Source organism: Macrobrachium rosenbergii, chromosome 20, assembly GCF_040412425.1.
Source record: "Macrobrachium rosenbergii isolate ZJJX-2024 chromosome 20, ASM4041242v1, whole genome shotgun sequence".
Classification (NCBI taxonomy): domain Eukaryota; kingdom Metazoa; phylum Arthropoda; class Malacostraca; order Decapoda; family Palaemonidae; genus Macrobrachium; species Macrobrachium rosenbergii.
This window is the reverse complement of record NC_089760.1, coordinates 19483764-19627942: the sequence shown is the minus strand read 5'-3', so window position 1 is coordinate 19627942 and position 144179 is coordinate 19483764. Positions and strand designations below refer to the sequence as shown.

Here is a 144179-nt window from a genome sequence, read left to right as displayed (position 1 = left end):
GTACAGTTATTTACTGCTAATTTTTCCCTCCCTCTACCCTAGTCCAAAAAGTATTTTAATGGCAAAAAAACTAGCTTGAGATAACCAAAATGAATGCTGTTCCTCATTCAACCTTTTTTTGAAGGATTTCTGAATAATTTTCTAAGGATACTAAACACCAAAGATAGTGACTGGAAAAATAAGTGTAGTCACGAGAGGGGCGAGGTTATGGAAAGTGTGATGAAATGAGAGAATTGAGGAGGGTGAGACTTGTTAACAGATTTGACAATACTTACCCTTTTTCAGCCATTTTCCTGACAGCTACGGAGTAAGAACTTTATTTTAATACTAAATCTAAACAATGCCCATTACAACAGACATTCTAAAAGAAATAGTATAGTGGCTCATAACATACCAAGCTAATAGCTCAGCACTGAGCTTATGTACAAAAGCTTGACCATACTAAGCAACTCAAAGATTACACTGCAACTCGCTACACATACAGTACACACCAAAATATTATCAAACTCCTATCATATCAATGTACTGTCACTGAAAATAACCCTATACAGTACTGTACTGTCCGGGTCAATTCAGCTTCACTTTCTACTGGCAACCCTTCAAGACCTGATCAATTAAGTTTCACTTTCTACTGACAAACCTACCAAATTTTAGAACTGGGGCCAAACAGAGTACTACATGCTGTGTAACAAAATCGACAAAAATAATCAACAATAATATTTATCTATCTTCAAATAATGTTCTGTTTTTTAGTAAAGCTCCAAAAGAAACATAATACCATTCTCACAAAGTATATACCGTATACAAAAATATTAAAACCTATTCTTCATTACACAATTGTTAGGTCTAATTTTTGCCATTTAAAACTGTTAGGTCTTTATGAATATTTTCCAAAAGCTTACAGCACAGATGTACATGAAATAGAAGTAGCAAATTCAAGGTACTAATCTGCACCTTTCATAGGCACATAAACCTTCGTCTACAGTGGCAGCTAGTTTGGCTGTTCAAGAATTGTAACAAGGTGGGGGCAGGTGAGTAAGGGGTACGGGAACCACTCACACTTGACTAACAGCATCACTTCTTTTACCAAATGGGCAAAATGTGTAAACAGAGGTGGGATTAAGATGAAAGACTTCAGGTTTGTATCTTTAAAAAAGATAGAGTGCTCAATACCACAGCACTATCTCCACCGGCAGACAATGGAACATGTGATTCAACAATGAGCTCCTCAGCATGAAGAGCAGTGAAAAAGAGGTTACAATTCTCAGAATACCAAGAGATGGCTATAGCTTCTGCAAGTACTCTAGCAAAGCAGGGGTAGGCAGTAGGGAACCATGAGCACATACCAGTTACACATGGGAAGAGCTTGGAACATGCATCTGGGTCAGAAGGATTAAAGTGTGCTAGCTGCCTTTCTCTAAGCATGTACTGTAATCTCACTTGACAGAATCAACGGGAAAAAAACAAGACGGGAAGGGGCAGGAGGGGGCTGCTGAGAGACAAATGGCAGATGAAACTGTTGTATCAAAGATAGAGCAACCTCCCCCTAAATACACTTACAAACATCTACTGGCCTTCCTATGCTGCTTGATTTATGGAAATTTGTTATAAACCACAGAACTGGGGCACTTTCAGCCATCCAGCATTTAAAACAGGGAAAAAGAGGGAGTTGGAGTGGTTGCACAGTAAGATGGAAGAAAGGAAGTGGGAATGGAGGTAAAGTAAAAGGCTAAAAAGTGGATGCAGCTTGGGGCTGAAAGGAAGCTAAAAACCAACTTTAGTACAGCACTTTCTCCATATGGAACTCCTCCGCTGCTTGCCATACCTCTTACACCGCACACTTTTTTTGGAGGGTGGGAACTCCAGGTCAGCATGATTGCATGTGGAAGCACACGCACTGCCCGCAGCAGCTAAAGAAAAGTGCTGGCTCATGGCAAGTGAATGGGGAACTCATTCCACTCACTAGCCTACCATATTATTAAACTAACCACCTTGCTACCAAGCTTCAATTACCAATTTTAGCTCATGGTGAGGAATATTCCTACATAAAAGGTGATATTTTATATTTTTGTAAGAACAAAACACACACACATAGGCCTCTCTCTCTAATCACTTGGCATATAGCAATCATTCTAAGTTTAACATTGTGACCCTGTAGGCTATTCAGTGATTACTGTCCTTCTCGTCCAGACTAAAAGCTCAAGCCTACTGTCCATTCCTTCCACTGCAACTCATCAAGTCACTGCAAAATTGCACATGCAAAGAGTTCCTTAATTGTTCAAAAACTTACATTTCATTCAATTAGTAATACTGCAGGGTCATTCATATCTTACGTGGTGATGCCATGACATTCCCATTTCAGTTGATGCAGATTTATCTTTGTCACGATTGTGAATAGTTGCCTGGCTTGGAGTTTTCATGCTGTGCCTCTTGAGTCTCCTTAATATACCTAATACTAAATATACCATAATTCATCGCAAATGTACTGTTCCTGAGATGTTAACCATCTTGGTAATTCTAAGGAGGAGCTCTGCACTGTGATAGGCATACTGTTTATTAATGAAATTCTTTGACTGAGCAATATAGAAAATGTGTGTATGAAGCATTACATGAGATAACTTGAAAAATTTACCAAAATAATTTGAGAAATTTGCTGTCTTTAAAGAGGGTAACATCACAGGATGCCATGTTTAGCACCAATCCCTCAGGGATAATTGTGAAAACAAAATTTTCATTTCTCACATTTCAATAAATTTCTTGAGTTATCTCACCTGTACTGTATCACATACACCCTTTAGGCCTATATACAGCTAAATAAATTTCATTAATAAACAATATCTCTATGTGGAGTGCTTCCTCAGAATGACCATCTCTACTGTACATATTTAAATAAAACTGAAAATTACTACCACGGTCTGGTTCCCAACAGCAGCCGACCAGAATATTTACTGCCTTACATTAATGTTTTATATATAATATATAATGTTTTATATAATATATATATATAATGTTTATATATAATATATATATATATAATGTTTTATATAATATATATAAAACCAGAAGGGGATGGTAGTTGTCTTCAGTTTTACCCATATTTGGTTAATCCACTGCAACCCCCATGTCTAACATAGACCTGCTGGATGAACCTCAGTGAGAAGCCACGCCATTAAGGTCAGGATAGGCATAAGTAAGACTGTCAAAGGTTACCACTGATCACCATCTGTCATCCTAAGTTAGGTTAAGAAGACTTCATTACATCTTGTGGTAATTCTAAGCCGTAGTTCCGCAGTGAGCTAGCCTATGGCAATTGACATTTTCGTATGTTATTTTACTTGCTTAACAAGAATTTAAAGTAATATTTTGTCGGGCGGCTGTAACTAAACTGTAATTGACCTTTGAAGACTACACTAACGACGGGTAGATCTAAGCCGGCATTCTGCGGCGAGCCTCTCACCCCCTCTATAGCTAATACGGCAAAATTGTAACCAGTAAACACTCCTAGGATACGTTAGGCTGGTATTTTTTGGGGTGCTTACTGGTTACAATTTTGCCATATTAGCTATGGAGGGGGATGGGGCTCGCCACGGAATGCCAGCTTAGATCTATCCCATCGGTAGTGTAGTCTTCAAAGGCCAATTACAGTTTAGTTACAGCCGGCCAACAAAATATTACTTTAAATTCTTGTAAAGCAAGTGAAATAACATGGGAAAATGTCAATTACCATAGTCTAGCTCACCACGGAACTACAGCTTAGAATTACCCAAAACGCATAGGAAAAATCGATTACCAAGGTAATAGTCCGTGCAGAGCTTTTGCTTAGATTTAGGCCTACCTTTCACGTCCCTAAGTCACAACGTATAGGCTAGCCTAAACAGTCTTGGGAAAAACTCCCCAGCCTTAATCTATTAGGTTTATATCAACTTACAGAAATAGGCTAGGCCTTAATGTAAAACGACCACTCCGGCAGTTTTTAATCACTTCATGGAATGCATGATGTTTAATCACCTTAAATGTAATCTACAAAATTAACTAACCTTAAGTTAACCTTACCGTAAGCTAAAAGCTATAGGCTACCTATACAGGAACCGGTACAACAACACAGGCTTATATAACACCTACGGTTATTAAATGAGAACTGCAGGCCTAATAACGAGCCACTAGGGTTATGGATAATTCAAACGTTCTTTTTCTTACAAATAAAGGCCTACAACTATGTCTTTTGTATCATTTAAGCCTAAAACTAACGTCATTACCTTTACAAAGGATGGGATGTCGAAGTACAGAAATCGGACAGCTGATACAAGATGGCTGAGGCACCGGTTGGAAATGTAAACTATCGTACATTAGATTATATTTCAGTTTGTACCATTATGAGCTTAGGGATTTTGGCAATATAAAATAATAAAATTATATCTAATAAATTTTTAATTTATATTTTGCAGCTGAAATACTGAGGTTGAAAATCTTAGATAAAAGTTTTTTTTTAGAATTTGGTTATCATCGTACACACGTAAATCGTATATAGAGCCCATGCAGTGATGTCAGCGGGGACTGAACATTTTACACACACACACACACACACACACACACACACACACACACACACACACACACACACACACACACACACACACACACATATATATATATATATATATATATATATATATATATATATATATATATATATATATATATATATAACATCAGCCTTAGGTGGCAGAAATCCGGCAAAAAAAAAAAAAAAAGGGAACTGAGTATTTAAGGACATTTAGCTTCACGGCAGAGAAAAAAGAAGAGGAATTGAGTATTGAAGGATATTTAGTTTCAAAGGACATATTCCATGTTTTAGAAAAAGGATATATTCTATGTTTTGTGGTATGTAGATGTACGTTATTTTACCTATTATTTTGACTCTCTCTCTCTCTCTCTCTCTCTCTCTCTCTCTCTCTCTCTCTCTCTCTCTCTCTCTCTCTCTCTCTCTCTCTCTCTCTATATATATATATATATATATATATATATATATATATATATATATATATATATATATATATATATATTTATATATATATTTATATATATATTTATATATATATTTATATATATATATATATATATATATATATATCTATATATATATAGAGTGAATCAAAGTAATAGGTAAAATAACGTACATCTACATACCGCAAATGTCGTATAGTATAGCTACACCTGCATATGCTTTATAAATATTCATGTCACGTACTGTTTTGTGTGTGTATATATATATATATATATATATATATATATATATATATATATATATATATATATATATATATATATATATATATATATATATATATATATATATATATATATATATATATATATATATAAAGTGGTACAGGCCACACAAGGCCAAAAAGCTGTATTTAGAATCTACTGGTCACTTTTTAACGTCACACGTGTAATTTTTGTTAGTCGCACTACCCTCTTAACTCCTCGATTTCTTCACACTGGAAACGCTTGTCATTACTCAGCCTAGATCCAAATACAGGAAGAAATTATGTTATTCTGATGCCCGGCCGAGATTTGAACTCGCTTTCAGGGTATCAAAACGAGGTAACATAATTGTCTGGCCAAGAAGTATGCTTACTGCCAGGTCCTACATGTTTTGGTGCAAGGTCCTTGGTTTGCTGTGCTGCCACCGGGAGCCGCGGAAATTGTATAGTTGCTTCTATTGTCCTGTCCTTGTTTGGTTCACTATTTTCAAAATTGTGCGTTGCGCAACTTATAATTGCAGGAATGGGCACAAGAATTCTTCAAGAGGAAATGAAATAATAACAGTTTACAGGTAAGCAAAGCATACTGAATTTTATTTCCCCATAATTTTGTGCTAGTCAGGTAAATTTTTATAAGTAGCAGGTAAGCTTTCTCTGTTGTCATGTCTTTCAGTTTCAGCATAGTTTTTGGCACAAAGGTGCAGTGACGCTCTCATTTTTGAAATCGGAACATCGTTAGCCTTTTATATACCACATACTATAAAGTAAGAAGATCTGACTTGTCATTAAAGACACCCAGTAGGGTGCAGGCCTAGACCTATAGGTTACCGGTCGTGTCATCAAGTCTCATTTTAAACATGTTACTGCAATGCATAGGGCACCTGCTGGATTTTAGATCATTAAGAATTCTTTGCAGTGGTTAGTCCCGTAGGACAGTGTCTATGCCTTCAAATTTTGTTCTAGGCATAAAAGAGCGGTACTATAGGTGTTTTACAAATGCATTTTATTAAACGTCGCTTCTGTATCAAGATGGTGGAAAACAGTTTTATATTATTCGATTCAAACAGAAAATAGTTGTGTTGTTTATGTGTAAGAAATTCTGGTTTACATTTTCATCAAACGATATGTTTATAGATTGGCGATAGCATGAAAATAAAGTTTGGTAGCTAGGCTACGCCACGGTCTAGGTATATCAGACCGTGGGCTACACCTGTGCCCTCTAACTATTCGCTTGGTAACTTTCTGTATTATTTAAACCTTATTATAGACTCAACTTAATTTCGAATATATAAAAATAGTTTGTTTATGGTAGCAGTTATTGAATCATTATGCCAAGAAAAATATAGCCTTTAAGAATGATAATAACAAGGTAAAGAATCTTGGTCAAGCATATTGGTCCGGCAGGTATTTTTCATTGTTTTGTCCTTTTTTAAAAATGAATTTATTTCATATAATTCAACATTGGCTCTTATGGTAGACTTCTGGAACAATTCTCTCTAAGTATCAGTCCAAAGCCTGAGCGTGGTGGGTATTTCCTTATGGCCGCTCGAGGTCACACGCTCTGCACGGAGATGCCACTCTATGTTATTGATTCTCTATGATCTAGGCAGGGCAGAGGGTGTGTGGATCAAGTTTTTTTTTTTTTGTCAAGAAACAGTTATGTGGGAAGATTGGAAGCAAAAGTAAAAAGTTGTACGCGCTGTACCTGGACCTAGAAAAAGGTTATGACAGATTAAGCTGAAATGCAATATGGAGGGTGATGAAAATTTGTGGTCATGCAAAAGAATGACATATGGATGAAAAAGTGAAATGACTAAATGGAGTGTGTGATGGCTGATATTTGCAGATGATACAGTGGTGATTAGGTGATAATGAATGGAAACTACAGTAACTACTATAAGAGTATGAAAGTTTCTGCAAAAAGAAGAAGTTGAAAACAAGTGCAGGTATGAGCAAGAGTATGGCAGTAGATGGAACCCAGGAAAATGGAACAACGTATGATAACAATGATTAGTGTTGTTAAGCTCTTGCAAGTATAATAATAACAATTATAATCACAGCCGACCCCACAGAGATTATTTGAGTTCCTGTGGCCTTCCTCCATTTAATCATTCTCCTCCCGTCTAATTTTCCTGCTTGACCTGGTAAAACGAAAATGAGCTCATTCATTGCTTTCTCATTCACACTTTAGCTTTGTTTGCTTCGCTGTCTTCGTTTTCCCCTTCGCCTTCTCTTCTCTTAATCATTTTGTCCCTCGATTATTTCCTATGTAACTGATTGTCTGTTTTGCATATTTTTCATTCATATCGAATTTCGTTCATTTAAATTAATTTGTCTGCAGAGTTCTTACAATCATCTCTGATCTTTTTTTTCAAGCCCCTAACGTTATAAGAATACACACACACACACAACGCACACACACACACACACACACACACACACACACAGAGAGAGAGAGAGAGAGAGAGAGAGAGAGAGAGAGAGAGAGAGAGAGCTAAGGGCAACTTTGCAATCGAGTAAATGATCAAACACAGTCAAGTGGAAGGACCCTTTGCCATCATATGAATCGAGGCGCACCCTAATAATCCTGCCCTTTGGAATCAAAGGACTCAGTTGACTGTTCCTTCTTAGGAATGAAGATGGCCTCCAGGAGCTATTCTTGTCCAGCCCTTCGGAGGAAAATCCTCATTTCTAAAACAAAATAAAAAAGGACGGTAGGACTCCCTCGTCGTGGTTCGTTCCTGGTACTTAAGTTCCACAAACACAGCTGAGTGATCAACTTTAGAAGTACAATATCACTTCTCTTTGGGAGCACGATACCTTATGCACCACAAACACCAGAAATTATAATATTAACGGAAGTGGTTAACCTAATCTCTATAAGTACACTAATATAAGACCTAATCTAAAAAGTCAGAAGGGAAAACCCGTTGTTGACAGGTATGATATTGATATGTATGTATGTATATATATGTATATATATATATATATATATATATATATATATATATATATATATATATATATATATATATATATATATATATATATATATATATACTGGTAATTAGGGGGCTACTTGGAAATCTTAGCTTAATGATAAATAATATTGCCAAGACCAGGAAGAACATTCTTTTTATTGTGCGAGCTTTGAGGTATAAAACCTCATCATCAGGCTGAAAAAAACCGACAAGGATGAGAATCAATAAAATTACAATAAAATGAATTGTCATAATAAATCTTCAGTAAAAATACTAACGAAATATATAAAATGAACAAGTAAATACAAACTAAAAGGGTGAGACGTAAAATAACGAAAAATTAAAAACACAAACATAAAAATATGAAAATAAACTAAGGTGAAATGTAAACAAACTACCACTCACAAAGTAAAATATTTAACGACCTAATTAAGTACCTACAATGAAATTACACGATAGCTAGGTGAATACCAGACGAGTTGTTGTTTAATTCCGGCTTCATCTTTTTAATAGTCGGCGACTCTGAAATTTAGCAACTGCTGATGACATTTTTACTTGTGATGGTAAATTATATAATCAAATAGATGGAGTAGCTACGGGAAATTCCTTGGACCTGTATATGCGGATTGCTTCATGGGTTATTGTGAAAGGATTTGGATGTCTGAATGCCCTAGTGCTTTCAAACCTTTGTATTACCGTAGGTTTGTAGATGATACTTTCCTTGAGTTTAAGGAATTATCACATGTTGATTTGTTTTTTGAATATTTTAATTCTCGTCACCCTAACATTTCTTTTACTTGCGAGACGGAACAGGATAATAAGTTGTCATTTTTAGATGTACAGGTATACAGAAATAGTGGCAAATTTGAGACCTCAGTTTTTCGCCAAAGTTGTATAAGATGAACTCAATACGCACTTTGATAAATAGAGCCTACAATGTTTGTTGTGATTTTAATTTATTTCATCAAGATATGGTTTTCCTCCGGAATTATTTTTCTGAAAACTCATATCCCATTTTTGTTTTTTACAAAGTTCTGAAAAATTTTTTAAATGAAAAGTTTTGTCCCAGACAGGTGTACAGTACTGCTAGTAAAGATGTAAAGTACATTAAACTGCCTTACCTTGGTCATAGTAGCTATATGGTCCGAAAAAGTTATAAGAAATACTTAAGCATTGTTTCCCTCAAATTAGTTTCCGGTTTGTTTTCTGTAATCCTTTTACAATAAGATCACTTTTGAGAGAGAAGCCTATTCTGCCTGTGGACCTTAATTCCTGTGTCGTTTACTTGTTCACTTGTTCGCAGTGTGGTCTGCGATACGTGGGATCCAGTTCCCGCTGGCTCAGACACAGAATTTTGGAACACAGAGGTCTTTCTATTAGAACTAGGTTTCCCTTTCCAAACCACCCTTTTCTGCCATTAGAGAACACAGTTTAGCACAGGACCATCCTTTCACTGACCTGGATTTTCGGGTACTGTCTTTTGTTCAAATAGACTGGACCTTTTTAATTTCAGAGTCGCTGACTATTAAAAGATGAAGCCGGAATTGAACAACAACTCGTCTGGTATTCAATTAGCTATCGTGTAATTTCATAGTAGGTACTCAATTAGGTCGTTAAATATTTTACTTTGTGAGTGGTAATTTGTTTACATTTCACCTTAGTTTTATTTTCATATTTTTATGTTTGTTTTTAATTTTTCGTTATTTTACGTCTCACCCTTTTAGTTTGTATTTACTTGTTCATTTTATATATTTTGTTAGTATTTTTACTGAAGATTTATTATGACAATTCATTTTATTGTAATTTTATTGATTCTCATCCTTGTCGGTTTTTTCGGCCTGATGATGAGGTTTTATACCTCGAAAGCTCGTACAATAAAGAATGTTCTTCCTGGTCTTGGCAATATTATTTATCATTAAGCTATATATATATATATATATATATATATATATATATATATATATATATATATATATATATATATATATATATATAGACAAATCCACGAAGGAAAGAGAAACACTGGAGTGCTGAGGCCTTTCGACTGTCTGTCGTCCTTTACTTAGCAGACTGAAGAAATATAAAAGTAAGTTTACAAAGAAAGCTCATATAAATGACAGATGAGGATTACAAAGGAAAACATATGTACCTGGAATCCAACACAATTAAAGAATTAGTAGAACTGCCAAAACAGAGAAATTACTTTCATGTCTAACATTCTCAGCTCCATAAACAATATCTTTTATTATGTCAACATGACTTTGAGGAAGATCACAATATTTTTCAAATATGCATAGGGACGACGCAATTGTTAAAGCAGAGGGACTATTAGATACAATGAAAGATAAACCATATCCGGGTGCACTCACTCACAACATTTTCACTTATTTCTTTATGGAGCTGCGAATGTTTGGCATGAAAGTAATTTTCCTGCTCGCCATAAGAATAGTTTGACCGATGTTAAAAAAGACAATACAATCCACATCACAAAAGCTGATAAGTCGAATAGTATAGTAATTTTAGATAAAGCTGACTACATATCACGTATGTAAGCCCTACTGGATGGTGATACGACTTACAAAAAACTAAAAAAAAAAATCCCCTTGATCGAGTCATAAAAAATTTCAACAGCACAGTGAAAAAAATCCTTAAAGAAGAAAAAGAACTAATAGGTCAGTTGTCAGTGAAATTTCCCTCGTTACCTTACTTGTACGGATTAGTAAAAACACACAAAGAAAATAATCCTATGCGGCCTACTATCAGTACTGTTGGCTCAATATCATATAAACTTTCGAAATATATTACCAAGCTCTTGTCCCCGTTACTTGGAACTATCTCCGATTCTCACGTATATAATTGTCTAGATTTAGTTAATGAATTAAACAAAATCACTTTTTGCCCCACTGATAGAGTCGTTAGCTTTGATGTTTGTTCTCTTTTTACTAAAGTCCCTATAGATTCTATTTTAGAGTATCTTAGTAATGAGCTAATCCATCATGAATTACCTCTTACCTGTAAGTCGTATCGTTTCACTCACTAGGTCGTGCATTTGTGACTGTAAGTTTCAATGGTGAATTTTACCAACAAATATTTGGTATGGCAATGGGCAACCCTTTATCCCCACTCCTCTCAAACTTGTATATCGAATTCTTTGAAAAACGATATTTACCTAACATCACTTATACTCCTTTAAAGTGATATAGAAGTGTTGGCGATATTTTAGCTGTTTTTCCTGGTGATATTGATGTAAATGATTTACTCTCTAATTTGAATAACAGGTACCATCCATTAAGTTTACTTTTGAATTAGAAAAAGACAATTGCCTCCCTTTCTTAGGTGTTTTAATACATAGAGAACCATTTCAGTGCAAATTCAGTATTTACAGGAAACCAACCAACAACTTAACTTATGACCATTTTTATTCAGGCCATCACCTTAATATCAAAATACCAATTTTTTCTTCTTTGTTTTTACGAGCTTTGCGCATTGTCAGTCCCAGTATTTGGATCAAGAAATTGAATACATAAGAAAAATAGGGACAGATTTATGTTATCCTTCACATATACTAGATATTTGTTATAGTAAGGCCCACAAACAGTTTTATAGTGAAAGTAACATGCAGAAATACACCCTTAAGAACATTCTTAGCTTGCCTTATTTTAGAGGTTTTGAAAACATAAAATCAATGTTAAAATATTTTAATGTCAACCTCGTTTTTTCCTATAATAACACACTAAAAGGAATGTTAATAAAAATAGCCCTAAAGAAAACAATAACATAATATACAAAATTCCATGTTTGGACTGCCCCTCTTTTTATATTGGCCAGTCTAGCAAAGATTTAGATGTACGTATTAAGCAACATAAGTATTCAGTCAAAACTGACAAACATCCAATGCTACATTCATTCATTTAAGTGAAAACTCTCACAGGATAAATTGGACTGAAACTTCAGTGATTGCCAGATCGAAAGACTTATATTCAAGAAATCTTTTGGAGTCCTCTATTATCCAGCTTATTTCCAGCTGTAATTTTAACCTTTGCCCTGGCATGTATTATTTGGACCCCTGTATTAGAAAAATGTTCAAGAATGACCTAAAAGATAAAATCACTGACTACATTACAAATTAGTTACCTTATAATTATTTTCTATGTATTCGTATGTTTAATATAATTTTTTATTTGTAAAAATGTTCATCTTGCAAAAATTGTTATTGGTTACAAAAAAAGAGAATTATTTTGTTGTACTGATATTTTTTGGTGGTTAGTCACCCCTTGTATAATCTTTTAATTGTCCTGTCCCTGCTTCTGAACGGTTAATCCTAATCCTTCGTAAAAGCTCATAAATATTTAACCCTGTTTTGGCAGTTCTACTAAATCTTCAATTGTGTTGGATTCCAGGTACATATTTCTTCCTTTGTAATCCTAATCTGTCATTTATATGAGCTTTCTTTGTGAATTTACTTTTATATTTCTTCAGTCTGCTAAGTAAAGGACGACAGTCGAAAGGCCTGTCAGCACTCCAGTGTTTCTCTTTCCTTCGTGGATTTTGTCTTTATTTATATATTCATCACGTTCCATATTTTCGTGATTCAGTTATACATACACACACACACACACACATATATATATATATATATATATATATATATATATATATATATATATATATATATTCTTCTTCTTCGTTTAATATACATACTATATATATATATATATATATATATATATATATATATATATATATATATATATATATATATATGAATATCTTTTACTGGAATACAACAGTATAATATGAAGATAAAAAAGGCCCATAAAAACACTATTTGAACGTTGCAACCATATATTTTGAGCATTTCCTTCTGCCCCTGTTCACTGGTAAAATATGGGAGATGATGTGTTACAAGAGTATGTATACTGCCACACCTGTATATGCTTTGTATATATACTCTTGTAACACATCATGTGTCCATATTATACCAGTGAACATGGGCACAGGAAGGAAGTGCTTAAAATTCAAATGTGGTTTTTTTTATTTATCATGTTCAAATAGTGTTTTATATATATATATATTTATCTTCATATATATATATATATATATATATATATATATATATATATATATACTGTATATATATATATATATATATATATATATAAATGCAATATATTTTGGTAACATAAATCAAGAGAGAGCACATTTCTATTCATTTGATTATATTGAAAATTTCAGGGCATATTTCTTTTGTGACAAAATAGTTTTTGTGCTAAAATCAGCCTTCTGTCTGTCATAGTTTCAGAGTTATTACAAAATAACCATAATTTTTTTCTTTTGCCGTTTTCTCAAAACTTAGTTTTTTCAAAAATAAAAGCTTATAACTCCAAGAAGAATGAACCAAATTCGATGAAACTTTTGCAGAGTGTAGTATAACTATATATATCTTGATTTTGTAATTGGGAAATTCATTTTTGAGTGAAACTTTTTTTTTGCATATTATTTTTAAATAGTTTTAAAATGTTTTTATCAAATGCCAAAATTAACTTGGAAGTCGAATTTCTAAATTTCCCACGATGAAAATGTTCATTATTAGTTGAAGAATAAGTGGTAAAAATTTGAAACAAATCCATACATTCATAAGGTGTTTAGAAGCACTTACTAATGTGACCTTATGGAGTAGCGCTCCCCTTAATATGGATCAGTGGCGTTGCTTTGGGGGGGCCAAGGGGGCCCGGCCACCCCCAGTCAGATTTTTGGCCCCCCAATGGCTGCCCCCCAAGTAGAAATTCCTTTGTAGATAAACTTTAATCCTTTGGTAGTCAAAAGCAGATATAGGATTATAACACAGATGACATGTTTGTTCATGATATTTTGATCCAACTTAATGTTATCAACTTATGTATGAAGTGACTGAAACCATAGTTACAGTTTTGAGTAAGTGCAATGTAATTTGCTACTGCTGCTTAGAGTTAATTTCCTGGGAGAGGAGATTAAGAAGAGAGAATGGAATAGGCTGAAATTTTGAAGGGAATTTGGATGGTCATAAGCCTTTTGTGTTACTGATGATGTGTACTATTTTGATATATTTACATGACAAGGGTATTATACTATAGATGAAAATTAAAACTTGATGATAGAAATTAGGCTGGTGTTTAATATAAGACTGTGAGCAAATTTACATTACAGTGTTTGATACATTTGCTCTATAATTTCACATACAGGTTTACTGATTACTAATGCTATTATTTTCCTTCATTCACATGGATATATACATTCGAGAAAAGTATATTTTTACAGAATTGGTACATTAGTGTTGCGTAATTTTCTTTAGCACCCCCCCCCTGTCCCAAAAGTTATCCAGGCCCCACCTAGGACCAACACTGGTGGAATGCCAGCTATACCACTGATATGGATGCTGGGTGACCTGAAGCAGTTGACATGTTGAATTGGGAATAACTGTAATAAACGATGGTAGATGAGAGAAGAGGTGAGTTACAGAATAGATGAAGCTAGAAAGGTTACTGGAAGTGTGCCAAAGACTGGAAATAACCACGAATTTTCCATGGAAGCCAAAGAAGGAATGTATTAAGTGACTGTTAAGCAACACCCCTTGATAGGAGTGAAACGTGGAAGTTTAACGCAAATGAACAGACAAAGCCTGAAGCCGCTAAGATGAACTGTTTGCTTACGTAGTATATGTAGCATAAGAATTGATAAGGTGAGAAATGTTGAGATATGTAGAACTCGTAAAAAAGGTTAATGCAGGTGAAAGGATGGATTAGAGTATTTTGAGATGTTTGGTCATGTGTTAAGATTGGAAGATGAGCTTTCAGTGTAGGGGCATGAAGCAGCTAATGTTGTGGAAGTGTTTCCGCACAGAGGGTTCATCCTTGATTCAGCAGTTAGCATATGAATGTGGCAGTGACTGTCATATTCTGTTTTCTATAGAGCCATCCACTGTTCAGGAAAATGGCTTATTACTAAAAAAAAAGCATAAGTGGCGGAATTTCAAATTTTGCCACTCATGTCTTTTCTGTGGTTTATCTTCCACAAATCTCTATCTCACTTCTCATAGTTTTCACCCAATTAGGGGGTCCTGGGTCTCTAACTCTCCCGGTGTTCACAGGACTCCCAGGGTTCTACGAAGGACATCAAAGTCATCTACATCTTCCTCTCATCATTATATCATCTACGTAATAGCTTCTGTAATTTCCCTTATTGTAAGATTTTTAACTATTTTGCCACCTGACTCCTAATCTTGTTAAGGCTTTATTCTCAGGTCGACAAAATCTTTTACATTTTCATGGTATGATCGTACTAGCATTATGTATATATTTTAACAAACGTATGCAGTTTCAGTCTGTTTGATTTCTAAATCTTATTCAAGCTACACATTCTTTGATTTGTCTTTTTCAGTCTATCACTAAATTCCAACTCAAGAGAACCTACAGCCTGCTGGATATCATTAAGACACTAAAGTTGTCAAGAATGAAAGAAAAAGGGTTACAGGATATTTACCGACTTCTGCAGGTAAAATGATAGTTGTTTTGTAAACAAAAAATATCACGGGAGGGAGAGAGAGAGAGAGAGAGAGAGAGAGAGAGAGAGAGAGAGAGAGAGAGAGAGAGAGAGAGAGAGAGAGAGAGAGAAATTCCCTCTCTGCACCTAACTAAAGGTGTCAATAGACATGTTGCAAATGTAGTCAATCAGAAGTAATAAACCGAAACCAATCCTATGGCAGTATAACCGATTTGCCAGAGTTAATTGACGACACAATCCAAGGATCTAAATAGGATTCCTTAGCATCTTCAACCACGTCTGACCTATTCTACAGTCCACTGCGACAGGAAATAACTGCCTTGGATATACTGACGCAAAGTTTTCCTTTCTGGCTATACGAATGAAATTTCATTCTCAGCTGCTAGCTTACACTTCGCATTTACAGATTATTGTTTTGTTTTACTGATCGAAGCGAGTTGGTATAAAAAGGATTTTAACCACAGCTTATGCTTGCCTTAGCGAAAGGGCGTTCGGAGAACGCAAATATCGTCAAGGCCAAGTAGCCCTCACCGCAGTGGTCCCTTCTTCCCGAAAGTTAAATTCTTGTCTTTACCGAAATGTAACCACGAGGTCGGCCTTTGGATAACACTAGTAAAGCTACAAGCATAATTTTCTTATAAACACACAAATAAACACAAACAAATAAACAAAGACACTGACCCAACAGCATAACTTACTTGCCGTAGGCAATAGCATTACTCAAGAATTAGATTAATTTCACACAAAGCAACCTCTTCAAGCTGTTCAAATTCTGATAAGGAAGAGAGAGAGAGAGAGAGAGAGAGAGAGAGAGAGAGAGAGAGAGAGAGAGAGAGAGTGTTATTATGAAGCCGGCACAGCACAAAGGAGGCTCTCCAAGAGAGATCATCAGTCACTAACATTCAGCGCCTCTTTCGGCACCCGAGGGCAATCCATCTTGCTCCCATCGTGGTCTTTCTGCAAGATTCTGCAGCAGCAATTGCGGCCCTGCTTTGCTTCCGCTTTTGCTCTTTGTTAGTAACCTAATGGCTTCACAATGAATGTGTACTGACGTGAAAACAAAGCTATTTATGAATTTCTGTCACTTACACACGCGTGACTTTTTTTTTTTATTTATTCACAAGTATTAAGCAGTAAATGTGGTTTAATATTCAGTCCACTGTATCTCGAGAATAACTTACACCCAAGGGGAGTTATAAATGAAAAGTGCTTCGACACCGGCTATACACACACACACACACACGCACACATATATTTATATATATACATGTATATATGTCTACTGTATATATATACACAGTATATATATGTTCATACATTGATGTAGTACAAAGTGCTTTTAGTGTGATACCTTGATTGTAAATTATACATTCATATTTCTTTTGGTAGCCACAATAATTAGTCAACTGGGTCACAATCTCATTTGCATCTTCATAGGGAACGAAAGAAATCTTAAACCAGTGTAGTTGACAGTATTGAAGTTCAAAAAGAAACTGTAGCTTCTCGAATTAATTAGAATGAACCTGCGGGTGGTGGAGAGAGAGAGAGAGAGAGAGAGAGAGAGAGAGAGAGAGAGAGAGAGAGAGATTTAATTTCTTTTTTGAAAGGGGTCTATAAGAAGCAGTAATTATAAAGATGGTGAGATGATAATTTTCTGGAACTGATAATGTCGTGCATTATTTCCTTTTCTCAACAATATGCCATGATTGGCAGGACAGAGAGAGAGAGAGAGAGAGAGAGAGAGAGAGAGAGAGAGAGAGAGAGAGAGAGAGAGAGAGAGAGAGAGAGAGAGATTTTAGATGTTCCTTTTTTTTTGCGCAAAAAAATTATTGATAAAAGCGGGTTCATATTATATTATTTTTACAGTTTGAGAGAGAGAGAGAGAGAGAGAGAGAGAGAGAGAGAGAGAGAGAGAGAGAGAGAGAGAGAGAGAGAGAGAGAGATTTTAGATGTTCCTTTTTTTTAAAAGCAGGTTCATATATTATTTTACAGTTGAGAGAGAGAGAGAGAGAGAGAGAGAGAGAGAGAGAGAGAGAGAGAGAGAGAGAGAGAGAGACTGCGCAAAAAATTATTGATAAAAGCTGGTTTGTGCTATAATAGGTTGAGAGAGAGAGAGAGAGAGAGAGAGAGAGAGAGAGAGAGAGAGAGAGAGAGAGAGAGAGAGAGAGAGAGAGAAATTATTTTTCAAAACGGAAAGAGGTGAAGATAATACAGTTGTCAGATGAAATGTTGACAGTTTTAATTTAAAGGGAAAGACTAAAATAACTTTATAAAATGCAAGAATGTAACTTGACTGCGGCCAAATACTAAAGTACCGATTCACAAGGAATGCCTTTTAGCGTTGTAATAAAAAAGAAATTGGAGCATGTGATTGAGAGGAGTGTTTTTCGTCTGTGAAAGAGAAATTTCCTCTAAGATCTTACTCTGCTGCATCATATTTCTCACGCAGGTGTCTAAAATAATTGGATTTATGCTTCATGCAAACATGTCGAGTACAAATCTTCCGTATTGCATAGCAAACTTTGATCAAATGAATGCTTTAATTCTAAGCAACGTGTACCGAAATTTTTATCCATATCTCAGATATTTTCTCATGACGGCATATCTCTTCATCTTCCTCCTAAAAAGAGGTAGTGAAGCCTAGCAGCTGGTTACGTAAAAAACAAAGTACAAAATTCGCCGGAGACAAGTTTTCTGTGCAGCGTATAATGCTGTATGAGTCGCAGGCCATGAAACTTTCAGTCACGGCCCGGTGGTGGCCTGTCCTACATCGTTGCCAGACGCACGACCATGGCTAACTTTAACCTTAAATAAAACAAAAACTGCTGAGGCTAGAGGGCTGCAGTTTGGTATTTTGATGATTGGAGGGTGGATAATCAACATACAATTTGCAGCCCTCTAGCCTCAGTAGTTTTTAAGATCTAAGGGCGGACAGAAAAAGTGCGGACGGACAGACAAGGCCATCTCAATAGCTTTCTTTTACAGAAAAATAAAAGCCTGCACATATGAATAGTATACACCTCTTTTCATCCACAAGACGGCAGTAAGAAAGTTTTCCCGAAAAACAGCGGGTTATTCCGCTCACATCACTTTGCATAACCAGAAAGTTATCAGAGAAACAACAGTTGTTAATCTCTCTTGAAGCCAGAAACATAAAAAAAGAAAAATAACAATAATAAAAAAAAAATGGAGAGGGGAGAAGGTTCTGGAGGGCAGCGAGAACAATCTCGCTATATGTCTCCATTTGCGGCGACTTCGAGGCGTTTAATCCTGAAACGTTAAGCCCAGGATGTCTTATTCCATCTTGGTTAAGCCCGAGAATAGAGCTTCTCTGTGCTAATACTAAGATCTTTTTCTTATAATTTGGTTACTTCGGTCTCTCTCTCTCTCTCTCTCTCTCCTAATGCTAAATTGAAGTCTCGTCCTAGAGAGAGCACGTAAATGGATATACTTGCTCTCACTCTCTCTCTCTCCTAATGCTAAATTGAAGTCTCGTCCTAGAGAGAGCACGTGAATGGATATACTTGCTCTCTCTCTCTCTCTCTCTCCTAATGCTAAATTGAAGTCTCGTCCTAGAGAGAGCAGGTAAATGGATATACTTGCTCTCTCTCTCTCTCTCCTAATGCTAAACTGAAGTCTCGTCCTAGAGAGAACACGTAAATGAATATACTTGCTCTCTCTCTCTCTCTTCATCCCAAGAATGAGTAAACACCCCCCCCCTCTATCAACCTGACCTCTCTCTCATCTGAAGAATAAGTTGAATATAATTTTTAAATTAAATGAAAAGAAACATTTACATAAAGTAATTAGATGGTATGGCCCCGGGATCTATCTTGTCTTGGGCTTTTTAAAGGATCATGGAAATAGGAGCGAATATTACGTGACACACTTTTAACAAAAGAATGAAAGCAGGTTCATTGGAGCTCTTGAGGATTTTGTACAGTACCTTTTTACCAACATTATGCGGGCCCGATATAGCGCATGGTTTGTTCGAAGGTGCGGGCTAGATCTAACGGACTAAGTTAACAATACGTTCAAGCTCTTTTGAAAATAAAATGGCAAAAAAAACGAGCGAAGCAAATCTCACTTTCTCGACAAGTAATCAGAAAAGTTTATTTGTGAATTCGTTGGGTTTTGAGTACAGAGGATGATTTTTACGCTGCAAATCGCAAAAGTGAGCCAGTTGTATCTAGCTTTCTCACTAATTTCAAACAGATCTAATTTTCATCTTTTGCAGTATTATGTAAAATTCACTGATCCGGATTTGTTTTAACAGACAGGCTACGCGAGAAACTGTAAAAATCAGTGATAAATGTCACGACCTGCAGGTAACGAGCAAATGAATCTCAGGAAAACAGATGCTAATGGAGATATGCCTGAAGTGAATGCGGTTCTGGATCGACTGATTGGGTAAGAAACATTTCCTGATATTTCTGTTATTATTTCCATGAACATCTGATTACTGAACCAAATGAAAAAAATATTCGAGAAAAGTTGGACACTCAGTAAATGATTTGCACTGAGCCGTTTCTTTTTTTTCTGTGTAGATTTATACAAGGTATACTGTGTATACAAAAGTTATACTAATTGATTTGTTCTATATATTTAAGGAATCATTCTAACTGGACCTTTTAAGACAAACAACAAAACAAGGAATTTTAGTGAATTAGGATGAAGAAATTATGAATGTCTAATTAATCTCATCACACTCATCATCAGTAAAACCAGAACGTTTTCGCTCCAAAGTCATACCAATCGCAGCAGAATTTGCTGATAGACCTTAGGTCCTCTGCCACCAAAGACACATGGGGCCTTTACATCGGTTCAGCAGCTATCGAAAGCAAAAAAAAAAAAAAAAAAAAAAAAAAGGAAGACAGTAGAATGAAAAGATGGAAATGAGGCCGGGGGGCTGAAAGAAAGGAACTCATTATCTATTCTAGTGTTGTTTTATTTTTTGCGCTCCGGACTGTCTCGCCGCATTAATGGAGTACAGTAATCGAACGGAAAAAATAAAAGACAGAAAGAGACTGTGGGTAGGGGGATGGGGACGAAACGTAATTGTCTATTTTTAATTCGATTCCGGTGATTAAAGGAAGAGTTTTTTTAAATATTTCTAATTACTTTCGGAATTTCTGCTCGGCGAGGAGTCCAAGCGAAATTCAGGTTTCCCCTCTGGATTTCATAAATCATTCGGTCTAAGTATTTCCAAAAGGCGGTTTTTTTATTACTCGAAGGGGATGTTCAGTATCACACTTTTCTAGCACGACTGTGAATATGTTGGGTACGCCCCTCCCTCCCCTAATCATTTATTAAATGCTAAGTTAGATCACCTTTACAATTACAAACAGAATTTTCAGTCGGTAAATTCTCATATGCGTCATTAAACACAAGTGAAAAAATACAATCACGCTGAGATATTCATGAGATAAATGCTGCATGAGCTACTGCATTTTACTTTCCCTGCCACAAAACATCCATCTACTGTAACTACATCAAAATCAAACAAATTACAGGCAGGCAACCTCTAACAAACTATAGAATAAAACTTCACAAGCTTCGCTGCCGAAAGGTGCAGCTCAGGCGCCAGTTTTGGCAGCCAATCACGAGGCTAATTTCCACGGTCAAAGATTTACTAGTACATTTTCCCGTCCACAAAACCGGTCAAAAGAGGCCAGTTTCCGAGAATAAATCTTATGGACTCCTCTGTGAGAAAGAGCCCGTGCTGACATAACAGCAATCATAAACAACAACAGCGAGAATAAATCAGTCTTATTCTGAGTTTCCACGTGTCCCTTTCCTTTACGCCAGCGGCTGTTCATCATTAGTCTGAATGTGTTGACGGTCAGGGGAAAACTGCATGGGTTCCAGACAACCTGTCTACCGCTTCTATCTCTCTGGTTGCTAAGACCCTGGGATAATTATTTGGGTAAAGCAACAAGATGAAAATCTTGAAGAATCTTTGAAGTATACAGAGAGAGAGAGAGAGAGAGAGAGAGAGAGAGAGAGAGAGAGAGAGAGAGAGAGAGAGAGTTATTTAAGCACTACTGCGGCAATATGAGATGATTTGGAAATGGTCAAAGTTGGCAAAAACTAAAAAACAATCCTTGTCGGTTTCACTTTTAAGATTTCTCCTAATCATAAGATTGATGGTAAAGTAAATAATGCTTACAACGTAATGAAGCTTTAACTTATCGTTATTATCATATATTACTACTATCACTACTGTTTTATAGTGATGAAAACATACTCTAGGAAAGGTAGATGTGTTAGTTTAAATATTTTCAAGATAATAACATACTCTCTTTGCTGAACTCATGAAAATACTAAAGAGTTTAAGAACATGGACTATGAGAAGGCTCAAACGGAAAAGAATTATTCTAACTCAGACACACTGTCGACTCTCAGAGCTACAGAATTGTAGACCTAGAACGACCAAAGAGCAAGAAAACAAAACCAAATGAACACGCCTAAGACAAAAACAACACAGGATAGTAACATTGTTTTCATGGAGTAAACGGCGGAAACAGTAAAACCCAGAAACTTAAAGAAACAGAAAACTAACGAAAAACGACAAAAGGCGACAGCTCGTTTTCTTTAAACCGTCTCCTTGAAGCAACTTTGCAAGGCCTCATTTACAATCAGGTCAGACGACCCATTTCACAGAGAAATCTAGTGTGGCGTCGTAAGGTGTCATATTGGCAGCGATAAAAACGTTTAAGGTGATCTTTGTCGTAACACATTTTACAGCGCGTGGGAATTGCTTATTTTTTGGGGTAGGTTCAGGGGATGGGGGGGGGGGTGTTTAAAGAAAAATACGAAGTGGATATTTAAGAACGTAACGTAGGACTTTCGCTTCAACACCATTTCTTCGCTCATGACATACGTAACCTAGTTTAGACTTGAATAACATCCACTGGAAGAGATGCCAAACCATCGCCGGCAGTATGATACTGTGAGAGAAGTTATGGACATGCAGCAAAAGAAACAGAAATATGGTATCGCTTCGTACGGGGCCATGGAAAAGGACACATGTTGTATATATATGTATATCGACATTTTTTCAACTTAAAGCTGTTTCCCATTACAGAGGGATTGCACAAGAAAAAAAAACTCAAGACTCTAGACTATCATACTTTAACTGCTGAATCGTGGCTGAACGATATATATGTATATATATATATATATATATATATATATATATATATATATATATATATATATATATATATATGCATACATATTTTTGTGTTTGTCTGTCTGTTTGTGCGCACATGAGCGCATGTACTCTCTTACATTTACAAATACATAACCCAGTTTATCAAGTAATGGACTGCGCAGGATTGCGCTTGCAAGGGATAACATATTATTATTGTAGTCGACAAAAGACGAGCGCAATTTTATTACAGCTGCTCGCCATCCCCTTTTATCGAAAGCGGAGAGAGAGAGAGAGAGAGAGAGAGAGAGAGAGAGAGAGAGAGAGAGAGAGAGAGAGAGAGAGAGAGAACAAACAGCCATTGTAAAAACTTGTCGACCCAATCACCGAGATTGGATTAGGGTAAGAATCGGAAGAAAAACAAAATAACAAGAAATAGGGGCAGTGACAGGAGAAGGCACTGGGCATTCGTAAGATTTGCTGAAAGGTCGTAGGACCTGAAGGAACATGGCGGCCCCCCCCCCTTTCTTCCTCCTTCCGAATTTTATGCCTCCATAAAGACACATTAATAAATTCCTCCCCAATTGCCTTTGTCTGTCTGTTCTTTGTTCGACAGACACGAGAGAGAGAGAGAGAGAGAGAGAGAGAGAGAGAGAGAGAGAGAGAGAGAGAGAGAGAGAGGACAGCGTAAGGTAAAGTCTTGAGAGAGAGAGAGAGAGAGAGAGAGAGAGAGAGAGAGAGAGAGAGAGACAGACAGACAGAGAGAGAGAAGACAGCATAACGTTTTGAGAGAGAGAGAGAGAGAGAGAGAGAGAGAGAGAGAGAGAGAGAGAGAGAGAGAGAACAACTTACAAGATTATTCCTGTTTTGTTAGTTTTTGCCCTTTTAATCAAATTCTTTTTTTTTTTAAAGAAAATTAAGAAATTGTTTCCTCTCAGTTTCTGGATGAGCACGTTACTGTTCTCTTTCCAGAACATGCGAAGAAGAGGCTGCTTTCCAAAGGGAATGGCAAGTCAAAATTTATGGAAAAAACGCTGGTAACAGGGTAAATACTTTTGGGGGTTATGACTCTTAAGGGTTTTCATTGAGCCTCAAGTTGACAAAATGTTCCTTTATATGCTATACTTCTTTTGCACATACTGGATCTTTCTACAATTGCAATTTATTTCCCATTTTTGCCAAATAATCTGAATTAAGACCTATATATGATAATCAGTAAATCTTCTCTCTCTCAATAAATCTCAAAATACATCGTTGCTCTTTATGGGGGCTGAGAAAAAATCAGTTTTACGAACGCTCCTTTTCAGGTTCTTTTCCTTTGAACTTGAAAGTCTGTAGGGAACTCCGTGATGAGAAACTCTTACAAAACTGATTGAGGGTATAACGGGGTATGAATAATATTAGAAGAAATGCTCTAAGGTAATGGTGAGCTAGCAGGTCCAATTTCCAGTTGGTGTTAAGGGCCAGTGAACTAGCAGACCCCAACTCCTGTCCATTCTCCTTAACCGAATGTTGGTCCACCCTCCGGGTTTTGTTTCCTTTACGATTGCTTTTCTAGTCCATCTCCTTATGTCGCTTAACTGCATCTTCAAAGAGAGAAAGAGAAAAATATGGGTTAGAGACACGGGTGAGAGAGAGAGAGAGAGAGAGAGAGAGAGAGAGAGAGAGAGAGAGAGAGAGAGAGAGAGAGATTAGTACGAAATGAATTAGAGTTCAAGCACACAAAGAAGCATGCATATACCCACCCTCCTACCTTCCTATCTCCTACCCACCTTCCCCCAACCCTCCTATCCCCTGCTCACCATCCACCACCCTCCTACCTACTTACCTATTCCCTACCCCCCATTCCCCCACCCTCTACCCCCACATACACACATGCATTCACACTCAAGAACACACATACAAGTGAGCGCGCTCACACATCACGCACTCACATATACATATACACAAAACACTCACTCACAGGAAACCTGAAGTCCTGTCTTCTTCATTCCACTTTGCTGCTCTTTGTCTCCCTCTCTGCACCCCCTGTTTTTTTTGGAGGGGGCTGGGGTCTGGAACATTAATGCTCCTCAGAAGCCTCCTCTTCTTTCCTTCACGATATCCTTCAGTATTCTTCTCGCCTCCTTCCATTAGCTACGTAGTTTCTTTGCCAGCGACGTCCTGTCACCTGACGAAAATAGATCTTCTTTTTCAGTATTACTGTTGATGATGGCAAGAAGAAGTAGTAGCATAGAATGTTTATCCCTCTTGGGAGGAATCCTCCCTTAAGGACGACACGATGGTTTAGTGTCTTGGACGGTCTACAACGAGCCTACCCGAGTGCCACAGCAGCTAGGCTATGTAGCTCTGCCTCCTTATCAGCCAGCGGAGTTTCCATCGTAGCCATATAGTGTGTTGCAATGACGAAAGATAGCGAGAACTGACTTCAACTGAGAGCGATGACTTCGAGTTGACGGTCCGACTCAAGATCTAGCTCTTTGCATGTGGACAATCATCCGTCGAACGGTCGTGGGTGAACTGACAGGTAAACCTGATCGTGATTTGTGAATACCCGGTCTAAGTGTGCTCACTTGATGTCAAATATTTTGCAGGCACTAAAAGGAATATGGGAGATAAGGCAGTAAGTTGGTGTAAGCACCGAAGAAGTTGCCGAATTCCTTAGTACCGATGTACGTACATGAAAGCACGATACAACGACTTCAACAATAAGCTGGCCCATGCTCGTCCGCCAAAACATCGTAGATATTCTAAACCAACGTTTTGAGAGATGAGTTTCATAGTTCAAGGGAACGCTTCATTGGAACGGAAGGATTACGGAACTTAATCCTGCAACCCTTTATCTTTTTCACAGAAAGAGAAGGAGGCATATTATGCTCAAAACTACGCGAGAAAAACCCACTCAGTTAAGCAGCTATTTATGTGCAATTTCCAGCTATGAATCTGGAGATGCTAAAAAACAGTAGAATAACGTCAGAGGTCTAAGTGAAATATGACAGTAATTCTCCATCACGGTACATTGACTCTGCCACTGCAATGAACGACTTTAGTCGCACGAGAATTTATAGTCTTTTAATTATAAAAGACTTTACTCCGTGCCATGCTATGCAGAAAATGTTAGTCTTCTCATCTTGCGTGTGCTTGGTTGTATACTGCTGCCATCTGTTAACAGTTTTGTGAAATTGTGGTCTAAAGAGCAAAACCGCAAACTTCCATATTGTTCTATATTAGGTAGGTTTTCGATATTATGGTTAGGATCATGATATATAATGATTTTATATGATGGCTAGATACATTTTTTGCTGTATAGTACCATACATTTTGTGGGATTAACGTAGTTCTCGTGAAAGAATGTTTCGTTACCCAGAAGGAAGGTTTGTTTACATCTCTTGGCTGTGGTGTAGCCTAAACGACAGTCTTCTTGGTTTCGTGAAATGTAACGCTGTACGTAGGCTGTGGTACACAATTATGTTTTATGATTGCAATATACACATTTCGTCATGCAAAATGGTATTTACTTTGGGCCAGCATAAAACTGTGCAAGGATATTTTTCTTACCGGGAAGAGTATTAGTTCACATTCATCAGCTGACCTGCCTTTTCACTTACCCCATTGACTCGATCGTAGCCTTTCCAATATATCGAGCCTTTGCCTTCTTTGAAGGCATTTTATGGCTTAACCCCTCACCAAATTTCATTCAAAGAAATCATGGAAATATGGTCTGTTTCTGATAGATAATTGTAATTATGTGATGTCTTGGAAGTTAGATCAAATGGTAATAATTCCAAACAATATTAGAACACGAGAGGTTATGCTGACTCTTATAAGGCAGTTGGGTATAAAAACTTTACACATATAAACGCTTTGTTAAATTTTTCCCTTGAGGAATACCTGGTGACGATGTAAAAGAATCAAACTAATATTTCAGTTTTTCTTAGATATAAAAGCTTTTGTTGCTGTTGAAATTGCAATAGGGTTAGTTCACATACCCTCCATTAAAGGTTATGTTAGAGAAAATAGCTTTATACTAGAAACACCAGGTTTCAGAGTGATGTTTGTAAGAATAGATATAATTTTTATAGCTGAAGCAACATTACTTGATGGAAAAATATCATTCAGAATCTGGTAGGAACTTGTATAAAAAAAATTCACTTCTTATTAGAATGGTATCAAGAGAAGGAATCCCTAAGACATGGTAGATTTTCAAACTGTATTGAAGCAAGACTGAGAGGCATTTTCCAACACAAAACCTGTAGAGAAATCACAAACCCCAAGTACAGTGTGTCCAAAGAAGTGCCAATAAAAAGATGTGCCAATAAAAAGATGTAGAGGAAGCATCAAAATGCTACCTCTTGGTATCACACCTTGTCTTGAAGTATTTCATACATATAAAGTAAAAAAGAAGTGTTGTTAATGTGGAAAATTAATATAAAATGCATTGATGATATACAGAAAGAATGGTTTGTGTCACTAAGAAGGGTATGAAAAAACAGTTTTTCCTATGCTTTCCAGTTTTCCCCTTGTTATAACCTATGTGTATAGAAACCACATACTTTGTAGCATACCAAACATACATGCAGGGAACAAAAAGTGTTTGCAATGTGGAAAATGAATATAGCATACATCGATTGTTTACTAAAAGGATGCCAGGGCCACTAACAAAGCTTGCAGAATCCAATGAATGTTAAAATTTTTTCCCATTTTTTGTTAATTTATTTTCACACATAATGGGCTACTTGTAAACTTAAATAATTCTCAATCCAAAAAATGTGGTGCTTAAAGACACAGAAAAGTTTTGACTACACTGAAAACATCGTCAGATTTCATTTGAAATGTGCACTTTGCTGAGAAACAGCCAAAATAAATTTTGTAGCGAAAGGTATCATGCCTGAAAGGGAGTTCAGCATAATCCTTATCTCCATAATGTGGATCACCATTTTTAATCCTATTTTTAATTTGAAACCTTCACCTTCATTGTTTATGGCAACCACCACTTCCATTACTATTGCAGTAGTAACCATGCACGCCATAGGCCTAGGGAAAGGAAACAAAATATCCTTTGTATTTATTTCTGTATTAGTTATAATAACACTTCATTGCACCACCATAATAATAATCATATCAGCCACATCACCTCCGTTGCCATCTGCTCCTCTTCTGCCAGTTACATCTCTTATTTCTTCGAGGATTATGCACCTGCTTCCTTTACCATTCATCCCACACATCCCTTTCAAGTTACCCTTGCAGCCCCCTAACCTACTTACGACTTTCTTTTCGCTCTCTGAATTAATTTTTTCCGATGTTGATTGTATAGATCTCTAGCACGTTTTTCTCTGGTGCTCGTCATCACTTGGGGAGAATCAGGAACTCACACACACATTATTTTAATATGTATGTACATCTTCAGCCCAAGAAATCAAAACGAAAATGAAATAGTGCAGTTTCTTAAGTAAAAAATTATCTAATATCTTGCAGTTTTGTTCAACTTATTTTACCAAATTTTAAGGAGTTAAAAAAATAAAAAGATCTACATGTTAAAAATAGTAAATTAATTTAAGAAACAGTACCATTTGAAGGGCCCCAATAATCGGATTAAAAGAAAAAATTCATCAGTTGTGAGCTAATACTCTAAGGTAATCTATGATATTTTATTAGTTGATCTTTTGTGACATTCGAATTATGTCTTCGGTGTGGTTCTACGCTTTTCCTATCTCCTGTATCCCGTTGCAATAGATGAATCGCATAAATTTGTCCGCTCTAGTTGGCCATCTTTTTGTACGTGTGGACTTTCATTATTCCTTCTCTCCAGTTGACTTGAACAGCGAAATCAAGTGTATTGTGTTTAATTACCAAAAATATGCATCATTTCTATTTAAAACATGTTTAGATAAGATTGTTTTAAAAAGACAAACTGTCAGTGTGTCATACTGTCTTAACAAATCTTTTTCACAATAGAGATGTTTTATACCCATATGACGAAAAATGGTAGCAGAGCTCAAATTGAACATTTCCGCCAAATACCTGTTTAAAATTTCTACAGCAAGGTGACGTACATACTTGCATACATACATACATATACATACATACAACATTTTTAAAAGCTACATTGAACTTTATTTTCTATACGAATAGTATGGTACCAGATATAGCCATTTCTCGTCGAAGTACGAACCAGCCTGATCCATATTTATTAGGACGTTGGATTGCAATGAATACTAAATATCCATTGTAATCCAACGTCCTAATAAATTTTCCCAGTTCGTTTTTTATTTTAAAGATTTATTTCTTTATAGACAAAAGAAAGGGTGTATTTTTGTTTAGACTAGCTTATGATCAAATAGTGAAAGAAAATGGTGTCACTTTAGAAAACGAATGGAAATGACTGACTTGAATATTTTATTTTATATTGTTAAATGGCGTAAATTGATCGCAATTATTTACATACATATATCTGTATACATTTTACACTGCGTGCCGTGTGCGTGTTTATTAGCATGTGACCCTAATTATATATATATATATATATATATATATATATATATATATATATATATATATATATATATATATATATGTATATATATATATATGTATGTGTGTGTGTGTGTGTGTGTATATGTATGTATGTATGTATGTATGTATATGTATATAGAGTATTATACATCGGGAGCCACCTTTTCCATCATGAGCGTTAAAATACGTTGCCATAAGACGAAATATGGTCCACTAAATGGTAAAAATTTGCATAGCAGATAGAAACATGTATTAAAAGAGGCATTAAAAGACTGGAAAATCCAAAAACTTCAGTGAAAATAAGAGGAATGCACAAATTGCACAGCCATCCAAATGAAAAATTATATGCAAAGAAAGTGAAAGTATAGTATAACAATATCTGCTTAAAACGCAAGAATTGAAAGAAAAAAAAAATCTTATATACCACATATTAGTAAGCCAAAAACAAATGTTGGGGAGTGTGCAAGGTGGTTAAAATCCCAGGAAAGTATGATGTATTAAGACTATATGCGAGGGACTAGAGCCAGTTGTATGATAGAGATTTGAAGAGAGTTATTGAATGGAAAGTGACTCAAGAAAAGGTAGGGAATGTTATTTCGTGATTGGGTAGAATTTTAAAAGCAGAACAGTTAACATAATGATTACGTGAATAAGCATGAAGCATGGTAACAGATAGCTGAGAATTTATATTCAAAGGACATCCGGTACGACGACTGACTTATCTGAGAACTACTAGGGACCTTCAAAATTAGAAATACTGATAGGTTCCTGAACGGCATCTAGTACAGTTAAACTAGTAAACTGTAAAGGATCGCATTAAAAGCGGAAGGTCTTCGATTCAGAACATGCTGCCTATTGTCAATGGATCTTGTAAAACAAACATAATATTTACCTGCATAACAATGTCAGATATATGTATTGTGGTGGTTTTATATTTTTCTGAAATCTTGTGTCTAAGCGTTGACCGTTTATACATGTCTGTTTATTATTCCTTATTCGGCGGATATGTAATTTTTGTTTTAATCTCATTCTCGGGGGCGTTCCTAGACATTTTGGGGCCCTGGGGGCACTGCCCCATTTGGGGCCCGTCGTATGGGGTGGGAGGCGAGCGAAGCGAGCCAAATCAGCGGGGTTCGGGGGTGGGGGGGAATTTTTAGAATGTGAGCAATAGTAGGATCATTTTAAAGGCACTTGTTTTTAGAATGTGAGCAATGGTAGGATCATTTTAAAGGCACTTGCAAATGAAAATTTCAAAAATTTAGTTTGTCCTGTCATAGCAGCAATGGTTAAATTTTGCATTTGGGCCCCCCCCTCACTTTGGGCTCCGGGGGGCGATTTCAAACAGCGCCCCCCCCCTCAGGAACGCCACTGCTCATTCTATAGCATTTTCTGGTTATTTCATTCTCTTAAAATTTTTTTTATTCCGTATGCTTCCCTTTTCTATTCAGTATATTTAGGCTATAAGACTATATTTTAGTGTATCAAATTTAGTTTTATGTTTACATTATTTAGCACTGATAATGGGAAAGATGATTGCCGAAAGCTTGGTTTTCTTCAGATCAAGTTTCTGCCTTCAATCGCCTCAAGGAATTGATATGTGTATGTGTGCACATATACATACACATGTATTATAAATGTACATGCATTTGTTCATGCATGTTTATACTTTATACACACACACAGCATATGTATGTATATATACACATATATATATATATATATATATATATATATATATATATATATATATATATATATATATATATATACTCTGTATATTTAAAAAAAAAAAAAAATTAAACATACTTCAAGCAGCAGTACAGCCAAACCTGATCAGTGGTGAATGTAAACAGCTGGTAGGTGACGAGTATTTATATGGAATATGCAGGTATGCCGACGTTGGTGGGATTTGAAATGGTGGTGGCCCTGTTTGATATCCGGTTTGTAGTGTGTTCCTAAAATATTCATATTTTCAGTGGTACAAATAATGTTAGATTTCAGAATCTTCCTTCTATACCGACAGTTATTTTTGAACACAACCTCACGCAGATTTACGGCATGACCAGTGCCAGTGACCGTTATATAAACGGAGATCCCCGAGTTCCGTGAACCATATCGTACTGATCGCTTACGCTTTACTAAACTTTGTAAGATGAATCTGCCGGTCTCCCCGACAAATGTTTCGTTAGGACTCGTGATTTATCCATATCTCCGTAAACCAATAACACTGTGGTAGCACGTGTCCTCGATTCGAAGTTATCATGCAAGGGAAAGCGCTTTGCAAAACTCATGACGCCATATAATGAAGTTATGCATATATCATGAAAAAGTGAAACTGATGGATGAACGGTAGATTTTTCTCTCGGGATCTTTCCCTGTCGATTGGTGCGCCCGGGGTCAGTCATTTCTAGCTGCCTGCTCGTGTCTCGGTTACTCTGATTTCCTGCGACCACAAAGCAGCCAATTTACAGCTGTTGCACGTGTACGTAGTGTCTCTGTGTAGAGTAAAATTCATCTTACTAAGGTATCAGTTTGGTAGTTACACATGTGAAAATATTAGTAGCAGTACGAGATCCTCAGTTGGAAGAGCCTTCTTAAAATTAGACATTTCAAACCTTTCAGTCCAAATCAGCCTTTATCATTTCTAATTTATTGCAATGTAGAAAAAAGTTATACAAGAACTTTGTAGACAAGACTATTAAAACGTAGGGCTTTTATATATTTAGGCAAGACCACCATCAACTTATAAACTCATTAGTCCATTCTGACTAACTGTAACTCTCGCTAACAAAAAATATCGCTGTATAACAAATGAATAAATAAGTAAATAATTATTTCACTGAAAATTATACGTACAGAAAAGGAGTGTATGTTCTTTGGTAATCAATCCAACATAATGTTTGTTGTCACTTGTTCGCTTCTTAAAAATGTTATTTCCATATCTTGGTTTGTTGTATAAGATTTTTTTATCCACAAAAGTAATTTCATCCCGCAGAAGTCCAAGCTTTAACCCTCAGTTTTCCGGGAAATCTATTGCCTGGCCAGGGCGTGTCTGGCTTCCAACTTTTCGGCATTAAAATCAAGTTCAAAAAGATATCGCGAGGTTTTCTGCAGTACTTATTCGAATACCTTTACAGTACTACTACTTTTTTTAAACAAAGCTGAAGATTCTAACTTTTTTCATTACAGAAAACCACTGTAATTACTTAAATGTCCTAATTGACCAAAAACCAAGGGTATCTCTGGACGCGAAGACAGCTTAAATTATCAAAAACACTAATTTTTCCAGTTATAGGTCGTTTGTAGATTATGATATCACTGAATCCACTGAGCTATAGTCAAGAACGTCCACAGGAAAATATGACAAGAGCCCAACCTGATCTGTTCTGCGACTACTCCTTGCAGTCCGTTCTAAAAAAGTAGTCGCCTTTAATAAAGAGGCATAGCTTATTTCATTATTTTAAACGTCACAAGGGCCACCATGGTAGTAATGAAAGCAGTCTTCATTACCTTGTGAATCCTTTATATTCCGTTTAGGCGACGCATCATTTAGTATTAAGTAGCGTTGTGTGTTTGTATGTGCGTTTGTCTATGTCGGTGTCTAAATATGTTGCTTGTCTATGAAAAATTTCTGGTAAAATTGCAAAATATCCATATCTACTCGACCTTCCTCACCCAGCAGAGGTTGATTAACTTGGGCTTAAACTGGGGCATTTGAGTCCATAAAGCAGTGAATTGTTTTAGAAAAGCTTCCAGTTTGTTCACATCATCCTTCTTTTAAGTGGGATTTCTTATGTTAGATACATCATTGATCTAAGAGGTCGCCTCTTTTAGAGATATTTTTGGTTTTTGAGGATTAGGTAAGAAAGGCTCATCTACTCATTTAACATTTCATACGTTAGTGCCATTAACAAAGAATATAAGTTGATTACACCAGATGGCATCCCCATAAATGGTGAACAGATTATTTGCTAACCAACACTCCAAGGTTAGCCTACACCTGTGTCCTAGAGGTTTCCCTTCCTCATGGCGATGCTGTTATTTTTTGATCTACGGCATGTTACTTACTGTTGGAGATTTTGGTCTCCTTATGGATTTTCTGGTTCCAAGTGCTTAAACCTTTAAGGCTTACCGGTGCAATGAAAAAAGAATTCTGTGATGTTACCTCAATTATGTTCATAATTGTTGGTCCCAAAGGAAGAGAGTCATAAGTGCTACTTCAGTGATTTTCTCTCATGGAAAGCAAAGCTATGATGAATATAGCGATGTGTCATTGTTGGATAGCCACGAACTTTAGTCAACAGAATGCTGAAAAATATGAATCCTGGATCGCTAGAATAGAATGGATTTTTGCTAATTTTACAGATTTTTAGCTTGTATTATAAGGTAACATTCTTCCTGTTCATTAACATCTTAAGTATCTAAAATAAAGAGTTGTCTAAAATAAAGAGTAGTGCAACGTGAGGTCATTCCCAGTTAAAAATGTCACACCCAAGAATTATTCATTTTAAATATGAGATGCATAAAAAAACGACACAAGGAATAATAATTTTACATCGAATTATCGAGAAATGATTTTCCATTTGCCGGACGTAGCAAGCTGCATTTTATGTGTGCAAAAAGGCTGAGTTTAAATTTGCATGATATACAGTGTACAGTTTTAGAGAGAAATAGCACGCTTTAATACAAGATACAATGCAGTTTCGATTTCGAGTCCAAGTAGGGTAAAAGATAATAAAACAAAGTATGAGCCACCAATATAAGGTAGGTCTTTATTACAGAAAAAGTAGATAGATATCCAGATACCAGTGCAATTTTTTTTTACTTACTGGAATCTGAATCTCTCATTGGTGAAATAAAGCAATTTTGTTGCTGATTTGTCTCAAGTTTCTGGTATAGTTGAGAAAGAATATCATTTGCTTGTCGATAGACTTCTTTTAATACGAGAATACCTGAAAATCAGTAAACAAAAGTAAAAGGCTGACCGAAGTGTAAAGCGTTTTATACATGAAAAGGGAAGTTCAAAATAGATTAAAAAAATTTCACCAGGGCCCTGTTCATCAACTACAAAACAATTGGGAAAGAAATTAAGTAAGGAATATACCACTTGATAAATGCCTTGGTGGGTGGATCAATGATAAAATGTCAAGGGACATAACCTATAACCATTACTTGATGCTCAACCAATCTGTCAAGTAATAGAGAATTCTGTGGCTACTTAGATTTAGAGAACAGCCTTCCTTACCTTTAAGAAGAAAGGAGTAGCCACTGGCTATGCTTGTTCACAAGAAAGGCTATTTCTTGATAGGGGATGAATTTTAAATACAACTTTCATGAGGGAAAAATCTTCAGTGGAATTTTGTGAGACACCCTGTGATCCTCTTGGTCTAGGACAACATTGACTAATCACTAGCTGAAGTCACTTGGTTTCAAGAGGCCCTCTTATTTATTTTTTCAATTGTATGTCTTTGCCAATATTTCTAGCCAAAGCTGTCTTGGACCACTACATCAGTGGCTGTGAAAAGGCTGCTATGTAGGTCCTGATAGTAGGTCCTTGACTTACGGAGGGGGATCCGTTCCAGCACTGCGCCGAAAGTTGGTTTCCGCTGTAGTAGGTCCTCGACTTATGGCGGGGATCCGTTCCAGTGCTGTGCCGCAAGTTGATTTCCGCCATAACTTGATGTTGCATCAAGTTAAAATGCTGTAAGCGCTGTTAATTTGATGCCTATTCTTGTCATTAGTGCCGTCAGTGGTGCTCACGGAGCTGTAACTTGATGCAACTTCAAGTTACGGAGCTGTAAAATGCCATTAACGGTGCTGAAAATGCGCTGTAAGATTGAATCTGCCGTAAGTCGGTGTTGCCGTAGTCTGTGACGCACTAGTAGTACTGTAGTCTTTGACAGACTACAATAATATCCCTTTGGAACTGCTAAGAGATGACACTACTAGTGCATCACAGACTTACAGCGACAGCAACTTACGGCGTATTCGATCTTATGGTGCTATTTCAGCTCTGTTAACGGCATTTTACAGCACAGTAACTTAATGTTGCATCAAGTTACGGTGCCGTAAGCGCTGTTGATGGTGCTAACAGCAAGAATAGGCATCAAGTCAATGGCACTTGTGGCGCTGTAACTTGATGGAACATCAAGTTATGGCGCTGTAAGCGGCATTAAAGTGCCAATAATGGTGAAACACGACTTATGGCAGAAATCAACTTACTGTGCGGTGCTGGAATGGATCCCCCGCCGTAAGTCGAGGACCTACTATGGCGGAAATCAACTTACAGAGTGGCGCTGGAATGGACCCCCCCAACGTAAGTCGAGAACCTACTATCAGGACTTACATAACAGCCTTTTCACAGCCATTGGAATTTAACTTGACATTGGCCTACACCCTTATTCCTACAAGAGTATCTAAGTGCTCTCCTTTATGAACCCAAGCTTACGAATAGGTGTCGTCTTGTGAGATAACATTAATAGGTTTTTAATGAACAACTGTTTCAGAATGAACAAGTCTGTCTAACTGTTGAGTGGGCCCTATTCATGGTTTCCTTATTGCTTGCAGTTAGGATCAATTAGGCCGAAGATCAATGAGTGGACATAAAATTCACTTTACACCAAACGTGGTAGGATAATTGTCCTGGATCTTAAAACATGGTTCCTTGTAAAGAATGACTCCTTAGAAAATAAAAGGTGGACAACTTAGCACTAAAGAATTTTTCCTGTGGAGAAGTCTGCTCTAAAAGTTCTTTCTGTAGGAGACTTCAGTGTGATTAGAGAGACCTAACATGAGTCTTATTTTCCTAAATACAAGAAGACGAGAGTTTTCACAAGTCTCCAAGCATTGCTTTAAGTAACGCAGTAAACTATTATGTCCTATGACCTCCAAAATGGGTTCATCATATCCAAGCCATGGACCATGCTGAGAGCATCCTTTTACGAAAAATGAAAAAATAATTCGTTTCCTACTCACAAATCCTGGCTTCAGCAACCTATGACAAAGAATTTTTATGTTTATTTTGCTTCTGCATTGTTCCTGTCGTAAAAGTTAAAATTTAGAGACTTTATTTCAATTTTACTGGCCGCTTGTATAAGCAAGAGCCTGCAGTGGCATATGACTGGCTTGTTTTCTTGTAGTGTAATATTTTCAAGAATTTATTCTATACTGTATGTGCACCTAAATATAAGGTAATACTTTTCTCTTAGAATGTAACTAAAGTTATTTGTCAAAATACAGTACAGTATACCTTATGAGTTCCCATGATTCTGTCAAACCGCTTTAGCATGTTTCACATTTTATAGTTTTTATTTTATACTACAGAAGCACACTAAAATCTTCATGCATTACAGTAACATACCTTTCTTTCATTGCGATTTTGCAAAGGTCTGTAGTTGTGAAGAATTTGCTGTCCATCACTATATTGAAGTTCTCTGAACACCTTCACCTGTGAACAACAGGATGAGCATTATTCAGTATAAAACATAGAAATTATCCATGACAGATAAAATTGTCATTGCATCAATCACGGTTTATAAGAGTACTATTTTCTAAAGTCGCTTGATGGAACGTACTTGATCTGAAGAAATTTCTGTAGTATCATTCAGAATTATCCAGGTAACAACCTCATTACAGTGTGGAATTGTGAGAGATCCATGATAACTGTAAAATTTTCCTATTTTCTTTGGCAGCATTAAATTAAGAGGAAAGGGAGAAATATTGATGCTGGAATCTGAAAATTTTAGTAAGAAATGGAATAGATTGTATAAAATGTCAGAGAAAACCATAATTTGGATTGTAATATATAGCAAATTAGATTGAAAGTATAATTCTGCTCATGAACTAATCATAGAGTTAGTGAATACTTTGCACATTTTTTTTTTTAAGGATAAGAGTCAATTATGCACTTACTATGCCCAGACACTTTCACAACTTCCCTGAAAAAGTTTCGAAGTTTAACATTGTCGTTTTCACTTATCTCCATAAAGACAGCCACTACAGCTAGACCATCAGGGTGAGATGAAGCTTTAGAAAGGCGACAGTACTTTCCTCTGTAGTGGACAAGGTGAAGTTCGACTGGATATCTGCGGAACAGACAGGATTTTGAGGTATGTAATATCAGTTTCCCATCAAACTTGTGTACTTAATAATAGCGAGCAACATTTCCATAGGCAGCACTTGAAAAACATGTCACATTAAGAGGGTCTAACAAGGTAGTACTCTACTAGAAGTGAAGACCATCAATTTTGACTAATCTTCTGCAGATCTAACAAAATACCCAGTCAATGTAAAGATTCCACAGTTAACCTGTTGACAAATACATTCATCTCATTCACAAGCAACATACATAGTCTATTTAAAGAGTACTTTGCAAAAATTATTTAACATTTACTTCACCAGTACTTTGCAAAAATTATTTAACATATTTACTTTACCTTATAATAACCTATGTAGATTATTAAAGAGTAACATGTCACGCTTATTTAAGGTTGACATAAACTTGGGTACTATAAAATAGGGATAAAACTTGTTATATTTAAGGGTACTATAACATAGGGATAAAGCTTCAGTTACATTTAAGAATGACATCAAAATTATTTTATAGTTATATATCAGACCATTTTGAGCAAAAGAAATTAGACATACTGAGGGAAAAATCCTGCCAGAGAATAGAAACCGTTTAATATTGATACACGGTACTTAATGTATTTAGGAAAATCATAAATTAATCTATACACACTTTAAACCTACTGTATCTAAAAATAAGTTACACATTTGTGTTACACATTTGGTAAGGAAATGCTCGCCAAGAAAACAGCCCACAAGAAAAAGCATTCTGCCAACTTGTGTTTGTACAAATATAATTCAGTCAGTAAGTGCAGCTAGATTAACTTTTAGGTAAATTAAGTTTACGATAACAAATCCTTGGATTGTGTAAATCTTTATTACGAAAAATAATTTCTTTATTTTTTGTGCATCCTGTATATTTTACAGGCAGTCCCCGGGTTATGTTGTTCTGAGTTTACGTTGCTTTTGAAATATATTCATAAAAAAATCGGTTGTAGATTACAGTGGATGTTCCGAGGTTATGTTGTCATCTTACGCTGCGATGGAACAGTAAAAATGCATACAGCTACAATATAAAGCCAAAATTTAGAGGTTTTTGGATGCACACCACATCAGAATGCAAGTAAAGTACTGTACAGTACTGTACACCCAGAGGATTAAAGGCACCCAGAGGATTCAAGGCAAGGCTTTCATCACTTAATTTTTGGTTTTTACAAATTTTTCTTGCAACGTTCTGGGTTACAGCGCAGCATCAGAACGGAACCCCAGACGTAACCTGGGGACTGCCTAGTATAGCTTTTGTTACTCAGGGACTCTAAATAAATGATAGTATTCTTGGTATGAAGCTAAGCAGCAGGTTCCTTCATCTTCCATATCTTAGGGTGGTAAGAAGTTTTCTGTACTTGCTTTAAACAGAACTTCCATTGCATACCACATCTTTTAACATATCTTACAACCCTCACCCTATCTACCATCTCATCCACTATCACATTAAATGACATGAGGAAATCCTGTTAATTTGTTCAATTGATAAGGACATTTCTAATAAGAGTATTTGCTTTATTGCATTGAAAATGGTTGTGAGGTATATATTATTTTGCAAAAAATGTCCCATTACAGAATCTGATTTTTAGTTCTATATTAGTTTTCAAAATGTCTTATTACAGACTCAGCTCAAATGAAATCCATTTGTATTACCAGTCTTTCCTATTCTGTTAAAAAATGCACTCTAAATACCTTTAAAATATTATTGTTTACAGAGGGTACTTTGTCAACAACAGTATTTTACAAGTGACAATTCAAAGGGTTGTAAAATATCCTAGGAACCCCCTTGATGTGGTTTTTAGGCAGATAATACAATACTTTGCTCATGTGTGAGAATTTAACTTTATTCTCCAGCAAGTTATACATTGTGTAACCATGAACTAGTTTTGAGTTCCCCTTATGTATTTCCAGTGGTTTTTTTTTTTTTCTCTTACCTCTTGCCATGAAGTGTATGCTCTGAGCCTTCTCTGTCATTTGTTCCCCAGTGAAAATGAAGATGATGAAATAGGTAGTCATCGTGAAGAGGGCCTCCCCTCACTATAGGTTGTGCATGCCAGTTTCCTCTTACCTGAACTAAGTGAATAATACAAAGAACTTATCAAGAGTAGTTATGCTTTAGTTTACTGAACTTACTGATATTATATTCCAAACTGTGAAAGCAATACTGAATGCAGACAAGTTGAAATAGATGATGGGTTCATAATTGCCAAGCTAAAATCCTAGTTTATGCAGGGTCTGAAAAACAAGGTGGTCTCTTCAGAGTTCAGTGAAGGTTCATTGTTTAAATCACCAGCTCTTAATTTGCAGTTTTAAAAGAGTAGAAATTCTTAGCAATCATCATTAACGTTTTGTGGCAATTATTGAGGTTAATGTAAAACTAAATGCCTGTTTAAAATGTTAAAAATGGTGTTTAAGAATTAGCCTACCTGAGCCATAATTTATTTGAATTTGCATTTTCTTTGGGAAATTATTATAGCCATGAAACTTGAGCGGTGTCCAGATGCTTTCAGGAACAGTTGAGATTTTATCGTCTATCTCAATGGGAGATTGATTCTTTCCTCCACAGGCGGGAAAAGTTTTATGCCAATGGCTGGGTCCTTTTTCAGAGAAATTAGATAAAAAAATTTTGGTTATCCAGAAATTATTAAAATTTAGCAGTTACAGTTCAGAACAACGCAAAATGTCAAGCACTACTTGCCCAAAGATTCTTGAAAAAACATTGCTGTCATACACATAGGAGTATCTGATAATACCTCAAAATTTACTTTTCAGCATGAAATTAACCACCATAAATCAGATATACCCTATTAGCCTTTACTTCCAATATCAGAATTAATTTTAATGTTTTTCCAGCAAGACACTATACATTACGCTAGTAACCAAATTAGATATATTCTAAAGTATCACCACCACTTCAAGAGTTATAAACAAGAATATTTTTTCAAGGAAAATTATTCACCAAAATAGTTGAAAAACCAGTAAAGCTTTTAATAATTAAAAATTTATTTAGACCAAGTGCAAATAATTGCCAGTCCTTGTTATGGAAAACCAAAACTCTATAACATTTCAGATCAATATGAAGGTAAAACATGAATCCTCATATTTACCAGTTGAGTCACTGTACGACCAATCTGTCATATTAGCTGGAACAGATGTATTAACCTCAGCAGATACCTTTGGAAGGAAAACCAAAGTTGATGTTAACATAAAATTTGCCTCCAAAGCATCTTTATAACTCAGAAATGTCAGCCCTGAAAAACAGGCATAGTATTAAAGGGTTCAAAATATTCCAAATTAAAAAAAATAAGCCTCTGAAATATTTAATGTATAAATGATGTTATATATCAGTACACCATACTAGGGGAAATTTTGCTGCTACTAGAAGGCACACCAGACTCGAGAAGCTTATTAACATTTTCTATGTGCAAAATGATCTAACTCTTTAGCATGGTCACACTTTGGGAGTGGGGAAAGGCTAAGAATGTCACATATTATTACGAGTAGTTAGACTGTTTAAAAATCAGGCCAGAAGAGTAGCAGGGCTTGAAAAATTGGCTCCCCTTTTAAGAGCACTGTATATTTTTCTGTTAAGTCTTTGGTTGGGAATATTAGTTGCAAAATAGGATTGGCATCTTGATGATCATAAAATGATCATCACGATGCATGGCAGAACCATTTGAGATATAAAGATGTTTATAATTATGTAGGTTCAAGGAAATCAGTGGATAAACATTCACAACTAAAAGATGATGACAAAGGCATTGTCTTTACTCAACAACTTCCAGAATCACATAAGAGAAACGTATTTCCAGGTACCCTATGGCAACATTACAGGGTGCCCTATGTTCAAAGCCATGGTTAGTATGAGGACTTTTATGTTATGTTTTTCCACAGCAACGACTTGACATTTTAGATGAAACGATTTTGTTGTAGGATCGTCATTGGATTACAGACTAGATCCAAAATCAGCTTTCATTTTCCACAACAATTTTAACTAATTTTGGACTTTTTTTTTTGCTTATCACACAACTGGAATTTAATCACTAACAGAAAACACTTACTGTTACAAAGTAGCAGGATAACAGGTACCAAACCTGTAAAGAAAAATAGAATATGAAATTTAGAGGTGACAATGGGTATGACATATCAGGGTCACAGATACTGGGTTAACTTAATAATTATTAGTTTTAAATTACTAATGAATACATATTACTTGGATCAACATAGAATTATATTACTAAACATGAGAAAATATTTTTTGATAGTAAAATTACTTTCTTCACTTAAGAGCCAATTACTTTAGCCTAATCTGTGGTAGCAGCAATCTACATACACTTAACAGAGTATGCATCTGGACCTATGAGCACTTAAGCACAATGAAATTGTAGCCCAGGGATCACTTGGAAGCAGTTAACTGCCAGAGACAGAGGAACTACAAAACTGTTTGGTGAAGAGTAGATCCAACAGTCTCTTGAGGCTAACATGGGATTATGCCATGGATAGGGCCTTGTTAGCAGAGTAAATGGTTGCAATTCGTGGTTGGAATTTTAAGTTAAACAACAGAAGACTACTGATGCTCTTCAAAATGATAAACAGTAGCAGGTACCTCAGATATCTATAGTAAGAGGTCAGAGGATGAGGTTAGGGGATGAGGATGATAATAAATCTGACACCCTACCTACTTGTACTGGTGGAGGCACAGTCTGACCTGTGGCTATTATAGGGCCAAATAAATATAAATCAGAGATTTATGTGTCAAGTCTCTTAAACTGTAATGAAGGTAGAAGAGGACCTACAGGTTGTCATGTTTAAAATTGCACTGATATCAGAAGTAATATCATAAGTCATTTTAAAATTCACAGAGGTTGATATTGCTCAAACTTATTATCCTTGGGCTTTATCCTGGATGCTTCAAACTTAGTGGTGGAGGAGTAAACAAGGAGAATAATTTTCCCAGGACTGGTGGATACAAGCAAGCAGCACCCCTTCTAAAGATTGAGTTCTCTCATAGTAATTCATCTTGGGTCTGCCAGCACACAGGACAGGGTGTTCCTTGCTTCTTAACTGAACATCAAAGTAGATACTATAGTAAGGTGAAGAAGCTTGGGAAAGAAGAGGAAGCTGTCTTCATCTTGACCACAAAACCTAGAACTTACCATCCAGTACGCCACTAATTTTAGTAAGTCTGCCCTGAGTAAATGGAATGTGCAGTTCATTTACTCATCAAACAAAAGCTGAGGCCAGAAGAAAGGCTGTATTAAATGTCAGGTACCTTAAGGAAGGCAGCCTGATAGTTCTTAAATGTTGCTAGTGAGGTTCATAAAGACTAATGATAAGTCCCAAACTTGGGGCTTCAGACTTCTTGGTAGTACCTCGTGGAAAATGCTTAAAAATGTGTTTCAAATTACTAGAAGTATCCAGGTCAATACAAGAGCACTCAAACACCAGGACTAAAGCTGATTGGTAACCTTTCTCTATATTGACTTTTTTAACATTCTGCAAATGTTGGAACAGTTGCTCTGAGTGCATTAACCTTCTTTGAACTGTACCAACATCTGATCATGCAAAACTTCATCTTTCCTCCAGTGTATTCTGCAAATGAAAAACTCTTGATGCAACATCAGCTGAAAAGCCTGTTTTTCAGAGCTCTTGAACCCAAACTGCTTTCCTTTTGATGAGGCATTGGACAATTTTGTGTAATTTGAGAAGCTTCAGGTTCAAAGGAAAGATACTTAAGTGGGGTTGTTGCAACAGCTTACCCTTCAAGGGTAGAACCCTTGAATGGTCATCCAAATTTAATTAGATGGGAAACCAAGTATCCTCTGGCTAAAGAAGTGTAACAGGGGTCATGAATACATTGATGGACACCTGAAACCTGTCTTGAACTGGCCTGATGATGGGAAACTGATGAAAAACCTAAAATTCTAAAATTCCAGGTTATCCCAGGGAAAAGGAAAGCATATATCTCCTACATAGTTTGGGTTCAAGAGCACTGAAAAACAGTTTGAAAGTTGACTATGCTGCAAACACACTTCACCCCTTCAGGCGCTACAAAGCAAATGCAGTTTTTTTCAGTGCTGGCCCAACAACTCTGACGTTTGCCTAAGTACCCATGCTGGAGCCTGTTAAAAATCTACAAAAGTTTATAATTAGAAAAAATAGATATTTCTTAATCCATGTGCACTATCTCATGGATGTACAAGGTATCACATAAAAGAAAACTAAAGGCTAAACTGATAACTTTCCTATGCACTAAAGCCAAAGCTGTATAACCCCTCATTAACTAGTATGAACTGGTGGCAAGACTTCATGATGGAAATGGTAATATGGAAAAACATTGCCTTCAGTCATAATACGGGAAAGGCAAGGTTGAATGGGAAGGCTGCTCGAAGGCAAACAGCATTCTTAGATTGCTTACAGAGGGCAAGTTGACAGGCACTTGAAATAGATGTTCAACACCCAGTGAAGAGAGAAACACACAAAAGCCATTGGAGGTTATCAATAACACCAAATGTTTAGAACAGAAATAATGTTGCAAATTATGTTAAAAAGGATGAATTGATGAGCCAATAGAGCATTAATGTAAATTATGATAAAAGTTTCTGGGGAGCATGGTTGCAGATGCATGTAAATCACTGAACACAAAGAATGACTAGTTTTCACCATGAGAATTGTCAGTGAACTACAGTACATACTGAGGCAAGAACTATTGCTGTACTATAAATGTTTATAGCACAATTTTTCTTAATAGAGATACTCTATTGACCATTCTTGTACAGTAAAAACAACACAAAGGGTTTTCCCACTATTTATAAAAACTAAAGCTCATCACACCTATCAAGATGTAAAATTAAGGCCCTAGTGCCCTGCAAACATCAAGTACCTTGGCATCCTACCAACAGAACAAACCATAACAAAGGCAAACATATCAGGCCATTTTGGCCTATCAGCTGTCTGAGTTATGATACCAACTGTTATCCGTATTTTCAAAAAAGCATGTTGATGTTGGATAGGCTTTTTATATTTTACTTGCTATAGACTTAATGTCAACACAGTTGGCATGTGTGGGCTCAAAACCAAAATGTAGGCTGTAAAATGATATAGTGTGCCGGCAAGTATTCTGTTTCTCAGACTATTAGCTATGCTAACCATATACCCAAGGACATAGTTTTGGCTCCCCTGTATAAAAGTCAAAGAAAATGTATCAGTATTCCTAAAAAACAATATAAATAAGGTAATAATCTTTAAGTTCCTCTGTACTAGGTGTAGGGAGACAAAAGACTTGACCATGCACATATTATAGGCTTCATATATTGAATTGCTGGTTTTTTTGCAGTACACCTACTGTCAAGATTACAGATTTGTTCACCTTTGGTATCATACCTTTATCACACATATGTCATCTTCACTAATATCCATTAAAACAGGGACCTTATCAAAGCAGTATTATATCCTGGCCTCCTTTGTACCCAGTTTCTTTCAAACTGAGGAATGAGAGAGATTCCAGTAAAAAGCGTAACCTTTGTAGGCTAAGCTGGAATTTTAGTGATGTCAAGTGTACTAATTGGATAAGCTATGATGCAACAACAACAACTAAGCTATAATGCACCCAAGACAGGTGAAAATATGGTGTTGCACTGGTATGGTAAATTTATGGCTATAACTTATGGTTTAGCTAGAATCTTAGACAAGTTGGGAAGGCTAGGCTAGTACAGTTTCCTCAAAATAATTTTTTTTATATATTTTTCTGTGACTCTCTTATTCTTTAAGCTGTCATACAGTTTACTCTTGGCAATAATTTGGTTTGCCAAATATTCAGTCCTTTTTTATGCAGGTTTTCCTTTGTAATTTCCAAAATATTCTTTTTACTTACAGTTCCCAATATCTCACAGAACCTTTAACCCTGTGACTACTCCCACTGGCCCATACAGGAACTACCAGTTGTTATTTGTATGGGTTTGTTTGAAAATACTGTAATTGATCACTTTACCAAGCGATGTCCTCAACTAATTTACTTTAGTTAATGGTTAACATAAATTCCTCTCCAAAGAGAAATAAAATAGCACCCGTAGATGAATGATAATTGTTACAGTCTTATGGAATGAAAACTATTTTCTGCTCAGCAAACAGAAAGCCTGGGAGTCTGAAATAAATTTTGAGAATTTGCTTCTGTTTTAGCCTTTGTGTTTCAATTAGGTAATGCTGTTAGATTACTATGTTCAATTAGAGATGGAAAATGAGAAACATTTTTTAAAACTGGTTCTCTGAAAGCTGGGACTGATTTTTATGTCACTCCTGGTCAGATAACGAGTGAGGTCAAGGCCCCACACCTAAATATGGTAAGGAACCAGTAGTAGATTAGGTTAAGGAAAGTTAGGTTATGACATATCTCTGTACTGTACTTTAAGACTTTGAGGCATTCTAGGTCAAGTTAGGTGTGGGTCCAGGTTAGGTTAGGTTAATATGCATCCTGGTAAAACTCCTTGCAACATTTTCATGTCTAATATTTTTAATATAGTTATTATTGATATGCATAAGTGTTGAAAAAGCTATGTAATTATAATGTAACATAAAAAGGAAAGGGCTTAAAAATGACTTGAACATTACAAGAGTGGTCAGTCATCAGTGTCCAAGAACTTGGAATGGAATGCATTCAAAACAGTAACACTAAACTTAGAATGTTGCAAGGCTTTACATCTTTCAAACAAATAATTTGTTATTCCCTACCTCCTATATTTCTTGTGGCTAAAACGCCAAAATAACTTTAATTTTACTACTTCTGATAAGAAATTTGGCGTAGGATAGGAGTTAAAATACAAAATGTTGCCAGTAGGAGTTTGCATCAACAATAATGCTTAAGTAACATTATGTAAAACTGTGGAATGTTGCACATACTTGGCATTGTCCAGTTAAACTGTTAAACGTTTTTGTAGACATTCCTTGTCGTTTCAGATGAACTTAGTTAAAATTAGTACTGACTGAATTTTGACTGGCAGCCGTGCTGATGCCTTTTGGAAGAGTTTCACAGGGACCATGAAGATGTGGTGTTATTCAGGAGTGTTCTTTGCAGTTCATTTCAGTTCTATTTATATTTTGGATTAGTTTCATTGACATGCTTCAAAGTTTCAAGCAAAGCAAGGTTTCAATATAATTAAGGAAATTAATACCATATTTTCGTTTTAGGTCTTTCCATTTTGTTTTCTTATTTTTCAAACTTGTCTTTAACAAATGAAAACTTTTTATGAAAACAGATTTCCACGCTTGAACTATTCATTTAAGGAACAATTTCTGAAAGAAAATTTGACTTACGAATACTTTTTGTTTATCATCAACAATATTATGTAGGCTCAGGTTTTGAAAAATTATATCGCTATACCTTAGCAAAATGTGCATCGCTTTGTAGTAACTGGTACTTGGATATTTTGCCAGTTTATAACACGGGAGGTTCTCTGTATTCATTATCATAAGAACCATGTTCTTCAGTCAGGATGATTAAACATATATATTAAATCTTCAAATCATTAGATTACTTATAGCATAACAAGCTCTGAAAGTATCAGATTTTCTATGCTGTAACTTAGCCTCCCGAGTGTAAAATTTAATGCTGCCTGTATGGTACAGTAGCGTAATCCAGATGGTAAGAGGAAAATAATTCCATCACAGAATTGAGATGAACCCAGATAATAGCTTTGCTTTATGGCTTCACCTAGAGTTGAGTTTAATGGAATTTCTCGTCATGAGTTAATCAGTTTTGAATGCTTGCTTTGGAGCATTGAACAATCGTGTTTTTGCTTTCGCTATACCTCATTCTAGTGAGAGAAGTAACAAAAATAAATTGTGACGTTCCTTAAACGATATTGGGTTATAAATGTTACTTCATAGTCATTATAATAATGTTCTTGTTCTTAGAATCGGTCTCACAGCTGTACTAAACGATTCGCTATTCAATAAGAAGTCTCTCCTTGCTTTAATTCACTATCAGTTTTGAATTTTCTCGGAGCTGTCGTTATTTTTTTAGATTCAGTTGGCTTTATACCAGCACGGGCTCTTGCTCATCGAGCAGCCAATAAAACTGAGTTGTCAGTTTTACGTTTTAGACGCCATCTTTCGATATGCAATTCCCCCCCCCCCCCAAGAATCGTTAGCCCCTCTCTATCCTCTTTCTTTCGTAGTGATTTTATCTAATGTATGTAACTTCGCTATGTTAGCGCTTTGAGATCGACTGTCTACTTTTAGCAGATAAATCTGTTTTAATGAAGGATATAATGCAAGCGCTATCAGTCATGATAATGAAAATAATGTTAATTATCTCGTCAACCCCCTCCCCTTCCTCTTCACATAACAGTGGCACAGCAGCAGGAGGAAAAATCACGAGGCATATTAGTATGCTGTAGTTCTGCAGAGGTGATTTGGTATTTTTATGGGGTGCTGATACAAGCAAGACTGAGTCCGTGCTGACCGGCGTAATCTAAAAACAACGATAGCTATTTTCCCACGGAGCTGTTATTCATGGACCAAATCGATCAAGGGCGCTAGAGTGCTGAGGAGCGAACACAGCGGAATAATAACAACAGTTTTTTGAAAAGTTTATGATTTTCATCTTCTTTTATTTTAGCAGTAAGAATCTCAGCCAGTACGCATAAATCCAGATAAGTTGCAACTGAGATTTGAAGCAGTGTGACTGACCAAAGTACATATAAATACCATTCATCCAGCTGAAATAAGAAAACAAAATTTCTCGTTGACTAATTAATACAAATTGAAAAATATGCTGGCCATTTAGCCATTTAATGGCTGGATCCCTTTTAATGGATGGATTCGTCCACCAGCAATCCGTCCCAAGGGTCTAATCACGGAAAGATTGCCATGCCTGTAACAACGCCGTCTTGAGAGAGATGTTAGTCTCTTGGAAAATGCGGTCATTGCAACGGTCGGATTTCTTGAGTAGTCCAGAGGAGAAAGACTGATGTTTTTCTCTGTTCTTGATATATTGTGGAAGATGGACGGGCAAATTTTTATAGAGGGACGATACTGTTTCCATGAAGCTTGAAGTTAGGGCAAGATGATTAGTGGTTTATGCACAAATTGTATGAATACTTGCGAAAGGATAAATAGTGAGGAGACACAAACGCTGACAGACGCCCTTCAATAGACCCTGCTGCTCTTTGCTGACAGGTGACTTAATTCGCTCCTTTCATGTTGTTGTGGTCCCTGCACTGTTCTGCATTTATGGTCTTATTAAGTTAAGTATATCTTAGTTTTACCAGACCACTGAGCTGATTAACAGCTCTCCTAGGGCTGGCCCGAAGGATTAGACTTATTTTACGTGGCTAAGAACCAATTGGTTACTTAGCAACGGGACCTACAGCTTATTGTGGAATCCGAACCACATTATAGCGAGGAATGAATTTCTATCACCAGAAATAAATTCCTCTAACTCTTCATCAGCCGGCCGCGGGAATTGAACTCGGGCCCATCGAGCGACAGTCGAAAGCTCAACCGAGTCGGCCAACAAAGGGCTATATGGTCTTATTAGATTCGTGCGAAACGAATTGTAAATAATTAGCTGGCCTAGCCACGTCCTCGGTACTGGAAACCATTCATTCTTCTATATATTTTTCTTATGTTTTCTCCAGACCCAGAGCTGGTAATTCCCCGATTACCCGTTTCAGTTAATATATATATATATATATATATATATATATATATATATATATATATATATATATATTATATATAATGTTTAATATATACAGTGTATGGCCTTGTGGTTTAAGGCGTCACTGTTCTTCCGTGGTTCGAGCCCACGAGACGACGAACTTATTATCAACTAAAAAATTCCCCTTCGGGTAACATATATGAAAATATTTATTATTTCCGAGGTAGAGCGAGTTGGATATTAAAGGACATTTGTAGCTTAATGCTTGTATATGAATCACGGTGATGTGATAGAATTAATTCATATATATATATATATATATATATATATATATATATATATATATATATATATATATATATATATATATATATATACTATATACAGTATATACAGCATATATATATATATATATATATATATATTATATATATATATATATATATATATATATATATATATATATATATATATATATATATATATATATATAAATCTGTTGAAACAATTAATTAACAACTTCGCTCGTCAGCGTAATTTCATTTGTCAAGTAAAAAAACGTGAGAAGTACAACCGAACCTGAAACTCGGAATTCGTAGCATTTGCATAAAAAGAATAAAGCAGGACCCAACGTCATTATCTAAACAATAGGTTTCCGAACACATTTTTATCCTCAAGTTTTAATGAGTTCTAGAAAACGTCTCTGGCACACGTTACGAACTTCACTCTAGTAATTTAGCGATTCGCCAATACGCGCGAAGAGCATTTTAATGGGGGAAAGCTCATATCTATATACCAAGGGTTTTTTTTTCAATGTCAACATGTTTTGAGTATTTAACTCTGAATGTTACCGTCGTGGGGTGATTATAATCGATGTCAGAACTTTACAGCGGTATTCTACAGAAGTCAGTATTTTTTTGTTTGAATTCTGATTTGTTTTATCTTTTGTAATTTGTGAAATGATGTATGGAATCAAATGACAAATGCCTGAGTTTCATGAAAAAAGTATAGGTTTGAAATTGTTGCATAAATTGAAAAGTACATGAAGTTTTCATATGAATCACTGGACGTATCTACCGTTCTCCTTTATTCCATTTCCAAGAGTATGATTAAAAGATAATGAAAAGTAACAAAATTTTCGATTAAGTTCGTGGCTTTGCTAGTTAACACTGTCTCCAGATTTTCCGCAAAATATATTTTCGAGCAATGAGTGTTATGGAAGTGTATTGAAGTGTTCAATTGACTGAACTTTAATGAATCAAAAAATCAATCGTCTATAGCTTATAATATCTGGGTGTTTTAAGTTTAGAATTCATTCTTCAGTTGTTTCTTTAAAGGTACCGGGAAAACATTTTTATGTCTAGCAGTTCCATTTAATGGAGTGTTTTCAATCATTTCTCTTTCATAATGAAATAATGTCACGTATATCACTGAGAGAGAGAGAGAGAGTGTAAAAATATTCCGTTAGTTGAACAGTCTTTACGGGAAGGATTGATAACACTCATTTGCATGTGAGAAACACAGCTTCGGATATACGCACGTGATATCCCCGATCCCAAATATCTTTTCCGTATATGTCCCAATACAGCCGGTTCCTCCCTGCCGCTGTGTCGGTCGTATATATTCTACGAGAATCGAAATTACGGGAGGACCAGGCTGTGCGTGAACGAATGGCGGGACGTGAGGGGGAGACTCAAATTTCGCAGCCTCTCTCAAGGTCCCGTCTAAAACTGAGATACTTCCCAACTCGGTCACGTGATCTTTTGTTGTTCGTATACGTGGTCGAAATGCTTCATTAAGGCCTAGGTCAGTCAGGGTCAAATGGTATGTTTGTGTTGCTACTAATAATACGGATATCCCTTTAGATAGCCGGGAGGTGTTCAGGCGAATATTACTAAAACACCTTGCAAATGCTCAGGTCTTGGACGATTGTTATTATTTCCATAATTCAAAATGTGGGTGAACTTTATATATGTATATATATATATATATATATATATATATATATATATATATATATATATATATATATATATATATATATATATATATATATATACTGTTATATTGTGGGAGAGGGAGAGAGAGAGAAGTTAAGAGGGCATTGTGGATATATATATATATATATATATATATATATATATATATATATATATATATATATATATATATATATATATATATATTGATGTTTGGAATCAGAGAAGTACTGGTGCTTTATATTGTCACTTGCCATAGACGTTGCCACAGACCTCTCTTGTATGTTGAGCGTCAGACAGAAAATTCAAGGGTATTTCCTCGTGATTACGTTCACTCCTTGACGTAGTTCCCTAGCCAGTTTTGGAAGTTAACGTAGCTCGACAAAGTTCTTGTCTGTTTCGAACGTTTAAAGATAACGTAAATGCTCAAATTCAACGCTGAAAATTTATATTTGATTGTTATTTTGCCGTGTGTGGTCAAGACCTTTGAACATAAATATTATTTTTGTACTAAAGTTTGATATAAGATAGTATAGAATTAGGTTAAATTGAGCTTATAATTGATATAAGATAGTATCGAATCAGGTTAAATTGAGCTTATAAATATTTCGCGACACTGAAGTTAACGTTACATTTTGTTATTCTTAAGATATCAGTTCCAAAGCTCTGCAGTAATTGGGTTTTACTTTTCCATCTGTACTTCTCAAGGTATATATAAGGACGTTAACTTTAAAGAACTTTTTCTAATTAGAAATATTAACATGCATTTCTTTAAACATTAAGATTTAACGTAATCCTTTTGTACTCTGGATAAAACATTTGATTTTGGCATCTTGAAACGTGAACGTAAATTGTATTTTCCATATGTACATAACTGAAACCAACGTAACTCAGTTGTTAATAGTTTAAAGCATATAATATTAAGTGATATTCACGCGAGTAATACAAAGAGCAGACCTCTGTTTTCACTGTAATACAATAGGCAGGCCTACTGTATGTTTAGCTATATTTTAGACAGTGAATACATCTATACCAATAAGGAAGTTGCCACGTCATTCTAGTAATGTTAAAGTTGAGAAACCACAGAATAAATCAGGAAATGATGCGTTTACTTGACAGCCTGACATTTTGTAATTGTGCGCGGCAGCTCTGACCTCTTGACCTTTTTTATACGGTCATTCCTTTGGTCAGTTCACTAGTTGGCAATTTTGTTTACCCTTATTTCCTTGGTTTCCGTAAATTGTTTTGTTCTTTTACTTTTTTGCCGCTCTGGTCCGAGGCTTTTAAGTGTTTGGTTTGTGTTTGAGAAAATTTGATCTATTGTGAAGCCTCCCGTTCGCCTAAAAAAATAGTTCAAGTACAAGTAATTGATGTGAAAGTTCACGTAATAAAGACCGGAGAACGTTTCAATCCCTGTGCCTCAGTTGCCCTAACAAATTAAGGAGAGACCTATACTTGGACGACTATAATAAGTCACAGCTGTGTATATACATGTAGTATATATATGTATATATATATATATATATACATGTATATATTTATATATGTATATATATATATATATATATATATATATATATATATATATATATATATATATATATATATATATATATATATATATATATATATATATATATATATATACACATATACACACACACATACATACGCTCTATGTGGTCTGCAAGTATTTAGTACTTTGGGATAAGTTTGGTAGTCTCATGGTCCAGTATGAATCAATGATTTTCACCTACTTTCATTATTTTACAGCTTCGTTTGTTTTATGTACGGTTGTCATACTGTGTTGTTGAATATGTTCAGCTGTGTTTTATCGAAAGATTTGTGATATTTCCTGCAGGATTTCTTTATACCTATTTTTGTATTTGTGTGAAATAACTGCTCTTTATTTTTGGATTATTATTTATTCGTTATTTTGCAAAGGTTATGATGACTTGTTTGCAGTAATAATCATGCTTTGCAAACGTTAGAGGTGATATTTCTCATGCTTTCATCTAAATCACCTAAACATTATTAAAAAACTAGACTAATCGCACTTTAGGTCATTCATGATCATCATTAGCCCCTGCCAATACTGTCTAATCCCCGGAAGCCTCCTCAAAACTCATCGTCATTCATAATCATACTCCATCAAGTGATGAATGCATCTCAAAATAGCATAAAGGGTCTGATCTCCTCCTTCATATTAATCTAGTTTGTTCACATCTCTATACCTCGATTGCCATCCTATTTCGCTATCCATATTACAGCCTTGTTACAGGCGCTGTTTTACGCAGCAGACGAAGTCGTACAGTGACAGGGGGAAACTGCTCTTATAAATGTTTTCGACTTACCATGGACATTGACATCTTTAGCGAAGAATTGTAGATTGTACTAGCAGCCGATGGGCTCAAGAAAAGGGCGCTAGAATTGCAACCTCATTCATTTTAAAGAATAACCAAGAATCATCCACTCTAAAGAGGAAAAGAAGGAGTAACGTATATATATGTATATATATATATATATATATATATATACTGTATATATATATATATATATATATATATATATATATATATATATATATATATATATATATATATATATATACACACAGTATATATAACACCCTCGAGCCTTCCATCTATTGAACATCAATTAGGTTCTGCCTTACATAATATTATCTCCAAAATCGAATTATTGTCCATTGATTCTCCCCCGAACTTTCAACATTTTCAAATCATCAGCTAAAAGTTTGCTCGCGTTTTCGTTTCAGAAGTGGTGGTCTTTGTTTACTGTGATATAATTTTGTATATATATTTACAGGCATGGATTCTGAATCCCTTAAATGATCTGCGCGAAGACTGGGTTCATCTGATTGAAGAAAACTTTTTCCCACAAAATAAAAAACGAATGATGGTAAGGTCCCATACTCAGGCATCACGGTGGTCATTAACTGAACAGGTTAGTATTATTTAGTTTTTTGCTTTTGTCTATTGATTAGTATGAAACTGAGTTTCTGTATATTTAGTACTATATTAAGGATTGAATCCATTGCTGACAGTGATTGTAAATTCACAACTCTATATAGCTAACAATACACTTTGACATATGTAGCCATTAGTATTTGTTTATATATTCAGTAATGTAAAAACATGTAAGACTGGGCAATGTGCTGCATTAGAAAAAGCTGAAAAAACTACTGGCTGATATATATGATAGAAAAAATCAGAATGATTGTTTACCCTTTTGCTGATGCTAAAAATAGCATCTTATTTATGTGTGCATGAATGTGGCACCAAGAACTACACTTTAAAGACACCAAATAATAATTTCCCCCCAAAATTCGTTTGGCACGTTGGCAAATTTTGTCTAAAAATTTGGTCGATTTGGGTACACTCATTGAAAAAGGTTGCCCACCCCTGGCTTAGTGTGGACTTGAGTACTTTTACTACCAAGAGGAAAAAAAAAAACTGCTTTTTTTTTTTTCTGAATTGAGCTGGATATATGCTAGCACGGGTTTTTGTGATTAGAGCAGCCCGTATTGAGAAAAAAAGTTTTTTTTTGTTAGTTTTAGTTTAAGTTTAAGCCTAAGGCCTTTGCCCCAAGATGGCCTATAGGACGATAGGGTGTGGAAGCCAGGTGTGGACTACCGGGCGCTTCAAACCACACACACACACACAAAAAAAAAAAAAAATCAGTCTTGCCTTTTATGCGTGGTGCTGGAAGTTGGACCGATACTTACAGGTGACTGACCTAGGATCTGAGAGTTGCATGTTTGATCTTGACGGAAGCGCTTGCCTAGAAAATGGAAGGTCAACCCTAGAGCGCCTTGGGTTGCCTGCTGTTGTTTTGGATTTTGGCACCCATTTGCCAAGCTGCATTTGTTCGTTCGTCTACTCTGCAGTGAGCAGTTGGTGACGGGAAGGATGTTAGGGAAAAGCTTCGGGCCTCGGGGAGTACAGAGCCCGAACTCAGTCAGGATTTAACATCTATAAGCGCGAAGAGATAATGATCGTGGCAGAGGCAGATGGGGGATAATCTCGTCAGCATAGCTGGGAGTATTTCCCAGTCTTCATATTATCTGAATTTTCTGAAGTTTGTTTTTATGTAAAATCACAATTAAAATATGATGATATATATGAAAAATAGAAGAACACGAAATAAGATAACAATGATTTAAAAAGTAGGAATAAGGCCTTACAAATATTTGTTTGAATACATTTCGAAAACTTAAAGCAGAACAATGAAGAGTTATTATTTTTACATTATTATTTAGCTAGTTGATCTAGTGACATATATATATATATATATATATATATATATATTATACGGTATATATATTTATATATATGTATATATATACTGTATATATATATATATGTGTGTATGTGTCACAATACCTCACTTAACAAATATACGTGGAAAAACACTGGAAAGAAGTAAATTATAGATAGGTACCATCTTTGCGGTACAAATTAAAAATAAAATTTCTTTTATTTTTACTTTGCTGCTCTGATGTGTGCATAATACAAGGAAATGCTTGGTACACTGTCTTTAACTTTGCCTTCCCAGTGTCCTTTTACGTATATTATGTCTACTGTATATATATATATATATGTGTATATATATATATATATATATATATATATATATATATATATATATATATATATATATATATATATATATATATATATATATTTGCAAATGTTTCAAATCAACCAGATGCTCCTCTGCAATACGCAGTGTTAAGACTCTTCATAGCATTTTCTATAAGAGCGAGCCACAGAGCCAAACATATATCTTACTGCAAGCTAACAGCAGGAGCAAGGCCATCCCTGTAATAAATATTCCCTGCCTTTAATATTCAGAGCTGGAGCCTTACCCAGGTGATTCACGACAATGATTCACGCTTGCTGATTCGATACACATATTCCAAGGTGGAACTGTATTTTCGCTTTCCTTTCTTTACTTTCGTGATAACTTTAATTTTTTTTCAGTTCTCATTCGGTCTTGCTTCAAATCTGTTTAAGGTTTTATGAATTTTCTTTTGTATTAAATTTTCTTTATATCACTTGTTATCATTAGCCTTGACGTCTTAATGTCGTAGTCATCTAATGTTGGCAACTGGAGGTTTTTCTTGTCCTTGCTCGGATAACCGATTAAAATCATCAAGAAACTCACACCCTTTTTATAGTGTCCTAAAAAAAATAAGTACATCACTTTCCCCCCCTCCACCTCACCACCCCCCCTCCTCAAGGAAGATCCGTGGGTGTTGACCTGTAACCTATCCAACATCCTGTTTTGGCGAGTGTCATCTTACACTTCATCTTCAAATCGGCAAGAACTTCGTAGTAATATTTGATACTCCATCTTACCTTTTTAACCTTATGATATTCGTCTTACCTTTTAAACCTTATGATATTTATCTTACCTTTTTAACGTCTTACCTTTTTAACCTTTTGATATTCGTCTTACCTTTTTAACGTTGTGACAGTCGTCTTACCTTTTAAACCTTATGATATTTATCTTACCTTTTTAACATTTGATAACCTTTTTTAACCTTGACATTCATCATTCATCTTGCCTTTGTAACCGTATGATATTCGACTTATCTTCCTAACCTTATGATATTCATCTTGCCTTTTTAACCTTATGATATTCATCTTATCTTTTTAACTTAATGACATTCATCTTGCCTTTTTAACCTTATGATATTCATCTTACCTTTTTAGCATGATATTCATCTTATCTTTTTAACTTTATGACATTCATCTTGCCTTTTTAACCTTATGATATTCATCTTACCTTTTTAGCTTTTTGATATTAGTCTTACCTTTTTAACATTTTGATATTCATCTTGCCTTTTTAACCTGATGATATTCATCTTACCCTTTTAGCCTTATGATATTCATCTTGCCTTTTTAACCTTATGGTTTTCGTTTGTCAGTCTATCCTCTTCGGTCTGATTTAAAATTAAATTCAAATTTACTTATCTAACCTTCATTCATTTTTACATACAGTGTCGATTACTTTCACAGACGTACATATAGTTGATACAAAAGTTTCTTAATTATAATGAGGCTTTTCATCGCCTTCGAGCCAGATGTTTAAGTTGTATTTCTTACGTACGTATAGCCTGGAGTCCAGAAATCCCACATTTCACGGCGATAATCAATGATAATCCATAGCGATCCTATCCGTAACATCACGTACCTCTGAACCAAAATAAGGGACACCCGTATACTTACCTGACATTAACTTCTTTTACAACCTGATATCATTAACTTAACTTTAATTTAGACACAACGTACTTAGATATCATTTAATGATTCTAAAACTTAACACGGATTTGCTGAGAAATATGGAGATATGAACGAACGGCAACTAGATCATCATTGCTAACGTAAAGAATCAGTGTACTGTGGGGGTGGTTTGGTTATGCGGAGAGAATGCAGTTTGATAGTTTTGATGTGCGTTATAAGTCAAAGCATCTGGGGAAGAGAAAGGTCCAAGAAGTGCTTAGTAGAAAAGGTTTAAGAGGTACTGGAAAAAATCTTCCATATCCAGGAAGAGAGAGGGTACGTTCGAGGCAAAGGGGAATACGCTGAATATGGATAGTTTTACTTCATATATATATGTATATATATATATAATATATACAGAGATATATATTTATATATACACATACATACGTACAGTATATATATATGTTTCTCGATAAATGCTAATCTTTATGGAAATACCTAATATGAATTTTTTTGTCTTTCTTTTTCGTCGGATTAGGAATTTTTTTTTTAGAATGCTGTAAAAGAATAAAGATAATTTAGTCCAGGTTTGCCATTACACCTGTTATATACTAGACACACACACACACACACACACACACATATATATATATATATATATATATATATATATATATATATATATATATATATATATAATGTATATATATTGTATAACACATATATGTATATATGTATATATATGTGTGTATATATATATATATATATATATATATATATATATATATATTATATATATATATATATATATATATATATATATATATATATATATATATATATATATATATATATATATATATATATATATATTATGTAAAAGCATGCAACGTGATACAAAGACAACACCTTACAGTAATTGGCAGTGACAATCCACTGATCTGAAGGGTAGGAGAGCAGATACACAGGCATCTCCCCGAACGAGAATTCCCTCCCCTGAGCAGAGGCAGAATCATAGATCACTCATGTAAATGAACTTGCGTGCTATCTCGGCGTAGCACACTCTGCTGCTGCCGCCATGACTGATATACGAAGAGTTTTTTTTTTTTTCTGTATCAGTCTTTTATTGAAAGGTTTTTATTTCGACTGCGCATTCGTAGATGGTCCCCATTCAAAAACAAATAAAATATGCGCCGAAGTTTCTTTGACGCAATCGAGTTTTCTGTACAGCGTATAATCAAGGCCACTGAAAATAGATCTATCTTTCGGTGGTCTCGGTATAATGCTGTATTGAGCCGCGGCCCATGAAACTTTAATCACGGCCCGGTAGTGGCATGTCCTATATCGTTGCCAGAGGCACGATTATGGCTAACTTTAACCGTAGATAAAATAAAAACTACTAAGGCTAGAGGCCTGCAATTTGGTATGTTTGATGATTGGAGGACGGATGATCAACATACCAATTTGCAGCCCTCTTGCCTCAGCAGTTTTTAAGATCTGAGGGCGGACAAAAAAAAGTGCGGACGGACAGACAAAGCCGGCACAATAATTTTCTTTTACAGAAAACTAAAATAGTACCATTTAGAAGAGAGGGTACAGAATCTTTTTGTCAGCTTTTTTCTTTTTTAATAAAAGTTGTTTGAACGTTATGTCATTGTCAGTGTTGCTACAAAGTTTTTTAATTATAGAAAGAGTTGCATAATCGTTTTTATCTCTGTCGCTTTTCGTGTCACGTCCCCTCATTGTTTATTTGGCAAATGCTGCTGTAAACGTGTCTGTAAATTTCTTAATGTGAACACGTGAGTCAAGAAAGCTGCGTGTGTAAATTACTCATTCCACGCTTATTGAAAAGCGTTGAGCGCCCAACGCTGGCGATGAAATTTATATATTTTGCTGATATTTATACTGAATATCTTAACTGCTCGTGTACAATTATGCGTGAAGGTGAAAAGTTGATTAAATGCCAAATATGGACCTAAATTAGGCTTTAATAAAGATATAAGATGCAATGAAGAGTTTGTTAAGGAAGTGTAATAATGATGGCAATTTTGATAAGATTGTTTGTGATAATATTGGAATAATTTTAATTAGAATATATATGATAAAATTTGATTACTTTTGATCACTAAGTTTATGATAAAAAAACTAAATAGAAATGTGGGCAGAAAAGCGGAAGTTTGGTGTAAACTTAGATCTGAAACGAAGATAGGTTATATTTCCATGGTTCTACGACGCCCATTCTACGACGCCCACGTTGGTTGACAGATCAAACACGTATACTCATGGAAAAGGAAAATGCTTTGCAAGTAGTAATTTGTAGACGAAAAGGCAGTTTACACTTCACGAGGTCCTGTTTACGACTACTGATGTTGTAAATTTGTTTAGAGATCTTCAAGAAAACTTACAAGAACGGGAGTTGAACTAAAACCAGCGGAAGCTGTACTGAATCATTTACGAAAATACGATAATTTCGGGCCATGGTGTTTGAAGTCATCCGTGGGGCAATTAATATCATCAGCAGCTAATTGTGAAGGTAAACGACATCTAATTGCTAGTGCTACTGCGTTGCATTGTAAAAAAAAAAATTACAGGCTAATGGAAGTGTGTGACAGTTTTAGTTAGAGAAGACAAAAGAGATTGGATGTTAATAGAGAGGTAATAGAACCTTTGCAAAGGTTTTAAAAACGTAGGAAAAACTTTAAAGCATCTGATGACTCTCGACTCTGTGGAAGTGAAGGGTTATTCTTGAAGCAGATGAAAACCTGTGAAACGGTTAAGGAAAGAAGAGATACAGGTATGATGTGGTAAAATGAATGCCGACACAGGAATGATGGTGAGTGGTGCTTGGAAGCAAAATAGAGAGAGAATGAGAGATTATAGTTTGGGAAAAGATGTACAGTTTAGAGTTTGACGCAATGGTTTCATCTTTGGACTTCTATCGAGAGAAACAGTATTGCAACTCTCTCTCTCTCAAGCCACTTTTCTTTTCCAAAGACAAAACACCATTTTGTCCAAAACAGTTTTTGATTAAATTTGTTGACGGAAAGCTTTCCGCAAATGAATATAAAAGTTTCTGTAGCATAAACGACGAAAGCATTATTGTACTTCCCTTACACAACGATTCCTCGTCCCTTGGGCTTTGACGAGCGGGAATCTGAAGAAGTGTTTGCATTTTAAGATGGCGATTTCACCTACGGTCTTCAGGGAAATCCTTTCGTAAAGTCTTGAAATATAATAATATTCAGGCGATCCGTCCGTTGACCAATATCTTATTCTTATGTCTACGAATCACGGGACAAGTTTTGTTCATGACTGGGGAAGTGGAAATGACTTCACTAATTCATTAGCAGTCTTAAATTTCTAAATATAAGACTGCAGTGGAATTTCACTAGAACACTTTCTAGAGAATTAATCTTCTTCCACCAAAGAGAGCGTAAGAGTAAAGCAGCCTTGAATGAATATTTGAAATAGCCTTTGATCAGGTCCACTAACATTTGATTTAGAATGCATGGAAATTTTGATTGGGCAAACACTCGCTGTGATCGGCAGAAAATTTCAAGATCGATCAATCAATTAATTTTTAATACTAATTGAGTCAGGGAATTAGATCCTTCACTGTTGAAGAATTAAGGACACCCTAAACCACTTATGATGGTGTCTATCTCGGATGTATGACATATTTTCAAGAAAAAGAAAATCTGATAATAGAATTTCTTATATCATGGGGAGAGAGAGAGAGAGAGAGAGAGAGAGAGAGAGAGAGAGAGAGAGAGAGAGAGAGAGAGAGAGAGAGAGAGAGAGAGAGAGAGAGCGAGCGAGCGAGCGAGCGAGCTTTGACCCCGGAAACAATAGTACATAATGGGTTGGGCATATTTTTGAATGTCAGTGGCTTCATAAAAAAAAAGAATGGTGTATGTAAATTTCGTCATAGACTAATGCTCCGGAAATCAGCAATCATGGTAGGTCGAAGGAATTTGAACTACAGTACTTCTCTGACGTTTTCTTTCCTGCCATGAGGTTGATTGACAATCAATTTCCACAAGATTTTAATAATAGCTTTTGCAGCCTCTGAGATTGTTTTTTTTACAGTTTTATTTCAAGTGTACAGTTGCAATTTCAAGAGAAGCACGAACAATTTCTGTAGCTACTGTTTCTTAGTTATCAGCTGAAAGAAATATTGCTATTTCCCCAAATACTCACGAGTGTTTTGAGAAACTGCTAAGACTTCCTTTGAAGACTGGTATGCTCTGGTCTTACAAGTGCACACAATTTTACAGGAGTCAGGCACTAGTTGCTGTATTTTACGCTGCGCATCATCCGCTAAGTTGGAGGATTAGTGTTTTTTTAGTTTATCTTGAATAGGGAAAATGCTCTTCTTGGTATATCTCCCCAGTATCAGTAACGGAGTCATTAGCCTCAGGTTCCTTGTCACCTCCATAAGCGACTTGTCTCGTTCACAGCCCTTTTCTCTATTGAGTCCTGTTCGTTTCGCTTTCCTTTTGAAATGAACTATTTCTTTCTGTGCACTGTGTCTTTATATATGTTTTTTTTCGACATTTAACAAGGACATACAGTCTGAATAAAGGATCTCCTTAGCTCTTTTGGTCTCCTTTACAAGATTATATCCCATTTTTGAAATATCCTGTCACTTTGAAATGAGAAAATCACAACTAGAGAGAAAAGGACGTACAATTTTCAGTACTACAGTCACTGAAATGCAGTATGAGGCCACTGCCCAAATTAGCGAGTATAGTTTTAAAAAATATAAAAAATATTCATTTAAAAAATATTCTTGTTTAATTCATCTATTTCGTTCCATTCACCCTTAGGTGAGTTATTAACTTGAGATCAAAAAAGCACAAAATAGGAAAGAACAGGCATGCAAACACAAACGAGCAAAACGAACACATGAATAAACCAGCCAACAAATGGATCAACCATCGTTCATAACGACTGAGACGGGAATGAAAATTTAAAGAAAAAATACATGCGGAAAAACGCCATGTACAACGATGCCGACGAACGCCTGCTGAAGTAATTACCCGGAAAGCATCGGGTTGTTTCACGTCCTCTCAGATTGAAGCCAGCGTTATGCCAGCACGAGCTCAACTCTACAAAGCAGCCGGTAATGCCGGCACGAAGAATCACAACCTCCCAAAAGAAATAAAATTCTGCTGACTTCTTTAACAAACTTGAGGGCTTTTGGTTGAGTCGCCGTGTATACGAGGAAGACGAAGAAGGGAAAGACGAAGAAGAAGAAGAAGAAGAAGAAGAAGAAGAAGAAGAAGAAGATAAGCGGGCAAACATCGTTTACATTACTTTAGCAACGCTGCCTTCCTCATTCCTCTGGAACTCCGGCAAGAGAGACACCCGACGAAACTTTGTTGTGTCAAAAATCAGCGGATGAAAATAAGATGAAACGTCGCCCTGAACTTCGTTGTTGGGATTTTATGAGAGATTCTTTCCCCTCTTTCAAATATTCATCGAGTTTGCGACGCAAAACTTAAATCCGGGATATTTCTAAAGGCGGCGTGTTTGTGGAGAACTTCCATGAAAAGACGGGCTTGAGCAGGAATGTGTATATGAAGATACGACAAACATGCCCAGTATTTTACGTAAATAATAGAAATGTGCATTTGTGAGTGTGCTTTCATGTGACTGAGAAAGCAGGCGAGAGAGAGAGAGAGAGAGAGAGAGAGAGATTAAAGTAAAATCTTGTAAAATGGACATATTTCCTCCAGTACAAGTATCAGAGGCACGGATTAAAAGAATAAAATTAGTGTTGAAGCAGGAAAGACTGTACACAAGAAAGAAACTCTAACCTAATCGTGAAAACCAAGTAGCTGTTCAGTTGTGAAAACCAAGTAGTTAATTGGGGAAACCAAATAGTTAGTTAATCGTGAAAACTAAGTAGTTAGTTAATCGTGAAATCCAAGTAGTTAATTATTCGGGAAAACCAAGTAGTTTAGTTAATCGTGAAAACCAAGTAGCTGTGTAATCTTGAAAAACCAAGTAGTTGGTCAGTTGTGAAAACCAAGGGGTTCGTTAATCTGGGAAACCAAATGGTTGGTTAATCGTGAAAACCAAGTATTTGTTAATCGGGAAAACCATGTAGTTGGTTAATCGTGGAAACCAATTTAGTTGGTTAATTATGATAACCAAGTATTTGCTGATGGTGAAAACCAAGTGGCTGGTTAATCGTGAAAAACCAAGTAGTTGGTCAGTTGTGAAAACCAAATAGTTAGTTACCAGTACAGAAGTTGGTTAACCGTGAAAACTAAGTAGCTATTGAATCGTTTAAACTAAGTAGTTAATTAATCAGGAAAACCAAGTGGTTTACTTAATTGTGAAAACCAAGTAGTTAATCATGAAAACTAAGTACTAGATGGTGATATTGTGAAAACCAGGTAGATGGTTAATCGTGAAAACCAAGTAGTTGGTTAATCGTGAAAACCAAGTAGATGGTTAATCGTGACCATATCTCTTCTTAGTTTGGAGGAAGTTGAGTTTATAGGAATCAGTCGGCATTAGCAACACAAATTAAATGTCACCTGTAGTATGAACCAAAGCAGAACAGTTATTATTATTATTAAAAATATTAAAGATCGTTCTCAGGGCTGGTCTCTGAACGCTATAAGATGTAAATGAAGACACCGGGTGTCTCGTAAATACGAAACACGCTTTAGCTCCACTGCAACATTACTCTCATATAAACCGTAATAAAGCGTATCATGAATACCTTTTCAAGGCACGGAGGGATTTTATTATTAGATTCTTATTGGAGTCTATTTGGTTCGTGTAATTTTTTCGTCGTAACGTTTCCCGTACGCCTGATTTATTTAATTTTTTTTTATAATTTCTGCCGAATCTGGCTTTCTATTAAAGTGGAAAAGATGAAATATTTTGATAACTGTTGAATGGTTTTATAGGTCACCAGTATATCTCCTTTATTCTTTTATTGGAAAACAGTTTTCAAGCACATTTGTGCGCTCACGCACGCAAACAAACAAACAGACACACGCATATATATATATATATATATATATATATATATATATATATATATATGTGTGTGTGTGTGTGTGTGTGTGTGTGTGTGCGTGTGTGTGTGTGCGCGCGCGCATAGTTATAATCTGAAAATCTGATATTCCGAGTGAGATTGAATTACGAAAATCCAGATTTACAATTCCTGTTTTCGGCCTGACGTGCAAGGAGGTCAAGTTCCGACACTAAACCACTAGGCCACCAAGAGGGGCGAGAAGTAATTTGACTTCGTTGAGATTAGACATTATATCGAAGCCTCTATGGAGATCACCCTTGACCATGGCGATGAAAGAGAATCTGTTCTGCTAAAGTCTGAAAGGAACCAACGCGTACAGTTACCCACGTAGAAGTTAGTGCTGTCAGTGCTCGTCACTTGGTGTACTGTAGGCATTACTCTAACCCTTAGCTTCACCCACCTTCTAGCCTTTTACTTTATCTCTTGGTTTCTTTGTCCAGATATTGCTGTTCATCCCCTCTAACTCTTACTTTTTTTTTGTTCGCCTGTGGGGTTTTCTCCAAGTTCCACATTTAGAAGTTCCTCGTTGGTCGGCTAGCACTCTGCTGGGCCTGCGTTCGACTCTCCGGCCGGCCAATGAAGAATTTGAGGAATTTATTTCTGGTGATAGAGATTCATATCTCGGTATAATGTGGTTCGGATTCCACAATAAGCTGTAGGTCCCGTTGCTAGGTAACCAGTTGGTTCTTAGCCACGCAAAATAAATCTAATCCTTCGGGCCAGCCCTAGGAGAGCTGTTAATCAGCTCAGTGGTCTGGTTAAACTAAGGTATACTTAACTTTTGTCCACATTTAGATCTTTGTACTTCATCACCTTTATTTTCTGAATTTCTCTGTCTTGCTATGCAACCACTCCAACTCCCTCATTCTCTTAAGCAACGAATGGCCGAAAGTGTCCCGCGCTTGGCTTGACAGCCAAAATTTCATCAGATCAAATTAAATCAGGAGTTCTTTTATTCATGCTGAGGCAAGAGAAACACACTTCATTTGACTGGTAGCCTGGAAGATATTATGATAGCTAGTGTCACTTGGGATATCCCAGGTGGCTAATTCGAATATTATCCTATGGTTGATAAGTGAGAACCCAGTTAATAACTCTGGTGAATAAGTTCGTCTTTGAAGGGAATACTGGTTCTTTTCAGCTTCTTGTGTCCATGCTTTTTTTTTTTTTTTGACAGGTCTGAGCTTCGTTCGCCTTCAAGGAGCTCTGTGTCACATATATTGAATATTGGCAATATACGAATGAGTCAGCTATTTATGTCAGTTTTTCGTCCTCTGTATCTTTCAGTTCTTTGGCTTCTACTGCCTCCCGCCGTTTTGGAGCGAGACTGGTTCACAAGGATATAAACTATAGGCCTCGGTTTCGACTGAATTTTTCTTAGAAATGAAGTATTAAGTGTTGTCATTGTATACTAAATTCCTTTCCATAAATAACCCCTGTATGGATTTCGAAGGAAATTTCGTTCAACGAGAAACGCACTCCCGAGTCTAAAGTTAGCGTGATCCTACGAAGGAATGTAGCATTATACCCATTCGAATTCTAATTTGCTGGAAAGACAATAGAGAACGTTATCACAGGAACCCATTCCAACGATCTCAAGAATACTGCGCGAACTCAGGCGCCATTTAGCTCCTGCACTTCCATGGTGCGGCTTCAGCCCGAAAGCTAATCTGAAATTGTGTCGGCAGTATGGAAATTTTCAACACATGGCATTAAATAAGTCTTTGCGAGTCTCTCTCTCTCTCTCTCTCTCTCTCTCTCTCCACATTGCTTTTAGGAGAATTGCCAAAATGAATGGAACGTTAGCATTGGGAAGTTAGCTTTTTTGACGGTCGAATGGCTTTGTTGGTTACGACTCTCTCTCTCTCTCTCTCTCTCTCTCTCTCTCTCTCTCTCTCTCTCTCTCTCTCTCTCTCTCTCGCTGAAATTAAGTTGCTGCTACTTCAGAATACTTCACGAGACTATCAGTTTTACGCATTCTTTTTATGGAAAGTCTGACTGCCAAGAGTCCGTTTGGCAACAGTCAACCTCTCGCAATCCCTTATTCATAACCCTGAATTGCAATCCCATGCAGGAAGGACGTTTCCAGACAGAATATAAACACAAAAAACTTTCTTCCTGTTCCAATACGGACTAAGGACTCTCTCTCTCTCTCTCTCTCTCTCTCTCTCTCTCTCTCTCTCTCTCAACTACGAAACGTGAAGTAGATTTCTCGGAATTCGCCGATATTTGCTCCTTCTCAGCGTTCCTGTGCTAATTTCATCACGCGGACTTTTAGCTTCACCGCGAAAGTGCTCTGCTATAATACTCGAATTTAGAACGTCTCTTTCCATTAGTTTCCTAGGCGAAGCAACGTTTTGCACAACTTTTACACTTATTCCAACAGTGATACAGGATTTATTTTACTATGCTTTATTCCAGCAATGATACAGAATTTATTTTTACCATGTTTCCACCTCAACTAAGAGGTAAACTGATTAGCCGTTCTAAAAGCTAGTACGGCAGTTTCGAAAAGTTGTAAGTGATATTATTGTAAAAAAAAATGCTACATAAATTCCTTATTCGGTTTGGAGATAGTTTTTGATTCTATATCTAATGGAAAGTTTTTGATTTTATAAAAGGGAAACTTGCCTCCAGAAATTGCTTCCTGGCGAAAACATTGAGTTTTCATGTCGCAGCAATTTAGTAGAAATATGAAAGCATCCCTGCTGTTAAATATCAAATTAACCTAGACAATATTTGTTTATGAGTCTAAAGTATTGGCATTTTGGTGCTTAGAATGATATGGAGTCTGAAGTGTGTATGCTTTATTAGATAAAAGAATATTAGATTTTTATGTGAACTCATCATCATCATCATCCAGGTGCCATATCCCCAAGGACGTCTGCAATCATGTCTCGCCACTCCTCTCTATTTCCGGCTCTCTGCAGCAACTGAGCTGCAGACATTCTTCCTCCAGTCATTATCACCAATCCATCCATATATTTTTGTCTAGGTATTCCTCTCGGCCTCCTTCCATTGATTTTACCAGTGAGAGAGAGAACTATATGCATAAACCTAGTTTGTAGAAGAGACGATTCTTAACAACATTCACTTACAGGGCCTACTTAGGCGATACGACTATTTGAAACCTGATCTGTTATAAGGACACTTCAAAGTCCCGCTGTTAACCCTCTCTCTCTCTCATTCATTCTTTAGATGCTCGTAGATGTAAAACAAAACTGAAGTCCCGTCTACATTTATATATTACCAAGAACTTCAGAAGCTCAGAGGAGGTTGATTGCATTACTACCCTAATACAATTCTTGTATTTCTATAATTTACTTACATTTTTATTGATTTATTTATTAATTTGTTAATTTATCTTTTTTTTATTAACAGCTCTCCTTTTTCCGTAGTTCCCTTTACCTTCTGTTGCTTCTTGGGAAGCTTGAATTTCAAGTCAGTGGCCTCACTGGGCTTGTTCCACATGAATAGGGTTCATCTTCTGAATGATAATGATAAGAAGTTTGTTACAAGTCATCGATTTTAAACGTAATCATTTCATTAACTCCTTCTTAAGCTTCCTGCCTCCACGTTAAGAAATATTTCGTTTTGATCTAACAGGAAGGGCAAGGTAAAAAAAAAAAAAAAAAAAAAAAAATTTTAAGAACCTAATATAAATAAAAGTAAAAAAAAAAAATCATGGTATGAAGGAAAATACAACTATACCATCTATCACAAGCATCGTTCATCATGGTATGTTATCGAAGGCCTCCTCTTGATATCGATGACAGGGACAGGGAAACCAAGAAATGGTTTCTTGCAAAGTATCCGGAAAACGAAGAAGAACGCGAATAAAATGTCCCCTGCCCATCGTAAACTTCCTTAGTTAACAATAATTAACTTCTTACCAGTCTGTAATCTAGAGCATTATTATTAGATTATTTCATTTGCCCTCTGTGCCAAATATTTCCACCATATTCTTGAAATTAAAGTCGGCATAAATGCAACTTTAATTACAATCGGAAGTAGCTTTTTACTTAAACGGAGAAATGGAATCTTCATTCATCATAAACGAGAACGAGAGATTACTTTTTAAAGCAAGAAATTCCCTTTTAGCATCAAGTGACACCAGTAAAACATGTAATTAATAATGGCAGAGGAAGCTTGCAAGTTTGCCAAAGTGCTATTTACTTTTGTTATTCCAGTGATCTTCAAATACGTTAACAATGCTCGATAAGCTGTCCCCAATGAAGTTAAGAGAAATTTCTCATTTGCAATACGGGTATCTTCGAGTTTAGTGTCGTATTCATTGATATTCTATAAATTACTTAATAAGACGACTTTTCGTGTTTAATACGCAGCCTACAAGTAAATCTCGTTTCGTTCAGGTGCAACAAATCTCAAACTTCAATCTCCACAATTTTGTTTCCAAACATTTATCTTCTCACAACTCGTTTCGTTCCAGTACAACAAATCTCAAGCTTAATTGCTACCCTTTTTTTCCAACATTTACCCTCTCATGATCTCTGTCATGTACCTGGCTTTCCCTTCATGGCTAACCGGTACTGGAAAGTTTTTTCTGATGGAACATGATACACCTACTTGCATCGATTTCATTATCTTGGTCGTAATCGTCTCCTTACTCCTTCCCTTCTTCTACACGCAAGCGCTGACAGGCACAAACGATGTGCTAACGCCCATGAACGCACACCTTGGTAATAGTGATAATTAATTTTATTGATGAGATAACCTCACGTCGCTCAAAGGCTTCCTAAAACCTGTAGAAAATACATGAGAACTTAGATCCTCACTGATTATTGGAATTGAAATTCAACACCTACATCTTAAAGATCGCCTATCCCATCTAAGTCATCTCTCTCTCTCTCTCTCTCTCTCTCTCTCTCTCTCTCTCTCTCTCTCTCTCTCTCTCTCTCTCTGTAAACAATCATTATTCCCACTCGCTGACTCCCTTCAGGAATATTAATCTAAGGCGTAAACATGCACCTTTCACGTCTCATGCTTCAGCGATTTATTAGGCAGACATAAAATATTTAATAACCGTCGAATAATCGTTTGATGCTGCTACGCATGAGGTATCACGTCTATGAGATATCCTGTCATATCCTAATAACAAGGAAAGGATGCTACTTATTCTTTATATGCAGAGCAAAACTAGCAGAAATGTTCAGAGCGGGTCAGACCTCCAAAGGGGGACACTGACAGTCTCACATTTAGGATTGTATCCCCCTTTTTTTAAGGAGCTTAAGAGTCAAAAAGCTCATAGGAATCAGTGCGGCGGTCATGTTAAGAAGAAAAGTTGTAAAATAAGTTTGATTACAATCTGTTTTTGGTATAGGCATGGTGCAGTGCCATGAATCCACGCCAATTACTATTGGAACCTTTCAGCATGGATGTTCGCAGCATATATATATATATATATATATATATATATATATATATATATATATATATATATATATATATATATATATATATATATATATCTGAAGGATTGTTAGACTTGACATGCCATTTGCAAAGGAACCTTGATAAGGGTTTTGAGTGCAGAGTAATTCAAATACATTTTAGTGCTGCTTTCGATTTAGTAAATCACATGGCACTTATTTATAAACTAAAGAATCTGGGAGTGGGTGGATGTGTTCTAGGATTACCTCAAGGATTAGGATTTTCTTACAAGGCAGCAGCGAGTTGCTGTGGACGGGATCTTTAGTGTACCAAGACCTATTGTGTTTGGAGTTCCACAGGGGAGTGTTCTTGGTTCACTGTTATTTTTAGTGTATACAAGTGGTATGGTTGTTGGCCTGGAAAACAAGATTGTTCAGTATGCAGATGATGGAACACTTGTGGGTGTAGTAAAGTCTCCACCTATGAGAAATGAAGCTGCCCTCTGCCTTAATCGGGACATGGTGTAGTTGGTGGGGCATGAAGTTGAACTCCAGTAAAACAAAAACACTATTGATTATTAGATCTCGTACAGATTTCCCACCCTATCCTCCCCTTCAAGTTGATGGAATTTTGCTGAATGAGTCTGAAGCTTTAACTATTCTAGGTGTAACTTTTGACATGCATCTAACTTTCGAGCAACATCTAATGAAAGTTTCAGCAAATGCCCCACGAAAGTCAGGTACTGTTCGTAAGACCTCGTATATTTATAACAGTAATAAAATCATTGCAACCCGTTTTAGGTATTTTGTACTTCCTATACTAGAATACTGTTCTCCGGTGTGGTTGTCTGCTTCTACCAGAGATTTATCTCTTTTAGGTAGAGTGGTTCGTGGTGGTAGGTTTCTATTTCCTAATAGCAATTATGACTTGGACCATCGACGGATGGTTTCTTGTTTGTCACTTTTTCGTAAGTTGTATTTCAACAGAGATTTTTCATATTCACAATTGATCCCTGATGCACCTTATCTGCCGAGAGCAACCAGATTCGCTGAACAGCAGCATCAGTACGTAGTAAATGTGCCTCGCTGTCGAACTTCTCAGTTCCAGAGGTCCTTTATTCCTCACACCGTTGGACTGTGGAACAGCCTCCTTCAGAGGATGTCTTGCAATTGGAACTTCACAAGTTCAAGCGAAGATGCAATGCATTACTACCCTAATAACATTCTCCTTGCATTTTAATATATTTTTATCTGTTTATCAGTTTATTAATATATTTTTCTTTTTTAATGAGTGGGATCTCTTCTTTCTTTATTTCTCTTTACTTCCTCTTACTTCTTCCTAATGAACACCATATTCTTTGGAAGCTTGAATTTCAAGTCACTGGCTCATGTGGGCTTGTTCCATATGAATAGGTCTCATCTGCTGAATAATAATAATAATAATAATAATAATAATAATAATAATAATAATAATAATAATAATAATAATAATAATATATATATATTTATAAATATATATATACATTTATAATTTATGGATGTATAAATAGACACACACACATATATATACATACATACATACATATAATACATACATACATATATACATTATATATATATATATATATATATATAGACATATATATATATATATATATATATATATATATATATATATATATATATATATATATATATATATATATATATATACAGTATATATTATCTTCTTAATTAAAGAATCGCATCGAGACAACGAAGAGCAATAAAAGAGAATCCTGGTCCAGGTGTTAATAACATCCGGTGGGGGGTTGGGGAAGAGGAAGACAGCTCTTAATTAAGAGAAATAATAAACAACTTAAAAGGAGGAAGGGATTCTCTCACAAAAGGCTGTGGAACAAAGCAAACGCGTATTCGGTATTCTTCCGTCGCTAACGAAGTCAATTAATTTTTCTCAGACGAAGAGTTAATACTCTTTTTTTTTTCAGAGCAGAGGAAATTAGTCTCACGGGTTTTATCTCGGAGGAAGGGCCCCTATGGCACATACAAAAGGAAAGAAGAAGGTGGAGGCCCGAGTGATCTCAGCTGTAAGAGTATGACGTTTTGCAATGTAAACTTTTTCTGTGAAACTATTGTTAATGAAAAGGTACTTTTGTCTGGGAGTGGCAAACATTTATTTTATTTTTCAGGGGGAGGGCGCGTGAATGAGTGTTCGTACTTAAAAACGCAGTATTTACATATGGGTGTCAAAGAAAGTGGTATTGTAATAATGTAGCGATAGCATTAATACCAACTGTTTTGTCTCGCTCAGGATATTTGAAAAAGACACGTCTTCGTATTCCTATTCCAGCTGACACGTCTTTCAAAGACCCCAGTGCTCATGATTTTGCTATTCCGCCGACGTTTAATTGTATGCCCTTATTTTCTGTTCCTAATATCCGCAGTGCTCTGGCATCATTAAAGACTGTCCAGGCATCTATCCAGGAATATATTTATGACCGATTCCTTAAGGATTTTGAAGGTGAACTGGCTCTTGTGCATTGCTCCTTTTGATTACATCCCTTGTATTGAACGCAGGCACTGTTCAAGGCATGCCACGAGAAACATGACTACTTTAAATCTCTCCAAACAGTGTCTTATTGCCTTAACTTCTGTGGTCGCAAAGGTATTTAAAACTTCTTTTGAATCACCGGAATGACATCCATGAGGCAACATCTACTGGTGACCTTTCTTATCTAATTCATGTGTTGTATTCTTTGCAAAACTGGGAAATCATTTTCCATCACTTGTGACATCTCCAAGAATTTGACATAAGGCTGTGTTGACCAAAATTCCTGATTTTGGTTTTTGCTCAACTCTGTATGCTTACTTACAGCTTAGGCATCAGTTCTTCAGTCCCATAAAGCTTTGCTCTTGAAAAATCAACTGCAGCTTCCACCTAACATCTCTGAAGTAACAAATGTCCAGATTTTGTGCAATTTTCCAAGCTCATTGTCTTAAGATGTTTTCCTACGAACCAATAAAGGCAGGGTCGAGAAGAAGAACAGAATCATTCTATTACTTATTTCTGCTTCTACACATGTGATTGCTCAGACTTCAGTCTTTACAGCCTTATTTCTGGAGCTAGCGGTGAATATCCGCAGTAGATATTACTGAAGCTATTCATAGTTGGTACAAATGGTTCTCCCCAACCACCAGAGGTTAAGTTCAAATACATAGACACATCACAAGCAAAATAGGGATCGGAAACAAATAGACATTGAGTCTCTTGCCTGTTCCTGGCAAAACATTATATACATGCAGTTAGACACGATGTGCCACTGTTTGGGAAGGCAGCCTCAAACTACAAAATGCTCAGAAAATATCGTCAATTTCATAAGAACCTTTTTAGTGACTGAGCCGAGAATAGGCTTGAGCGTGGCCTGTCTCATAAAAAGAGAAAATTGTAACTATCCTGCAGATCGCAGTGTGGCCTTAGAGCCCCGAAAGCAAGTTGAGAGTGAAGGAAATAATAAATAATTAAAAATATCAAAGCAGTTGTGATGGAATTTAGAGGATAATATGACCCCAGTCAAAATAAGACTAAATTCCTTTGTTATTTGCTAGTAAGTTGTGAATGAAGAGGTTTGTAATAATGAATTTGTCTCTATTTTCTTGTTATTCGCTGCAGCTAGTTATCAGAATTCAAATTATCACGTTACGCCATCATCACGTTAGCTCTTGGATTTTGCGGCGTTTTCATTAAGCAAACGAAAGTGGTTGGAGTGTTAAGTACTTTTTGGGATGGGTCTTTTATCATGGATCATCAGAAAATAAACTGATACGCACAAGCACTCCATCTCTCTCTCTCTCTCTCTCTCTCTCTCTCTCTCTCTCTCTGTATATATATATATATATATATATATATATATATATATATATATATGTATATATATATTTATACAATATTCTATTCAGTAGTTAAAGATAAATATTAATCTTTCATTCTTTATGTGTATAGAAACTACTGGTCACTTTTGAGAAGTTCAGAGGGCATTGTGGTAATTATATATATATATATATATATATATATATATATATATATATATATATATATATATAGTATATACATATATATATATATATATATATATATATATATATATATATATATATATATATATATATATATATATATATATATATATATATATATATATATATATATATATATATATATATATATATATATATATATATATTTTAACTGTACAGTTAAATGACCATATACCCGCTTAATAGAGAATGGAATTACGAGGATGGTCAATTTTTATCCAGTTGAAAATAAGTTTTATATATATATATTATATATATATATATATATATATATATATATAAATATATATATATATATATATATATATATATATATATATATATATATATATATATATATATATATATAATATATATATATATATATATATATATATATATATATATATATATATATATATATATATATATATATATATATATATATATATATATATATATATATATATATATGGGGAACTCATTCACGCTAAGTCAACCGAAAGAAGCGGGTTTGAGGTCAAAGTAAAGTCCCACAAATGATGAAAAATTAAATTAATACTTATTTTTATTTTTAAATTAATACTTATTTTTATTTTTAACTACTTGAGTCTGTACTTAATTTCAGTTATTTGACTATTTTCGAATGGATAAAAATTGATCATCCTCTTAATTCCATTTTCTATTTGTATAAGTAATTTTGAGTGAATAAAATGATTTAGTGAGTACAGTTTTAGTTTGGGTAGATTAAAATGTGACCGTTTCGACGAGTACATCACTCGAAGTGCAGGATTAAGGATTAGTAGTTTTTCTGCCAAGAATTTTGTATGTCCTGTTTGAGAGAGAGAGAGAGAGAGAGAGAGAGAGAGAGAGAGAGAGAGAGAGAGAGAGAGAGAGAGAAAATCATAAGTTTTATCCTACAAACAGCAAAACTCGGCGGGATTTGAATTAAATTAGAAAATTATTATAAGTTTCTGTGTGATTGACATTGACGCCATTTCACACTGTTCCATTGTTTTTACATGTTTTATATTCAAACAAAATATTTGTCAGATGGCAATTGAATAATTCTTACAGGTCTGGGGAAATAAAACAGATAGACATTTTCACAATTTGCTGATGTCTTTTCCTTCTGTTACAGACAACAGCGTCAGTGAGTATTAATTTCATAAAACTTGCTTGTAATTGTTACTACAATACATTTTGAAACGACTAAAGCAAGAGGTAAGCTTGACAAGAAAACAATGAGAAGGTAAACTATAATTTGGTGGATGACTCGAGTACCTCAACCTCGCAGTAAGGGGGACATGACCCTGAACTGTCATTTCGCTGAATTCCGTTGACCTCAGCTGCCTTGACTTCGGCTTCCGTTTCCTTGAGTTCCATCGTCGTCTCAAAAGCTTTGTTGTTAATGCCCTCGAGATGACTCGGCTCCTTTGGCCTTCGTTCCCCTCTGCCTGCTTGAAACGTTAGTTAATTTCCTTTCGGTTAATTTCAGCATATTGAATTCTTATTTATTTAAAGTAACAAGAACCAGTTACTGTATCATCAGTTGACATATTGAATAACAAGAGCCAGTTGCTGTATTATCCGCACGATGAATTTTACCAAAACGGAATAATAATAATTCAGTAACATGTTTGGTTCTGTTCTGGTCATTCGTACATTAAAATTTGCTCAGTTGGCATTTTACTTTTGACTGATTGAGAGAGACACGAAGAAAGGTCGAAAAGATTCATAATTCGAGATCCTTGAAAAGGAAATAAAACCTTGAAACATTAAATAAGTTAGGCAAAACTAATCGCACCTCTCCCCTTTTGTAGACCTTCCGGATAAAACAGTAACTTATGCTTGTTACACATTCTGATCACTATTATACTGATCACTATTATACTAAGAAACTTTTATTGGTAGGGACCTCTATATCCGAATATAATGTATAAAAGTAAGGAATACAGAGTTTTATCCAACAACATCGGGGTTTTACTCTTGCAATTACTAGTTGCTTCTCTATAGGATATCTGGCACAGTTATCTCTTTCAGTATTTTAGGTTTGTTACGCTTAGATATAGCCTCCTGTCCTACAAAATCGGTAAAGCTGCTGCTTCCCGTTTTATTAAAAAAAATACATCGTGACTGACCTCAACAAACTTTTAAGTCTCTTGTTACTTCTTCTTGCGATTGCAATTCTGAGATCTGTTCTTCCATTCTTTATCATCCCACTGCAATAGTAGCGCCTTTTCCACTCAGTAGCTGACTTGTACAAACGTTCACGGTCATTTTTCCTCTTAAATCTTCAGATTTAAACTATTTTATAAAAATCTGTTACCTCTTTGTCATATAAAACTGCAGTGTTGCCTTTATTCGTACTGATCTCATCCTCCATCTCTGAATTTTCCACTTACGTCTGAAGAAGTCCCGCAGCTTCATTCATCGATCTATGTGTTAAAAGTTTAATGAGACGTACAGACACATTCCCCTCGCTCCGACTCTCTCTTAATGCATTATTCCAGCAATCAGTCGTTTCTGCTCGGGGTTACAAGTTGGAAAACCGCGAATCCATTCTGATATTGAGTAAGCAATTAAATTGATGAGCCTGAAGCAATTTATTTTTTTCTTAATTTTGGAATGATCTCGTTTTAGCATGTTGCTTATCTCTGCTTGAGGACAGCTTATGTTAAATTCGAGACTTAATTATTCATGCCTTGTCGCTCGTTCAAAATGAAATTTTGATTTGAAGCCAGTATGAGCGAAAAGCCTTAAAAATGAAGGAAATCACCAGTAAAAACCTAAATTCCTAAGCCAACCTTCAGGCAAGACTGAAATTTTCCTCGCTGTTCCATCCCAGGAACAAGGAATCACTGTCATGCTCTTTCACAAAGGATAATACCCGTGGGTCAGAGTTTTACGTCTAAGAAGAGGTACCAAGGCGTGCCCCTTGATTTGTTTTCAGAGCATAGACTTACTCGGAAAACACAGATTATACCATTGAATTGTGCTGGTATTTTACTGCATTATTTCCCATTTTGCTGTGCGTAAGTCTTTTGTTGAAAAGAGACTCACTAAGCTTTTTTTTTAAAAGTACGTTGCAGTCAGCCTTTCTCTCTCTGTGGCTTTATCCAGATGCGGTTCTCTCGCTTCTGGTTCACACAGTTTAATGTAAACATGAAACACAAACTCAAAGAAAGGCTGTGAACTCACCAGGGCGACTGAAGATGAGCTTCTCGATTCCGATGATAGGAGATTCGGCAGTGATCGAAACAAGTATAGCTGGTATTACTGATATGACTAATGCCCCTACAGTCTCCAAAACCTAGAGAGAGAGAGAGAGAGAGAGAGAGAGAGAGAGAGAGAGAGAGAGAGAGAGAGAGAGAGAGAGAATTATTATTTAATTTAACAAAACGTTCCATTCCTGGTTTTATAACAACAAATGGTAAATATGAGTATTTACTGATCAAAAGCTGATTTCTCAAGAAGCTTGATTTCAGACAAACTTTGCCATTACCTCAAGAGTCATTTAATTTTTTCTCATTAAAGCATTTTCATTTGAATATAAACGACCATGTATGTATTCTGAAGGATGTTCTATTCTTGAATTAGTTATTTCCAGAGTCAGGAGAAAACGTAAATTCTGATGTCGGTGTACCTTAGGGTAATGGTCGAAGTAAAATTGTATTCTAGTGTTGTAAGTAATTGCCCCCTGCAGAGATAATGCCACCAGGTAGATGGAATACGTAAGGCGACTTATCGGTTGCCATACAGGGTGTGACAGAAAGTCATCGACGAAGCCTGAAACAGGGTTAGATGAAATTATCCAGGTAATGTGTGAAGCAGATAAATGAAATGCTTTTCGTTTCAGTAAAATCGATTATATATGAAATGAATGTTTAATTTTATAAATAATCTTAGAGCAGTACTTGTGGTGGTTAACCTACCCTTTCAGGGAATGGAATTTACTGTCGTGTTCTTTCTCTTTTTTTTCTATTTTATATCTCACCGCAAGCAATATTATAAAAAAGAGAGTAAATTTTCATAACAGATGAAAATAATTTTGCTTGCAACCCAAAATTAAGGATAACAGAAATTAGAGACCTACATTAGCTAATTTTTATACTTTATGTTTCAAGAAGAGAGAGAGAGAGAGAGAGAGAGAGAGAGAGAGAGAGAGAGTGTGCATCATTACTTACCTCCATAGCCATTATAACAAGCAAAGACCACCCACGCAAGCGCTGCACCCCAAGCAGGGCGATGTAGCCCACCGTATATCAGTTGAGTCATGACGTCGTACGGTACTTTACGTGGGAAGACGTTGTATGACCAAACGCCGAACACCACCATGAGACCAGTTAAGACTGCCACGGTCCATCCAGCCAGGACCTCCCACTGTTAACCAAAGCAAATATCAGTAGAATCAGAGAATCTCGGGGCAATGTATGGCCTTAGAATCTCATTGATGGTTAACTGCAACAACTGTTGTTGATGTAGAAAATTCAGATATTGCTGTATTGCTTACAGAAGATAACAAATTTGACATTCATGTGGATTTTGAGGTCGTCAACAGAATAATGCTCTACTGAAAGATAGACAAAGCAAAACAAAATGCCGAGAGACAACCTTGCAACTGAAGTCTGGTAGAAAGGGGTTTCATACACATCTTACCGGTTTCAGCTTAATCTTCTGTGTTCCATTATTTGCCATAAAGACGCCGAGCCAGATACCGATATAAATAGGACCTGCGCGACACCATGGCGCAGTGTAGTTTAAGTTGAAAAAGTTCGTGCCATTCCTGTGAGGAAAATTAAACTATAAAGTCACGGTGTTGCTCGATATTTACAGCTGCAATTACCATAACACAGCGAATTATTAAACTGCTGCCTGAGAATATCTAAGTGGAATGGCAAAGACATTGCTGTTAACATGTTCTCTTTGTTCTTATTGTTCTCGTGTTCACTGCCTTTTCATATATATATATATATATATATATATATATATATATATATATATATATATATATATATATATATATATATATATATATATATATATTTATATATTTTTTTATTGAGTAATGTGCCCCCTTCTGCCAATTTGTGCCTGTATTTTTAGGATATCTGTATATCATTTTGTGACTCTTGTGGAGAAAGGTAAGCAATATTTTTTGTTTTGAGAAAACTGAGTCACTTCTGACAGTTGACTATATTAGTCCCTAGTATACACTGTTGTATTTAATTTCTTTTGGATGACAATAGCCTGGTTTCTCTTCGAAGAGGAATGTTTGTGTGAGCAACATTCTTAGGTTTGAGGAGTTCACTACTTCATCTATGGAGAGTTTAGGTTTGAGGAGTTCATTACTTCATCTATGGAAAGTATTGTAGTAATCCCCTCTACCACAGGTGGCATAAGTCTAGCGCAGCTGAAGATTCTGATAGAAACTTTTACTGCTGGATCGTAAAGAACAACTCTTCTTATAATTATTATAAAAACATTCTGAGGTAGATTTCAACTGTTTCTTACTTGTGCCCATTATTAAACGTCTCCATTCTGCTACACTGACCTGATAAACATTGCTCATTAAAAGTTGTGCGATCTGGCCTAGTTCCTGGTTAACAGACGATGTAGCACGTGAATGTCCTGTTTACATAGGCGATATGACTGAGTGTTTATGGGGCTCACTTCCTTTTCTGTATTGATACTGATATTTCTCCTTCCTGTCTCTTCATATGTATACATATCTCCTGTCTGCTTATAAGTGAATCGTGCATGCTGTTTAGTATGTTAGACTATTTCCTAGTACACAGGCAAGGGAGCTCAGTATATTCCTGAGTACTATTTTCTACACTGGCAAGCTTAAAAATTTCACTTTTAAATTAAGTTCGCAATCCTCATGGGACATCATTATGTTTAAGACCTCCTTGTAGCCTCTTCTATGGATTGAATGAAAGTTGTTTAAATGCTTTCTGACTGCTTCCTGGGCGTGAGTATAGCACCCCCAAAGCTTTCACTTGGGGTCCAGGTTTACAAATTAACTTGATTAATAACCCAGGAAAAAGTGGATGTTTTCCTCATTTAGGAGTCAGGGCAGATAATCAAGGAATTTGACCTTGATTTTCGTGGGTGTTGGGTGACAGTATTTTATGCAGAGGCAATACAAACTTATTTTGAGCAACTTTTTGTTGTACCTTAGTCAGTTGAATGCCAGTCTACTAATGTAACCTCCAGTTGGTGCTCATTCATGACAGTCCCTTTTGTTTTGGCAGACGGATGATGTATAATGTAGACCAACTGGAATGTTGGGATCATGATGATCACACAAAATCCACTTTGCGTGCAGACTTGATCCCGGTGTCCACAAAGTGCAGACCATGCAGACCACATACAGTCTGATTCTTTTGCATCTGCTGTCTCAGCTGAAGTAAATCAGATATACGAGGTGATGAAACGAAGAGTCTTGGTGAAAGTATTGTGACGATATGGAACAAAATGAGAACAAAAGGGGCCAAATGCGTAGCACAAAAAATTATGCAGGCCAAGTTTTATTCTAGAGTGCAGCCTCGGGGAAACTTTAAGACAGCGTGCTACAAAAATGAAGTATTATATAACATGGAAATCATGTGAATAGTCTTGAATATTTTTGGCATGTATGGAGTAGTTGAATAGTAAAACACCCTCTGAATTAAACTGTAAATTTCATTCATCTTCAAAACGTCATGAGCGATACTGTTAGACATCGGGGGTATTTTAATATAAGAAAGTAGAATATGCTGTCATATCTCTGGTAGAGATCGTGAAACAGTCACTTTGTAACACTGGGGACCTTGCCATAGTCTTCCTTCTAATCTGATTAAGACTTCAGTGCAGAGAACTTTGAGATATGATAAAACAGATAGATTGAAAATATGTTAAGTGTTGGTCTGCAAACAGCGTTTCGTTATTGCTTTGAAATGCGTATATTTTTTGCATTTTTAGGATCTCTTTCTTACTAAGACCTGTATCGGATCTTTGACTTAGGTTGCATTTCAAGAGAATCTGTTCACCTATGCATGTTGATAAATGTAATCTATAAAAACTTTACAAATAATTTCTCAGCTTACATCCACAGAACTATAGATAGAAAGTTGTTAAAGGTTATAAAATATGACAATAAATTAAAAGAAGAAATCGCGCTTTTTCCACAAGCTTATACAACTTGTATCTGATACGATATTCTCTTGCAGAACCACCGCGAGAGTTAATTACCCTCCTTACCAAGGTACTCTGTTATTAGTCCCCGTGGCTGAAATACTCAACCAGCAAATGCTGCACAGTAAGAAGAACCAAGTACGTGTACAGAAATGGCTGGGGCTACCCAGACATCAAAAGTCCAGAGGCCAAAACCCAAAATTGTAGCCAATCGGCAAACATCAAAGGGTAGCCCCTCGCTTTCTTGATTTATTACTGTACGTCTACCCATGGGAAGGCTGATCTGGTTATTTCCAGAATTTTCTGGTAACTAACAACCAGTCTAAGAGATGAGCTTAGCGTCCTTTATTTTCAAACTTATGTTTGGGAAGGGGGATCCCTCTCAGTTTGTGCGTAGCTATGGCCTTTGTGGAATGATTTGCGCTTTCAGTTCTATGCACACTGGTGTGTGCTGGTACCCAGCAAAAATTCACTTCCCTAAAATGACTGCTTGGTGAAAATAACCATTCCAAGAGTTCTATTACCAAAGGATGCTGGTATCAAAATTCCCAAACAGCAGTAATGTTCTCTGGGAACCACTAATGTTTACCGTCTCACTGACGTGAGTTAACTTTTCTTTCAGCCATTAACATTGCATATAGTTCAGCAGTGAATCTAAAGGACTTGCATTTTGAAGAGCTGCTGCACTCAGCGTCAGAAAGCATTCGATTGGCAGACATCAGGGTGTGCACAACAGCATTAGTTCGAGTCTGCCGGCTGATGAAGAGTTAGAGAATTTATTTCTGGTGATAGAAATTCATTTCTTGCTATAATGTGGTTCGGCACAACAGCAGGTCTTGCTAAGTAACCAGTTGGTTCTAGCCACGTTAAATCTAATCCTTCAGGCCAGCCCTAGGAGAGCTGTTCATCAGCTCAGTGGTCTGGTAAAACTAAGGTATACGTCAACTTGCTGCTGGTTAATGCCAAGGAAATCTTCAATGCATCACACATGCTTTTAAAATTAGCAGTAAATCTCCTAATACCTCACAGTAATGGAGGTATTTTCAAATGCAATATCTCTTCGTAGTATCATACGCCTTTTCTGGGTTCAGAAAGACCCTGGAATTAGGTAACTTTCATGCAAAGGCCTCTCGTATGGATGATTTCATATGAACTAACACTAACACATCTGAAGCAGAACTCAAGTTCCCGAATCCACGTTGTACTGGAGAAATATAGTTGTAATGCTTCAGATACAACATAAATCTTACAGTGACCATCTTTTTCACAGTTATATTTTAAACATTATTAATGCGATAACAAAAGCCACGAACAAAACACTTTGCTCTCGAAATAGAAGAAAATAAAGGGAAAAAATACCTGTAAACTAGATGATTTATTACAAGAAAACGTATACTTACGCATCAAGTAACAAGCTTGTAGGTGGCAGATCATAGGCATAGTTCACTGCAGCGGGTATAATGAATGAAGCCATTGTCACAAAATAGAGCCATACCATCCCTAGAAAGTGAACGACGAAATGGATAAAACAATTATTCAAAAAGCATTCATTTCGATTTTTTATCCCTTACATGGTTCTTATAAATGACAGAAACTTCAGGACTAATGCAGCACTGTTTTCATATTAAAGTTGCTCATAATTGTTCAAGCGTCCTTTTTCAAAAGTGAGAACGTTAACTATGTCATTCTGATTTTTACCACAATTTTTATAGTTTTCTAGGAGTTCGACCTTTAGATGATCACCCGTCATCAAAAGGATGAGGATGGGTAATTCATAGTGATTTGAATAACAGAACATCCATTCAAGAGGTTCTTTACAAATTAGTACATGTAATCAGTATTTCTTGATGACCTATGCAATGTATTTAGACAAAAACCATTCTTCGAAGGAATAAAAAATACGTCAGAATGAAGCAAATAGAAAAATACACTTGATAACAACTGAGCAATGCTGAAAAAAAAAAGCTGAGAACGGGTCCCAGTACCTTGGAAAAATTTACTGATCCAATATATATATATATATATATATATATATATATATATATATATATATATATATATATATATATATATATATATATATATATATATATAGTGTGTATATGTATATATAATTAATATATATATATGAAATCTTCAAATATAATATGTATAATTGACCCATTGAACTGATGGAAATCTTGTGACCCAAGAGCCTAAAACTCAATCCGAAGCATTTATGAAAAAGGAAAGCAGCTCGTTTGTTGGCTTCGTTGTAATTTTTGAAGAGCTGTCTTGAAAGTGTGACTCTGGAGGAAATATGGATAAATACAAACTGAATGGGAAATTATAAACATGATGTGCTAAAACTTTCGCAGAGTTGTATTTCTCTGCATTTATTACATTGTTCTGTTTTCATTCCAAGGAATAAAATTTGTGCAAATTAAAGAACGGCTGCTGTACATGACATGTGATAACTTCAATTAATGTTATTGAAAACAAACTATATTGGCGTAGGATATAAATCTAAGTAATTTAGGAGTTAATTACGATAATTACCAAGTCTCTCATTATACAAGATCGGCAGCAGTATTAATGGTGCTACGAGATACAGCTGAGAATCCACAGCCAAGTACCAGCACTGCCCAAGACACTGAAAAAAAAGGCACAATTATTGCAGGACTTGACGACTCTCTCTCTCTCTCTCTCTCTCTCTCTCTCTCTCTCTCTCTCTCTCTCTCTCTCTCTCTCTCTCTCTCTCTCTCTCATACATCACACACACACATATATGTATATATAAATTTGCCTTTCGTCCTAGAAGGAATTGACTCCACTACGTTTTGATCATCCATTTCTTGGCAATTAGTCTGGGGTTAGGTTGCTGGCTCACGTCCTTAGTCACAAGAAAAAACAACACAGAGTAATGTTACATGTGTGTTGAATGAATTAAAGAAGGATGTGAATCCCAGTGTTTTAGCAAGAACTAAGGGACATTCCATTCCCTTAATATGAGTGTATCAGTGATATGCAACAGCCTGTTTCCTTTCACAGAGAAATTTCATGAAATTTTTTTGTTGCACACCATCGCGATATTCATTAGATTTGTCGAGGTAGTAGGTAGTTCAAGCGGTGTGTTGAACATAGTAGCTGTTCTTGACATATAAATCTGATGGTTTGATGTTGCCTATCTGTCAGTCAGATCACCATAGAAGCACCAAAGTATCTTAGGTGTTCATTGTTGACCCTTTTCTTCAGGTTATTCTTAAGTCATTTAGAGGTCCTATGGAATGGCTTTTGTTACATCACTCTTATTCATTCGGAAGAAGGTCATTAAGACCATCATTTTAAGTAATTTGAAAAGAATCATTAAGGCCATCAGGTCATTTGGTAGGTTCACTTCACCTGGCAATAAAGTCTTAACGTACAAGCATATTGTTGGAACGCCTCATAGAGGATAGAGGTCCACATAAAATCACTAATTTCCAGTGCTATTTACACCACAGAAACATCTGAATGAAAGAAATCTTCACAACTGCCTTAAGTGAATCATTTTAAGCTATGTTTTCTGCCAAAATAAGTGTGGTGGCTCCATGACCTCAGAAGGTCTTGCTGTTAAGCTATCGAACTGCATAAATCATAATTCCTCTGTAGATGAGAGAGGAGTCTTGTTTCATAAATCCTTACTAACTTGGGTTCACCTTAACAATTCTGAATTAAGTATTTACTATCCAGCATTTGGATTATCGCTACAAAGATCAATAAAAGATGGATAATATTATTAATTCTATTTTGATATGTATTCTGATAAGACAGGAAGCTTTATCGTCGCCGAGAATGATATTACTTTAGAACTGAATTCTCAGCCCGTCAGACAACCCTTCTATAGGATATTCCCACACTTTTTACCAATTTAAGGTCAGATGTTGGAAATTTTTTAGTGGAATGCAAGGACAGGTTTACAATGAGATGCCCAGAAAACAGTGATTTTCGGAATATGACCTGCTTTTGATGCAGGGATCAGTATGTCACCCAGACCGGGTGACCAGGTAATTAGAAAGACTTATTTACACGTACTCTGTAATTGGCTGCCGAACTTGGCTGTGAAACCCAGGTCCGACAGCGAAGCTCAGAGCTTACAGAATAACTTGTCTAAACTAGATGTACCGACAAGAAGTGCTACAGCAGAGTAACAACTTTTATATCTGATATCTTCTGCGCAGTATACCACTTCAGACCTTACAAGGAAGGACAGGAAAAACTCATTGTCTAATCTGACCATCTTACAGTGACTTCTTGAATAAGCTTAAGAATAACAGTTAGAAGCTACTGTGACGGTCGCATATTTTGACAAAATTCACATTTGAAGTCCAGAAAATTCACAGTCCTCAGAAAATCGATCGCAGATACATTCGTAATACAATTAGCTCATTCGGAATATCATATAACATTTTGTTGATACCCGTAATGATAGTTAATATATTTAAGATAATCTTTCCAGGGAGGAATGTTTTGCAGCGCTTCTCTGTCTGCAAATCCTTTGTAAATAGTTTGTGAATCAGTGATATATACTTTGATGTTCCACTTTCCTAGGAATTCCCGTCTCTTGAGGCGGTACCAGTTTTGCGAGTTTATATTTTCATTTTTCCGTTAACTTTCTTCTCCTGAACATCGAAGTTTTGGTTTCTTCAAAGGCAGGTGGCAGCCGCAACAATTCTTGTTTACTTTTGTTCACTTCACTCATGACAGCATATCTAACGTATTTTTTAATATATATATATATATATATATATATATATATATATATATATATATATATATATATATATATATATATATATATATATATATATATATATATATATATAATATATATATATATATATATATTATATACACTATATATATATAAATATATAATTATATATATACATATATTATATATATGTATATATGTATACACACACTAGCTGACCAAACCCGGCAATGCCTGGGTAAACTCTCAAGAACTTAAACAACTTTTCGCGATTGTCCCTTTTATCCAAATAATACAGTGCTGACTTTCCCAGTTATCCAGGTATTACTGGGGTGACTGACCCTTTTATCCAGAAATTACTGTACTAACTGTCCCTTTTATCCAAAAATTACTTGGCTGACTTTCCCATTTATCCAAATATTACTGATGTGACAGTCCCAGTTATTCAGGTATTACTGAGGTGACTGTCCCTTTTATCTTGGTATGATTGTACTAACTGTCCGATTTATCTAGGTATTACTGTGGTGACTGTCCTATTTATCCAGATGTTTCTATGGTGTTTGTCCCCTCTTCCAAGGTATTACTCTACTGATTTTCCCATTTATCCAAATATTACTGTGCTGACTGTCCCTTTTATCTAGGTATTACTGTGTTGACTGTTCCATTTACCCATGTAATACTCTGTTGACTGTCCCATTTATCCAGGTATTACTCTGCTGACTGTCCCTTTTACCCAGGTATTACTGTACTGACTGTACATTTTATCCAGACATTACTGTGGTGACTGTCCCTTTTATCCAGGTATTACTGAAATCAAAGTCCCTTTTATTCAGGTATTACTATGGTGACCGTCCAATTTATCCAGGTATTACTGTGGTGACTGTCTATTTTTTCCAGGCATTACTGTGGTGACTGTCCCACTTGTATTACTGTGCTGACTGTCCCTTTTATCCAAATATTACTGTGGTGACTGTCCCATTTACCCCCCCCCCACCTAAATGCACCCCCTAACTGAAACACCCCACTAAACCTAAGCACACCCCCACTAAACCTAAACACACATCCCACTAAACGTAAACACGCCCTGTTCTAAACCTAAACACGCACCTCCTCTACACCTATACAAACCCCCTACTTAACCTAAACACAAACCTTAATAAAGAATTATTAATCACATGAAATAAAAGCATTTTCAATATTTCTATGGTATCAAGTACATGAAATGGGGTATGATAAACCTGTAGAATTTATTTACTGCACAAGTTACAAAGGGAAGGGGGATGGGGGAAGGGGAATGGGAAATATTACAGATTTAAAACCTATCCTATTATCTACGTTGGGTCAAATGATGGCCACTTGCCAAATTTTGTCCTGATCGGTTAAGCAATTACCAAGTAAGTTACGAAGGGAAGGGGATGGGGGAAGGGGAAGGGGTACGGGTTTGAAACATACCCTATTATCTAAGTTAGGTCAAAATGATGGCCATGCATCAAATTTTGTTTAGATTGGTCAAGAGGTTACCACACAAGTTACAAAAGGAAGAGGGAAGGGGGTTGGGGAAGGGGAAGGGGAATAGGGTACAGGTTTGAAACCTACCCTGTTATCTAAGCTGGGTCAAGTAATGGCCACATGCTAAATTTTGTCTAGATCAGGGGATGGGTGAAGGGGAACGAGAAGCGGGTACGTATATCTAAGTTGGGTCGAATGATGGTCATATGCTAAATTTTGTCTAGATAGGTCAAGTGGTTACCACGTAAGTCACAAAGGGATGGGGGAAGGAGAAGGGGAAGGGGGTATGGGTTTGAAACACCATTTTATCTAAGTTGAGTCAAATGATGGCCACGTGCAAAATTTTATCTAGGTCGGTCAAATGGTTACCACATAAGTTACAAAGGGAAAGGGGAAGGGGGTACGGGTTTGAAACCTACCATGTTATATAAGTTGGGTCAATTGATGGGCACGTGCCAAATTTTGTCCAGATCGGTCAAGCGGTTACCACATAAGTTACAAAGAGAAGGGGGAGGGGAAGGGGAAAGGTGTATGGGTTTGAAACCTACGCTCTTATCCAAGTTGGGTCAAATGATGGCCACTTGCCAAATTTTGTCTAGATCGGTCAAGCTGTTCGGATTTCTATAGTGCACAAACATATGGACACATACAAACGTTCATTTTTATATATATATATATATATATATATATATACTATATATATATATATATATATATATATATATATATATATATATATATATATATATATATATATATATATATATATATATATATATATATATATATATATATATATATATATATATATATATATATATATATATATATATGTATATATATTATATATATGTGTGTGTCTGTGTTTATATATAATTATGCGATTATATATAGAGTCCATGCAAAACTCCCTCTCGTAAATAGTCATATCCATATCAGTAACACTGTACTGCATAATTACATATATATGATATGAATTGACCGATAAATTCATACTTTATTCTTAAGTAAACTTACCGATTGTTCGTCAAACTTCCATCCAAAATTACTGACAAAGGTGACATCTATCCACCAGTTTCGCTGGCATATGTCTCTGGTGTAATTCCATACCGGCGCCAGAGGGCCATCCAAGAAATATTTGGCAACAGTGGCATACAATCCGGCAGTAAGTAGAATTGGCGGCACTAACCTGGTTGAATAAAAGGAGACGAATGACCTGGTTAAATTTTCAGTACCTGAACAGAATTCATTGTACATATATATTTGTTACCTGTATAAAGTTTTCTGTGGGTAAACACGGAAATGATTTTTACTTTAGGTCATTTCTGGATGACAGGTTTTTCGTACAATATCAGAATTCAATTTAACGATTTTTTTCTTTTTAATTTGTTTTGCATAGTAAGACTTGGTGGGATAGATAGTGAACTCACAGCAAAAATGAAGTCAGTATTTTTCCCTGCGCAGTTAAGGTTTGGAATTGCTCACACCTATACATATTCATATATTCTGAACAGTGCCATGTACAGAATCCATTTGGAAAGAGCTCTTTTGAGATTTTTTAACATGAGAGTTATCCATCCTCTTCTTGGATTTTATCTGTTGGTCACCTCTACATTAAGACTTTTTATGTACTTTAATCCATATTTTGACATTGTTCTATTGTCTTGTGTTTTTTCTGACACCCTTCCATGTAAACTCCATTATCATTTTACTAGTAATTGCAAATGTCTTCTTTATCACGGGGACAAGGGAAAGAAACCCATACAAATGACAGTCGTATGTATAGGATATTAAATTTCGTTGTCCTGTTACTCATTTTTCCAAAATTGGCAGCCGTAATCTTAATTATTAGACATAGTATACCATACATATAATTATAGCCTCTGTTCTGTGGACTTCCATGGTCTTGGAAAGAGTTCCAAGGATATATCTGGGAAACATGTTTTCTTTCTTTACCGATTTTTTTCGTTACCTTTTATTTATTTTTTTGCTTAGTAATTTATTGTACCTGTAGACCACCAGCCAAATCATCATTTGTGAAATTTTCAGATCGGATTGTAATTTTAGTTCTGAACATCTCATAGAAGCCATAGAGAGCAAACTGGAACTATGCACTTTCGTCTCCCCAATGTTTACATGAGAACGCATCCGGTCTTCCACCTACAGCAGGTATGTAACAATTAATTATACAGGTAGAGTTGTAGATCTTTATTATATAAACGAAGTATCATAAATAAGCCAAGATATTTTGTTGAGTTACGTGTGACTTGAATGGAAATTAAGAAGACGAAGGTACAGGCTAAAAGTAGTAGAGGAATGGTATAGACCATATTTATGAATCACAGGCCCTCTACAATACAGCATGTGAAGAATGTTTTTTGTATATTTTACAGTACCATCGACAGGGTTCTATTTTCTGCTGTTTTTTTTTATATAAAATGACTGGTAGGTCGTGAAACCTGATTTACAGGGACCAGGGGAAAGGGCTGAGTTTGCAGGAATGTTGCTTATAATTAAGTCATGCATGGAAACCAGAGACATTACTTACGGGGAGTAAGGAATTAATCTGATTAAGAAAAGAAAAAAGTGTAAAGTAAAAAAATATATATATAATAAAAAGGACAACAAAATATCAGTGGACTGGAGGGAGTGGAAATGTTAATGAGTAAGGAGAGACTTTATTTAATGTTGATTCAAGACAATCAAGATGCAGTGTAAGAATTACTACGGCACAAGATTTAATGAAACAGTGATTTATGTGTGAATGTTTCAATGCATTTTTAGAAACGCAGTGTAAAGTTGATAAGGCCATTGAACTGAATGATTTCGAGATATGTCTTAATCAGAACAGGACCATTAAAGTGTTGAGAATAGGAAGTACAGAGATGAAATACTAGACCAGAGAAGGGCTTAGGTATACAAGAGAGTGGAGGACATATCACAAGAAAGTTAAATTTAGAAACAAGACGGAGAGTGGGCAGACATTCGTTTCATGTCCACAGACTTCAAACTCACTACTATATAAATAATGAAGAAACTTGTGTAAGGAAAAGGCTTTTCTATAAATTCACCAGGTTATGAACATACAGACTAGTAGTTTTTCAGTTCGAGGTAGGTGCCAAGTTTTGAATAAAGAGCAAACATTAGTTAGACATGATTGAAATTCTTATTAGAAAGTCAAATATGGCTGAAGTTACGTTCGGGGAAGGAATAATGTTAGCATTTGTGCATTTGTATAGCCCTTATTTCAGAAACTATTTTTTTGCACGCTGTTATACTCGCACTGATGGCTGTGGCTGGTTCTGTAGGAATGTTTTAGAAGAATTGAGGAGACAGAGCGTTATTGTTATTTTTCCTCGGTGCATTTTTTTTTAGTAAGTATGCAACCTAATTCGAAGGGAGACCTTGAGAAAGCTTCGACGAAAATAAACACAATTAGACAATATGCAAAAGAAATATTAACAGCAATATTAACAGCATTACAACAAATGGAAGATGAAGAATTTTTATCATTACTGAAAAGAGTAGAAAAAAAGCACAGGACTCAAGACTGTACAAATATAATCCATATAAGCCATAAAATTTAAATACTAAAAATTAAGCGTGAATTATAACACACAGAAGGCCTTTTTAATTGTTTAGAAAATGTTAAAAGCAAATTTATTCTATATGACAAGCATTTCATAGAGAATAGCGGATGCGAATGCAATTCAAAAAGATCACATAAGGTAGAGATTGCTTCCTCGTATAACTCTGATTATAATGATTTAAGATGAACATTTTGCAGAAGCATTTTCAGGTAGAAAAACAAGGTAAAACAATTAGTTAGTTTCAGTTCTAATATGAAAGGAATTTTCTGCCTTGAGAAAGAGGTCTGATAGTAATGGTAATGGTTTTTTTCATACGTAAATTCAGCAAAGACTTCTAAACTACCCAGTTAACTCATGCTTTTGGAAGCATTTAGTTCTGTAAACGTTAAATCCGAGCATACGAACGTATGGACGAATGTATAAATAGACTATAAACTTTCCAGGTAGGATTTGAACTAAAGCATTTTTGGTTCAGTGAGACCTGATACTTAAAATATTCATATATCACATGAATGTTATTGATAGAATTGGTGGTGATGATGATGATGATATTTAAAATGCCTCTTATATCTCGTTAATGTGATCAGTAGACCTAGTGATGATGATGATGATGATGGTGGTGGTGGTGGTGGTGAAAAACCAGCGCTGTACCTGAGTATTCTATGGAAGTAGAATAGGAAGATGTTGAATCTTTTGCTCCTCTTGTATTCTCTCACAACACTGTAGGCCATCAGGAATCCTCCCATGAAGAAAAAAGAGTCGACACTGGGAAAGCCATTGAGCGCTGTCTGATAGAGAAGGCCTCTCATTTTCTGGAAGAAAATAAATAGTTATAAGAGACATGAAATAATAACAGCTGTCTAGGCACGTATATGGACATATCTGTCTTTCTCGTGGTCAGGTCGGCCATGTGACCTCGCCCTGATACTCTGGATGCTGTCTGGTATCCTGCTACGGACATTAGAATTAATTCATATTCTTTCGCTTGGATCTCAGGCTTTGTAGTGACAAGCGCATCCAGAAAGTGTGAGGAATTCGACAAATTAAGAGGGCATTGTAATTATTACAATTACATATGTATCTGGTAAAAGGGGATTCTATATACATACATATATATATATATATATATATATATATATATATATATATATATATATATATATATATATATATATATATATATAATGTGTGTGTGTATGTATGTGTGCATATCTGACTTGTGTAGTTCCAAGTGCTAAGAAATATAAACGGTTACTAGTATGGGTGCTATCCATAATCCACAAACCAATACACTGTTTTTTTGTCCTGTCTCTTGAGAGAATTCAGTAATATAAAGGGCAAACTTAAGAAAACAAATGAAATAAAATTATACAGACAACCTGTTATATTAATATTTCCGGGAAAAGTAAAACATTAGACGTCGTCTGTGACATCATGAAAAGCACACGGAAGCCAACGTCATAATTTTGCCTCTATATTACAACCTTTGTAAAACCAGATCTGCTAAGGACGTTTTTTTTTTCAACTTAATAATATGTAGTCATATTCGCTGTGAGAATTGAGAGAAGTCTGTAATATTACTCTTGATAACTCTGACGCAGTATGCAATTTAAGCGCCTGCTTTTGAGCCTCTGTACCTAAACTTCTGCTTATTTTTTTTTATTTATGTATTTTCTAAGTTCTTCCCTTCTCTAATCTCGTTTCTTTTCATCCGTCCAACTACCCTCAGTTTGTTGTTGCTGATGGTACATTATCTGCTCCATTTCTTATTTCCAGTAGTTTTACTCAGTGTTATACTCTTTCTGTCTCACTAATTTTATATATTGTTGTGAATATTTCCGAAGCTTTTGTCACTGTTCTCAGTTAATAAGCTCTTGATTCCATTTGCCAGCCAAAAATGATTTCAGTTTTTTTAACATTAATATTCTAATGTCTCATACACTTGAGAAAGTTATGAAGGAGCAACGAAATTCGTCGCAAATAAATTGTCATGTTTGTTAACCTACGCTATTCTTTTCCTGATAAGAATTAGATTTCCAAAATATCTGTCTACTCTATCCCTTTGTTATTAAATATTTTTCTCGAGCCTGCGTTCTCCTTATGAGTGGTTTTCCTTGTGATTCAGCCCACCTCAATTATTTTACTTTTACCTCTAAATCTTCCTTAAGTCTCGGACCACTGTACCTGTCTGCTCCTATTTACAGATTAAATCTAAAAGATGATGATGTGATTGAAAATCCTCCACTTGACCCAGTATCTTGGGTGTTGAAATTTCTGCAGTTTGTGTTTTGAATCTCGCTCAATTAAGATTACCAAAAGCGAGTCGAAAAACTTCACTTCTATCTTTCGATGTTTTAGACAGATTTCTCCGTTCCAGTTACTTAAGCTTCCCATTGCCCATAAATTTCTCCGTTTGAAAAATTTTTTCTTATGTTTGTTTTTAGTTTTCTGTAAAAGAAAACTATTCTGCCGGCTTTCTCTGTCAGTCGGTACTTTTTCTGTCCGCCCTCAAATCTTAAAAACTACTAAGGCAAGAGGGCTACAAATTGGTATGTTGATCATCCACCCTCCAATCATCAAACGTACCAAATTGCAGTCCTCTAGCCTCAGTAGTTTTTATTTTATTTAAGGTCAAAGTTAGGCATAATGGTGCGTCTGGCAACGATATAGGACATGCCACGACCGGGCGGTGGTTAAAGTTTCATGGGCCGCGGCTCATACAGCATTATACCGAGACCATCGAAAGATAGATCTATTTTTGGCGGCCTTGATTATACGCTGTAGCGGCTGTACAGAAAATTCGACAGCGCATTTTTTACTTGTTTTTTCGTTTTTCCCTTCTTTTTGACTGAATAAATGGTAATCGTTAACAATGTAGTAGCTTAACATTTCAAGTTGTCCTTATAAAATAGAAATACCTGTTTGGAAATTTCCAGTGTTTCCTTGTCAAGTACTGTTGATATTAAGCCTAACTGTTTATGAATTTGGCACTACAACTTTTTTCTTTTTAATAAATGTTCTGGCATTCTAGACCTGGATGTTTGTACTACTTACGTCAAACATACTGAAGAGGTTGGTTGTGTAAACAAAGGTTTCCATTTGTTGATGAGCCCATACCACCCAGGTCATGGACAAGACCCTAAGGAATAAGAAGGACTGATATAAGCCGTTAATGAAAATAAAACTTCCTAGAAAAGTATCTCGCTCATCCAGGAAATCATTTGTGACATCTAGTAACTTAACATGACTTTTAGGAAAATGTCCTTTCAGAAAAATTGCTGGTATTCCTTATAATTTTACCTTATCCCGTGAAGACAGGTGACGGTCTCAGGTGTGCTTTCCGTATTCATGTGAAATACCTTCTGGATGTTCGTGTACGCAGAGAATGGAAGAAGGTAGCGAAGACCACCTGTGAAATAGTGCTTAAAGTCAGTATTCGGTTTTTCGTTGGAAAGGCATGAAAGAATGGTTTCTTGCTTATTTATTCTCTCTCTCTCTCTCTCTCTCTCTCTCTCTCTCTCTCTCTCTCTCTCTCTCTCATATTGGGCGGGTGGGTTCCGTTCTCAGCCAGCACTCTGCTAACCGCGAGCTCGAATCTCCGACCGGCCAATGAAGAATAAAGAGGAATTTATTTCTGGCGATAGAAATTCATTTCTCGCTATTATGTGGTTCGGATTCCACAATAAGCTGTAGGTCCCGTTGCTAGGTAACCAATTGGTTCTTAGCCACGTAAAATAAGTCTAATCCTTCGGGCCAGCCCTAGGAGAGCTGTTAGTCAGCTCAGTGGTCTGGTTAAACTAAGGTACACTTAACCTCTCTCTCTCTCTCTCTCTCTCTCTCTCTCTCTCTCTCTCTCTCTCTCTCTCTCTGTATTTTCCAAATGCCAAACAACCACTCAAAATCGCTAACTTTTCAAAAAGTCAAAAGTTAAAGAAAACGACCACTGGGTAGGAATGGGTAACAGTTCCACGACGTGATCAGATAGTTTTTGAGGTAGAAACTGCACAAGAAACTGCCATGAAATCCGCGATATGTTGTAGACCTTACCTTTGGACAAGCTCTTCGTTGCCTGTTTTCTGAATATATATATCCACCACGGAAGCCAAAGCAGTCAAGCAGGCCAGAACGCTGAGCACGACTCTGTTTGGGTGAAGGAAGTGAATTATTCAGGACGAAAACCTCGGTAGCAAAAACGCTTGGTAGAAAGCTTCAGTTGTAACTGATGTAGTTGATTTAATTGATTTTTTTTTGTCGTATCGGATTAACAGATGGCCTAAGAGACGATATGAAGAAGCAGGTCATTTAGCTTCCCGAGGTCGCTAAAGGTAAATGTTAATTTAATGTAATTAGTTTACCTCACTGCTTCAGTAATAATAATAATAATAATAATAATAATAATAATAATAATAATAATAATAATAATAATAATGTGAAGGGAGCAGACCCTCTTTCAAGCAAGTCTTGTTAAAGAGAATGGCAGCATCAGTGGAATTGATTTTATATATGGTTTTTTCAATTCTTATTTTCTTCTCATCAGGGCTGATATTTGCTAATAATAATAATAATAATAATAATAATAATAATAATAATAATAATAATAATAATAATGAATAGACAGATAGCACTGAAATATGACTGTTGCCATCCTTTCTATTTTTTTTTATGTAAAATGCATCTGATTTTATAGAAGTAACAACAAAGGATGTGTTTTCCCAAGGAGTGCATATAATTTTTTGAAAAAGTAAGTTTGAATTAAGCGCTGAACCTGAATCCTACAGGAATACGTATAACAGAGTCAGTGTCAATTATTATGGTAGATTATGGGTTACTCGAAGAGCAAGAGCCCGTGCTAGAACAAGGCTGGCTTAATCTAAAACTACATCATGGCTACGTGCATAAGTCACTGACACCTGTGTGTCAGCCCAAAAGGATACATGCTCGAATTCTGGTCAAGGGCGCGTACTTCTAAAATATAATGCCCGTAGGTTGTAAGTTATAACCGATGTAGTAAATTCGGTGTCAGTTTACTATCCGTTTCGGTAAAACTTTGCTTTAGTTGCACGGCCTGATTCCCGTCAGTCGCCGACCAGGACAGGTTACTGCCTTTTTGGGGGGTCCATGGGGGCCAGACACCCGCCCCCCCCCTCGGGCCAGGTCAGGGCACGTCGCCGTAAGCTAGGTCAGTTAGGTAAGATCTGATTATAGGAAAGGTTATGTTTATGTATGAGGAACCTGTCCCGGTTGACGACTTGCTGGAATCGGGCCGCGCAACTAAAGTAAAATGTTACCCTTGTTTCTTGATATTTGAAAGTATCCATATGCGATAAGATAAGATCAATGTATATATATATATATATATATATATATATATATATATATATATATATATATATATCAATCTTCTCTCTCTCTCTCTCTCTCTCTCTCTCTCTCTCTCTCTCTCTCTCTCTCTCTCTCTCTCTCTCTCTCTCTCTCTCTCTCTCTCTCTCTATATATATATATATATATATATATATATATATATATATATATATATATATGTGTGTGTGTGTGTGTGTGTATATCAGTATATATATATGTATATATATCAATACATACATATATATATTCTTTGTGAGAATACTCACAAAGAATACTTGCAAGTAAAATAACATTTTCAGTTATTCGAATGTGCAGAGGTGACAAAGATGAAACAAACTTTAAATTGTCAACTTTATATCTGTAGCGTATTCAACGGATATATCGGTCTAAACGCGTACGCAAAATAACTTGCATCATAAATTTTTGGCCTCCTGAATATCTTCAGTTTCGATATATTTGTTCTCTTGATTAAAGTCTGAAAGAACATCACAAATGTACACTAGTCATATGTTAAACTCGGAAACCACTTTGTTTAGGAATACCGTTACCCGAGAAAGCTTTTAAGCCAGAGAATAGACGAAATAATGTTTAAAAAAAAATATAACATAAATTGCCGTTATCTGAGTAAAATTTAAAGTTAGAAAATGGAGAAAATCTCTAAAAATAATGAAAACAAAACTTGTCCTATCAACACGAAGTTGTCGTCGGTAAAAGATTATGACAGCTAACACTTAGAATCCTACTATCAAAAACAATGACAATAATTGTGCAGATGATAATTATGAAAAAATGATGATGACGATCAAATCCTTACATAAAGACAATATCCTCAGTGGAGAAAGGGTCAGACGTGAGGTCCGTGTGACAGTTGATTCCTTGAACGATAAAATCCGTGCCCTTAACGACTTCTTCCATCGATTCCTGAAAAAGGAGGGATCCTAAGGGTGCGTCCACACTACATCACAAATGTCATAAACACGTGGTGGAAATTTACAGCTTCCGTATCACAAAAGGTTGAAAACAAATCAGTGACATCTAGTGGAGAACGAATCTTTGGTAAGTGCTGGATAATCGTATAAAGCACTCAAGGTTAGGGCCACGAATGAGTCGCCTGACTTGTGTTGAACCTGTTTGTGACGTGTTTGCGATGGGTTGCCTATCTATGTGTGCTGATGACAAGTTCACCTGCAGTATGGACGCACCGCAAGTTGTGTCTGATTGCGGATGCTGAAGCTCCTCATACTGGGTAATCTCGTGTATTATTTCTGATGGCTTTCGGCCCTCTTTGTAACTCAGTACCACTTGAGTCAGACTACTAAGGTTTGTATTAGGGAGAGTAACGGTTGGTTACAATTTCGTTAGTTAAGTGCATTAACCATGCACCTCAGCCGTCTTTTATAATGTCGTTTAGCCATCGACTTCCATTCCTGCTTCCTTTCTTCAGTCTTGCTCGCCAACATTTATAACTATTACTTTTAGTGTAACTGCGGGGGTTTCTCAAATTTCCACCTGTAGATCTCTGTGCATAATCTCCTTTATATTGTCTGTGCATAATCTCCTTTATTTTCTCTGTTCATAATCGCCTTTATTTTTTCTATTTACAATCTCCTTTATTTTCTCGGTCGCTTTACCTTGCTCCATCTTTTAGCCATCTCAAGCTTTGAGTAGCCGAAAGTGCCCCAGTGCTTGGCTTGACTGCCTAAATTTCATAAACCATATATCAAATCTTTTATCCTGACTAAGACCTGGCATGAAAGGATGAGCTTTCATACCCCAGCTATCAGGGGAGATTTTCTACATTTGGATCCGCAACTAAGTTCCTTCTTGATTTTCGACCATTTACAATGGCGACAATACTGGTTTACATAAGTATCCTATGCGACCCGCCCGTCTAATAACATTGGCTCTTATTAATAAAAAATCATAGTTATTTACTTGATAATTGTGGGAAATAAGGAGTTCTATTAATTCTTACTTTTATAGTCTTTATTTACATCTAATATTCAGATAATGAGAATTCTTTGAGGTTATAGAAACCTAACATCTACTGGTTAGAGTGAGAGGGACCTCATGTCTGTCAGAATTCTAAGTTATCTATTGAAAGGCTTATCATCAGGGACGTAGACAACAATGTGCATTTAAATGCATAATTGGTTTTACTGAGGTAACATTCTTTTCAGGAAACTACAAAGAAACAGACATGTTCCTAAAAATAGAGAGATTTATGGGCAGACATGAACTGGGCCGCATACACTAGGTGTGAAGTGCTCAGAGAGACATTGCACTTAAACTCGCATGAAGAACTTACCTGAAGGTCATATCCGGTACACACGTCCGGTATGCAAGTGGAATAGCCGACTTGAGTTCCATTTACCGTACCTGGGCTGAGTAGTACATCTATAATGGTTGACCCAACCTCTGCTGGGTGCACCCATGGTAGTGAAAATACAGGATTTGCCGCACTCTCTTGATATGCTAGCTTTTTCCTCTGGAATTTCCTGAAAGAGAAAGACTGCAATAGTGAAAATCTCAGCTCTAATTTTCTGGTAATTTAATGAAAATGAAAATGGTAGGGACAGTGCTCAACTTCAATGACCTTCACGAGCATCTCAGTGATTACACTTTTTCCTGTTACTTTCATACGTCTCACATAACTTCATAGGAAACGCCTATCCATACACCTTTTTAAAACTGATGTTATCATATTTTACTTATATACGAGTAAATTTAATCGAAATAATAAGAGGGTGTATAACAGCAGATATCATTACTTCCCCATTTGTTGTAACCTGCAGTCCTGCATGAACAACTGGAAATATTTTTGAGTAACTTTAAAGTAGGGAAACAGCATCATCAGCGAAGAAATCGCTCACTTGGAACTTTTGAAGAAATTTCAACCTTAAATAAATAAATATATCTTAGTTGTTAACTCAAGAGACCATAGATTAATTAGCTATTCACTCAAGAGGCCACAAATTAAATAGTTTTCCACTCAAGAGGGCACAGATTGAATAGGTGTTCAGTCAAGAGACCACAGATTAAATTCTGTAGTTACCGTAACTTAAACCGAGAGACTCTTCGGATAGGCAAAAGAATTCCAGATCTGTGGCACTCACTTGAGATTTATATTGCAGTATCTGCCTTCATAGGAACCTTCTTCTGTTGCGTTGGGAGATGAGACGAAGTTTTTGCATTCATCGTAAACGCCGTGAAAAGACATGAGTCCTATCATGTATCCGGAGGACGTTTTCCCCCAGGAGTCGACCACTGTGAAACAGGAGAGATGGCTGTCTTAGCAGACTAAGAAGGATAATTTAAGATCTTTTTGCAAAAAATATTAGAAGGCCAGCAGTGACTGAAAAAATCTTTTGTTTAATCTAATATGAAATCAAGCCTGATGGAACACAAACACAATGGAAACGAAGGAAAGAGGATTTTAAGTACAGTACTCATTTGTACATCCTTCTATGATACAATCCTTTTCTGGAAGTAAATTAAAAGCGTCTTCGTAAGAGGTTGTAGGCATAACAAGTAGATTGATTATAACCATTAGCCTATAGTTAAGCCGAAAATAACTGGGAAGCTACTGACTCTTAGTTACATATGGAATTATAATTATGTAGGATAAGAAACATAGACATTAGTGTCAGTTTAGGCTTTTGGCTTCGCATAGATTTCTGGTTGCATGGAAAATATTAGTTGGCTGAAAATCTTCTGGCATTCCGTACATTATGCTTTCGTCGATATAGTGATCAAATACTCATCCTAAATAAAAAAAAAAAAGTATTCACTTTTATGGTGTTTGAAGACGAAGCATCAAGATCTACTTCGGTTGCGAAATGAAAGGGGTGAAACTTGTTTCTTTTAAAACAATGATAAATTTTCGTCGCCGTCTTTAGAAAATTATTCACCACTGAGCGGGTTCAAGACTTGCTGCTATTCCTTGATTGTGCCTTCAATACAGGAAAGATAACGAGACATGGTTATTTGAATACTTTTTATCGTTGATCTAAGTTTTACTGCTTTCCTTCTCTTCTTGTTATCGTCAATATTATCATTATACTTAAACTTTCACCAAATTTATCATCCGCAACATCCGATACCGGAACGTTTACTTCACGAGCTATGAGGAAATTTTTACAAAACATTACAAATTTACAAAATATTTACAAAACACAGCGCTCGCATCTAAATGTATCGTGCATGGCAAGTATTAATATCTACTTGTATCACTTAATTCTAAGTGTTATGCTTACAACAAATACTTTATTACTAGCGTTGAGTACCATTGCTACTCTAGGTTCTCTTTTTTTTAGCTGTATATATATAAGCAATTGTTTCGACAAAGCTTTCCTCAAGGTAGGGCTTTGAAATAGATTCAATACCTCTGTGTCCGTATTTGACATAAATTGCAAAAATTTGTCTTTCCTAATATTTCAATACTTATGGATTTCCTGGAAAGGAAAATTCTTGTCTATGAAGCGAGAGAGAGAGAGAGAGAGAGAGAGAGAGAGAGAGAGAGAGAGAGAGAGAGAGAGAGAGAGAGAGAGAGAGAGAGATTTGTAAGTAGTTAAACACCCAAAAATTGAATGCATAATTCAAAAGATGAATTGCATTCTTAAAAGTTTTACCACGAAATCTTGTACTTACGTTTATGAGATGGCGTTATTTCCACACCACTCAATTCTTTCATCATCGCGTCTAGGGCACTACGACACAGCGTGTTGTTTTTGACCTCAGTTGGTAGATAAAGTGACCATTTGTCCTTCGGAAAGTTGCCTCTCAGTGGCAATGGAACTGGAAGATAAATATATGTTATAATCTTTAACCATCTCAAGTTTGCTGAGTGCCAAGAAGATTATCTATTCACTGAAAAAAGTTAGGCCAAGGGAGTTGGGATAGTTATGGGGTATGTAGTTTGAAGAACAAGATTAGATTTGAGGCAGTTTAACTGTTGAACTTCAGATTTTTATAAGTCCGATGGTATAAAGATAACAAAGAATACAATTGCGAGAGAGAGAGAGAGAGAGAGAGAGAGAGAGAGAGAGAGAGAGAGAGAGAGAGAGAGAGAGAGAGAGAGATGGTCTAAAGATAATAAAGAGTACAATTGCGAGAGAGAGAGAGAGAGAGAGAGAGAGAGAGAGATGGTTTAAAGGTTTAAAGATAATAAGAATATAATTGAGAGAGAGAGATGGTTTAAAGATAATAAAGAATATAAGAGAGAGAGAGAGAGAGAGAGAGAGAGAGAGAGAGAGAGAGAGCGGGCGTGTGAACAAGCGTGCTTGAGTGGCAGACAGTTATACCAAAAGCGGAGCACGTCTGCAACAGTCGCATTGACTTTAATCGTCGTGACAAGGGTGTTACAAAAGCATCACATAATTTTTAAAAATAAGCACCTTCTAGCATGTGTACACTTCCACCCACCTGGCACTCGTTCCCGAGTAATGAAAAATAACATACAGTAAAAAAATAATAGAACTGGTTTGCAAAGCTCATGTTCCTTCCCAGGCCTGAATTGAGAGTGCTAGTACTTTCATTAGTTGACATCCCACGTGATTAGTTGCTACTAGTCTCATACATGGACATTTCCTCCCACCAAGGGATCGCCAGGCATTGCGAATTTAGTATAACTATCAAAAGTAAGCCTTATTTTAAAACTTAGGCATCAGTAAATACGTTCGGTTTTTACCAAAAGTACATATTTTCCGATGAGGAAATTAATGCATTTTTCTCTGTTGAATTCTGAAATTCGGGATTCTCTTTCACTTTCCTCGAGACTTCAAAATTTCCCATCGTTCACTTAGTAGAGACGCCTAATAATTCTGTATTCTTATTTTCTCTCATTCTTATTTTCTTTACGTTATATGTTGTTTTGCCATTAACATATACGCCTACTGAACTGTGCAGTTAGTTGTCTGATCAGTGTCCCGTAATACAAATGGTGTAAGACACGTCAAGCACGTATTTTAAGATAGATATTGTGGTTAAAAGAGAAACTCTTTTATTCAAAAGCGGTCGTTTCTGTATTCGGTTTAACTTTTTTTTTTTTAGCATATTTTCCTGTCTTTCACATCACCAGTCTCGTATACACCCCCGCTTTATCACAACATTTAGAGTTTGTATGTAACACAAAAATAAAGAACAGCTTTGGTTCCGACAAATTTTGACAGATAGACAGAATATTATAGACCTTTGAGATCGAAATCCTCAAAAGAGCTCCTTCTTGCAGCTGATCCAAAACTTCCCAAGAGGAGGAAGAGGGTCACTTTGCAAACAAGGCCCTCCATTGTGGGGACTCAACTGAGCCGTTGTGTCACAGTAGACCTACACTTCCTCCCCTTATCTCTTTGTATCAAGAGATGAAAGTTCAGTCTAGGACTTATCGACGTTAATGAGTGAGTGTGATAAGATATTGCACATTTACGGTATCGCATATTGGTCAGCAACCTGTAGTCAATTTTTTTTCTGTACTAATCTAATATCAATGACGATGGAAGTTTACTGTTATCAAATGATAATAATTTATCTTCCTTTGACAGATTTCTGTTCAAGACCAACGATTAGAATGACGTCATGTTTTAAAATATAACTAGAAAAAAATAAGAGGAACATTCATAGATAATGGTTCAAAAGACTTGAGTTAACTACTTTAAATGGATTCCACTGAAGTTTGTTCTGTGCAGCTATAAAATAGGATTTGTCCCGGCTGTCGTTAATAAGAGAATACTTGAATTCAGTAATTTGCTAAGTAGTTACTTCGTTTGTTTTTTTCAGTTCGATAGGTCTTATTTGTAATGTCATTCTTGTACACTTTTGCAACTTAATAGTCGAATTAAAATTGCCGTTTCCTTTGTAATTTTATGTAATACTATACTTTGACTCTAATTACTTAGAAGGAAGCGATAAACCCCAGAAGAAGAATGCAGAGACCAAGGAATTTTTATAACCCTTCGTGACTGTTGGTATTGACAACGTTCGTTCTACTTGAAAAAGACACCTTAAAATGCAAAACAATATCAGTTACTTATCGCTGTTTTCAGAGCAAAGATTTATTTATTTGGAGATGAGCCGGTGTATATTTACTTGAAATACTTGAAGTCTATTTAAAATCAAAGATGCCACTTCAGAAAAGAAGAGGAACAATAGCCAGGGGAGTCACAAGATACTTGCTTGATCTGACTGAGAGGTCACTCCAATAACTGTCACTCTTTATTATGCATTCTGTATTTGCATGTTGTTCCTAACTTGGAAAGCCGCTCTTTGCATAACAGTTTGGCTTTCAGATGAGTGACGTGTGGCTCTCTGCAGTCTGAATACCTAGGCAGGAATGTTTTCTCTTTTTCTAGGCCGAAATTGGATTGAAAATAACTTTTTATGGAGAAGTCACTTATTATTCATTGATGTTCCTTAGTGCATTTAAATCGCCTGTCTTAAAGACCCATCCTTGGTGACTAAATCGAGCTTACTCGCTGCTGTCTGTTTGATTAGTAAGACAAAACCCGAGAATGTTGCAGTGATTGTGTTAGTTTTAATTTTTATGCATAATTATGTGTTCTTCATTTTATGGCTTTATGAATCCTTTTTAACTCATTTGAAAAGGAACCCATGTGTGGAAAACTGTCAATTCAGTGTTCTGCTGAAAATGTTTTTCTACGAAATATAGGAGCTGGCTCAGCTTCTGTCGTTTCAGAAGGAGATCTCTTAAGTCCCGGTCCTCTTCCATGTGAAATAAGTTGACTTGAGGTGTGGTAACTTTAACATATTAAGTGAATGGAGCTAATATCAGATGTGAAATACTAAACGTCATTTTTCCTAGAAACAACTGTCAAGTCACACGAGAGGTATTATGTTCAGTGCTGAGGGTATTCCATGAAATGCATTTTCCTCTTCATAAAACGTGAAATTCTTCGATTCACCTACAAAAATTTAGCGAATAAGAATTATAATAGTCCTGTCCCCTGTAGTAGGGGGCTAGTGCCGTCAGTGCACCTTATGCGGCGCACTGAAGGTTCTTTGCAGCGTCCCTTCGGCCCCTAGCTGCAACCCCTTTCATTCCTTTTGCTGTACCTCCGTTCTTATTCTCTTTCTTCCATCTTACTTTCCACCCTCTCCCAACAATTGATTCATAGTGCAACTGCGAGGTTTTCCTCCTGTTACATCTTTAGAACCCTTTTTTTACTGTCAGTTTCCATTTCGGCGCTGAATGACCTCATAGGTCCCAGCGCTTGGCCATTGGCCTAAATTCTATATTCTGATCTATAATAGTCGTGCCATTGGATGTATATAATAATAAAAAAATGATGGCGTTGCAAGTCTTATAAAGCACAAATTTGTCTTTAATCCTTAAACGGGAATGCAAAGCCGCCCTAGTGATCCTCTGCCTGCAGTCATTTGCGTCCCTTCGTCTTTTATCAATTTCATCCTCCGCAGCGTTCACTTGCCATTAAGGATATTCGCCATAATCGTTTTGTAAAAATGAGGCCGCCTGGATTATCTTTTTATTCCATCGCCAAAGCTTGTTACGAAAGAAGAAAAATCAAGCCATCCAATTAACGTGATTCCTCTTAATGGCCGGATTCTCATGCGTGCTCTCGGAAGAAAAATGAATTGTGGTTCCATGTTTTTCTGCAGTGTCTCTCTAATCACAAGGATTGAGAAGATCTCCGGAAATACCGTACATACCATGTCAAGAAAGTCTTGTTTTCTGTTCGTTAGAGCGTTATTTCAGAACTTCATAAATGGATTGCCATCCAGTATTTTGCAATGGCTAATCCTCGCCTACGAATGAACCCAAGACCTGGGATAGATTTTTGTTTTTTGTTTTGTATATATATCAGTCTGTATAAATGTTTGCTTGTGAGACTGATAATTTCATTGGATATGATGAAATTACCTGAGGAAGGCTGAGTGACAATTTCTAGTTAAAAAGATGGACGGTGAAGGCGAGCTGAATTAAGGTCTGGCGCTGTCATAGAAGGTCACCACTATAATTTCTCTGTTTTAAAACTAACGAATGAGTTGGTGTCTAAGTTTGGCCTGTGTCATTCCTATGAAGAAATGTAGCACGTGGTCCTCGTGAAGGCAGAAGAGAATATATGAAAGGCTATTTTTTCCACAGGCTTCCCCATCCTCACAGGAACAATTACTAAACAATCTCTGAGATGCGTTTCGTACGTTAGTCTCATTAGATGTTGGTTTGGCATGTCAGATGATACTTTATGATATTTCCTCAACTTTGAAGTAATTTTTGACTGGCCTCTGTTGTACGGTTCTGTATAAACATGTCCTGCAGGTTGTTACTGTAAGTGCACAGTTGGTTAAGAAATCTTGCCTGTTCATATCTAGCTGGTGAAGAAAGTGTCCAGAGGTCTTGATGGTTTGGGTGAAATCCCTTCTTTGCTCGACTTACAAGGACTTGCATTACGGGGAGTAGGGTTTACTAGACATTACGTTAGTTAACTGTGGGACATCCATTCATTTCTCGCTATAATGTGGTTCGGATTCCACAATAAGCTGTAGGTCCCATTGCTAAGTAACCAGTTGGTTCTTAGCCACGTTAAATAAGTCTAATCCTTCGGGCCAGCCCTAGGAGAGCTGTTAATTAGCTCAGTGGTCTGGTAAAACTAAGGTATACTTACTTACTTTTTACTATTTAAGGGTAAGCACAGGCTGCTGTTACTAAGTTTTGCATCCCCTGAATGACTCTACCATCAACCTTCAGTAAAGTACTCTTAAGTACAGGTCTAGCGAGGGTGTTTGTCCCTTGAGGTAAAACGCAATTAGGAGAAGTTGAATATCTGTTTCCCCTCAGTGGATCCTTGTAGTACTTTAATTTGTCTGGCCTGGGATACTTTTATCTCCTTGTACAAATTATCTTCTGATTTATGAAATTTAGGCTTTCAAGCTCAGCCCTGTGGCACTTACGGCATTCAGCGCTTAAGACAGTGAGAAGAGGGAATTGTTGTGGTCGGACAGAAGATAGAGATCCAGAGAATAAGAAGCTGATGCACAAGGGTTTAAGGTGGTACTGCGAGAAAAGCCCGCGGTTGCACTGTGGTGTATATAACAGTTACAGGTGCTGGACAGCAAGATCGAAGAAAGGAAGAGGGAATGGAGGTAAAGTAAAGGGCTAAAAGTGGGTGCAGCTAGTGGCCGAAGGGCTGCAAACACCGTTTAGTAATGCCTCCTTGTCCAGACTGATAGGTAATCATGATTGTAGTCCTTCTTATTCTAGCTGCTCTTTACTTTTACTGGGTGCTCTTGTCAGAACTGCCGTGCGTTCCAGATAGGTTCAAGGTACACAAACTATAGAATAATTCAGCTAGATAGCAGAGTCACTTTCCTGGACTCTGCTAAGGCTGGCCTGAAGGATTAATTGTTAATAGGAAAATGAAAACTGGAATTACGTAGGATTAAAGAAGTTGAAGAGCTGAATGGGAAGAGACGTAGGGATTTACAAAGAACATTCAATGGGGCATATTTATTCTGCAAAAATGTTAGACGCTTTCATTTCTGTCTATGGTTACTTTTCAGTATCAGAACAAATAAGGAAATAAATATTTCAATCCATGTTTGCACGGCTTAATGGTTATAAGTAGCTGCTTTCCTTACATTTATCGTCTAATTTTGTGGAAAAGTTTTATTTTTCGAAATTTCACTGTTAACAAAATTGGAAAAGTAGTTTGAATATATGCGCAGCAACTGTAAAGTCTTTCAGATAGTGGAAAATCATATTTGTTTTTTTATTTCAACAAATGAATAAAAAGTAATATTGCTATAGTACAGATTTAGGGAGGGCGCAATAAAAGTAAACACTTAAGGCAAAACATAAAAATTAAACTCAGTAGTCTATTCTTGGGCCTTCCGGTTCCGCGAATCAGTAAACTCACTTGGTTTTCACGTCAGAATTTATGACATCTGATCTGTTTGAGAGAGAGAGAGAGAGAGAGAGAGAGAGAGAGAGAGAGAGAGAGAAACTGAATTATACCAAGTGGAAAGTGAAATTTTAATATGATAGGGAACTAAATATAGCAAGGAATTGGGATTATATGGGATTAGTCCAGTAGGGATCTGCTGCCAGTGGACGTACATCAACATCGTTTCATCTTTTAAATATCTGGTATATCAAAAACTAAAAAATATGACATAAGCCTCTGACTGCTAATCTCTTACTCTACTGACTATAATTTCCTTTTTTTTATGAGCACGTGTGCGTTACAAGAAAAAATGATAAAAAAATGCGTAGATATAAATTACATACTCGGAAATCAAACAAAAATTTTCAGATTTTGTTTCCGGGTACTGTAGATCATATCGTAATATATATTTATCTATAATAATTATTCTTTATATAAATATTCTCAGTCTACTTTTACAACAACATTTCATAGCAACTATATAAGTAAGAAATATAAGTTTGATAAGAAAATGTTGCAAAGATAAACTATAATTTGGAGGATGCCTCAACCACCGCAACCTCGCAGTAAGGGGGAGGTGATCCCGGATTGCCATTTTGCGGATTTTCATTGACATCCTCAGCTTTTACTGCTTCCGCTTCCATTTCATTGAGTTCCGTTGCCTCCTCAAAAGCCTTGTTGTTAATACCCTCGAGATGACTCGACTCCTTTGGCTGTCTTTCCGCTCGACCTGCTTGAAATGTAAGAGTTGATCGTTAACTTGTATTTCTTAGGAATCTATCTCACTTTCTCAGTCAGAATCCCACTGTACATTCTTCTGAGTGTATTCAGCAATTCATGTCCCTATGGCTTTAACAATCTCCTCTTGCACTTTTATCCTTATAAAAAAAAAAAATTATTTCCCTCCCTTTCTGAACATTTTCCATTTTCCTTACCTATAGCCAAGCCAGCCCTTCACGCTATCGGCAATATAAAGCAGTATCTCACTTGGAACCTCATTAAATTATGGTGAATTTCCATCCTACAGTGCTTAACTTCTCTCCTTACGCCTTTTACAGTTAGCCCAATGAGCTTTCTCAAAGTTACACTCACCCCTTCCACTCTTGCATCATTCAACGCTGTCGCTCTTTTGTTTTCCACAGTCAGCAGACCAAAATAATACAACCACCCCAGACTGACATCTCTTCAGATAGCATCTTTCCATTCACGTGTTTTGTTCGGAGATCCATTTGCTCATTTAGATTTCGCTTTACATTCAGTTCCCTGTAGAACAACTTATTATCCCTAAAATTCTTGCTTACTCTCTGCATCTACTTTTTTTTTTCACGGGTTCAAAATTTTTTTTTCATATTCCTCTTGAACACACAATACAACCTCCAGTATTCCTGCTCAGCACCTGATTTTCCCCTTTTGTCTTGCAATTTCAAGGTTTAAAAGTTAAAAGGTCGCTGATGTGAAATAGAGGCGCGAGGGAGAACCAATTGAGCTTGTGCCCAAACAGTAATATTTGTTTTTCCTTCATAAAACTTCTCATTTTCTTATCTCACTACTCTGTTTATTTATTACCTTTCCAAAAAATCTTAGAACCACAAAAGCTCCCTGTTGACTCTGTGACCAAAGCCTGCATTTTCCTATTTTGCTTGAAGTGAGCATATGGTAAAGAGACTGCCTTGGTGTTATTGCCAGGTACATCAGAATCGCCTTTTCTGTCCCAGTTTTATTTACCCTGTAGCGGGTTAGTTCTTCCTTTTACTGTACCTCCGTTCATATTCTCTTTCTTCCATCCCACTTTCCTTCCTCTCCGAACAATTGATTCATAGTGCGACGGTGAGGTTTTCTCCCACTTGCACTTTTAAAATCTTTGTACTCTCAATTCCCTTTTCAGCACTAAATGACCTCATGGGCCCCAGAGCTTGGCCTTTGGCCTGAATTTCATATTCCATTTCCATTGTCAGTTTTATTGATATAAAATGTCTCACTTTAAGTTCATATAGTCTGAATGCAAATGTAAAACATACACTAAAAAAATAAAACTAAACTCACCAGGCCGGCTGAAGATGAGCTTTTCTATTCCGATGATAGGGGATTCGGCAATAATTGAGACGAGTATGGCTGGTATCACAGACATAACTATTGCCCCTACAGTCTCCAGTATCTGCAGGGAGAGAAAGTCAGTTGTTCACTTGAGGAAAATTTAGAATTCTCGAATTTACCTTCTAGCGTTGCTCGTCTTTCCAGTACATTATGAGCTTAAATAAATAATGCCTTTACGCCAAAGATCAGTTCCATCTTTTGTTAAGCAGTTGCAGTTATCCTATTATCTTGCAGTATTTTCTAGCTATGTTTCTTCGTTCTTTTATAGCAAAGGTTAAAAATTTGAATTACCAACTAAATAAGGTATTACTGATATCATTTTGGACTCAAATAATTACGCTTAGGTTGCTGAATGATTTTCAGTGCATTGTAACTGCTTTGCGTATGCATATATATATATATATATATATATATATATATATATATATATATATATATATATATATATATATATATATATATATATATATATATATATATATATATATATATATATATATATATATATATATTATATGTGTGTGTGTGTTATATTATATTATATATATATATAGTTTGTAAAAGAGAAAATAAACTTAATATCTAATTACTTTAGGGTAATGGTCGAAGTAAAATTCTACTCTGGCGTTGTAAGTAATGGCTGCTTGTAGAGACAATGCCACAAGGTAGATGGAATATGTAAGACGACTCATCGGTTGCCATACAGGGTGTGACAAAAAGTCATCGATGAAACCTGAAATAGGAATAGATGTTCCTATTTATATAAAATGCCAGGTGGGGAATTAGAAGTTTTCTCTGATCTATGTAATAATAATGTTTGGTAAAATTAATTACATATAGAACAAACATTTAATTTTGGACATGCGTGTCTGTTAATTCCATACACTCTAAATGAGTGTAGTACTTATGGTACCGGCTTATGCTTTTTAATTTAGCTAATTAGCATAACAAAATTTGACTGAAATTTTATATATTTAAAAAAATTATACGGCATTCAAAACAGAAGAGGTGCTGTATTTCCTAATAGTACTTTTCCAAGGGATAAAGATAGTTTCGTTGTCTGCCCAAAATACATAATAACATAAGTTAAAGGCATGTGTTTACTATTTTGATACGTTGTGTATGTGTGTGGGTGAGAGAGAGAGAGAGAGAGAGAGAGAGAGAGACTTAGTGATTATGTCAATACTTACCTCCGTAACCATTATAGCAAGCGAAGACCACCCACGCAAGCGCAGCGGCCCACGCCGGGCGATGTAGTCCACCATATATCCATTGAGTCATGACGTCATACGGTACTTTACGTGGGAAGACGTTGTATGACCAAACACCGAATACTACCATGAGACCTGTTAAAATTGCCACGGTCCATCCAGCTAGAACTTCCCACTGTTCAATAAAGCGAATATCAATGGATTGAGAGAATGTCATTAAATTTATGCTAGCAGAATATCTACAATAACTATATTGATGTTGGTTTTCCTATATAAGATAGCAAACTGAATGTTTCTTTGTAATTCAAGGTCATTCTAACAAAATAATACCCCCACTGAAAGAATGTCAAGGTAAAACATTAACCCCAAAAGAGAGAACCTACTGTGCATTTCAGGGCCGTGTCTAATAGATTTTTGTCGATAAAATCTTACCAAAGAATCGGAAATGGACCGTATTTTGGAAATAGCTATTTGAGGCCACAGCCTAATTGGCAAAAATATGCAGTGATGTCCAGTGTGGATAATTAAGGCACTCATCAGAGTAAATCAAAGAAATTTAAAGGGAAACTTAGCTAAATGTAGTAAGCACCCAGAGAGAGGCTAGTTGTGACGTAAACTATGACATCAGAAGTAATAGCAGGGTTCCCAGTAGTATGTTAATGATTGTAGAAACACAAATATTTGACCATCTTGTACAGTAAGTAATACCTTGAGTAGGATATGCGATAATTATCGAAATTCTTTTAAATCTATTTCCATCGAAACTTCTTCACTTATGGTCTGCTCAGAGCGCAAGGCCCTGATTCACACAAGGCTGGCTTAATCTTAAAGAAACAACAGCATATCCTTTTACATAATTTTATTTTACAATAATTGTTTTTTTTATTTCATATTTCCTTCAATTTCAATAAAGTTCAGTATAATCAATGGATTACTGGATTATAAAATTTAGGGAATAGCCCAAGCATTTGGACTATGAGTTAAGAATTTCATTCAGCAATACAATGTAGTTATGATTAAATGAAATATATAATAAAAATAACTGAAAATTGAAAGAATCAGTAACTTAAAAAACCGGGAATATAGAGACTCACTGATAACCACTCAACAACCCTGCATCAAACATTAGTGTCAGTTCCAAGTAAATGAATCAAGCGCATAGAAACAACAAAACTGACACTGAGGCCACACAAATAAAATCATGAAGAGCGGGTAGCGTGCTATACCAATCACTGTGGATTTATTAAGGAAGTTAAGGTTAGAACACTTGCGATGTGTTACGTACATTTAGCAGGACTAAGCAGGTACACGTGAACCGGAATTTTTGAGGAGACGATATGAAGCAACAGAAACTTCAGGGTAACGATGGTTGTTTTTACAGAGTGTTGCTGTAAGACTTGGTGCATATTTCAAGTTAAAGGAAAGGTGAATTGCGCCATGGAACTGTATTATACAATTAATATTCTCATTTGATGCACATTCCCTTATTGTACTCTACTTAGAGACATGACTCATCAAAAGAGAGAGAGAGAGAGAGAGAGAGAGAGAGAGTATGCAGGGTAGGTGTTTGAGTGTGTGAAACAATGCAAGAATTCCATATACTATACTATTACCACTACTACCAACGTGAGTCGTCATTCATAAAGTATACGGGCGAGGTGTCTAGTAAAGTACGTCATACTACAGTATCAGTGAGTGGGAGGGCCTTCAGTAATGACGTTTAACTAGCCTCTATCTACGAGCCTGCTAGATTTAGCTAAGTTTCCCTTTAAATTTCTTTGATTTACTGTGATAAGTGCCTTAATTATCAACATTAGACATCTCTGCACATTTTTGCCAATTAGGCTGTGGCTTCAAATAGCTATTTCCAAAATACGATCCATATCCGATGCTTTGGTAAGATTTTATCGACGAAAATCAATTAGACACGGCTCTGAAATGCACAATAGGTCATAGTCATTAGGTTTAAATAAAAAGCTTTCCTTCATAAGTATCTCACCGGCTTTAGCTTTATCTTCTGCGTTTTCTGTTTTGCCATGAAGATGCCAAGCCAGATGCCGATGTAAACAGGACCCGCGCGACACCACGGCATGCAGTAATTTATGGTGAAAAAGGTTCCACCTTTCCTGCGAGAGTATAGGAACCGGAAAATGTAATGCCACTGTTCCATATTTTTTATATGAAAAATTTCACGCATGTTCAAGTAGTAAACTCACGTGTGTATATATATATATATATATATATATATATATATATATATATATATATATATATATATATATATATATATATATATTATTATATATATATTTATATATATATTATATCTATTTATCTATCTATCTATCTATCTATCTATCTATCTATCTATCTATCTATCTATCTATCTATCTATCTATCTATCTATATATATATATATATATATATATATATATATATATATATATATATATATATATATATATATATATATATATATATATATATATATATATATACTGTACATGCACACGTAAAAGAAAAAACTGAGACCGAAATGAAATACATTTGCTGTCCCCTCCATCCAGTAATGGAGTTCCTCTTTATATGACGAAAAGGCTGTTTCCGTCGCAAAATCTCATTTTCAAGAACATTAGAAATTTTGACTGGGAAAGTTAAGTTCTGAGGGTATATATTGTTTTAAGGAAGCAAGTGAACTCGGAGCTCACGATGTCCTCTGGGATGTACAGTGACTCCAGGTTAGTTCCCAAACAATATTTAGGTTCAAAATTCCCTACCACACGAGCAGTTGGGCTTATCCAAGTTCCTGGGCATCATTTGGAGCACCAACAGTCTTGTTAATTTTCATTTTATTGTGTGGAGATTTTTACGTTACCAAGCATGCGATGTTTATTCTCTTCATGCTCTTAATGGGACATGACTAGAAATATGGTCCCCTGACTGGCATTTCAGCTGGTTATGTAAGGGTGGATTTTGAGTTGTCTCGCTGTGTTATAAATGTCCTTGGTGATAAGGCCCTCCTAAAATTCTCCAACTTCTTCACATCTCTCCCATCAGTTCCTATTTTCAAATTGGAGGGAAATTGGACTTACTCTCCATCTTAGAAACAAGACAGATGGTCACTAAAGCCCTTAATCTCCATTCTCGTAGATTCTGGGTGTGATTTTTTTTTGGGGGGAAGGAGACAGTTTCAACCCAGGTTGAGGAAATCTCGCTGCCCTTTAAGCTGATACATCATATGTAATTGTTCAGTTCTGACAGGCTACATTGTTGTCTCTTTAAGGTAAAGTCAAAAGAATTTGTAACTTTTTTTTGTTGGTACTGATATTTTGTCTAATGTTCTTGTGTATAAGGCTTTGATATATGAGTGAAATTAGTATCACTGACCATATGGTGCCAAAACGTCAAAAATCGCACATTGCACCCCTTTCATTTTGAACCATATGTTATTAGTCTTGCAACCAAGAAGTGGCTTTGTGTCTTAGAGTGCAAGTTTTCGTGATTCTGAGGAACTGATTACCCCTCATGGCAATTCTCATTCAGAACAACTTGTAAGCCGCTATCTTCTATTAATTGTATTGTAGATCATAGAAAAAATGAGACTGTATTTATGAAATGAATCATGGTTAAATGAAGATTTTTGCGTAAAGTATAAAGTTTATAGTAACCATACACATATTTCATCTGTTGCTGCTATTTTTGTGACAAGCCATTTTTCAGAAGAATGTTTTTCATTAACATACTCTCAATAGTGACTGGAAAGAAATATTTATATGTTGTATCAGCCGAGGAAAAACACTAGTAACTAAACATGAAATCAGTTCGGAAAAAGTAGAGGGACAAGAGCAAAAAGAGCGACTGATGGATCGAAGTTGAGAAATAAAAGGGAAATTATTATTAAAAACCTTTGAGCGCCTATGAAGAGGAAAAATAAAAAGGACGGTTGTGAATTTAAAGTAATACTTACGGATCAAGTAACAAGCTTGTAGGTGGCAGATCATTGGCATAGTTCACAGCGCCAGGTATGATGAAAGAAGCCATTGTCACAACATAAAGCCAAACCAACCCTGAAAAGTAGATGACGAATAAAATGCAAGAAGTTGATTTTAAACTTAATTTCAAAGCGTTTGGAAGTATACTTCAGTAATAAAATGACATTAACTTTGATGTTTTCAACTCTTAGATTGTCCGTAAGGCTTTACAAAGCTTGTAATAAAATGTACCAGAAAACAGCTTGAAATATCTGGATATCTATATTGAGAGATTTTCCCATTAGATCCACTTGATTTATTGTAATGTAATGTGTTATATCATCGTAAAATTAACTCTCGCTCTTCTTTTGCAGTTAATTATTCAAAGTTTTCGAATATCTGTTGTCTTTTCATCATAATGCGTTGATTTACTCTACAAACTTGTGCACCGTTAAAATACGCATCCATTTCATTTGAAATTTCCTCTAAGCTTTCGATCAACTTCTTACCATAGTTTACGGATCTGAGCTCAAGCTTTGGGGAAGCGTTCATCCTGGTTCCTGTATTAAGCTGGAAGTCTATGAGTATAAGGATCAGGTAGAATTACTGTCTTTGCAATGTTCAAAGGGTTAATAAAACTTTCTTTTACTTACCATGAAACATTGTAACATTACGTCTGGATGACTTGTGTACTTATGCACAAAAACCTTGTTTTGCAGGGATTGAGAAAATAACCTTAAATTAAACGGATTGTAATAAGCCCCTAAGAACATTTTAGAATTAGAAACAATGGTGATAAAGCGATCTTACGGATATTAAGGCTTTGGAAAAACCCAGCAAAGGGTTTCGGCATTACTTCATGTTCTTGGTAAATTAAATCAGAGGATTTACCTGGACTGAAATGTACTGTGTCCATTTTTGCTACGTGGCGGAGAGACTACAGTGATTATGGCTCTGTTGAGCTGTTACTTTAGAAGCTGCTCTGTCTTCGTTGTCAGAGCCCATAGATGCATAAGAATAACTACGCTAAGTGTGGAGTTATGAAACCAAAAATGCAATTGCACATAGAAGGTGTGCTTATCAAAATAACAAGTGTCAGTAGTGCTCTATCCCTTTTGATTTCAAAACCATCAGTTTATTAGTTTTCATCTGATCATGTATTCGTGTCAGTGAATCTCGTTTAGGTCAATTAAGGGCGAGGAGCTAAATCTTCTAACCACGGCTATAACAGTTATTTATAAACATCTCGTAATCACACAAGTCCATGAAATGGTGAAACAATCCACACTGATGTAACTGCGAATGTATTTTTTTTAAATATATACATTTATGGTTACATCCGTGTGGGTTTTTTTTTCACCAAAACGGTTATTCTGAAAAGTTTCAAATAAATTCGGCACAGGCTTTCAAATCAGCAAAGTTGGAATTTAAAAATGATTTTGAATGAATTGAGTGCGCAGATGGGATCTTTTGAAATGCTTTACATCAGCGCCGAGTACATTATTAAACTAAACTGTAAGCCTTATATGATATTTACCAAGATTCTCATTGTACAAGATTGGCAGTAGTATTAGTGGAGCCACGAGATACAGCTGGGAGTCAACTGCTAGATACCAACATTGACCAAGACACTGTAAAAAAAAAAGAGAAAAATGTTACAGGATTTTAGGAATTAAGTACGTATATATATATATATATATATATATATATATATATATATATATATATATATTATATATATATACATATAGATTTATATATAACTTATATATATATATATATATATATATATATATATATATATATATATATTTATATATGTACACTTGGCAAGAAAAGTGAAGATACAGTTTTTTTTAAATCCTCGGACATATATTGCTCAATAATGCGACATCTGGCAACTTTAGAAAGGAGGAGTTTCAGTCTTAATGTGTTTGTTTTTGCTTGACCACCTCCTATAACTTTCAATCATATTCTACGATTCTGACATCATTGATACTTAAATGCAGTAGTAATCTTTACAGTATTCGTTCAAGTTGTAATTTGCAGCGACAGTTCTGAGCAAAATAAACATTTTCGACATAACCTCAAGTAACCTTACACAAATGAATTTATGACACCACAATGAACAGAATGCTCTGCATAATCGGAAACGCGATCTTCCATAGTGAAATCAGAGTTAAATATGAGCAATGTCAGGAAAAACGTGGGGAACAATAAAGGAACGAATGCAGTGTTACAATGAGAGAGAGAGAGAGAGAGAGAGAGAGAGAGAGAGAGAGAGAGAGAGATTGCTGTCGTTAAGCCTAGGCCTATATGTAGAGCTACTCATTTCATTTTTTCCTTTTAAAGATTGAGCGATACTATATTTGTATAGTATGTTTTAGCAATGGAGAGAGAGAGAAACTATGGCAACGTCAAGAAACATCCAGTTACTTGTGTTTTCCCTCCGAAGTGCTCCATACATCATAGAGAACGCCCTTGCGGATTTAAATAGATTTGGTCAAGTTACCGTAGCTGTCACAACATTTACTGACATTAATTCCAGTTGACTTTTAACACCGTGAAATACAAAGATGAATGTGTAAAAATTAAAAGAAATTATCATTACCTCGTATGATGATGCAATAATAAGCCTGTCCATAACGGAAAACGAGTAAATATTGCCGTTCTGATAAACAGTACTACACCGAGATATCCACACACTATCTTTTAGATCTCTATGAACGAAGTCATCTGAGAAATTCTGATTACTTCGGACATGCATCGTGTTTTTAAGTATCTAAACGTTTTTGTTTTGCAGATTTAACATATATGATATAATTTGCATTGTATTTTCATATTCTAGAGTAAATTTACCGAGATTATGTGTTTTCTGTAAGAAAAAAAATTAAAATTCGATGATGAAATCTAATGAAAACTGTATCTTCACTTTTGAAGTGTACATATATATATGTATATATATATATAGCCTATATATATAAAGCCACAAATATGATGAGGTTCGAATCCTGAAGGACCATAACAGATTCAGTAATCAGTTATGATTCCCCTGAGTTGCAAACTATTCCCAGGGTATAGTGAATTCGCTATTGGATTATTTGTATATATACTTATATATATACACTATATGTATGTATATACAGTATACTGTATATATACACACGTATGTATATATATACATTCACACACAATGTATATACACACACACACACACACACACAATATATATATATATATATATATATATATATCTATATATCTGTACACATATTTTCCATACAGTGCAGTGTAATAAATTTGTAGTGCATGTATAAATGACAAACAAAAAAATTTTCAAATGAATTAAAATTTTTATAATTTTATGAAATAACTTACTGAGTATTCTTCCATCTTGGGAGCGAAGTTATCAATGAAAGCGACATCCATCCACCAGTTTTTCTGGCATGTGTCTCTGACGTAATGCCACATCGGTGCCAAGGGGCCATCTAAGAAATACTTGGCAACGGTGGCATACAGTCCGGCAACGAGCAGGATTGGTGGCACTAACCTGGTCGAAAAGGCGGAAGGAAAATGCGGTCAAACAATTCACATCTTGAATAGGATCCTTTTCTGTATATATGGTATATATACACATACATATCTATATACTATAAATATATACATGTATGTATATATATATATATATATATATATATATATATATATATATATATATATATATATATATATATATATATATATATATATATATATATGTGTATATGTGTGTGTGTGTGTGTGCGCACGCGCGTGTGTGTGTGATATTTAGAATTACTAATTACTTTTTAACAGCTACGTATGTAATTTTAATAAGTAATGCTCTCTTAACTTCTCGATTTGTTCACACTTTGAGCTCTTCGTTGGACGAGTCGGTAGAGCTGTGGACTAGCACTCGCTAGGCCCGAGTTCGAGTCTCCGGCCGATTGATGAAGAGTTAGAGGAATTTATTTCTGGTGATAGAAATTCATTTCTCGCTATAATGTGGTTCGGATTCCACAATAAGCTGTAGACCCCGTTGCTAAGTAACCAATTGGTTCCTAGCCACGTAAAATAAGTCTAATCCTTCGGGCCAGCCCTAGGAGAGCTGTTAATCAGCTCAGTGGTCTGGTAAAACTAAGGTATACTTAACTTATTTGTTCACACTTTGGAAACGCTTGTCACTACTAAGCCTGGATCCAAATGAAGATATTCGGATGCCCGGTCGGGAATCGAACTCGCGTCCAAGGTATCAGAACTAGGTAGCAGTAATTACCTGGTCAAGAAGAAAATTATGTCTGTTCCTGCTCATGCGCACTTACATCTGTTGAATATAGGTACTGTACCAGTCCTGGAATAGGCCCACCTTCACCATCATAGCCAAAGATTTAATATACATATGTATGATTATTATATATATATATATATATATATATATATATATATATATATATATATATATATATATATATATATATATATATATATATATATATATATATATATATATATATATATATAGTAGTTGTCTCCATAAAAATTCTCAGTGGGTAAATGTGATGCTGATTTGTATCTTTTGCTTATTTTCTATTTAGACGTTTCTCCTAATGTTTTTGTTTTCTCTTTATTTTTCCTAATTTTTTCCTAATTCCTTAGTTATTTCTTTTTGTATTTCACTCAGAGAGTGGCAAGAGAGTAGTCAGTCTGGTAGCCACGTAAAAAAAATGACCAAGAACAATACAGCCCTGGCGAGGATGTAGAAAGAAAGGCTGATGAACAAAGCAGTATAATGATTCTTTAGACAATAAAAAAAATATATGAGAAATACCAAGTGTTCCAAAGAGAAATTGAGATGGAAATTCGATACAAAAAGAAAAATCAAGTAAAGATTACGTTCTTCGTATCACTGAATCCCGTAGGGGTGTTAGTGGCGTCGGTGCACCTCATGCAGTGTACTGTAGGCATTACTTGAGGTTCTTTGCAGCGTGCCTTCGGCCCCTAGCTGCAACCCCTTTCGTTCCTCTTACTGTACCTTCTTTCATATTCTCTTTCTTCGATCTTACACTCCACCCTCTCTTAATAGTTGATTCATTGTGCAACAGCGAGATTTTCCTCCTGTTACACTTTTCAAACCTTTTACAGTCAATATCCGTTTCAGCACTGAATGACCTCGCAGGTCCCAGTGCTTGGCCCTTGGCATAAATTCTATATTCAATTCAGTTCGTGTCACTGAAGTACTTGATTAATAAGAAAATAATAATTCGATGTAAGCACCAATAGATAATGGTGCCAGCAACATAACCATCGTCATAAATTATCCGATTTTCAGCTCATAATTGCGCAAGAAAGCAATCCCTCGGTGAAAAACATCTTCAGTACTGAAAATGTTAAAAAAACATGATACTGATGATGATTCTGTTTTATCATGTTAGTATAAAATCAGTTTTGTACCTGAGAACTCTATGGAAGTAGAAGAGGACGATGTTGAATCTTTTGCTCCTCATGTATTCTCTCATTACACTGTAAGCCATAAGGAAGCCGCTCATAAAGAAGAATGTGTCGACACTGGGAAAGCCATTGAGCGCCGTCTGATAGAGAAGGCCTCTCATTTTCTGAAAGAAAATCGGTTAATGATTATGTGTGGTACGAAAAAGGCAGCAGCACGAGGTGCATGAATACTTACATATACATTGCAGGAAGTTTTAAAGACGAGAAAATATTAGTTTACATGTAAAGGTGGTACCCTTATTCCAGAAGGCATTATCTCAGTATTTTACTGTCCTTGCACGTTAGGAAAATTCTAGATTGATAAAGAATAATGTATAAAACAGATTAGTTGACAAATCTGATGCTAAATAACCCATAATGTTAGCTGTAATTCATAAAGTTCCTTATCAGACACTATTTGTGACAACACAAGTAGGAAAATGTAAAACGCTGGCATAATGTCAAGCCAGTTTTATGGCTTTTATGAACAAAAGCTTCAGAGAATATTCCTTTCCATCCCACTAACATCAAATCCTACAAAATAGGATACAGAAAATTTTGTGCAGATTTTATGCTATAACTTCATACCTCGAAAGCTGTGCACAGCCTTTGGTGATTGAGTTCAAATAAATTATATAGTGGTGACAAAACAGTCATGATAAGACTATATTAGAGAGTAGAAAAAAACTTAGCAACAGTACTGTATCAAAAGAATGATAGTTTTAACTTCCTGAACTTGAGTTAAACCGTATGTGAAGTTTATGCAAGGTTAATGGGACACCCCTCCGCTTAAGTATGTTGCACCCTAGGAGAAGTTAGGTTAGGTTAAGGTAAGGTTAAGGGGAAGGTTGGTGTCCAAAAAGATGAAGCGCCAACGTCACCCATAGGTTAGATTAGGTCAGTGTTGGTTAGGTAAAGGTATTTCAGTATATACCCCAGGTCAGGTAGGACTCTGTACCGTACTCGGATTAGGTTAGGATAGGTTAGATTTGGTACTGTTGTCAAAATTATTAGGTAAGGTATTAGGTAAAGTTATGGGGAGAATCTGAGGGAGTGACTTTACCTTTTCCCTCTTCAATGAGGTATGATGCAGTACTTCAGATTGCTTAAGGTTAGGGTAGATTACGTTAGGTTTTAGTGACTCTCTTTCAGAGGTTGAATTCCTGAACTTTCTTTTCAGTGATGAATTACTCATCATTTCTAATATCTGTGCTACTTACATCGAACATAGTATAGAAGTTGGATGTGTAAATAAATGTTCCTGTTTGCTGATGAGCCCATACAACCCAAGTCATAGACAAAACCCTGTAAAATAGAAATGAATGAAAACCTTGTTATTACCCAATAATATGACAATCTTCTAAACATATTCAGAATATTATTTGTGTTATCTGGTTGCTTAACACATCTAAGGAAAATGTATTCAGGAAAATATTACGCGTACTTCTTGTGATTTACCTTATCCCATGAAGACAGGTAATGGTTTCGGGAGAGTTTTCGGTATTTAAGTGGAACAACTTTTGGATGTTTGTGTACGCAGAGAATGGCAGAAGAAAACGAAGACTCCCTGTAAAGAAAAGCTCAATTTCAGGCTAAGATTTTGAGTTATTATTGAATAATTTTATATCTTTACATTCTCTCTCTTGAAAGCCCACACCATAGATAACCTTGGTTACTTAAAAACCAGGGACCGAGTGAATGAATGCATGAAATTTGGCTCGCCCTTGAACTGGAGAAACAGTGTTTCTCTATTAGCTAAGTGTGGGCGTGGTAGTTCAATGCCCGTCACTTATTGCCCAATTTCTAGAACTCCCTTATTACCAACTGCTTTTGCATGTCGGATGGCCAACCTTCTAAAAATGCATGCTGAAAGTTATAATTCATTCCATATTATGCAATTTTGACTTTTCAAGGGCTTCAGTCCTTGTGGTAAAATTCTTTCCATTCCCAGTGTTGTACAGATATCCTTAGATTCTAGTCTTTTTAGTCCAGATGAGTAGTCTGACTTGAGTGCTGCTCTTGGCTCTGTTAATCATGAGGCCCTTTTTTCCAAACTAAGATTACTGGGAAATAGGTAAGCATATCTTACTAAAGTCATTGAATTTTTAACTACCTGTTAAAAAGGGTAATTGTTTAAGGATACCATAGTGGCTACGGGGATGTAACCTCCGAGGTTCGCCAGGGTAATGGTCTTGACCCACCAATATTTTTATCATATTTATGGATGATATAAAGCTTGACCAAGAAAACAATCTTGTTAATGTCACTTTATTTGCATCAATCCAACCCGCTGATTATACTACTGAGGTTGCGGAGTTTCTTAAAAGAAAAATTTTGCTAGAATTAGTGCAGTCATTTCATCAAAGACTATAATTATAATCCATTGCTTAATACTAGATATGCTGTTGATTCTTATAGTCTTACCTTTTCATTTGTGAATTTGAAAAAATATAGATGAGGAAACAGAATCCAGGACACAAACAGTGATCTGAATAGATATTTTACTTCAGCTAGAACTATAAAAGACAAAAAAAGGGGGTGGGGGTGTCTAACCGCGTCGTCGGCTGAAAGTTTTTCTTATGACATGGCTAGGAATTGGTGATGTCACTTTGTGGTGATGAAGGCAGGCAAAGCATGAAAACTCTACTGGGTTTTGGAATCAACTGCTTAATTCCAACGTTGGAGTTCATTTGGCGTCAGATAAATAGCTCTTTGAGGTACACCTACCACATGGTGCTACCCATACACCAACTCCTTATGTTGAGACCCATGTAGAACATAATAGTCCTCAAGGCAGCTGGTTAACTTCCCAGCCTGGGCTTCAGTCTAAGGGTAAAAAAAAAAAAAAAAAGAAAATTCTGCAGGGATGAATGACAAATGAGTGGCTTGATGCAAGCACTAATGCAGTAAAGAAGCGGCCGGAAAGTCTGTAATGCATTGTTTCAAGTCTTACCTTTGGACAAATGCTTGCTGTTTGTTTTCTGGATATAGATATCCACAATGGAAGCTGCAGCAATGACGCAGGCAATCACGCTAAGCACGACACTGTTCGGATGAAAAGAAATCTAATTACTGGAGATTCAAAGTACATCTGGCGAGTGGTGGTTTTAAACCGCCAGATTAACTCCATCTCATACATCTGTTTTTCTCCTAATTGATTAGAAATAATGAGCTGAAGCATTTAATTAATCTCACTGGGAGGATTAGTATCGTCGTGTTTTAAATATGTTATTAATTTCAAAATATTTATGAAACGTTGTACAACAAGAAAAATAATAATACGGAAGTCCATCGAAAATTCGGAGAGCAGTGAAGCCTTTCCTGTGTAGTTTTTTTTAGTATATCTGCAGAGATATGCAATAATAATAATAATAATAATAATAATAATAATAATAATAATAATAATAATAATTTGAAAACAATTTTTATTCATGCTATTAAATGTGCTTAGATAACGAATAGTTCACAGATTATAAGTCGTTTTGTTAAACGTAGGGTAAAACCATTTGTATGTATGTATATACATATATTATATAATTGTAACTAGACAGTGTGTTGAAAATGTTTACCACAATAGTGGTTGTGCCATCTTTCAATATGCTGTTATATAACCTCGACTGTGGCTAGCTATACTGATAAGTGGTGTAAGTACAATCGCTGTTATATAAAAGATAATGCTTGGCGTACTTCGCTGGAGATAGAGAGAAAGAGAGAGGGTTTGAAATAAAGGTAGAGAGAGAAAGAGACAGAGAGAGTTGAATGCTACATGAAATTGATTATATACTAGAATGAATGATATATTTACACACTCAACTTCACTAATAGGTTATCGAAATTCTCGTACGAGAGAGAGAGAGAGAGAGAGAGAGAGAGAGAGAGAGAGAGAGAGAGAGAGAGAGAGAATCTGTGTTAATCTGTTATGCAAGAGCTAGAAGAGCAAATGGCCTAAGCTAGTAAAATTTATCATTAAATAACTGAAAATCCAACTTGAGAGAAAGAGAGAGAGAGAGAGAGAGAGAGAGAGAAGAATAAATTAATTTTCCTCCAGTCATTAATATATTTTGTTCTGTATCTGATCCTCTTCAGAGGTCATTATTATATGTAAATGGAAACAATTTACCAGTCTTAATCAGTAGAAAAGTAAGGGCTGCAACGGTTGTGTCAGTACTATACGCGTACACATTTTTCTGTTTTCCATTAGGCATAACAGAGCAACCGTGTAACAGCAATTATATTCTCTTAGTATTCACAGTGTTTTAACCATTGAAGCATAAATAATTTAGATATGATTTATGGTACGTACTGTGTACTTGAGTATGTGTGTAGGTTACTTATATAAACGTTATAATACAGAGCACTGCACCATCTTATATAAGGAATTTGAACCTGCATGATTTTTGACTTAGGCAGAAAATACTAAAATGAATCATCCTAACGTACGTGGAAGTATCTATGTTATCCTACTTATAAATGCATGTAGCATTATTTTTAGGGTTTTGTAAGGCATGAAACACACGTAATGGCAAGATATTTATTGTAGAATTAGTTTATGTGCCCATCAAACCAACTGTACCATAAATTTCTTATATCATTGTGACGACTACTACCACTTGTAATATTAAGTTACTGTTGAAAGTAACCTACCTGTAATATTAAGTTATTTGTTTGATATTCGAAAGTAGCCCATCCTTGCAAGCTTCACCTTTTCTAAATGTTACAGGTAGGAAATTGCATTGTTTGCGAATATGGTTAGGTCAAGTTAATTTAGAAAAAAGAAAGAACCCCCTTTTTTTTGTTGCCCTTGACGGTACAATACACCCTAATAAATGCGAATATTGCTAGTAATATCAGTGACAACGAAAAGACTTACATGAACACAATATCTTCGGCTGAGAAGGGATCAGAAGTGAGATCCATGTGGCAGTTGATGGAATTAACGATGAAGTCAGTGTCCTGAACGACGTCCTCCAGCGATACCTGTAAATATTGATTGGTTTGTGAGATTTAGGATGTCCAGACAAGCACTCGGCACTTTCGACCATTCAGCACTCAAGACAGTGAAAAGAAGGTGATGGAGTGGCTGGATAGCAAGATACAGGGATCCGAAAATTAAGGAGTTAAAGTAGAAGAACTTAGAGGGAGAACACATCACAGCTGAACTAAGAAGTAATAGAGAAGTTGAACTGCAAGATTGAAGAAAGGAAGCGGGAGTGGAGGTTAAGTGAGAGGCTAAAAAGTGGATGTAGGTAGGAGCCGAAAGGGACGCTGCAAATACCCTTGACTAATGCCTACAGTGCACCACTTGAGATGCACTGATGGCACTTCGGGGACCTGAAAAAGGGGAGATCATAATCTGCCCGATGGGGAATGAGAAGCTCCTTGTATTGGTTTTCGAGCTTTTTATGGCTCATTCCTGCTTGCATCAGACTGCCAAGGCGTATTGCAAGTTATAGTAATGATTTGCTTTAATTTTACAATCAGTTAACCACATGCTCAGCTACCTTCTTATGGGCTGCGGATCAGCATGGGAGGACCGATCTTCATAACAGAGACAGTCAATTATGTTTTCTACTGTTGGATCCACAGCAAAATTTCAGTGATTTTCAACGTTTTGTACTGGATCTCTTACCAGTTCAGGGCAAGAGACCCCCCTGCAATGTCTCTCATAAAGAAACAACTCCAGATAAAAGAAACTTAATCATATTCTTAGGAGTTATGAGAATGAAGATTTTGACTATTTCATACTAACAGCTATTACGCTTGACTCAGTCTACAACTCAAGTAGGAAAGTTTCGTGAGGTTAAAGTAAGAAAGACTTAACACTTAATGAGGCTACAAAATGAATTTAAACTTATTTGAATAAATAATCATCATTTATACTGAGGGAACATGCAAAGCTCAAGAACCTATAAAGAAATGCAGACATGCTAATTTTTTTCAAGTGAAATTCACGAATAAAAAATATTCCTCAGGAAACAGACGAATCTATGAGCAAATTATCAGTTCAGAAATACGAGGGAATCCCTCGAAATTATTCCATAATCTTGAATTCAGGACTCACCTGAAGATCTTCTCCAGTACAAACGTCTGGTAAACAAGTGGAGTAACCGATTACAGTTCCATTTATGACATCGTCATTAAGTAACACATCAATTACGGTTGCTTTTATCTGTTGGTTCATCCAGGGTAAGAAAAATGCGGGAGTTTCCTCACTTCTCTCGTATGTCGAGGATTTCCTCTTAAATTTTCTGAAAAAAAGTTAAGCACTTGTACTCTATTCTTCTTATGAAATGATTTTCTTAGATGTACGTATGCCTAGGGATTCTAGGTATAGACGATACCGAACTTCACTCGATTATTATACTTTTTTTGACACTAGTAGCATTCAGTTCCCTTTAAATCCAGGAGACCACAGGAACCAGGAAGTCCTTTTTCTTTTGCAGGGCGAGTTCGTTTTTACTAGGGGAGAAGTTCTTAGGTACAGTACTGATACCATTTTCATAATTCATGATTGTCGTTTGTTAAATACTTTCCTATGTGTCAGAGAGCAATTATAAGTATGTACTGCATTTAAAATGTTTACTTTTGCTTCATCAAGATGAATTTCCAATTTTCCGGGAATACACCTCGCAACTTCCTCAAGATGAATAAACTGCCTCAACTTATATATCCAAATTTTACTGTGGATAAAACTTATTATAGTATGAAAATACACCCCCCCCCGCGTTTTCTCGGTAAGAATACCTTGCAAAAGCATGGACCACATATCATTATCTTCCTTCCAGCTTATTTTCTAACGCATTCGAAAGCACCTAAAATCTCTTCTTCTTGAAATTTGGTTACCAACCAAAAACGACTGGTCAAACCAGAACGTACGTTCACACTAGTCGTATATTGAATTTACAGATTCCTTCAGCTGAAGCTTACGAGCTTTCTGAACAGTAGAACTAGAGAGAGAAATACCATATGATTACTTATGTAAGCTTACCAGGCAAGTTATACTCAAATGAACCAAAAAAATGTTTTCATACAAAATTTACCGATGTGCACTGTATTATTAGTGACAGTCTGTTAAGGAAAATTATAATTATTAAATCTTACCGAACAATAGTGACAGGTAGAGAGGCACTCAGTGCTATTCCCTATGACCCGTAAAGTAAAGCACGTAGTGAGGATGCTTTAAATTTTGTAATAAAGTTGTGTCAGACAGACAGACAGACAGATTGATTTTACGATTGCTTCTGCAAACTTCACTGGACATCAACTGGACGGCTAAATTTGCAGACATTGTCGCGTATATTAACTGATTCATACTACATAGTAATGGTAGTTTGTTAAGGGACATTACCTTTATTAAAATGAACCATAAAAAGTTTTGCTGATCAGCATAAGGACTACTGAGTTCGCTCGCCTGGGTAAGCAAAAGTTATTGGAAAAGTAGCCCCATCCCATTTCTCCTCCTCTCTCTCTCTCTCTCTCTCTCTCTCTCTCTCTCTCTCTCTCTCATGTTTTTACATTCATTACAACTAAAACTCATGCCGTTGAGACACATAAGCTTGAGACATACGGAAGTAAACACTGTTAGCAATGCAGCCTGTCTTCTTTGATGTGGGTGGTGTTAAATAACCATATTTAGCTCTTTGAGGACTGCATGTTGAAGGTCACATAATGAGTGCGAATGTTTGCGAGGTGAGAAGATAACGGGGAATTACTGTATTTTACCGGAGGTGCACTCTTTTTCAGGTTTCCTCTCATGTGACATTATAAGCACAGATAATGCTAGTGTTCAGTAATATGTTCTTCCGTTCTTGCTCCCCTTCTGTAGTGTGATAGATCACTTTCATTATCATTACTGTCCCCAACGTGGTGCGAGGCAGTGCGTCAGTGTCTCCTTTGCAGATACTATTTTAGCTTTTGCTCGGTTAAGCCTTTATAATTGGTCGGGTCGGTGATTGCTTTTCCGCTCGAACATCTCTCTTTACTTTTGCAAATCATCAGTAATGGAACTTGTTCCTCTAAAAGAGTTTTCGATCGATTTCATTGAGTTTTGATCCGTTTTCTTCATCAGTAATCCTTTGCCTGTTTTTGTTTATGGCTTTAAACATAAGCCATTTATATTCAGACCTACTTCATAAAATAAGAGTAACAATAATGATAAGGAAGAGTAACATTTTGTTTCGTTCTATCATAAAAATTCTCGGTCTTTTAATAACTTCATCATCGTGGGTATATTTTAGCCACAACGAAGTTTCTTAAGAAAATGATCAGACCAATTTTCTTTCTTGGGTTTCATATTTTAATGTCATGGAAATATATCAAAATTATTTGAACGAAAAATGAAACTATTTTTGAATAACCTTACAGAGGCATTATTTACCAATTACCCAAATGAAATCACAAAGAAATACGCCATAGTCATTCACTCAGAGAGAAATTTTGGAGAGGTGAAAAGAACATCAAATCTTCAATACTCACTTAAGATGTATCTTACAGTATCTTCCTTTATATGAGCCTTCTTCTGTTGCGTTGGGAGACGAGACAAAGTTTTTGCACTCATCGTAAACGCCGTTGAAATACTGAAATCCAGACAAGTATCCTGTGAACGTTTTCCCCCAGGAGTCAACCACTGTAAAATATGGGTACTTAATTATTTGAGAAGACAGCCCACAGAAATTATGGACTGATGAAATATCGCTTTTGCAGAATAGCTGTTAATCACCAACAATTTCTGACGAAGTTCCCTGATTTCATTTATAAAGTAAATTAAACTGGAAGGAACAAAAGACAGTAGATATTAAGGAAAGCAAACTTGATTTTAAAATCACTTGCAGGTGTTTTGAAAGGTATTTTATCATCTTCTGCAAGTGATTCAATGAATGGCGTCTTCGTCAGCGGCTTTAAGGAACAGCATCCAGAATATACACCCAACAGCCTTATGGCTCAGCCGAAAACAAGGAAAGCTGCCGACCCTTCGTTACGTAGGGACCTGTATTAGCATAGGAAAACAAACATTACCATAGCGCCAGTACAAGGCCTTGCTTAGGTTTAGCTTTGTATTTTCACGGTAAGCGCTGGTTAGCTTTTGAAGACTGATATTCAGTATATTATGCTTCGTCATTATACGGGTGATATTTCATTTCTAGAAGGAGAAGAACGTTTACAACATTTATGAAAGTTTATGAACACCGAATATCAAGACCGCAGTTAACTGAGAAACTATTGAATAACACTTCCATTTTAACTTCTTATTTTTTACAAGAAGAAAACCTTTAGTCTTAGTCCGCTGAAATCTAACGAGATTAGGTTTAGCTTCATCTGACATCATGATACTGTAGAATCAGGAATGAGATAAAGGAGTTAAATACTTTATTCTCATCTTATACATATGTTAGGAAAATACGAAAACAAATATTTCTCAGTGAATTCAATTCCTGACTCTTACTTCATAACAAGCTCACGAAGTATTCAAGCTACAACCAAACTTGCTAAATTAAGGAAAGCTGATTGGTGTACGTCAAGTTCTTCTTGGTAGGGGGCTTCAGTTTTACATCTTCGTTAAATGCATTTACTTTTTAAAATTTGTTTTTCTTGAAGAAGCTTTCACGCTAACATTTTTACATACTATTTCCATACATATTTGTTTATAAACTAGAAAAACGGAAATCCTTTTATCGGGGAGATATAGTCAAAGTTCATTTATTATATACTTCAGATGATATCATACTTTCAGGGTGTCTGAAGGGAATTTCAAACAGAGAACTTTTCGACAAAAGATGAACAAAAGAAATATAGCTTTTTTGTCAGAAAATTACCTGGGGTAAGAAGACCAGTTTTGTTTACCAGTATTTGAGTGTCCTGTGGTTGTCTTCAAATTGGGTTCAGTGTTCGCGAAGCATCTAGTAAATGAACCTTCTAAGATTCTTTCATTCAGATATTTTGTTACCTATGGAATTTTTTCAGGAAATTTTATCTAGGAACTCATGCAACTATTGATTTTGTAGAGAATTATAAGACACCTAATGTCTTTGCATAAACTGAAACAAAGCCCCTTCACGCGAAATACTCTGAGATTACCTTTTAAGGAAGTCGAATTATAGGACCTAGAATGTTGGTAACGACGATGCGTGTTTTTACTTGTTAAAATCCCCATCAAGAGAAGAAAACACATTGTCAGCATATGAAGTTATTCTAATACGCAACAACCCGGTTGTTTGAAACATTTATGTTATTTACTGTTATTTTCATGTTATGCCTTCCTCAGTTGAAAAAACATACCAAACCATAAATATTTTTTTTTATCATTTTACTCTTAATCTTTTGCCGCTGTTGTCATCCTTCTGCTCCTGCTCAAAATCAGTATTATTGTAGTCGTGATTATTACTATAAACTGTAATTTCCCTATGTTCTACTTTACTGTGATCGCTTGCTTCGTGGTTTGGAACTTCATAAAGACGTCTGATTAAATGCATGCTAAATTTTTCTGTTTGCTCATAGATATAGTTTGTACTCTTTCTCATAGTGCTATGAAGAGTATGTATGATTTTGCTCATAGATATAGTTTGTACTCTTTCTCATAGTGCTATGAAGAGTATGTATGATTTGACTAAGTGAATTGCTTAGCTGTAAGTGTTGTCCTGTATTCATATAATTTCACATTAATGTAAAGTAGATTTACTCTTTTAGAGTCTCTCTTTTTCCCAATACAAATGAGGAAACGTCCCTCGAAAAATTTTTCAAAAGAAAAATGAAGGATATACATTATATATATTCGATTTCTGTCCAGTTTTCAAAATCCACTGAACATATGAAATATAATATGCTTTTATATGCAAGCACACGCGCATAAAAGATAACCATTAAAAGATTAAGTTGCCCTGCTGAAAATGCACTTCCAAACCTGACACTTACACTTATGGGATGGGGTTATTTCGAAATCACTCAATTCTGTCATCATCCCTTCCAAGGCACTGCGACACAACGAGTTGTTTTTAACCTCCGTTGGTAGATAAAGAGACCATACTTTGTCCTTTGGGAAACTGTCTCTCAGTGGTGTTGGAACTGAAAGAAAAAAAATTTATTTGGAGAGTAATCAGTTTTTTTGTAAAAATATGAGGGATTAAAAAAATTGATACAAAACTGTACCTCTCACCCACCCTTTCGGAACATATTTTACAACCCTGGCCAGTCAAACAGGTTATCACCACTGTAACTCAGTATCTCTATTTGGGAAAATGATAAAATTCTCTAGTTGCCGTTGTTTTTATAAAATTTTCTTCGAATTCAGTTATATAAAAAAATTGCCATTTACTAGCATATTGGTGTTCAAAACAGATTAATGGATATATGTTAGAGTTCGTCACATTATAAAATATTCTACTTTTGATTGTACGAATCAAGGATGCATACTCATGAGCAACTATGGTTTTCGCTCATATGACTATTGCAGGCTCGCTTACTGATGGAACAGGTAAAATTAAATCATAATTTTTCTTGCACGAAATGGAAGGTTTTCAGATCAGGGAGGGTTTCCTTGAATAAAAATAATATATATACTGCATAAATTAGTTTCGACAATTCTTATTTGTAATAATTTTTGCCGGTTTTAAATGCTTAAGTAATCGATTACATAATTATTTTGTAGATAGGATTGTCAGTCAGTCTATATTCCCACTTGATCTCTTTTACACTGCTTTTCAACCCGTCACTATTCTTTTGAACGTCATGCATGATAGGTCTATAGGCTACTAAAATCAGAATCAACAGCAATTTTTTGCTGCTAGGATCTCAATAAAGCATCGAGATAACGTTCAGTTCGTAATGTTACAAAGCAATGTATTGTTAACTAAATGAATTCACACTTATATCAGTGTGAATTATACCGGACTCATACAGTTCTAATGTTGTCTTCTATATAGCTAGTTGCGTACAAGAGAGCGCCACAAGTTTTGAAGAAGTCTTAAAAGCGTACAAGCCATGAGGATGCAGGTTATTTCGACCATTGCTTAAATTTCAACATTTCAGGTGCATAGGAACAGGATCAATATTATAACATTTATGACCGCTGGGCACGACAGGAGAAACCCATCGTGAACTTTGCGTTCAATATCTAGTTTGTTTAGATAAAGTTTAGTGTGCTTGAAACAAAAGGCTTGCTTGTTGAGATGTGGTTTCAACTAGTATTTGATGGGGACAAGACCTTGAACAAAAGACTGTTTAGCCTTAAAGTTCTACGATGCAGCTCTGGTTTGTCTTAAGGCTTTTTAACTGAAACCCATCAATGACTAATAAGGAAGGGGTAGTAGGAATTTTAGCTCTAAAGGCGCGTATGATTTCAACCTTGCCAAGAAAAGACGAGACGGAAGTAATCATTGTAATTTTTTTATATTTTACTGCAGTTCCACACGCCTGGTTTGCAAACTACATTAATTAGGTTAAGGATTGATTGACTAATTAATTTTATAACCTGACTTCAACACAATGCACAATCTGGTCTGGAAGACAAAACAGTGTTCATAGGAAATTTTCGTGAAATATGTACTCGATCGTGTATGCTTTATAAATACTTTCGTAACTAACATTTGAACATGACATGAAAACGCTAATTAAATTGGTTGTTCAAAAGGTGATAATCTGCATAGTGTTCATTATGGGAATTCTCTGGTACATCAGTAATGTTGTTGGTTAAAGTATCAGTCAGTATCTATAACAGTAACGTTTTTGCCATGTCTTTGGTGCCAGTGATTTACTAAGAACAAATTAATCTACTATTTTTGACATTTACTGATAAGTAAGGGGGGTTTTTGCATTTATAGACAACAGGGGTACAGAGAAACATCGTTAACACAAGTTACTGATTTTCAGCATGAACCGTCACTTAGCCTTGTAGTATTTCGCCCAGTAAATAATGACACTTGTGCTTCTCGTAGCACATCATAATGGCCTCTCATTGTTCTTTGAGTCATACGATATTTACATACCTCTCTTTTAGTGGCCGGTGAAATACCACTCAATTCTGAAGTCCATTAACCCTCCCTTTATTTTCATACGTTGCGGAAACGTGAATGCTTTCAGATTACGTCTCGCATTTAAAAGTATAGCTAACAGGAAAAACCCCTTATTTCAGATGGCATGTTTCAATTTCCGATCTGATTTTGATTCCCCGCTCAGTTTTCCGGATATTTTACTGTTATTTGCAACACTATTCTCTTGTATTCCACAAAATTTTTCCACACCATATATAAAGCCTTTCTCCATCTGTAATTTTGTTATTTTGTCACAACAAAAGTTAAAGAAGCGCTGTTGTGCCAGTATTTTTTAATTAGCAGAGTCTCATACGTCTCGCCTGTTATGTCGCTATTTATGTTATTTCCTCTAGTAGGTGGACAGGACGATAGACAAACAGCCAGACGTGTTTCTACCTGCGAGTTCAAAATCCTCAAAAGATCTCCTTCGGGCTGCTGAGCCATAATTTCCTAAGAGGAGGAAGAGCGTCACTATGCAAACAGTTCCTTCCATTTTCTTAACCAAACTGAATCGGTCTGTCACCTAGGAACTATTTAAGCTTCCTGTCTTACAGCTTATCGTCCTTATTGATTGGGAGATGATAAGGTATTACGCAATTACCACGTCATTTAAAGGTCAACTGCTAGCAGTGAGATCCAGCATATGTTTGCAACGATTGCAAACGGATGTTGTTTGAAGGTGCAAGAGAATCTGTTGAATTCTCGTTCTACAAATATTTCCGAGAAATTGTAAAGACGATGCTGTCTTCTTTACATTAAAATATGCCCTCGCAAACGTACGAGAATATATCTGTGCATGTTAGTAAACTTTAAACAAGTATAACGAATCTAAAACAATATAAATGGTATAATAAAGTAAGGGATATTATTGGCGCGATCTACGTGACCACTGAAGAACATAAATAACAGCGCATACTATGTATTATTAGCTTGATTCTTAATTCTAGAAAGGAAACTGATAATTAAAACGTCCCTTGTTTAATAAGGTTTTAAGTAACTGGTTCAAATTCTAGCAAAAAAATATTGGCACTCCTAGAACCAAATTTGATCAAGTTACCGATCATCAAGAAGACACTGTTGCCTTAATGAAACATTTTCTGATTCACAGATTGGTATGAGATGATCGAAAACACGAGGATTATCATTTAAGGAAGATGAAGGCTATCTAAAGGAAAGGTTTCAACTCATCAGTGAAATTAAGAAGCAGCAAGTAACTAAGATTCTGAACAAGACTGGAGTAGATCACAAAAAGAAAAAAGTTATTTAAAGGTAAGCCAGAAGCATCTCACGATAAGGATTTATAATAGGTTGAGAACTGATAACAGAAACTACTCGTAATTAGCATTATAAATGTGTGAAATAATGAAAATGGAGTTTAAGATACATATTCAAGTAACTTGAGATCAGATGGGTAACAGAAAAAAGATTACCCCAGATTAGTACCTATTTCTCAAATATTATCAGCCTTATCAGTCAGTTGAAGGCTGCCACTTTGTACCCACATCTCTTACTCTTGTTTAGCTAAAATGCTGATTTTGTTCTGCTTCATGCTTTCAACACTTTCTTTTCCTTGATTGTATTAATTGATTTTCATTTTCCTTTATGCGCAATAGCAAATCTAAGTCCTTTCCACAGCTTGTTTTCAGTCTTTGAAAATTCTTGGTTAGTCAGGGTTTTAAGGGACTCTGTGATCACTGTGACGATCCTGAAAGACACTCGATAATGACCCGCTGTTATCAGATGCCAAAATAGCGACTTAAAGTCTCAAAGTATTACTGTGGAAATGGAGCTTAATTAGAAGATTATGTCTGATGCAAGAAATTAAAAACTAAATGGGTTGGAAGATCATTACTGTACTGTATAACGCAGTGGTTCTCAATCGTCCCAAGTCGTGGACCACAAGCATATAAGAAAATATCTTGGACCATTTCTGTTTTGAGTAACGATAAATAAAGCAGAGACAATAAACAACGTTTTGGATTGAAATACATTTTGTACACGTGAATTGCAACCTGAAGATCATCATTATATTTTCTGAATAGGAATAATGCAATAAAATGAATGGTCAGTTAATTATCTGGATAAAATTGTTTTTACTGCATATCCAGTAAATTTGAAAATATACGTATCAGCAGTCAGTTTATTACCAAATATAGTGAACGTCCTGTGGACCAACCAAAAAGCCACCATTGACTACTAGTGCTCCATGGACCACCAGCTGAGTACCATTAATAGCTCTAAAAACCTCTTATCTTCTCGTCTTATTCCATATAGGTACAAATTGTAAAAAATCGTGGATAAAAAACCAAAAGTTAATTTTTTTTAGTATATCACATGGAAGCAATAATACCATTAACCTCTTTAGTTTATTAGGATACTCTAAAATGCACAGTATCTGGTTTGGAGATATGTATTATCTGAAAAGGTGAAGCCCCTATCATTAGGCGGTTGCCAAGCTGTTGAAAGATCCGGGTGACGAGGTGAGTAATGGTGTCGAATCGTATTTCGTCATTTTAAAAAGCGTCCTGATTTTGTTTTCATTACATTCCATCCCAATTCCATGCTCATTTGGACAATAAGAAGTGAATAAATGAAGCAGCAGGCCCAACAAAATGATATGAAAAACTGGGGAACATTAATTTACGCTGTGCCTCAATTGCTTATCTTGCGTTAAGGGAGGTCGTAATATATCTGTCAGTACGGTCACATTTGACACCAAAATAACATTTTCTAAAGGTTATCATTTCCATGAAAGATGAGATTAAAATGACAGGGTACATCGATAGTGATAAGAAGCCAGTCGAGGGCACATGAGTTAGATACGTTGATAATAGTCACTGCAATACAATTCCCTTGCCCTTGGCCCTTTTGACTGGTTATCGTGCCGACTGTCAAGATCTTCTCCATATAACCTATCAGGTATTTTTACAAGTAGTGTAATGTTCTGTGAAATCAGCCAACTTACGGCAAAGAAGTATGAAACAGTGGAAAACTTTTGAAAAATGTGTTTACACTTTAATAAGTTAACGTGAGCAGAATCAGTACAATATGTGAGATAATATGGCAGCACTTGACATGATTTGATTTGTCGTATAAGGAATATAAATGAAGCTTCAAATGCATGCTTGAAAAATGATTATATGTATGTAAAAGAGGAATACAATAATTCACCAAAGAGTCAAGGTTTTCCTTGTTATAGAGAAAGGTGTCAGAGGGATAGCAGTAAGAAAGAAATTATGTTCTGACTGGATGAAGAGATGAGATGGAAGAAATGCTGATCTGTAATGGTATGCAGCGCCTACAAAAGACTAACTGATTATTCCCGTGTATTACACACAAAGGACTTTAGATATTTTATAATCCCAATACAAGTCACAATTTAGTGACATATAAGAAAATCCAAATAAAAGTCAAAGAGCAGTTGCAGTTAATTACAATAATTAGAGGTAATGGGTATTTGGTCAGGAAAGATTATCCCACTTAGCACTAATATTCGTTCAGATAGAAGTACATACGAGGGCAAAGAATGAGGGATTAATCAATCATAGAGCTTAGAAAGGCTCAAATGAGCAAAGAAACGTTGTCTAGGGAAAGATAAAACGGCGAGGAACGTTTATGAACTGTTATCAGTACATGTAAAATAATAGATAATAAAAAAAGGTTATCAAAACTTCGACTACAATTAGATCCTTTACGAATGGTTGTTCAATCCTTCAGTTCGAGTAACAACCTCCTCCTTGAATTTCACAAGTCATTCTCACATGCTTTTTGAACAACGTAGATTTTGAATATCTGATTACTTTTATCTTCATTCTTGACCGATAAATGGTAGTACGTATGAGAGGCTAGTGACAAGTTTTGCTGTGCAGACATTAATTCATCTGAAAAATTATCATGAAACTAAAAAGTAAGAAATATTACATTACAGTTCCAGTCAATTATTTATGTAGTATGGATATTTCATAGTCTTCAATATTTGTAAATTCAAAAGTTATCACGAAGCAGTAGTGATTGTAGTAAGAAAACGGCTCAATATTATGCTGAATTTGTTTAAAAAAAAAAAAAAAAAAATTTGCTATTAGTGTGGTTGTGGATCATATCTCTTAAGATGATACACATAACTTCGAGGACTATAAGTATTTTGGTCATAAAATGAAATATTATCGTGCCATAGAAGATTTACATGATTTCTTAAGACTCTACAACAAACAAGTTATATTGCGCTTCTTGCAACAAATACGCACAAATATTTGTGAAATGGCAGCCAAAAAAAAAAATTAGAAATTAAACTTCTAAATATTAGAAGTACTGTATGTTTCTGAAGTATTCATTAACCCTGTTTAATCGAAGATGAATATAACAGAAAATTTATGTTCAGGAGGTGAGGGGGTTAGCCAACAACCTGTGCCAAGTTCTTTCTTTATAATTGCGTTGATTTCCATGTTAGAAAGCAACAAGTAGAGCTCTGTGACGGCCATTTAGTAACTTATTGGCCACGCAATGTTGCCGCTGTGCTGCCTGTAAATTCACTTGTAAGTCTCTCACTCTAATTAATCGGTGAAGAACCACAATTATTTTATTTGAAGGCGAGAAATACCTTTCAGATCACCTTTATGCTGTTACTTTACCTCATGCTCGCCCATCCATTTTTTTTTTAAAGAGAATCAACTAAAGTCGGTTTACTCGGTAGCATCCATCATAAAATTAGAATATAGAAACCCTTAAAAATTATAATATTGATATTTTGAGTTCATTTATATGTCTGTTTTCAGGCATAACTTTTTATTTTTTGGGGACGTTATCAATTTTTGCTCATCTTTTATTAGTAAAAGAAAGTAAGGTGTGTAAAACAAGTCGGCTTCGATTTCAGGTGGAACTGTTTTATCACAAAAGGTTTTAAAGCTAGAGTTCTTTTTAACGTAGTTTGCTTTTATGTGAAATAAATAGACGCCACTTGCGTTCCTGCATGGGCTAATCAGTTGAGGCATGGTTACAACAACATTTTTCGTGAGTTGAGACAGTATCTGTGGTTAAACACTAAATAAATTCTTTCGAAAATAACCATCTAGTCACGCCAAAGTTACCATAAAATACTGGATGGAATTCTTCACATGCATTATTTTTCCCATTTCAAAAAATTAATTTTTTTTCTTTAGTCATCGAAATTTGCCTAATAAGAATTGAAATATTTCTCTCATTTAATGACTTTCATTATAAGAGATATCGATACAGGGAACCGGCACATGAAAGTGATTTAATCAGTAAGCGTTTATTTAAAACCGTCCTAAATGAAGTGGTCAAATTCCGGAAGTCAACTGTGTCCTCTCATCCTTGATCAGTTTCATCTTCAGCAGCATTCGCTTTCTGCTAAGGATATTCGCCATTACCGCTTTGCAAAAGTAAGGCCGCTTTTTTATTCCATCGCTAAAGCTTGTTAGCAAAATAGAAAAAAAATGACGCCTTCCAATTAACGTGATTGCTCTTAAAGGCTGGATCCTGAGAGTGCTTACGGGGGGAAAAAAATTTATCGCGGTACTATACGTTTTCTTTCGAAATCTCTTGCCACGAAGCCTGAGAAGATGCACGTAAATATTGACTTTATCTAGAAAGTAATCGTTTGTTTGTTCTTCTGTCTGATTGTTGGAGCTGTATTAAGGAAGTTTATGGATGGATTGTCATGAAATATTCTGCAAGGAACCAGTTCATGATCTGGTACAAACTTACTCTTTCTCTCTGGCATTTTAGTTAATCTTTCTATCTAAAAAAAGAGAACAAAACATTACGGATTTTATGAAATTATTTGGAGACGAACATATGGCAAATTCGGTCCGCTTGTATTCTGCATAATTTTTTTTATGACAGCTAAGCTATGTGGTGATTCATCTTGACGACTGAGTCTTTCCTGGGCTCTCCTTAGACTGACTTGAATGTTTTGTTCTTACAGGAGATTGAAAACTGGCGATGCTAACGGATCTACAAAGTACATTGAATTTAGAAACTTTTACCCCACAAAAATGTTTACATATTTTCAGCTCTAAGTTTTGTCATTTTTTCATGCCAGAAAAGATTAAGTCGAAGGAAATAAATCATGCGGTTAACGTTTGAGTTACGGAGGAATTTATTTCACAGCTTTGAAGTTCTGGCATTCGTCGTCCTATTTCCTGCAAAAAAGTCGTAAACTTATATATTTCATTTTTACATAATCCGGAAAACGTGCTCTGATATATACACAGGGATTGTAAAATTCCTCGAACAATGAAAAATACAAAGAGATTTTTTCCTTTTTTCTTTTTCAGCAAGTGACTTAACAGTACATTTTGAGTCAAGAAAGTGAGGCAAAGATTACAGCTCGATTCATGGACCGAAAACCTCTAGACTGTCAGAAGGTAAGGATCAAAGGATTTCTTCTTGGATTTTAAGATATTTATATCTGGTAGAGAGAGAGAGAGAGAGAGAGAGAGAGAGAGAGAGAGAGAGAGAGAGAGAGAGAGAACCGAAGCACCCCTAGGCAGTAAAAAGTACACTTTTAATTCTACAAACAGAAATTAAGCAAAATGATTCTTTTACAAGATTTTGGTTCTCTCAGCGTCAAACGCAGCAAAACTTGTTATAAGTTTGTAAGCTCTGGTAATTTCCCCTGCGACAATAGAGACTATTTCTTCGGTTTTGTTTTGCTGAAAGAAAAATTATGATCGAGTGTGACTGCATAAACCTCACAGATCTCGGGAAACAAACAAAAGGAAAATTTAGATTAATTGCTGACTAATTTTTCGAATATTACGCATTATCGTAAATAACCGGTTATTCACAAAGCTAATTTTTTTATTTAGCTCTACAAAAATTTTCTTCAAAAAGATTAAAGTAAGGAGATCTCTTCTTTATTTCGTTGGGAGAGGTATAAAAGTCCATGTTTTTATCAAAAATAAGTGTAAATCCAATAAAGAATGGCTGAGGGAAAAATTTCGGTATACATGGACCTATACTCTCTCTCTCTCTCTCTCTCTCTCTCTCTCTCTCTCTCTCTCTCTCTCTCTCTCTCTCTCTCTCTCCTCTCTATCCCTTGCTAGAGACCAGTAAGAATTTGTAGACATCAAACACAGATGGCACGAACCGATAGATCTGAAGTTTGGGTATATGTTAGGAAAAATCAACCTTACTTAGTAAATTCGATGACGTTGTTGGTAGAGAATCGTGGAGATTGGCCGTTGTTAACTCGTGTCACCCGTCAGTGTTTACTCAGCTGCTTATGCAGAGGGATTTCTTAAACAGACAAATATATGGAAAATCTTGTTGTTGGGTCTACCTTCTGTTAAAGCTACAAGTCTGAATGTTTAACTTCCAGAATTTAGCAAAAGATTTGTTTATTATTTCATCTCTTTCTTGTCGTTCCTAAATCAGATATGAAGAGGAGGCGAGAAAGTGTAGTTCTTTTGTTTTTTTTTGGTCTTGTGAATATCTGGCAACTCTGCTGAAATGTCGATCTGTCTTGCTCAATACTAATCGTAAGTTTAATGAGTACTCGAAAATCTTGGAAACTGGAGTACTGTGCTATAGTTTCCCCACTCAAATGGCCGGGTCTAGTGACTTGCCTGCGAAATTCTCTCATGGCTAGTTGCGCCTGAAAGATTTTCTATGCGTTATGTGGGTCTATAATAGTTTATGTGCTTATAATTTGCTATTTATGAGGTGACATAAGTTGTTTAAACTGTTCAGGCTGCTACACCAAGCAGGGTATTGCGGAATGAAATGGAATATAAAATTTAGGCCAATGGCCAATTGATGGGACCCGTGAGGTCAGTCAGCGCTGAAAGAGAAATTGAGAATAAAAAGGTTTTAAAGGTGTAACGAGGAAAACCTCGCAATTGTATTATGAAACACTTGTTAGGAGGGGATGGAAAATAAGATGGAAGAAAGAAAATATGAATGGAGGCACAGTAAAAGGAATGAAAGGGGTTCCAGGTAGGGGGCCGAAGGGGCACTGCAAAGAACCTTAAGTAATGCCTACAGTGCACCGCTTGAGGTGAACTAACGGTGCCACTCTCCTATAGGGAGTAGGGTGTTGTGTTACTTACTTGATTTAATTGTTGTGGAAGCATTACCAGTTAAAGTAAAAAATTGTTTGTTGTGTTTCTGAAAAGTGGCACCCTCGTAAAAATCCACATGAAAGAGGCCTGGGGAGGGAATAACTTGTAAAGCACATATATATATATATATATATATATATATATATATATATATATATATATATATATATATATATATATATATATATATATATATATATATATGTTTGTTGCATTCTAAAGACTTTCTACCTTGTTTGAACTTACTTTCTATATTATGGAACTTATATATACATATATTCTGTATATATATATATATATATATATATATATACATATATATATATATATATATATATATATATATATATATATATATATATATATATATATATATATATATATATATATATATATATATATATATATATATATATATATATATATATATATATAAATATATATGCAAAATATGTGCGCGCATAAACAGCAAAATAGTTGCGAGAGATTTGGGTAATTGTGCATGATGTTTCCAAATAGTATTGCAACCACAGTTAAACATTTGAGCATCATCATAAACACATAAATGACGTTAACAAGAACAGATCTGCAGTTTTGCAGAAACAGCAGTGAAATTCGTCTTTTGTCATAACTGATCACCTTAATGGATTGTGGATCCTGATCTTGCAAAGCGAATAGCAAGCCAGATACAGTCCTTTATCTACGGCCATTAAAGGAGCTAATGTAAGTTCCCTCTTGATAAATAGGTTGTGGATGATGGCCAAAGAGTATATTATCTTTTTACGATTAACTGTGAAATTGGAAACCATGATTTTAGGTAATTTTGCCTAGAAAATAGACTCAGGTGGCTGCTTACAACTAAATGTGAGAACAATATTCAAAAGAACTGACACATGTGGTATTAATATCATTATCTCTGTAGATAGATAAGGTTTCTTACGGTCAACACATAGTTTCTGGCAATATCAGATAATACATTTGCCAGTTGTTTAAAATAAGAAAGGTATGAGTCAAAAGTACTTCAAGTACCGTCATTTATTCAAAATCATAAGTATAATGTTACTTATACTAAATGAATCCTTTATCACGACAATGGTACTAGATCAGCTGATGAACGCAGTCTTAATTTTAATGCATTTAAGCCTCATACCCCACTGACTAAACTCCTTATTGAGCAGTTCTAAATTTCTATATAGTTGGGCAACAAATAAATTTCTCCTTGAAGGGAGACGGATAACTGCAACATAAGCAGCATCCTATGCATAGAATGCAATTTTATTTTATGAACTAAAAATCAGGTCACTAGAACAGACTACCACAAACAAAGACCCTGAAACCCTGTTCTGTGGGAAAACTAGAGAAGATAGGTGTAGGGTCAATCAAGTCTCCGTTTATAACTTTTTGTCTCTCACTTGAAGAAAAGCAGATAACAGAATACAGTACTTGCTTTCGACACCAAAGTTACGAAGTTTATATATAAGAGCCTCGTGGCAAACCAACTTATTGGCAGCACCGGTCAGTTTGAATATTGCAGATTTGCTTTCGGCCCTGTCCAATATTGTCTGGCATCAGCTGTTTATATCAGAACAGTGTTACCAGACAACCGCATCGTTCTGGCTCCGTGCTCGGTCGGTTAGTGGAACTATTTAATCTCTAGTGTGGACAGGGCCTAACAGCATCACAATGTTGTTTCATGATACTCTACATGCCGTCTTATATTTCACTAGCGAAACATTTCTGAATGCTCTCCAATATAAAGGAAGAAAGAAAAGTATCACTAAGTATCACTAATTCAAATGAAAATACGCTTCATGAGACTTTCCTAGCTCGCGCGCGCGCACACACACACACACACACACACACACACACACACACACACACACACACACACACACACACACAGACTTGCCTGTAGACTGGTTTCATCTCTCCGTGGAGGGCCTCCGAGCGCGCGCGCGCGGAGAGAGAGAGAGAGAGAGAGAGTGAGAAAGTTTTCTCAGACCTTTCACAAAGAGAATATTCTCTAATCCGGAGAAGGATTAAATGGGAGTACAGTATACTTTCAAGATCCTTTTTACGGTCCACGAGATATGAAAATTTATTTATTTTATTTCAAATGATTTTTACTTTGCCCCTGCAGACATAACAAAATACCTTTAGGGGAGTATACAGATTCTGGGAAGGGTTTTTACGTTCACATATGCTTTGTATGTATTTACTTTGTCATTTATCATACGAAACATTATTTTATTTTAGATACAGCTTCATGCGACTGTCGAATGTACATGAACATAACATTAGTCAAAAAAAAAAAAGAAAGATTAATCTTGTAACATGACTTCTCTTTAATTGCTTTGGATCTTTCTCATTCTTCAATTCATCAAGTGTCGTCTTCCCACTGCCCTTCAAAGCCTTTCTCCATTGTTATTCCTCTGCCTCTACATTATACGTATCTAGTCGTTATTTACTTTTCTCTTACAGTGTCCTCCTCTGAATTCGTTTCCTTCATTCTTCTCGATGTCAAAAAGGCAGTAATTAAATCCTGCAGGATTCTTTCCAAGGAGCACCAGACTGCGGAGCGAAGACCTGGTTTTCTTTAGAATTTTTGTTTAACTTTTCGTTAGAATTTCCATTCTAACGCTGAACCTCTCTATCTTAAATGTGCAGTTCCTCTCTCTTTCTAGTATCTGAACCTTTTAATTTAACTGAAATGTTCAGATGCCTGAGGTTTTACTGAAGAAAGTCGATGTTAGGCAAGATCTTTACTGATTTTTGACATTCCCCAAGACTGAAAAATATGACTATTTTAATGTGATATTCCTTAAAGGACGTCAGTATGTGAAATCCTTTTAGCTCAAGAGCGCAAATACTGTTATAATTTATCTGATAGAACAAATTATAATAATATCAAAGCTCTTGATCTACGTTAAGGATTTCAGATACACCGACGTCATTCTAGGAATATCACATTTGCTCTATCAGATACGATGAACCAGAAAAAAGTAATTAAGACAACTTTTTAGAAGG

The 144179-nt window shown here is 35.8% G+C and overlaps 4 protein-coding genes and 1 long non-coding RNA gene across 6 annotated transcripts in view; 1 reads left to right on the top strand and 4 right to left on the bottom strand.

Annotated features, from left to right (window-relative positions):
• Positions 1-4362, bottom strand: part of roh (reduction of Rh1) — an 8032-nt gene extending 3670 nt beyond the window's left edge. The window contains exons 1-2 of the mRNA XM_067122082.1: positions 4257-4362; positions 276-300 (exon numbers count right to left, since the gene is read on the bottom strand). Coding sequence (XP_066978183.1) covers positions 276-300; positions 4257-4347 — 116 coding nt within the window. The 5' untranslated portion in view covers positions 4348-4362. The remainder of the gene's footprint in view (positions 1-275; positions 301-4256) is intronic.
• Positions 4363-34200: 29838 nt separating this feature from the next.
• On the bottom strand, positions 34201-46626 carry LOC136849112 (carbonic anhydrase 2-like). The gene is made up of 9 exons (XM_067122080.1): positions 46461-46626; positions 41627-41659; positions 40673-40739; positions 39992-40162; positions 39500-39638; positions 37365-37537; positions 37028-37185; positions 36814-36900; positions 34201-34405 (listed from the first exon to the last, which is right to left on the bottom strand). Exons 1-9 carry the CDS (start codon positions 46500-46502, stop codon positions 34391-34393), a joined length of 885 nt encoding a protein of 294 aa, XP_066978181.1. The 5' UTR covers positions 46503-46626; the 3' UTR covers positions 34201-34390.
• A 28470-nt stretch (positions 46627-75096) lies between these two features.
• LOC136848905 (nose resistant to fluoxetine protein 6-like) lies at positions 75097-102636 on the bottom strand. The gene is made up of 18 exons (XM_067121728.1): positions 102540-102636; positions 101000-101146; positions 99466-99616; positions 98658-98847; positions 97164-97270; positions 95036-95128; positions 94572-94584; positions 94289-94410; positions 94043-94127; positions 91640-91800; positions 88416-88587; positions 83696-83789; positions 82558-82657; positions 78638-78764; positions 78166-78361; positions 77625-77767; positions 77180-77291; positions 75097-75438 (listed from the first exon to the last, which is right to left on the bottom strand). Exons 1-18 carry the CDS (start codon positions 102634-102636, stop codon positions 75236-75238), a joined length of 2313 nt encoding a protein of 770 aa, XP_066977829.1. The 3' UTR covers positions 75097-75235.
• A 4178-nt stretch (positions 102637-106814) lies between these two features.
• On the bottom strand, positions 106815-133560 carry LOC136848919 (nose resistant to fluoxetine protein 6-like). Of its 2 annotated transcripts, none has more exons than XM_067121739.1 (17): positions 133465-133560; positions 130955-131104; positions 128522-128672; positions 126108-126294; positions 124917-125023; positions 123000-123091; positions 121505-121613; positions 121267-121351; positions 120011-120171; positions 117920-118091; positions 116079-116172; positions 114538-114637; positions 112570-112696; positions 110550-110745; positions 109950-110092; positions 109309-109420; positions 106815-107995 (listed from the first exon to the last, which is right to left on the bottom strand). In XM_067121739.1, the coding sequence occupies exons 2-17, from the start codon at positions 130998-131000 to the stop codon at positions 107793-107795; spliced, it is 2085 nt and encodes a 694-aa protein (XP_066977840.1). In that variant the 5' UTR covers positions 131001-131104; positions 133465-133560; the 3' UTR covers positions 106815-107792. The 2 variants fall into 2 exon arrangements, with proteins under 2 accessions (XP_066977840.1, XP_066977839.1); XM_067121738.1 differs by having other exon boundaries at positions 106816-107998.
• A 647-nt stretch (positions 133561-134207) lies between these two features.
• The window catches only part of LOC136849114 (uncharacterized), a 34514-nt gene continuing 24542 nt past the window's right edge, over positions 134208-144179 (top strand). Inside the window, exons 1-2 of the long non-coding RNA XR_010856239.1 lie at positions 134208-134337; positions 139365-139454. This is a non-coding gene — a long non-coding RNA (uncharacterized lncRNA). The remainder of the gene's footprint in view (positions 134338-139364; positions 139455-144179) is intronic.

What these genes read in the sequence shown, in the direction of transcription:
- LOC136849112 (XM_067122080.1), bottom strand. Translation starts at nt 46,502, where the DNA reads ATGTCTACAAAAACGTTTAACAGTTTAACTGGACAATGCCAA. An exon ending in TGTGAAAGTGTCTGGGCATA is followed by an intron (nt 37,186 to 37,364) that starts GTAAGTGCATAA and finishes TAAAATTTTCAG; the next exon opens with ATTCCAGCATCAATATTTCT. An exon ending in CAGAAATTTCTTCAGATCAA is followed by an intron (nt 36,901 to 37,027) that starts GTACGTTCCATC and finishes TGTTGTTCACAG; the next exon opens with GTGAAGGTGTTCAGAGAACT.
- LOC136848905 (XM_067121728.1), bottom strand. Translation starts at nt 102,636, where the DNA reads ATGGAGGGCCTTGTTTGCAAAGTGACCCTCTTCCTCCTCTTGGGAAGT. An exon ending in GGAAGTTTGACGAACAATCG is followed by an intron (nt 83,790 to 88,415) that starts GTAAGTTTACTT and finishes CTTTTTTTTCAG; the next exon opens with TGTCTTGGGCAGTGCTGGTA. An exon ending in CTTGTATAATGAGAGACTTG is followed by an intron (nt 82,658 to 83,695) that starts GTAATTATCGTA and finishes TTCACTTTCTAG; the next exon opens with GGATGGTATGGCTCTATTTT.
- LOC136848919 (XM_067121738.1), bottom strand. Translation starts at nt 131,000, where the DNA reads ATGATGACAGAATTGAGTGATTTCGAAATAACCCCATCCCATAAGT. An exon ending in GCCGAAGATATTGTGTTCAT is followed by an intron (nt 123,092 to 124,916) that starts GTAAGTCTTTTC and finishes TCATCCGAACAG; the next exon opens with TGTCGTGCTTAGCGTGATTG. An exon ending in ACTTCTATACTATGTTCGAT is followed by an intron (nt 120,172 to 121,266) that starts GTAAGTAGCACA and finishes ATTTTCTTTCAG; the next exon opens with AAAATGAGAGGCCTTCTCTA.